Source organism: Vulpes vulpes, chromosome 6 (assembly GCF_048418805.1).
Source record: "Vulpes vulpes isolate BD-2025 chromosome 6, VulVul3, whole genome shotgun sequence".
In the NCBI taxonomy this organism is placed as follows: Eukaryota; Metazoa; Chordata; class Mammalia; order Carnivora; family Canidae; genus Vulpes; species Vulpes vulpes.
In genome coordinates, this window is record NC_132785.1 from 62,904,124 (window position 1) to 63,043,723 (window position 139,600).

Here is a 139,600-nt window from a genome sequence, read left to right on the forward strand (position 1 = left end):
CATGAGCACGTGTGAACATGTGTGTGCGTTTCCAGGTGGTGCATCCCTGAGAGGGGGCCTACTGTGTCACGCACTAACTCCATGCTTCACCTTCTGAGGAGTGGCCAGGTGGTCTCCTGGAGCGGCTGCACAGTCTTCTAGTCCCTCCTCCAGGCTGTGCTGCCTTGATGCACAGAGATCCTCTCCTCTCTCACCTCCACCAGGTGGACTGGGCCAAGGCAGGGCGTGTGGGGAGTAGGGCTGAGGCATGGAGGGCAGGGTCTGGATGTGTGGACTCTGGCCTGGTTCTGTCTGTGCTCAGCCTGTGTGTGGCCTCGGGCGAGGCTCCTCCTCTCCTTTATGGTTCCATTTTCTCTTCTGTAAAATGAAGGCCTCGGGCCAGTGGGCCTTGGGGGGGGACACGGGGCAGAGGCTGGAGACACTTCTGGTGGTCACGGCGGGTGGGGACGCTCCAGGTATCTGGTGTGTGGAGGTCAGGGTGCTGCCAGACACCCCATGGGACCAGGGCAGCCCCCACAGCAGTTGCCTGGCTCCAAACGTCAGCATGCCGGGGCTGAGGAACCTGGTGTGATACTTGGGGGGACCTGTGGAGACTGGTCCTGTCCAGTCGCTGTGAAAGGCTCTCAGGGCAGCGGGCTCGGGAGGCATTCTGAGGGCACAGGCACTTAGAAGACAGGCCTCCTGGTCCCACAGGAGTGGCCTGGCTGCTGTATTTGCATGATCTCGAGGGCTCCCGGGCCCTGACTCCACTTGGGTGCATTGCACGCCTCCCTCGGACTACCTTGTAAGGTAGTGAGTTCCTTGTTAGCAGAGGCATGCAAGGCCAGCTGTCGGGGATGTGGAGGCGGCCGCCTGCCTCTGGTCTGGGGCTGTCCCTGGCTGAGTGCTGGGCTCCTTGAGGCGGGAGGCAAGGCTGAGGCTCGGCTCTCGGTTCCCCACCGGCCAGTGGGTGCAGCCCCCGCGCCTTCCCGCCCTCGGGCTCTTCCCCCTAGGAGGGTGGGACACTTCCCTCAGTTTCCCTCTGGGCACCTGGCTGGGCAGCCTCCGCCCCCCCCCCCCCCCAGGCCTCCGTGTGCCCGGCTCGGGCTGGGCTGGGGCTCGGCGGCTCCGCGGACAGCCCGTGACCACCAAGGCCAGCCTCTTCCTGAAGGCCCCGCTCGCCCCGAGACAGGAAGTGAAGCGCGCGAGGCCCGGGCGGCGGCTCCCACTCGGCGGCGGGGCGGCCCTTGCGAGGGCCCGGCGGGCGCCCGGGACACGGCGGCCCGCGCCGCCCGCCGCCGGAGCCCCCGGCCCGAGCCCCGAGCAGCGGCCCCGGCCCCGAGCAGCGGCCCCCAGCAGCGGCCCCAGCCCCGAGCAGCGGCCCAGCCCCGAGCAGCGGCCCCGGCCCCGAGCAGCGCCCGAGCCCCAGCAGCCCCCGAGCCGGCGGCATGATCCGACGGGCCGGGTCGGCCGCGCGCGGGGGCCCCGCGGGGTAAGTCGGGGAGCGCCCCTCTGGCCTCTGCCTGCGCCGGGGCGGCGTCGGGCGGGCGAGCGCCTCCGCGGGGCGGGACCGGACGCGTGGCCCTGCCGGGGAGCCTGGACGGCCCGAGCCCGCTCCCGAGCCGCCGAGCCGCAGAAGCCGCCCCCGGGGCCGCGTCCCGCGGGGTCCCCGCCCTCGGGCCGCCCGGGGACGCCCACCCGCGGGGCCGCCGGTCGGGAGCGCGCGGAGGAGGCGGCGGGGGCGGAGGCGGAGGCCGCGGCTCGGCGGCTGAAGCCCCGCTCGCTCGGAACCGGCTTCGGGAGGGGCTCGGGCCGCGGCTTGGGGGAGCCCCCGGCAGAGAACCCCAACTCGCTTCTGGGCGAGGCTCAGGGCTGCGCTCCGCCCTGCACCCTCCGCCCTGCGCCCTGTGCCCTGCGCCCTCCGCCCTGTGCCCTGCGTCCTGCGCCCTCCGCCCTGTGCCCTGCGCCCTCCGCCCTGCACCCTCCGCCCTCGGCCCTGCGCCCTCCGCCCTGTGCCCTGCGCCCTCCGCCCTGTGCCTGCGCCCTGTGCCCTGCGCCCTCCGCCCTGTGCCCTGCGCCCTCGGCCCTGCGCCCTGCGCTCTCGGCCGGGAGAGCTTCCCCAGGTGCCGGCCCCCGCTCTGCAGGCGGACTCTCGGGAAAGCCTCGGAGAACCCTTCTGGGTGCCAAGGCTTAGGGGCGCCCCCCCCCCCGCGCTGCCGTCCCTGGCTTTCTGGTTTAAACACCCCGGGGGGCCTCCTCCCGAGCGAGCGGGGCGCCCCTTGCCGCCCGGCCTCGCCGCTCCCCCGCCCCGCCCCGGCCGAGCTCTCCTCTCCTAAAACAAGGGGAATGGGCGGATCTGCGCTGCACGACGGGAGGGGATAACCGGCTCCCACCCGGGTGGGAGGGATGGCTCCGAGGGGCCCTTATCTCTTCTGCATCTGAATGCCCCCTCCTCCCATCGAGGCCCCTCCTGGGAAACTCTGCCTGGATGCTTTCCCTTGGAAGTGACCTCTGCAAAGACAAACGTCATCCGTCATCCGGTGGGAAGAACTGGACATGATGTAGGGGAAGGGGCCCCTTCCGCTGGTTTCTACCACACCCAGTATTTCAAGGTGGAGCAGGGAAGAGTTTCCCAAGGAGAAAGGAGAGGTGGGGGGCTAGGGTCCTGACCTCTCCAGCCCCTCCACCTTAGGAATGACACCAGAATGACATCGCCTTCCCCATTTCCTTTTGTCTTTGTTCCCTACTGGGTCAGTTACTTAACCTCTCTGTGCCTCAGTTTACTTACATCTATAAAATGAAGACAAATAATAGTTCCTGCCCTCACACAGTTGTTTTGAGGGTTAAATGAGATGATGTATAAGGAGTTTTGCACATTGGGGCCCCTGGGTGGCTCAATCAGCAGAGCATCTGATTCTTGATTTGGGTTCAGGTCATGATCTCAGGGTCCCAGGATCCAGCCCTGGGTCAGCCAGGGGTGGGGTTCCCTGCTAGCAGGGAATCTGCTTGAGATTCTTCCCCCCCCCCCCCCTGGGAAAGGGAGATGCTCCTCCCCTGCTCATACATTCCCTTACTCCCTCTCTCTCTCTAAAAATAAATCTTTTAAAAAAAAAAAAAAGCTTTGCACATTCACCCATAAACTCTTAATACTTATCGTTGATAACAGTAGTTATCTCTGTTTACCATCTATTTAACCTTGGACGGGAGACCTGGCCTTTGCCTCATGTGTAAACTGGCAGGTCACAGTAACACTCACTTCATCGGATTGTTATGAGGTTTGGATGAATTGATATTTAAGCAGCTGCCTACAGGCAGTTAAGGGTTAACACACCACTCCAGGCCTGCTCAGAACAGTCCTGGCACATTGAATATTGGCTTGTTGCTAAAAACATCACTTTATTTAAGAGGACCTTTTGTGTGGGAGGGTTCCTAAAGGGTACCGCACCAAAACTTGGGCCTGGTACAGGCGGGAATCCCTTTGAGAACATTCCTGGAAGGTACTTGCATACCTCCAGGGACCAAGAGCTTTTTCCTGTGGCAGCTCTTTGACAGGTACACACCTAAGGAATTCCTGAATGTGAGCTGCCCCCTGCCCTCCCCTAGCTTCTGCTGCAGGAGACCCAGTCCTTCTTGACCTTCAGGCACCATAAGGCAGTTCTCCGGTGCACTCCCATGCATCACCTGTTCCTGGGCTGTACCTCCACCTGTGTTGCAGCCCAAAGATGATGATGAGGGGTGATCATCTACAACTCCAACCCCCAGGCCACCCCCAGGCCCTGCTGACCCTCAGGGCTGAGATCTGAGCCCTCAGTGAGGACTCTTCTTTCCACTTGGGAAAAACCAAACCAAAACCCCCTCCTCGCAGCCAGGAGATGATGTTCGGACAGCCAGGGAGCATGCCTGTCTCCCTCACACCGTGGGAGCTAGGATAGTGTCAGGTGGGTGTCAGCCCGCTGGAGGAGGTGTGGGAGGATTTGGCAAAAGCAAGCTCCATCTACTTCTTGTTGAGAGTGTCAGCTAGAGAGAAAGAAAAAGTGGACAGGCTGTCCAGGGAGGTGGTGCTTGGTAGAGGCCTGAAGGAAGTGGGAGAGCAAGACAAGTCCCTGGAGGATGCTGCTGGCATGTCAGGAGCCTGGAGGCCAGGGGCCCTGGAGTAGAGAGTGTGGGAGATGAGGGCAGAAGGTAGTCTGGTCGGGTAACGGCTTTGGAGAGTGCTGGGTGCCACCGATAGGGTTTGCACAGAGAGGTGGTCTGATTGGCACTGGGCCACGGTGCAGGTAGACTGTTGGGGGAACAGAAGCTGGGACAGGGAAATCTGCAGGGAAAGAGGCTTTTGGGGAGGCAAGAGGGAGGGCTGCGGGCTAGGGTGCTGGGCTGGTGACTTGGAGGTGAGGTAGGAGAGGACGGGGCATTGAGGATGAGCCTGGTGACACTGTGACCTGCCAAGAGGCCAGCGGCCAAGCTGTGCAGGGATCACTGAGGATGTGAACACGCAGAGCTCCCACCTTTATATGTCTGATCAATTGAGAGTCTGCTTAAGATTTTGTTTGAAAAAGGATTTCACTCTTGGATCTAATTCAGCGAGGGAAAGGCAACCCAGAAAGAGGAAGTGACTTAGCCAAGGTCTTAGGAGCCGGAGGCAAGACTGGGCTCAGAAATCGGGTCTCCTGGGCCCTGGGCCTGCAAGGGGCTGCCTGGGCCAATCCCCAGGGTTTGGGAGAGGCTGACATGGTGCAGGGGTTCTGCTGAACCCCTTGAGATGGGTCCCCCAAGCACTACAGGAGCTATGACTGGGGGCTCTTCTGGGCTGGGGCCCACCCAGACCTGGGATGAATTCAGGGTCCCAGGTCCCAAGTCCCAGCTCCAGCTCTGTCTGCGGACCTGGCCTTCCTGGCTTTCAGGGGCTCAGGCTCCCAGGTGGTCCTGGTGGGCGCTCAGCTGGGAGACCCACCCCCTTCCAGACCCTAAAAGAGGCTCTGGCCCATGGGCTGCAAAGGGTTACCTGAGCAGCTAGGGCCTGTACTTCCAGGCCACACACCACCTGGGAAGCGTGTTGGGGAGGAGGGGATTGGCCCAGGGTCTGCTTGGGATGGGGGAGTCTCAGCACATTTGTCCCCAAGGCCCTCCCCCTCATCTCCCCTACCACTTGCAAGGACCTATCCTAGGTCTGGGCCCCTGTGTGGGGATCTTTACTGAGGTTGAAAGCATTAAAAGCTTCAAATCCTATGAAGACACCTGCATTTTAATCCAGGAGATCAAAAAATAAAAGACAGAAAGGAACCCAGGATAGGTATGCTCTGTGAAGGGGGCCCCAGGGGTGCCTCGCAGCCAGGGGTCGGAGCGGGGGTGGGGTGTGGACAGGCAGCCACCAGCTCCGTCCTCTCTATCCCATCACAGAGGCCATCGGTCCCTTCAGTGGAGGTCACCCCAGTGCCACCCAGGCAGGGATGAATGAGCAGAGCTGTGTAGGCAGCAGCATTGAGGAGTGAGGACAGGACTGGAGGGGAGAAGCTTCTGAGCGAAGCCGGGGGATGGGGAAGCGTAGAGTGGGGTTTCGGCAGGGAGAGTCTGCCCTTGGGTCATCAGAGCAGGGGAGGTGAGTCTTGGCTGGACGTGCTGAGGGAAACAGCCTATGTGGGAAGGAAGCCCATCCTCAGCGTCCGGGTTGCTGTAGGGTTTTGAAGAGCCTGTGTCCCCAGAAAGAGCCCCCACCAGGGGCTGGTGACTCAGAAAAGTCTCAGGCTTCCTGTGCACCCCCAGCTGTCTGCCCCCAGAAGGGAGTGAGTGCCCGGCGTCCCCTTGTTCTTGGCAAGTTGGCTTGGGGACCATGAGCGCTACTCTGGCGGCCACAGCTTAGAGCTTCTGGCCATATAACGACTGTCACCCTGGACCTGCCATTTATCCCACCCCACGGGCGTCCAAAACACATGTTTTCAGAAGCTAAAGATGAGAACTGGGATCTTAATGACTCTTATTTATTCTTCTGCTTTTTTAAGATATTTATTTTTTTATTTACTTATTTGAGAGAGAGAGAGAGAGAGAGAGCGTGCGCGCGAGTGTGCACACGAGGGCAGGGAACGGGAGGGACAGAGAGTCTGAGGCTGACTCTGTGCTGAGCACAGAGCCCAATGTGGGGCTTGATCACAACCAGGAGATTGTGACCTGAGTGGAGACCAAGAGCCAGATGCTTACCTCCCTGAGCCCTCGGGCACCCCGACACCATCCTGCCACCACCCCTCATGCCCCCTGCTCAAATGAGCCTTTCTGGTGATGGCTCCTGCTCCTGGAGACAGAAGACAGCCGTCCAGCCCCCACCGAGGTACCACAGGCTGGGTGGAAAGGACAGCGTGACCCCCCTAGAGCCCCTAATCACCATTAGGTGCCACGATGTGCTCCTGGAAAGGCCCTCAGGGACCCCCTGTCCTCTGTAACCCTTTCCAGTCCTGCATGAAGCTGGTTGCACAGCTTTACTTTCTCTGCCCTCCCTGGCATGTACAGCTGCCGTAGCTCCCGCCTCTGCCCACAGAGGTCCTTCCAGCTGGGAGGCTGCCACCTCCTCCATGAAGCCTTCCGTCCACACAGCTCTTGGACCTTTCTCCTCTGTGGATACTCAAAAAACTTTTTGCATGAACCACTTATCTACGTAGCAAGACACTAAAACCCCTTTGATACCACGTCTTCCTGTTTACACTCTAAACTTTCAAATGAAAGGGATCAGATCTTTCACCTGCACGTCTTTCTGCCCTGCACACAGCTGGCACTCAATAAATGCTGGAGGACAACGATTTCCTAAACAGGATTCTAAAGCTTGCCTCGCAGCCTTCTCTTTTGTGTCCTAAAGCACCTGAACTGCTGGAACTATTTGTAGGACACCCCAGGACTCAGGGTGGGGCCCAGGACGGGGTTGGGGTGGTGGTGGTGGATGGGGGTTAGGAGCCCAACTCCCCTTGTGCAGCAGGTGGTGACCTCCTGGGGCCACCACACCCTCCCCCAGCCTGGAGCAGGAGGGTAGGGTCCCTGTGTTGCCCCCAATCTCTTCATTTTACTGTCCTCAGTTGCATTTACTCGCTTCTCTAGGAGGAGACCAGGGGAGGGGGAGGCCAACCCTGGAGCCGGGATATGAGAGGCTCCATGGCCCCAGCAAAGAATGGGGGTAGCTGGGTGTGCAGGTTCTGGGGGAGCCCAGGCTGGGCCCCAAGGGCAGGCGTGTGGTCCACTGAGAAATGAGGAAGATAGGGTGGTGATTCTGGTGGTGGCGCTCAGTGTACGTCAGCCAGAGTCGTGGAACCATCCCTTCCTGGGCAGAGCTGCCTTTTGTTCTGAGGTTGGGGTCGGTCCCTGTGTTTTTGCTGCGTGAGGCCTCCTTTCTTCCATGGAGTGACTGGGTGAATTGTGGTGGTCGCTAGTTCTCCATGTCTTCTTGGCAAAATAATGTGAATAAAATGCTGCCTCGGCCGCTCCAGCGCCCCTGGTGATCACCGGTGACCTACCTGTGCCTTCCTTGGCTGACCAGGAGGGGCTTGCAGGCTCGCGGGCTGGGGCGTCGGCGGGGCTGGCGGATGTGAAGGCTCCGTCCCTTGGGGATGTGGGAGTGTCTGTAGGAGGCAAGCCTCTGACGGTCTCTGGGCCTCAGTCTCCCATCTGAGAAATGAGCCCGGGCTCCCGCCTGGTCTGACATTCGGTGACCCCCTGAATCCTGGGCCAAGAGGCAGCAGAAGCCGGTTTGCGGAGTGATTCTGGCGCCCAGGGGACTGCGTGCCAGCTGCGGATCACCTCGCCCTTCTTCCTTCTGACAGCCTATGGAACAGTCTGGACCATATGTGAACGCTTGCATAAGAGCCAGGGACCCCGAGAGATGGCTTCCGGTCATCACCCTGACCTGGTGCCTGGAAGGAAATGCTTTTTCACTGCTGTGGGTTTATTTTTGAAAGAAGTGCATTGGTTTTGGAAGGCTGCCGTGGGGCCGGCCCCGAGCACCCGGGTAGAGCTTGCTGCCCGGACGGTGGGCCAGGAAGGCCACGTTGCTGTGGCGCCACTGAATGCGACCGAAGTTGCAAGGGAACACTGCTCAGGCCATGGTGTGTGGGAGCCGGGGAGTCGCTGGGGAGTCGCAGAGCCATGTGTCCCGGAGCTCCTGGTGGGAGGCATGAGGCCTGAGACAGGGGGCTCCCCCAGGGCAGGCGGGTCGGGGGCCTCCCACACAGGCCCGGTGCTGTCCTGAGGTAGCCAGCCTATCCCTGTGCAGGCCATGGATGACACAGGGTGCCCCCCCGCCCAGGGTTATATGGTGAGCCCAGGCCCTTCCCTCCTGTCAGCATGGCCTGGGAGGACAAAACAGCGATGGGTGGGTGCAGGGGAGCCCTCCTTGTCCCTAGGTGTCCATGGGGTGGGGGACCTATGAAGTCCCTAACTGGGCAACTGTCAGCCCCTGCCTCCCATAGAAGAGTCTGGAAGGCACCGTCATGGCCACCACGTTGGCTCTCCCGCCTGCCAGCCCCCCTGCTGCCCAAGGCTGACCCAGTGGTCCAGGAGTAGCTCTGGTGAGCCATGGAGCCCCTGCCCGTGTCTGCCTATAACTCCTGGGAGTGCTTCTGCCCAGGCCGTACTTGTCGGAAAGAACGAGCCAGCCGCCATGAAGTGTCAGTTCCCTTTTAGAAGAAACGGCCCAGCAAGCGGTTGTGGTCAAGGCCCGTTGCTGCCGTGTGCACCACGGTGCACGCTCAGGCCACATCCTGTGGTCTGATGGCCCTGGCCCCGCCCCCTCCGTCCTGGCACTGGGCAGACACACAGTGCCCCCAGAAAGGTTCAGGAGGGCCGCCGGGGCAGGGACCTTGGAGCCCATCAGTGACAGGCTGCCCCAGAGGAGCCCATCCTAGGGCACACTGCCCCCCCCCCACGAAGGGGCCCCCCCTTCATCACTGACACTGAGACCTCTGTCAAAGCCAAGAACCCATTCCCCCCAAGGTAAGAGATGGGATGTCAGCTGTCCACACCGGCCCAACTCCGTGGCTGACATTCGGTAGGTGAAAATAGGCCTGATGAAAAAGCCTGCTTTCTGAAGGCGGCTAGAGGACAGGCGGTTGTAGGGGCAGCCCAGGAGAAGGATGGACCACGCAGTGCACATGGGCCTTCTTCTTCTGCACAGGCCGTTCCAGAGCTAAACTGTTCCCTCTAAGTGCGCATCCCCCGCCCCCCCCACCTCCAGGACCAGAGAAGTGAAGGACTCTGTGTCGGAGGTTCACAATCTCGTGATCTCTGGCTAAGGAGCAAGCTGTCACGACGGAATTCACCAGGGACCCTTCTCCCTGGCCTCCTTGTCTCCAGCTCCTTCAATCCCAATCACTGTCACAGACACATACTGGAAATTTCTCTAGGGATGTTGCAATTCAAAGCAAGGACTCAGCTTCCTACAGATGGCACCTGATGATGGCATTTATTATGCTTGCTGCTTTCTGTTCTTGACATTTTCAACACAGCATCCATCTAAAATATATTCAGAGATTCTTTTCTCTACTAATAAGTTCTTTATCCATCCTCACCCATCTATCCATCCATCTATACTCCCATCCAGACTCCAGTCTGTCTATCCATCCATCCTCTCTCTATCCTCTCATCCTTATGCTCATCCACCATCCATCCTCCCATCCAGATACCAGTCCATCCCTGCATCCATGCATGCATGCATCATCCATCCATCCTCTCTCCATCCTCCCATCCAGCCACCAGCCCATCCTTCCATCGTCCCATCCAGCCACCAGCCCATCCATCCATCCTCCCATTCAGATGCCGGTCCATCCATGCATCCATCTTCTCTCCATCCTGTCATCCCTATACTCATCCACCATCCATCCATCCATCCATCCATCATCCATCTATCCAACCTCCCATCCATCTCTCCATCCTCTCTCCGTCCTCCCATCCAGCCACCAGTCCATCCATTCATCCATCCATCCATTTACTGAACATTTATTAAACATTGAGAAGTTTCCAGTTTCTCTATTAGGGAAAGTAAGAGAAATATGCACATAGTGAAAGGACAGGGCACAATGTAAGATCCTGCCCATGTCCTACTACCCCTGCCTGTGCTGAGCGGGCAGGACCTAGCAGAGGTGGCACCTGGATGCGTCTTGGAGAATGAGGTTCTAACAGCCGAAATCAGGCAAATGCAGCTGAGGGCAGGGCGTCCTGGGTAGATGGGAAGCACAGAGCAGGAGGTGGGAAGGGCCAGTGTATAGAGCAACAGTCCATGTGCTGAATCCCGGAAGTGGATGGGCCTCAGCCACAGGTTGGGGAGTTTGGAGTTAATTCTGTGGCAGAGACCACAGGTCTGTCCCCACTTAGCGCGGGCCAGCCAGGGCAAGTCACTACACCTGTGCCGTCCAGAACGCCCTTCTCTGCAGCACAGAGCGAGGAGGATCGCTGCTGGCAGGGGTGTTGTCGCAGTCACACAGGAAGATGTTGGTTCCTAGGTCTCTAGGCTGAGATTACATGGTTGCTGTTCCCTGTGTGTGAGGGCCTGTGGGCCTGGCGTGCATCCGTGTGCTGTTGATTCCCCTCCGGAGTGCACCGCATGCCTGAAGGGCACACACAGACACGCAAAGATGGTGACGACATTCACGGCATCAAACCGTTCACGTCTTTGGGGCCACCCCTGGTCTGAGTGCGTGTCTACCCGGCCACTGTGTTCGGTCTGTGTGGGCATGTTGATCCCGTCCCTCTGTCCGCTGTGTGAGGCCGTGCTGGGGGCATGTGTTACCCACCTCTCATCTTTGATGACATTTGGTCTTCGTCAAATTATGATCATTTTTGTGGTTGGGGTGAACATGTGTCGATTTCTTTGTAATCCCATAATCCGCACCCCCCCCCCCTCCGTTTTCAATGCGGCTCCTGAAAACTTAGGAGGGTGTAGGGTTTGAGGACCGTTTCCTTATGACGTATCACCATCTGGGAGTATTTGAATTCAAGGGTAGAGCAGAGCCTGTTGATCGACCCCTGAATTTTAATGGGGTGAAGATGTTTACTGAGTGCTTCCCAGTTTCCTTGAAGCTAAGTGTGGCCGTGTGATTCAGTCCAGGATGGTGACATATAAGGGGAGTGCCGTTGGCTTGGAGGTGTCCTTAAGAGAAGGGGAATACCTTTCTCTCCTTTCCTCTTTCCTGTTGGCTGGAACACAGACGTGATGGTTGGAGTTGAAGCTGCCATCTTGGAGTCCGAGGTGAATTTGGAGGCACTGCCGGGTGGAGCAGCGCTATTATAAGCATCCTACACGTGTTGGAGCATCATCCCACCCCTGGGCTACTTGGACTTTTATACGATAGAAGAATACACATCAATCTTACTCAAATCACTGTTATTTTAGGTTTTCTGACACAGACAAACTTAATCCTAACTGATGTAAGACATTTCCTGTCTTGTCACATGGCACCAGATTATGTCGACAATGACAAAGTTGCTTGTAGGGCTGCCTGCAAGTCTTCACCCCCAAGGGGCAGTGGAAGGAGGAAGGGGAGGAGAGAGAAAAGGCTGTTTTGTGTCAACCAAGGCTCTTATTTCAAAGACTAGACTGCACACGCTTTCTCCACCTTGGGTGCTCATGAGTTTTAGATTTCTCCAGAAGCTGCAGACTTGTTATTCTGGTTTGAGTTCTGCCTCCCAGTTCTGGGCCTTGACGGGACTAAGGATCACTGAGCAGCCACGTCTCTTCTTTTAGCGTCCGTCTCCCCATCTCTACTGTGGACAGAGAATGCCCATAGGCGAGCCCTTCCTGTGCTGCACCTCTGCATCTCCTCGTGGCCTCCTGTTGCCCAAGCTCCAGAAAGGCCAGGCCCAGTCTGAGCAGTGTCCATGTCCTTGCCGGCTGCCATGGCCCATCCATCCGTCTGTCCATCCATTCATTAATTCACTGCCTCTTTTTTTTTAAGATGTATTTATTCACTTTAGAGAGAGAGAGAGAGAGCTAGCGGTGGAAGGGGCAAAGGGGGAGGGAGACAAGCAGATGCCCTGCTGAGAAGGGAGCCTGACACAAGCACGGTCCCAGGACCCTGACCTCATGACTTGAGCTGAGATCAAGAGTCAGATGCAGAACCGTCTGGGCCACCCGGCACCCCATTCTCTGCTTCCTTGCTGGGCACAGGCCGGGTGCCAGGCTCCGCTTGTGCTGAACCCTGGCTGCTGGGGGTCTTCAGTGATCTCCTTACCTGTGTACTTGGCCTTGGGAGAGGTTCATCCTCAAATGGCCGGGCCTGACTTCCTCTCTCGAGGACACAGCACAGGTATATTTGGGGTCGGGAAGTGCCTGCTCTGACCTGCCCTGCATGGCCCCAGCTTGCCTCCTGGGCATGAGGAGGTCCTCGGGGCTGCATCTGGGAGACCCTTGTGCGTGGCCTGGGATTGAGTGGGGTGGGCTGCCTTGACAGGCTGAGCAAGTGTCCCTGGAAAGGGTTTGAAACAGCCCACAGCAGCCTGCATCCCTGGCGTGAGCATCATCAGAGGTCAGAGCTCAGTATGGCACAGAGAGGGGAAGTGACTGTCCCCGCGTCTCACAGCACTTTCCAAGACTCCATGAAGTGCGCAGGCCATTCCTATTCACGAGGCCTTGGAGATGGGGCCATGGTATGTTGTCTTCACTGGCCCTGTCTCCTCCAGCCTCTGGAAAATGTGAGCTCTTTCCTGCCTTAGAGACTAAGCACATGTGCCCCACCTCCTCTTCCTGCAAAAAAGCCTTCTCGGCTCTCCAGCTCCGTGCACAACTTGCACACAGCTGTGCAGGCTGCTCACGGCACAGAGGCACCTGCTAAGATCGAAGCCAGTGGGGGCTGAAACTTCATTCTCCTGCCAAGCTATGTGTGACGTCAAGTGGTGGAGGTGGGGGCCAGGGGGTCACCTGCATTCTTGGGGAGGAAGGGCACCTCGTTCTGATGCACACAGAGGGACCACATGGCTAGCAAGGCCCCGGGCAGCAGAAGGCCTGTCAGCAGCCTCAAAGTCATGCTCCCTGCACCTGTCACAGTGTCCTCTCTGTCCATGGACGCCCTCGGTTGTGCGCTCCGAGGCAGACAGGACGGGCCGGGCGTCCGGGCCTGTGGGCTGCAGCCTGAAGGCCGTGTACATGGAGACGGGTCTGTCGCCTCGTAAAGACCGCGATGCCTTGTCTCTTGGCACTGCTGCAACACAGTAGCGCAGACTCCAGGGTTTAAAGCAAGAGAAGTGTATTGTGTCAAGTTCCGGTTCCAGAGGCCAGGAGTGGGACAGGGAGGGAGGTATCCCGGGGCTGCACGCCCTCGGAGATGGGGGGGACTCCTCCTTGCTCTCCCCGGCTTCTGGGGCCTGGGCCGTCTGCTGGGTTCCCAGCCTATAGCTGTGCCCCCACCTTGGCCTCCTGGTGTCACGGCCGTCTGCCCCACGTGTGTGCGTCTGTCTGTTCTCTTGAGGAGGCCGGTCACACTGGATTCAGGCCCATCCTGCTCCAGAATGACCTCATCTCAATTCATCACATCCACAACAGCCCCCTTTCCAAATAACGTTGCATTCTGAGGTGCTGAAGTTAGGGCTTCACCATGTCTTCTTGGGGGACTCAGTGTGACCCATAACAGGTTAGAATTTCCATAGAGGAAAAAAAAAGTCCTCCCTCTGCCCTTGCCCCTCCTCCCTCTCCTCTCTTAAAACACACACACACACACACACACACACACACGTAGGTGACCTGTGGGGAGGCTCAGTGAATGGCTTTTGGGGCACCTCTGGGTTTGGGGCTTCAGAGGCTCCCCTGTAGTTGCCATGAACATCATCCCCCCGTTTGCCTCCCAAATGCACCCCTCCTCTGACAAGAGCTGGCAGAGGGCAGCCCTGCAGCCATAGCCATCCCTCTGGAGGTGTGCTGGTGCTGGTTTGGGCTCCCCAGGGGCAGGTGCTGCGGTGGCTCCCGAGGTGCACTGGAGGGCTGTGCTCGGTGCCCGCCACACGTTGGCAGCTGTCTCTTCACCCAGCAAGTCCCCATCTGCACATAATCCTACTAGTGCTGTGGTCCGGAGGCCCAGGTCGGAGCACCCGGGGTGGGGGGGCTCACAGCCATGTGCACGGTGGTGAAAAGCGGGGGGCCCTGCAACGCACACCTGCACCCCGAGGCCAGTGGATGCCAGGCCCTGCCTCCTGGTCTCAGTTCTTGCCCTTCACACAGGGGACTCATCGTGGCCTGGTGGGTGCCACGTGTTTTGCAGTGCGTGGCCTTGGTGATTTCACTGTTTAAAATGTCCCCAGCCAGCAAGCCCTCGTGCTTTCTTGAGCCCCCAAAGGCAAGAACACTGCGTTGAAGGCCTTGCAAGGAAGCACGAGCATTTGGGAAGCTCCTTCGGGCCAGCTACATGTGTCGCGCGCAGGCCGGGCCCTGAGCTCAGAATTCGTGCATCAGGAACACATATTAAGAGAAATGCACCTGAAGAGGGTTATGGACTGATGAGCTGCCGAGAACGTGTGAGCAGCGGCTCCCGGGAACCTGAGCCCCATGCTTCCCCTGCACGTCACGGTTCAGCCTTGGCTCAGCCTGTGTTCACGGTGACTTCACAGAGCGTGACAACCACAGAAATGAGACTCGGCTGTAGGTGCGTCATGTAGACGTGTTGGCCCCCCTGCACTGTCCTTGCTTCTGCCGCTTGCACTTCATGCCTCTGACCAAGAAGTGCTATTCCACGCATGCTCTGTCTTCGTGGCACTCAAGGCCCTGGGACACGCACTGTCCCTCTGGCTCCAGGCCATGGCCCTCCCCCCTCTGGTGACATTCAGGACTGGGGCAGTCTCCACAAAGGGGAGGGGTCCGTGCTATTTCATGTTCTGTGATTCGAGGAGAAGAGTCTGTGCAGGGGTGCCTGGTGGCTCCATCAGTTGAGCGTTGACTCTGGGTTTCCGCTCAGGCTACGATCTCAGGGTCGTGAGACAGACCCGGGTCAGGATCCACGCTGGGCACTGAGTCCACTTGAGGTCCTCTCTCCATCGGCTTCTGCCCCCCACATGTGTGCATGCACACCCGCCCTCCCACTCGCTCTCTTGCACGCTCTCTATAAAATCAATAGGTGAATCATTTTAAAGGAGAATCTTTGTGGGGAGCAGCATGGTAATCAAGGCAAGTGAAAAGCAAGGCTCCTTGGTGGTCACGGTATAAGTAGTAATCACGGCGCTTACGCCCGCAGGCTCTACATCAGGCCCTTCGCTCAGAGCTTTTTTGAGTTAATTGTCCCAATCCCAGAGGGCTGGGGTCACAATGCCCAGCTCACAGATAAGGAAACTGAGGCCCAGCGAGTCACTGAATCTGAGCTCTCGGCAGAAGAGCCAGCACCTGGGTCCAGCTTTGTCTGAGCCCTGAGCCCCGAGCCCCAGTCCCTGCATCCCAAGGACCTAGAGCATGCTGGGCCTGGATCCTTGAGGGAACGCTGCACCCCCCCAGCCTTCTAGACCCCCTCGCCTCCCACACCCCCTGCCCCGCGGTTTGGCCCAGTGGAGTGGGCCAGGTGGACAACCCATCTGTGCCTTGTTACTCCCTAGCAGGGCCCGCCCCATAACCCAGGCCTGGGGTTGCAGGGACATAGCTTAGCTGGGCTGGGCTGCTGTGTGCCTGTCATGCCCTGGGGCTTCGCTCTGTCCGCCTCGGTGCCCCCGACGGCCCCAAAGGGAAGGAGCCAGCATCCATGGCTTCCTGCAGCTCCGGGTCTTGACCACTCGGCACTGGGGACCTTGTCCACATCAGGTTGGGCACAGTGCACAGCGCGGGTGTGATGGGGACCGGTGGGCAGCGGGGGACGCGGACCCACAGGAGACGCAGCCCTGAGGGTGGGATTTCCCGCAGTGATTGGGACATCCCTTTTGTTCCTTGGGGGGTGGGGTACCAGTCGGGAGCTGGTGGCTGCCCAGAAGTACCGGCGGGTTGGGCTGCAGCGTCCACGTGACTGCTGATCCCCCAGGAGAGGAAATGTGGTCACAACTGTTGGGTGGGTTGCCGCGTGACTCAGTGTCACCAGGGGTGGGAGGAACGGGATGCGGCGATCGTTTCCTGCAAGGTGCTCGGGGCACAGCCCCACACGGCCCCCGGCAGAGCCCGAGGGGAGGTGGCCACGGTAGTCAGCACTGCATTTGGCCCCGAGCCCTGGGCCCGGCTGGGCCCGCCCCCCTGCAGCTTAGAAACAGGGTTTGCCTTGTCAGAGCACACCCCATACTATGGCCATGTTTCACCTTGCAGCCACCCCCCAACATCGTTGGGTCGGAGAACGAGGCCCAGAGAAGGAGGGAGACCTGTCCAAGGACACACAGCAAGCCTATGGCACAGGGTGGAACAGGCCCTGGCTCCCACTTCCCATACCCCTGAGCTGTCGGGGTGACGAGTGCCGCCGGGCACTGCTAGGGGAGCCCTCATTGAGCTCCATGCCAAGTCGAGTCCGTCTTGTCCCCACTATGCGCCGTGGGGTCAGTGTTCCCCTCACTCGCATCTTCCAGGCGGTGAGAAGCCAGGTTCCACGTGAGATTGGGTCGGAGGCTCAGGGCGAGGATAGAGCACTCCCAGCAGAGGTCCTCAGGGGCCCAAGGGCACAGAGGGCCCCATCTGTCTGTCAGGGGCCTCATGACCCCCAGGGGTCATGACCCCCAGGGCTGGGGTCCTCCCGCCCTGCCCCGCTGCCTCTCCCTCCCCAGCCTCGGGTCAGGTGGGGAAGGGAGCACCGTGCCCTCCCTTCTTCCCCAGATGATGGAGACTCAGTGAGCAAGTGGGAGGCAGGGCCAGAGGCTGGGGTCACGAGGCCAGGGTCATGGGGGCTGGCGCTCCCGGAGGTAAGGAGCTGCCAAGAGCAAGGGACGCTTCCTCCCAGGACCCCGCAAGCTCTGCTCCTTGTCGGGGCCACCCTGGGAAGGACCAGGCATCAGCAAGGTGAGCAGGGACCACAGGGGCTTCGCGGAAGCCGAGGAAGGGGTGGGCTGGGATCCGTGAGCACATCCGGACCCAGGGCAGCCTCCTGGGAAGGGGCCCTCAGTGCTGCCACCTGTGATCTGGAGCACAGTTTTGCCCTCCAAGAGCTTTCCCAACACAGTAACGGCAAATGACAGTGACGCTCAATGTGCATATAATTTCCTTTTCATCTTCTTTCTCTCTTCTTTCTGAGGAAAAACAAATCCCCCACATAGTGCTCGAATTCACACACAATGGTGTAAAGCTGTAGACCTGTGGTGTCCAGGGCCTTGGCCACCATGTAGCTGCTTTACAAGTTACATTAATTAAAGTGAAGTAACAGGGGCACCTGGGTGGCTCGTGCCTTAAGTGCTCGACTCTTGGTTTCAGCTCAGGTCATGACCTCAGTGTTGTGGGATCAAGCCCTGCATGGGGCTCCATGCTCAGGATGGAGTCTTCTTGACTCTCTCTCTCTCTCTCTCTCTCTCTCTGCCCCTCCCCCTGGCACTTTCTCTCTCTTCAAATTAATCTTTAAAAAATAAATAAATAAATAAGATTCAGAAACAGTCGCACCAGCCGTAATTCAAGTGCCTGGAGCCACCGGCAGCAAATGGCGAGTGCACTGCATAGGGCAGACACAGAACATTCCATCATTGCCCACCATCCTTTGGGGCAGCATTGTTTTCCCTGGAAGCCGGGAAAACTCTACTGGCTGAGAGATAATTTTTGGGATTGGGTTGGTCCCTTTGGACCTATTTTGTGCTAAGTGTGTCTGTCTGGCCTGCCTGGCAATTTGGCCCTGTGGGTATGAGGATGGTAGTTCCCGTTTTTTCCAGATGAGAAGGTGGGAGAGCCTTGGGTGAGGGTGGGGCCGGGTTGGGTCCATCCCCAGGGCAGAGGCCCTGCCCTTTGGCTCGTACCTGGTGGCTGAGGGATGGCCAGGCAGGGGCCACAGCGACCCAGCCACGTTCCTGCTTGTGTGCCGTAGTGTCTGTGACAGGGCGATGCGGATGAGCGTCACACTGGTGCCCCCTCTGCAGACTCACGATTAGAGGGTCAGTGGCCACTCACGGTGGCCTCCAGGAGGGCTTGCTCACAGGCATCCACGCCTCCGTTTTTATTATTCCCCTGAGGTCCTCGCTAACTGTTTTTTGCCTTCCATAAAAGTGTAGGGCAAAGGGTAAAGCAGGAGAAAGAAGTCACTTAATCCCAGGATCAACCACCACGGCGGGAGCAGTCGATGCTTGTGCTGCAAGGAGCAGGAAGGGCCTGGCTCTCCACATCCCCCCGTGGCCTGGTAAAGCAGCCTCCCCCCTGCAGCCCCTTGTGGGCTCTGGGGGCCTGCATTTCGGACTCCGGGTCACCCTCCGTGTGAATTCCGGCGTCTGGCTGCTTTTCCCATTTGCCTCTGTCTGCCTTGTCTTGTCCTTACTGACATGCACGAGCCTTGTGTTAGCCTGGGCAGCGGCCTCTCGCAGGTTCTGGGGTGAACTAGGGCCTTCTCGCCCTGAGGGCATGACTTTACTCTCTGAGTGGTATCTGGATGAACCGCAAAGTCTCCATTTTAATGCGGTCACAAGTACCAATTTAGTTAAGGTTGGCACGTGTGTGCTGCTTTACACGTCTATTCATCAGCTTGTGAAGATACTGTTTTCTTCTGGGAGCTTTTTGTTTTGCTTTCCACATTTAGGTCAGGACAGAGTCTCCCTGGAGCTGATTTTTGTGTGTGGTGAACAAGAATCGAGTTTCTTTTCTGCCCACATGGATACCCCATTGTCTCAGCACGTTTTGTTGCAGAGATGGCCCTTTCCTCAGTGCCCTACTGTGGCTGTGGAGGAATCGGGACTGTGCCACGTGTCTGTGTGTTTTTGGACTATTGTGGTCTGCTGACCTACACGTTCGTCCTGCACCGAGACTGCCTTCTCAATAACTGTAGCTCTAGAATAAGCCTTGGTACCCGGCAAACAAAATGCTACCCCGTTCTTCAGGTGTGTTGGGGGGACCCTTGGCCCTCGGCCTCTCTGCATCCCTTCTCACAGAACACCTTTGGGAGTCCAACTGGAATTGCAGTGATTGTTTTGATCAGTCTATGTAGAATTCATACCTAGACGCCCCATGGACAGGATCTGTCCTTCCCTCACTTCTCATCCTGTATATTTATAATGTTCACTGTTTCATCTTATACCATAAGCAGGAATCTGGAGGGATTTGGCAGGGTGGGTCAAGAACGTGGACCGTAGACTCGGAGACCACCAGGGTTCAAGTCCCAGCTCGGCTGCTTACTAATTCCATGGCCTTAGTGCATTGCTTGACTTCTCTGTCTCTGTTTCCTCCTCTGTAAAGTGGGAATGATAATCAGAGTTATTTTATGGGGTTATTTTAAAGGTTAACTCTAGCTAACCTAGAGCAATGCCTGGTGGACAGAAATGTCCAGGAACATTATTAGTTCACATGTGAGTACGTAGTCTATTCACAGGATTCAAAATATATATTTTTGGGATCCCTGGGTAGCGCAGCAGTTTGGCACCTGCCTTTGGCCCAGGGCGCAATCCTGGAGACCTGGGATTGAATCCCATGTCGGGCTCCCTGCATGGAGCCTGCTTCTCCCTCTGCCTGTGTCTCTGCCTCTCTCTCTCTCTGTGTGTGTGTCTCTCATGAATAAATAAATAAAATCTTTATAAAAAAATATGTATATATAAATTTTTTTGTAAAGAGTTATGGTGAAAAATCCTTCCCACCTTTGTTCCCTATGTGCTCATGCCCATCCTTGCCCAGCTAGTTATTAGTTCCTCATATCTTCTTCCAGAGTTTATTTATTCAAATACAAATAACCTTTTTTTTTTTTCTCCAACCAAGGAACACAGTATACATACTATGCTGTAATTTGCTTTTGTCGTTCGACCACACGTCCTGGAGACCTTTCCAGATCAGGATATAGAGGGCATCTTCATTCTTTTTTTAACCATTGCCTCGTGTCCATCTCCTTCCCTTGCCCCTTCATCATGGGCATTTAGCTTGTTTTCAGTCTTTTCCCCATTGCAGACAATGCCACACTGGACCAGGGAGCATCTTGTCTGTGTGTCGTTTTGCACACATGCAGCTCTATCTTTGTAGAGAGATGATTCCGTCTGCATCAATTCCTCAGTCCTGTTGGCGGCATTCTGAGAGAACGTGGTGCCGTGCCGCCATCCTTGCTAATACAGCTTTGTGAGGATTTACTAAGGAAGTGCTGATGTGAAAAAAGAAAATTTCATCTAGCACCTATTCTGTGCTGAGCATGGGCACACAGCAGATGCGACCAATGCTGGAACGCGGGGTGGGGGTGGGTGGGCGGGGAGCCGGGTAGCGGCGGGCAGTGTCGTTCACCATTTGATTCCACGTCTGTATGTCACAATGCAGTGAACATCTTTGTCCATGGAGCTTCTTCGTGACTTTTTTTAAAAGACTTTTAAAAATGTATTATTTATTTGAGAGAGAGGGAGAGAAAGGGAGAGAGGGAGCAGGAAGCCTGCTGCTCTGTGGGCTCCATTCCAGGACCCCGGGATCACAAGCTGAGCTGAAAGCAGACACTTAACAGCCTGAGCCACCCAGGCGCCCTTATTGTACTTTTAAAATATCTCTGAGCTCTAGAAGGGAAAGGACCTACAATGCACCATCTTAGCCAAAACAAGGAAGCAGGTCCCTAGCTCTGCTTGTGCAGAACCCAACTCAGCTCAACATCTGAAATCCCCTTAATGAGAACTTTTCCTGTTTTCAAAGTTACAAAATATTTTAATTATTTTTTGAATAGGTGATATTATCACATGGTTCAGTTTGAAAAGGTACACAAGGTGTATGGTGATCACCCCCCACCGCAGCCTCCCAGCCTCCACCCACGGCACCACTGGATCTCCCCCACGTGTCTTTACAAAGAGTGGCCTCAGCCCATCTCAGCATACATGTCACAGATGCACACGGGCCTGCCCACAGCCCTTGGGGACCTGGGTTCTCTGTCCCCACTGCCTCCAGCTTCAGTTCCAGGCGGGAACTTTGTCCCCCAAAGATAGGTCTTCTCCAGCAGCCATCTCCATGTTCAGTGACGTTTCTAAGAATGGGGGAGGGGCGGGAAGGGAGGGAAGCATCAGCTGCTCTTTCACTATGTGTGATTATTCTTGTGATTGTTATTATGGTAAGGCTGGAATTGTGTCTGGTCTGTGGCAGATGCTCAGTAAATACTCATTGGATAAATGAAGGGATGCTAATAACATCATTGAACGTTTGCCGCATGCTCGGTACCATCCTGAATTCTTTATGGCGATCTCACAAGGTAATAATGCGTATATTTCCCATCTTAAATGTAGGAAAATTGAGGCAGAGAGCCTTAGTCACTTGTCAAGGTCTCCAAGCTGGAACTCGAATCCAGGCTGTGTGGTTCCCTGAGCCTAGGCTTAACAGCCCTTGTCATCATGCAAAACCTAACTGTACACAGCGCTGTGAAAGAATTGGTGTTATCACCTACGGGCTGTGACCTGATGGGAGTGAACAGTCCTAGCCCAGGGCTGGCGTGGGGGAGGCCGTCCACAAGGCCAGCAGGCTGAGTCAGGTTTGGCTGCGTTCAGTGGGCCGGCTGGCATGGGGACAGGGGCTGGACCCGTGAGCCAGAGCAAGTTACAGAAGGAGGCTGGACGGTCTTGGCCCCAGTGCCCAGGAGGCTGTGGGTGTCCAGGGCCCTCAAGAGCCCGGATGCTGGGCAACTGTGAGCCAGCAGGCAGAGCTTCTGAGAAACAGGGTCTAGGGGCAGGCCTGGTACAAGGGGCACCGCCCCCAGGGGCTGCAGCGCTGGGTCGGGTGCCCCCATGGCTTGTCCAGGGCCCAGTAGCGGCTAGTCTGAGCAGGTGGAAGCCTGAGGGGTCAGCCCAGAAGGCAGGGCTGGGAGCTGCTGGGGCCTGATGCACCCCAGGCGACAGAGGTCTACAATACACACAGGTGTGGAAAGTTCGAAGGCCTTTGACCTGCTAGACCCCTTGATGTGGGCTGTGACGTGCGAACTCAGACAGCCTGACCCGTTCTCAGCACTTCCGGGGTCCGGAAGACCTGCTCAGGCTGACTTCCCCTCTGAGAGGCTGTGGGCAGGGGCCCGCAGAGCTCCGTCCCTGGCTCCCCGGGGCCGACCCCCAGGACCCAGCTCTAAAGCTGCGCTCCATGCCCCCCTCACCATGGAAGGCCTTTTGGTATCCCGGTAGACAGAAACCCGGGAACTTTCTCACGACACGGTTTTCCAAACACTGTCCTTGGGGCCCCAGGCGGCAGCAGGAACACGCAAGAGCCTCATGTAGTTATTTAGCTTGTGAAACCGGGCTAGTGGCACTGCCGTGTGTTTGCACGTTACGTGTGTGAGACATCACGATTCTGAAACTGGCTACTTCTCCTCCACCCCCACGGGGTGGCCGTGGCCGGCCTGGAGCTGCGTTTCTGTCCCGTGTGCTCCCAAGGCTGTGCCAGAGGTGGAAATCCGGCAGCAGCTGTGGCTCAACTTCCACACGTCGAGGGAAAGGCATCTGGCAGAAAGAAAGCCACAGAGAAGAAGCCAGGCCGGCCACCTGCTTTGTCTCAGGCTGTCTACTGGGGCAGAGCCAGCCCGGCAGGAGCAGAAGCTTTCAAATGGCACCTAGCCAAGAGTCAACTGTGTCCAATCGTGGGATTCATAGTGCTGGAAGGAGCTTTCGTCCCGGGTCTGATCCATCAGTAACCACACAGCCCAGCTGCTGCCTGTCTCCAGTAGAGTCCGTGGCAGACATCACAGTGGGTCCCAGCATTCTTTCTCTGCTGAGCCTTTAGCCCAGCAGTCTAGGCAGTCACTGCCAATCGACTGGGGTCGTGTGGACATCCAACCCGCGTTGCCATCCCAGACCTTGTTCATCCTTCTCATTTGCCTGAAGCGGCTGCTGAGCCTAAAAAATGGAAGTGAGTGACCCAAGATCACATAGTGAACAACAGAACGAGAATGAGGTCTCCTTGAGTGTGAGCTCAGTGCCGCTTCCTTTGGATCATACCTGATGAACACAGCATTTGTCATGTCGCTGCTCATCTCATAAACTTGTTCCCTCCCTTCATTTCCACAATGTGATCCCAACCTCACAACACACACACAAAAGTTCCCACCATTTCCCCAGATGGCTGCATATGTCGCTGGAGAAAAGCTGGTACCATCTCCAGTCATGTTAACAGAGTAGAATGTCGGGGATCCCTGGGTGGCTCAGCAGTTTCGCGCCTGCCTTTGGCCCAGGACACGATCCTGGAGTCCCGGGATCGAGTCCCGCGTCAGGCTCCCGGCATGGAACCTGCTTCTCCCTCTGCCTGCGTCTCTGCCTCTCTCTCTCTCTATGTCTATCATAAATAAATAAATAAAAATAAATCTTAAAAAAAATAGAGTAGAATGTCTATATTGATGGAAACGGTGGTGATGCTTCTTTCTTTGCTGCTCAGGGCACACCTGGGGAATCACTTCCCTGTTTAGGACGCCACACTTCAAAAATACAAACACAGAGGAGACTCCGAATGCTGAGAAGGATAAAAACAGTGCGATGAGGGGGCTTAAAACCTCTCTGTAATTTACAGTCATTGATTTGTTGAAAGTTCAATGGGGAAAGAATAATCTTTTGGCAAATGGTGCTGGGACAACAGGATATCCAAATCTGAAGAAAGGAGGTTAGGCCTCTACCCTCACTCCAGAGACAAAAATTAATTCAAAATGGAACAAAGACCTGAGTATAAGAGGTGAAACTATAAAACTCTTAGAAGACAAACTCATGGTCTTGCATTAGGTCATGGGTTTCTTAGATACAAAACCAAAAGTACAAGCAACAAAAGAAAACACAGATAAATTGGACTTCACCAAAATTTAAAAACTTTCATGTTCCAAAGGACACCTTTAGCTTTTCGCTAAAAGGAAAGACGGTCACAGAATGGAAGAAAACATTTGCAGACATCTTATAAGGGAGTTGTATCGAGCATATATAAAGAACTTATAGGGGATCCCTGGGTGGCGCAGCGGTTTGGCGCTTGCCTTTGGCCCAGGGCGCAATCCTGGAGGCCCGGGATCGAATCCCACATCAGGCTCCCGGAGCATGGAGCCTGCTTCTCCCTCTGCCTATGTCTCTGCCTCTCTCTCTCTCTCTCTCTGTGACTATCATAAATAAATAAAAATTAAAAAAAAAAAAAAGAACTTATAGCTCAATAATAAAAAGACAACCTATTTCTGAAACAGGCAAAGGATCTGAAGACATTTTTCTGGAGAATATATATATATATATATATATATATATATATATATATACACACATATATATAGTCAGTAATTAAAAAAGATGCTCAACATAATTATACAGCAAGGAATGCAAATGCAAAGCACAGTGAGATACCACTGCATACCCATTAGGGCAGCTATAAAATAAAGATGGGCAATGACAAGTGTTGATGAGCATGTGGGGAAATCAGGACCCTCCCAGGCTGCCACTGGGAATGTGAACTAGTGTAGCCGTTTGGAAAAACAGCCTGGCTGTTCAAGATGCTGCATGTAGAGTGGCCCTGTGTCCTGGCAATGTCTTTCCTAGACATACAAGAGGATTGAAAACAATGTCCAGACAGAAACTTGCATGTGAGAATTAGCAGCATTACTCATGATGGCCCCAAACTGGAAGCAACCCAAATGTCCGTCGACTGGTGGATAAGTACAATGTGGTGTGTTCATGCAGTGGAATGTTACGTGCCAAGAAAAAAGAAGTGAAGTGCATATATACCCTGTGAGCTGTAGTAAAATGGTTGGATGCTAAACACTATCCCAGGTGGGAAAAAACCTTAAAACTGAAGACAAATGGGGAAACAGACTTAACTGTAGAGAAGACACAGAAGATCATCAGTGGGGAGCTGGTTGGCCAATGGGTGAGACAGGTGACAGGGACTGGGAGTGTGCTTATCTCGATGAGCACTGAGTGGTAGGCAGGGGTGTAGAACCGCTCTCTTGTGTGCCTGGAACTACAACAACACTGTGTGTGAACCAGATAGGATTATCCGGAAGGCAAATCTCTAAAGGCCGTAAGTAGACTAGTGGCTGCCAGCGGCCGGGGAATTGGGAGGAAATAATGACTGCGTCATGAGTACAGCATTCCTTTGGGGTGATGAAAATGTCCTAAAATTGTACTGATGGTCATTCCAAAAACCATTGAATTGTATACGTTAAGATGTTGTTAAAAAAACCAGATTGCTCCGTATGCAAACACACGGAGACTGTGTGCGTGAAACGCGCAGCTCAGTGCCCGCCAAGGAGCACAGCTGATCGAAGTTCTGGAGTGGCCTCGTGCTGGAGTGGGGCTTTACCCCAGTGTGGGAGGCCTGGGGGGCCGTGGGCAGCCTTGTCCCTGTGGCTGAGGGTTTCCATGGGGGCAGGTGACAGGTCCCCAAGGCCGCTCACAGGGTGGGGAGCAACAGGAGACGAGACTTCAGGGGAGCACGTCTCATCTCTGTAGAGATTGAGAACTGCTTCCCTGCGTGGCTTGTCCGGTGAGGTCCCGATGGCCCTGCCAGGAGGCGGCTTCACACCCATGGTACCCATCTAGTGGGACGCGACAGAGGGGGCTCCGTGTTAGGGACCAGTCGAGACAGAGGGCATTGGCTCGGGAGCTCGCAGGGCCTGCGGGGGGGATCACTCGTCATCACCTCAGGTCTGCCTCACTGTCCTGGAACGCCCCTGGGCCTGACCTGGGTGACCTGGTGCTCAGGAGCAGGGTGTCTCCGCATTGCCTCAGCCCTGCCCTCAGCTTCCAGAGCCGACTTTAGCACACACACGCACATGCACGCACGTGCACACGACTGGAGTTTCCCGTATTCGAGGCTCTGGAAGAGGGACCAGGCTCGGGGCCCGGAGACCTTGCGGCCCACATGGCTTCGGCTCAGGACAGGTGCTGGCATCCTGGGGGAAGGGGCATCGGCGTGCTGTGTTTTGGACACGTGGGAACCTGGGGACATAACAATGCCCTGAGTCCCCATAATTGAGCTGGGTCAGATCCCGTCATTTCCCCATGTTGCTTCAGACCTCCTAGAACAAATCTCCGCGTACTACAGAGGGCTGAGCCCCTCCACAGCCCTCCCTGGTCTTCCCTCCCTTGGGTGGTGACCGCCTTCCGGGGTTGGCGTGTGTGCATCCAGCGACCGCACACGTCACTGTCACATCTGTTCTTACATCCGAGTCCTTCTGTTCCTTCTGTAATGTGCTTACTTTACTCAACATCGCGTTTGTAGGATTTTAAAGCCTCTTCTTTTAATGTGATTTCAGACCCCCAGAAACGTTGCAGGGTCAGTGCAGCACATTCCTCACCCAGAGCCACCAATTCTTGACCTTTTGTCACATCTGCTTGTTCCCGCTCATTGCTTCCCCCAAACCTTCTGAGATCAGGCTGCAGACACTGTGACTCTTGAACCCCCTGTATTTTAGTGGGTGTTTACAAACACGAAGATGTTGTCTTACCTAACCTCAGCACAGGGCCCCAAATCAGGGAACAGACAGGATTCTAATTTAACCCCGTAGCCCTGGTTCCTGCCATTTAGCAGCTGCATGACAGTCGCGGGGGGATGGACTCACAACCTCTGGACCCGTTCTCTTATGGATGATGTGGGTTGGTCCCGTCCTCTGGTCGTTGCAGACGCCACGGCACTGTCCTCATTGTCCCCATGTGCCTCCTGGGGGGCTGCCGGGCCTAGGCCACGGTGTCCCCAACTCTCTGGGCTTTTGCCAGTCACTTTCAGAGCAGGGCCCCATCTGCCTTCCTGCCTCCCTTCATCCTCTTAGTGCTCTGGCAGCTTTCAGGGGGCTGAGCCATGGGTTCCTACTTATCTCAGGCCATCTTGCACCTTGCTGCTGTAGCAACAGGTGTCCCGGGGACAAGCAGGGCATGACTGCATACTGGTTACCGCAACTAGAACAAAAACCCATTTAAAGTGTCACCATGCAGCCAGGTGCCGCACACTTGCACACGGCAGGTGTCACCAGCTCCGAGGCACAGAGAAGGAAACCAAGGCCTGCAGGGGTCCAGTGCCTGCCCTTGGTCCCTTGGCCAGGCAATGGCAGGGGGTGGGACAGACACTGCTGGAGTCCGGTTGCCATATGCTGTGTGGGGCATGTGAGTGGCCACTGACCCTCTACCATGAGTCTGCAGAGGGGGCACCAGTGCAAGGTAAGGTTGATGTTCCTTCCTGCAACATCTCACCTCCTCCCACACACCTGCCCTTGGGTTTCTGGTCCCTTCCTGTCTGTGCAGGATTCATTTCCCCGAGGGACAGTTGGCACAGAGGACAAAGAAAAAGATGGGGTGTTGGGGGCAGCAAGGAGCAGCCGTCTTGTCTCACCCTGGGGTGTGAGGTGCAGCTGGCACTCAGGGCCACCAGAGTCCCAGGCAGGGCACCTGCCCTCCATGACCTCTGGACAATCCTTTCCCAGCTGGAGAGACAGGTACCAGCTTGAAAGGGAGGAAAGGGGGATCCCTGGGTGGCTCAGTGGTTTGGCGCCTGCCTTTGGCCCAGGGCGAGATCCTGGAGTCCCGGGATTAAGTCCCACGTGGGGCTTCCGTCATGGAGCCTGCTTCTCCCTCCTCCTGTATCTCTGCCTCTCTCTCTCTCCATGTCTATCATAAATAAATAAATCTTTAAAAAAAAAAAAAGGGAGGAAGGTCTCCCTTCCCACCCAGCCCGTGTCACCTGTGTGCCCATGCACCTTGGACACAGCGACTGCACTATCCCGTGATGTCTTCCACTGAAGCCACACCTGGCCCCTGCAGACCTGAGAGCCGGCGAGGGCATCTCCATCTTGATGGACACCCCCTTGGTCTTGACGCTGGGGTTGGGATCATGGGTGGGACTGAGATGCCCTTTGCCGGTCCTGTCCTTCCATCCCACAGTCCACTCGAGCCCTGGCTGAGTCCCCTTCAGGGAGGCTCATGCTGAGGCATCGCCAAGCTGCCTCCCTGGGGCTGGGGCCCTCATGGCTGGGAAACGTCTTCACGCCTTCCAAAACGGGCAGCGTCAAGCCAGGCCCTCCACCTGAGTGGTCACGCAACTCGCTGAGCCCACACGCCCTTGGCCAGCCTCTCTGCCCAGACCAGAGCTCTCCTCCTGGCCCCTGTGACGGGGACCCAGGCCAGGCCAGGGCTGTTGGATGTGCCAATTCACCCGTTCTCCGGGGGGCTGGTGAGAAAGTACTCCAGATACCCTGGCCGCTGGCTCTGGGCAGGTCCCTGCAGCGCGGGGTGAGGGTCTCCCGAGTGTGACCGCTCTGCCTCTGGGCGGGCAGCCCGGGGTCCAGGGCCAGCCAGCCTGGTTGGAGCTCATGAACAGCCCCTCTGTCCCCTAGAGCTGCTCTAAAGCCTCCGAAGTGCACTGCTTTTCGCCAACCGTGCTGTTTGTTACCCCGGCTCCTGTGGCTGCCCTTGCAGGGCCTTCAGCTGGAGTTTGGCGGCCGACGGGGAGGGCATGAGTGCCCAGGTCAGCTGCTCTGCCAGCAGGTACCAGTCAGACAAGGAGCAGCTGAGGCTGGGCGAGCTTTGGGCCTTGCTCCGAGTCACAAGAGCACTAGACCCTGAAGGAACAAGGTGATGGACAAGTGCACCTGCTCTGACCGGGCCCAAGAAGGGCGGTGGGACCAGCCCCTCTGACCCCTGAATCCTTGCCGACTCCAGGCCCTGGGTCACGTGAGCTCCCTGGGCGCCCACCTGCAAAGTGCCCAGGCTGGTGACAGAGCTCAAGCAGAGGTACAAGTGCCCAGAACCGACACTGTGTCCGACTTTGTCCCGGGGCTGCCGTGACTGGCCTGCCTGGACATGTCGGCTCTAACTGCCAGGAACTATTGCCGGACCCACATGGCATGTGAGCTTGCAGGTTACCTCTGGGGCCAGGGGCTGACTTGTGCTAAGTCCCAAAATCAGCACTACAAAGTGGAGGAGTTGTGGTGAGAAGAATCCCAACAGGAGGATTGGAAGGATAGAAAAACAAGAGTTAACATGTATGGAACTATGCTGAGCACTCAACCCTCCTCTGTCTCGCTGAATTTTATAATAACCCTATCAGGTGAGGGTTCTTATTACCTTTTTACAGATGCTTAAACTGAAGCCCAGAGAAGTAACGTAAGTGGCCAGAGATCACATGGTCTGGGCTCAGACTCCGGGCTTCTGAACAGGTCTTGAGGGATGGGGGTGACTTCACCCCCAGCAGCGTCCTGTAAAAGATTTTAGCCATGCAGAAGATTGAAAGAATTTTGCAGTGAACACCCACCTACCCACTACTTACCCTGAATGCTTTTGCATATTCAATATATTACATATCTACCTGCCCCTCTTTCCGTGAATCCATCCTTCTTTTCTTTTCTTTTCTTTTCTTTTCTTTTCTTTTCTTTTCTTTTCTTTTCTTTTCTTTCTTTTCTTTTCTTTTTTTTAAAGATTTTATCTATTTTTTCCTGAGAGACACAGAGAGAGGCAGAGACACAGGCAGAGGGAGAAGCAGGCTCCATGCAGGGACCCCAATGTAGGACTCGATCCCCGGACCCTGGGATCAAGCCCTGAGCCAAAGGCAGACACTCAACCACGGAGCCACCCAGGTGTCCCCATCTTTCTTTTTTATTATTTTTTTTCTGTAAAGATTTTATTTATTTATTCATGAGAGACACACAGAGAGAGAGAGAGAGAGAGAGAGAGAGGCAGAGACACAGGCAGAGGGAGAAGCAGGCTCCACTCAGGGAGCCCAACATGGGACTCGATCCTGGGACTCCAGAATCATGCCCTGGGCTGAAGGCAGGCACCCAACTGCTGAGCCACCCAGGGATCCCCCCATTTTTCTTCCTGAATGCATTTCAAAGACTGTCTGGACACCCACGACTATTTTATTATAGATATCATTGACTATGTCCAGTATTTATTTAAACAGTTAAAACAGTTCGGTATTTACTTACTATTCTTTTTATGGTTTCAGTGTAAATTTACATGCGATAAAATGTACACTCACACGTCTCACGGTACCACTTGAGCATCACACGCGTGGACTCACACAGTATGTATTTCCGTGCACCTGGCTGCTTTCACTTGGCTTCTGAGGTCCACCCATACAGTTGTGCGGATCCGCGCTTCCTCTTCTACTGGGGACGCACCGCTGTCTGTGGTCCATTCTCCCCGATGGACTCCTGGACAGGTTCAGGCTGTGATGAGTAAAGCTGCTGGAATATTCACGCACAGGTCTTTGCGTGGACATACACCCTCATTTCTCTAGGGTAGGTTCCCAGGAGCAGGATTGGCTGGGCCTACGGCAGGTGTATGCTTACGTTCCTAAAAAATGCCCCTTTCCCCAAGTGGTTCGTGCCAGTTTACATTCTCTCCGATAATGCGCCAGTTCTACTTACTGCCCATCCTTTACCAACGCGTGATTTTGTCAGTCTTTTTTAATTTCAGCCATTCTGGAGTTTGCATCGAAGTATCTCATTGTGGTTTTAATTTGCATGTCCCTAATGACTAATGATGTCGTTCACCTGCTTACTGGTCACTGATACGTCTTCGTGGAGGTGTTCTCAAACCTTGTGCCCATTTTTAAACATGAACTTGTTTGTTCTCCGTTAGATGTATGCTTCGCATGTATTTTCTCCCAGTCTATGGTTCGAGTGTTCCTTTTCTTCATGAGGAGTTTTGATGGGTACAGATTTAATTAGTTTAATTCACCCATCTTTCCTTTTATGGTACTTGCTTTCTTGGTCCAATCCACTAAACGTGTGCCTGCCCATTGGAGAAAATGTCGGGAGGAGGTAACAGGGAACCTGAAGGTATCAGAGGTGGACAGGGCCGCTGGCCGGAGCGCAGGTGGGCACGTGCAGGTTCTACTGAGGTGGTGGAGGGCAGCCTCTTGTCGGGGAGCTTACGATGTGGGGGGAGGGCTCAGAAAGCAAATGTTTTTCCATCTTAGGAGACCAGATGGGATACTTTAGGCAGTGGGAGACATGGAAAGTTTTGGAGCAGGAGAGGACGTGATCCCAAGGGAGGTGGTACAGTCCACGTGACACCAGAGCCCGGACAGTGTTTCTCCTTGGTTGTCCTGTCCCCAGGATGCAGGGGGGACTTCCAGGGAGCTGGGGGCAGGGAGCAGCTTCATATCTGTGGATCTTTGCAGACTTTCCGTGGCTCAGGAGCCACCCAGGCCCCTCAAGGTCTTGGTGGGCCCATTTCCTGCTGAGGAAGCTTGCATGTTCTTGTGGTCCGGTCCTTCCCTGGAAGCCCAGGGAAGCTCTTCATACATGGATTTAGGATCGACGCTGTAAGGGGCTCCAGAATCCCTAGAGGGATCCCCACACTGCCCCTTCCAGCCTCCCCTTGCCCCCGCCCCCACCCTCGCCCCCACCCCCACCCCAACACCTGCCAGCCCCCAGGCTTTCTCGAGGTTGCCCCAGGTCGGGTAGTTCAAAGTCCTCTGCTGTTTCCCAGATGGCTGCATCCTTGCTACGGCTCAGCACAACCCAACCTGCTCTAGTTCACTCGTTCTGTCTGTTATCTGACCCCTCTCCTAGAGATGAGGTTTGTTGTCTTGGTTTGGTTCGGTTTGGTTCTTACTCTTGTTCTCTGCTCTAAGCCGGTTCCTAGAACAATATCTGCAGGAAATGTTCATATTGTGAGTGAATAAGAGACAGACCCCCACCTTCCCCCAAGAGCTTGTTGGTCTGTTTGATCATGGCCTTAATCCTAAGGAGAAAATGAGGACCTTTGTCCCCAGGACCCAGGCTGTGCCTAGGGCTACCCAGTGAATGGAGGAATCTTCCAGGCCACCCCCTGGCCGTTGCACAGATGAGAAAGGACTCACCGAGGGCTGAACCTGGTTGGGCAGAGAGGAAATGGGAGCTGTCACTCCCAGCTGCCCCAAGAGTCCAGGCTGCTCCTGGGAGAGACCCCCCACCAGGTGGGACGTTTAAAGATTCTCAGGAAGCCTTCTGGTGCCGCATGGCTAGTGGCTACATCCTTGGACAGCACATGTCCACCTGGTTGGCAGTTATGCGGGTATAGACATATCTAGGAGTCCGTCTAGATGTGTATACTAACAGCTCGTACATCTCACTGTAAATTGCACTTCAATTTAAAAGTTTTTTTAAAAAATCCTCCTCAGAGCTCTGCCCAAATGCCCCCTGTGTTTCCCTGAAGCCACCTTGGGGTAGAATTGACCACTTCTGGTTAATTCTTATTATCTTAACAATCCTTATTATGTTTTCTTTCAGCCTGTGCCTCAGCTGGTTGTTTCTGTGTGTATCCAACCCATTCCATCATAAGCACCCTATGGTTGCATATGTTTTAATCCCAAAGGGCCTCTGGCTTCACAGATGCTAAATGAACAAACACGGTTGAATTGACTCTCCGCTGCATGTGCACGGCAGTCAGGCTGCCTGCAGGACAGGGTGATCATTTGATTTTGTTGTCAGTCCTGTTCCAGGTGTTGGCAAAGAAGAGGGAGAGGAAGAGGAGGAGGAGGATGTCATGGGGCCTTGTCTGCCAGTCAGCCCGAAGAACTGCCTTCCCCTGCGAGGTATTAGTGTCCTGGAGAAGCTCATCAAAACATGCCCGGTGTGGCTGCAACTGGGTCTGGGCCGGATGGAGGCAGCCAGGATCCTGCAGCAAGAGGCGGCTGGGGTGAGTTGGGGTCTTTTTATTTCATAGCTGATATAGGGCAGGCACAGCTGCAAGGGGCTTCCAGGCTTCCACCCCACCACTGCTGATTGGCTTTCCTTTCTTGGGTTTGTCAGCTTTTTGACTGGGGTGTATTTTCCAGAACTCGGGAGTGAGAGACAGGTGAGATGTCTGGTTTCTGCTCTGGAGAGAACAGCGGACCGCGCAGCCAGCGTGGCCAGTCTGGGCACTGGGGCACCTGAGAGGCAGGATTGACACTTGGAGACGTCTGCCAGGTGTCAGGGAGCAGAGGGCATCAGAGCCAGAGGGGCCTGAGAAATTATTTGACACCCCTCCATTTGACATATGAGAACAATGGGCTCTTGCATTGAGCCAAGGGGATTTAGAGTTTCTGAGGCTCACTTTTCTCACTTTGAAATGGGGCCGTTAAGGAAAGTGGTTTGGTCCAGGCTGTCTGAATAGTACGGGGGAAGAAGGGTAGGTAGATAGTGAAATGTGAGTCAGAGCCCATCAGATGCCACCCACCCCCACCTGCGCTGGGTCATACCTGTTCGAGCACCCATGTCCTACCTGTCTGCCCTCTGCCAGGGCCCCTGCTGTACAGCGTGTCAGGCTGTGTGTACTGTGCTGGGGAACAGTCCAGGCTCCCAAACACACGGGGCTCAGCTGGCCAGGGGCTTCGCTGACGTCGGACAGGATAAAATCCGTCACGTGCCGATCACGTGCTGCGGAACCTGAGAATCACCTCCAGCAGAGTTCTGGCCTCGCCGTCCCACGGGGGCCCCACCACAGGGCGTGGGGACCACAGAGGCCAGGCCAAGACCCAAGGGGGGATCTCCTGTGCGTAGGGTGCCAGGGGCCACCCCCCAGTCTGTGGGTCCCTCTACAGGGATAAGCAGGGAGGGGGCTTCAGGGGAGGCCGGCTGGCCACAGTCCTCAAGGAAATCAGGTCTGTTGTTTCGTCCCCCGCCCCACCCCGAAAAGGTCTTCTGTTTTGAGTGGACAGGGCTTCAGAGCAGATGATGAAACATGTGGAAAATAAAATCGGGACTCAGGCCATCAGGCCAGCGGGTGTCCTGGCAGGTGATCCAGGCTTGCAGCACCAGCGTGCCACCCACCTCCCTGCTAGGTTCTCAGGGCATCTGCTTCCCCCCACGTCGGGGGTACAGCTCAGAAACAGACCCGAGTACAAGCTTGTGACGCGAGGGTAGCCGTTCTCTGGGCCTTTCCTGGCCACCTGGAGGGTGTGTCCTGGACATGGGCGTGAATGTGGGTGGGCCCCTCGGGGGAGGCAAGTGCATCTCCAGGGCAGGCTGGGCCAGCTAAGTCCTCAACCGCTCTGCCCTCTTCAGAGAGTTGAATGTAAGCCCCCCCTAAACTGTGCCTCTCTGTGAGAATGCCGGGTGATGTCTGGGGTCACCCCCGAGTCCTTGTGAGAATCCTGAGGCTGACAGCGCTTTTGCACCCAGCTCACAGGTAATGAGGCCGAGGCCAGGAGGTGTGCCCTCAAAGCGGACCCGAGATGAGGATTTGAGTTCACGTGGTTTATCTGGGAGGTGAGCCCAGGAAGCTGGCAGGGGAAGTAAGACAGGGAGTGGAGGCAGCTAGTAAACGCTTGTGACCATGCAGGCTGCCCCAGGTGCGAGCGGAGCCGGGTGCTCTGGGAACCAGCGAGGAGCATGCATCTCCAGGCCATCCCACCCCCAAGGCTAGAAAGACGGTTCAAGGCTGTGGATTGTGAGGACTCTCGTTGTCATCCCTTGTCTCTACCCTGAGTGTGAGAAGATCTGACTCTGGCCCGAGATGCCGAGTTCTGGGGTGATGTGGGCAGACTTCCTGGAGGAGGCAGATGCTGAGCTGGGTCCTGTAGCTTGGGGCAGGGGTGGGGGCAGGACTGGGATGAGGGAGCTGAGAGGATCTATTAGGGGGTGGGTGGGGGCGGGCCAAGCCCCAGAGGTGGGCCGAGCTGGGCTGGGCACATGGGGCTGGAAGGCAGCGTGACGTGACGGGGATACTGGAGTTGCTGAAGGGCAGAGCCACTGCATGTGTGTGTCTGAGGATGCAACGGTCTGAGGATGTGGAGGGTCTGGGGACACAGAAGGTCTGGGGATGCGGCAGGTCTGGGGATATGGAGAGTCTGGGTGCACAGCAGGTCTGGGGACGTGGCAGGTCAGGGACCCAGCAGGTCAGGGACGTCGCAGGCGCGGGGATGCAGTGGGCCTGGCTCCGATGGCCCCTTAGAACAAATTAAGGGTGGCAGGGAGCATAGGGCTGCTTCTGGGGAGCACAGGAAGCGGGTCCCCACCACCTGGGAGCTGAGCGTGGCCAATAGGAAGCTTCCTTAAAGTGACACCTGTGTTCTGGGAGCGAGAGCAGCTCTGCGGCTCTGAGGGGCCAGGCCACCCTTAGGAGCAGGGGACCCAGCACCACGGCAGACGAACCCCGTGTGGCCTTCCCTGCCCTCTGCCCTCACCCTGACTCCTCACGCCTGTTTTCAGGCAGAAACAGAGCCCTCCGTGCCCGCTCTGCTGAGAACAGTTGGCCAGCGTCCACCCAGAGCTGTACTTCGTGGTCTTCTCCACCCGCAGTGATTTCTGTCAGGTGGTGGGTGTTGCTCAGGTCCTCACAGACGGCCGAGGAAGCAGAGGTACAGAGAGGCTCACTCCCTTGCCAGTGAGAGCAGTGCCCGCAGGCTGTGACCCTGGGGGGGCCCTTAGCCGGCAGCTTCCTCCGGCACAGCCAGCGGCCTGAAGCTCAGCCAGTGCCCTGCTCGTCTCGCTTCTCAAGTTGCACTCGCTGGGGCGGCCCCCAGGCTGTAAGAGCTGCGAGGCCTTCACCTTGGACGCCCTTGGCCTGGACACCCCCCGCCCCGCCGGATGGGGAAGCAAATGGTCAGGGGACCAGGCGTCCAGCTCCTTTGTCCCCCTAGTATCTCTGTGACCAACCCCATCCCACCTCCCTCCCTGCAGCCTGCTTCTCTGATAAGGTTTGGGAACATACTGGCCCACGTTTGGTCTTTGTGTGTCCAGAAGCAAGGCAGTCAAACAGCCGCCTTTATTCATTCTGCACCCAAACGGTGGGGTTTTGTTTTGTTTTTGTTTTTAAAGCTTGATTGTAGAAATGTTAGATTTACAGCAAAGTTGCAAAGATAATTGAGGGAGTTCCCAGACACCCCTCACCCGATTCTGGCTGCGGGCACCTCACGCTGGTAGGATATATTTGTCACAGTCACTGAGGCCACGGTGACGCACCTGTGTCAAGGAGAACCCGTAGCTCCTCCCTCATGGCCTCTCCCTGTGGCTGCCTCTCATGCAGGGCACATCTTGCATGTCATCATCGCGGCCCCTCGGGCCCCTCCTGACTGTGACAGTTTCTCAGACTTGTTTTGTATTTCGATGGCCTTGACGGTTTGGAGGAATAGAGGTATTTTGAGGTACTTTGGTCGGGGGGAGGGGTCCGTCAGTGGGATTTATTGATGGTTAGACCAGAGTTTGCAGTTTGGGGGAGGAAGACCCCAGCAGTAAAGTGCTGTGCTCATCACCTGGCATCAGAGGTGCCGACTACCTGTGTGACTTACTGCTCCATGCTCATGTTGACTTGGGGCCCCTGGCCGACCCCCTGCCTGCCAGGTTCCCCCTGTGCCCCCATCTTATATGGCACAGCCCACCCTCAGGGAGTGGAGCATCCTCGATGATCTACGTCCATTATTTGGAGTTCTTCTGCACAAGAGATTTGTCTGTCCATTTATTTATTCGTGCCACCCTTTACTTGTAGCAGCAGGGTAGGGCCGCATGGATACTGCTTTTCTGCTTTGGGTTGTGATCCAGCAGTACCTTAATTATTGGGTTACTCACGTTGTTCCAGCTTTGGCCATCGGGCGCTCCTTGGGCTGTTTCCTGTGACCCTCTGACACCTGCCCATCGTTGCATGGGTGTGAGTGTGTGGTTTTTGGAGCGCTTCCTTACTTGCTGACACTGCATGCTCCAGGATTGTCTTGTTTCTGGCCCTGGTCCTGGGTCAGCCATTTCTCCAAGGAGCCCTGGTTCCTCTTATTAGAGAATAACATGAGAAAGCAAGAGAAATGGTGTCACATGTGTTCATCACGGCTGTAAAGCCACAGAGTGGAGGACAAAAGATAGCTAAGAATGGAAGAAGTCTCCTGTAAGATCCCTTTTTGTAGCAGGGGCTAGCTCAGGAGCTGGGGTAGCCTGTGTGGTGATACAGACCCACTGGGTAAGTGGTTCCAGGTACTTTCCCCAGGTGTGAGCCCAGGGAATGCCAATCCCATTCGAGATGAGTTGGGTAAAAGCATCAGCGCAGCCCCTCTCTTGCCCCTTCAAGGACTGGGGTCAGGGAGGAGGGCGCAGCCTACAGCTCCCTGGTCCACTGCATTGGGCACCATCTCTCATCTTGCCAATAGCCCTGCAGAACAGGGGGCCGGCTTCCTATTTTATAGGCGAGGAAACTCAGCTGCGATGGTAAGGAGCCTGCCCCACGTGGAACGGCTGCTAAACACTAGAGTGTGACTTGAACTCACCAACTGACTGTCTTCAAAGGCTTGAAAAAATATGTACATACCATGTCTCGGCCTCATTCCCAGAAATGCTATTTGTGGGTTTTTTTGGCTTGGAGAAGGCATAGGCAGCAGTGGCATGTTTGAAAGGCTCCCTCGGTGGTGGGGACACTTCACCCTGTGCCATGCTACAGTCATAGGAAAGGTGGGCCACACGGGTCCGGAGGGGGCTCTCCACGGGGCCGCCAGACCCCTGCCTCCAGCAGCATGGCAGCCTCTGAGCTTGTGGCTTCTGAGAAGCAGCAGCCACTTCTGTTCCAGCTCCAATGGGCATGATTGGAAAGTTTCCCTCCTCGAGGAGCTGGAAAATAGTCCTAACATAACCAAAATAGAAAAGCAGACAGCTCTAGATCATCCCACCCAAAAATGGATAGTAAAAGTAAAATCATTTCTCATGCGCTGAGCTCTGGGTTTCTATATATTTACTTGGAGAGGAGGAGGGGCATGCAGAGGCTGCATAACTCTCTCCCTAAGCATATTCCGGCCCAACTGTTGTGGAACTCAGTTGGTCTCCCCCACCACCACCCTCGACCACAGCCAGAGGTAGACAGGGCGAGGCTCGTACAGCCGGCTGCTCCAGCCTCCGGGACTGCACGCATTTCCCCGGGAAACTCAATGCCAGCCTCTCGGGGGCTGGGATAGACCCTGGGGCACTGATCTGGGAGAGAATCTTCTAGAAAAAAGGAGTCCTGGGACCCTGCCCCCCGCCGCCCTCACTAGACTGGAAAAGCCAGCTCAGAGAGGGGAAGTGACCTGCCAAGGACACAGTGAGTCAGGGTGGGAACCAGGAGGGACGCCGCGTGTCCTGCTGTGCCACCCAGCGCTCTAACCTCCACCCCACGGTCATTGTGGGGGGTGCAGGCAGGATAATCCTAGCTCCAAGGAAACCTGGACCCCCCCAGAGTGGGCATCTCCGGTTGGTTTGTCCAGTGGGGCAGGCATTCTTCTGCTTTCTGGGAGTTCCTGAAGCAGGCTACTGGGAAAGCGCACAGGGTGGGGGGAAGGGGGAATAGCAGTAGCGGGCTGACTCAGGGGTCGGCTCCCCAGGGCGCCGGCGGTGCTGGTCCCACGGAGGAGGGAGGCTGAGTGAGGGCCCTGGGGCATGGCGAGGCATGTCGATGGCCTGGTTCACCAGGGAACACTTAGGAGCTGTGGTGGAGGGAGGGTGGCACAGGGGGCATGGCTGTGGGCTCTTCCACTCACTGTCACCCTGGCCGGGCCACAGGCGGGTACCAGAAAGGTCCCCGGGGGCCGCCTGTCACCTCATGTCCCCTCACTGCCCACCTCGGGCCTCTCCCTTCCCTCTGGCTGAGGCCTGGAGTCTGGAGCTGCTGACGCGGGTGCACGGTGTGTCGTCACACTCCCCCGACTCAGGGAGCCATCCATGAACCCCGTGGTGGGGGCTTCTGTCCTCAGGACTCAAGGCAGGTAGAGGGGCCCTGGGGAAGGGAGACCCCATGTCCCAAGGGCTTATTATGTAGCAGGCATTCTACTCAAGGCACCTGTGCGGTTCTTTTAGTAATCCTTTGAGGTCCTGGGTCAGCTGGGAATCCTTTCGGCGTTAAGCCACAACAAACCTAGCCTATGGCAGCTTCAGCCAGAGAGCTCCTTTTGTTCCCCTAATGAGAAATCTGGACGGTGGGGGCCAGGGTTAGGTTAGCAGCTGAGTGATGTCTGTGGAACCCAGGGTCTTTTCACTGTTCTGTCCTCCATCTTCAAAGTGTTGGCTTTCTGTCCTCCTGATTTGTCACTTTATGGTGACAAAACGGCAGCTGCAGTTCCAGCCATCTTGCCCGTTCAAAGGCAGGAGGTCACAGGCAAAAGGCTTTCTTCTCCTAGGTTCAGTCTTTTCATCAGGGAACAGCTATTTTTTCAGATCCTTTTTGGTCACCCCTAGCTGCAAGGGAGGCTGGGAAAGGGGGTGAATGGCAAGAAGGAGCAGAGCAGCCTGATTGGCTTTGACGATATCCTCCTGAGGCTGATACATCAGCACCCAGACCAGAACTGGTGTCAGTTGGCAAGAAATGGAAAAGACTAGTCCTTGGGGAGCTGACTGACAGCGACCGTCTGTGGCAGGAGCTACAAGGATCCCCTTTCCCAGAGGAAGAAGCAGCCCCAGGGCGACTGCACAGCTCAGCGTCGCCAAGCTGAGGCCTGAGCTCAGAGTGTCCGGCTCCAGAGACTTGGGCTGAAGTTGTCTGAGGAGGGGCCCCAAGGCCCACCGCTCTGAATGTTCCCCTCTCCCTCTCCCCCTGCTTTTCTTATCTGTACACTGGGTAAAACCCTTTAAGTCTCCGGGAGGTGGCTGCTGTAAGGTACCTACATCCTCTTGCCTGACGCCTGGCAGACACACGCTTGGGTGGCGCTCGACGGGCCGGGTGGGTTGGAAGCCGTGTATGGTGGCGCTCATAACCCTGGCCTGAAGGTCACGGCCTTACGTTCTTGTCCTGGCTCTGCAGCTCACAATTGATGTGACCTGGGAGGTCTTTCATCTCTGGGTCTTGGTTCCTCTGGCTGGAGAGCGGGACGCTGGGTGCATCGCCAGCCTTCCAAGTCCCTGCCCCTGAGCTCTGGGGATCCCTACTCAGCACCTCATAGAAGGAAGAGGGGTCCCCAAAGGATCAGGCCCACGTCCTTCCCGATGGCTATATCATCAGCTACTGTGCATAACAAATCACTTCAAAATTCAGTGACTTCAAATGGTCACCATTGGATGTGCTTGCGATTCCGTGGGTTAGCAGCTGGGGCTGAGTTCTGCTGCGCAGTTCCACTGCTGGTCTCACTGGGGTCAGCCGCACAGCCACAGTCCACTGACAGCTCGCGGGGCTGCCTGCCCTTGGGGCTGTGCCATGTGACCCCAGCAGACTCACTCTGGTGGCGTCACGTGACACCCATGGTCCCAAAACTGGCCTGGAGCACTCAGGGGAGCTGACCCGCCTCAAAGCCTAGGCTTGCAACCCCACAGGGCTATGTCTGCCACTTTCTTTTGGTGGAAACAAGACTGAAGGCCACCCCATCCAGGGCTGGGGAAGTTGGATGAGAGATGCTGCAAAGGATTTGTGGCCATTTTTAATCTAGCACCTAGTGGAACGGCCTGTGAGTCCCTCTTTCCTATCTCTGACTTGGGGGAAAGATACATAATAATCACCTCACTAATAATTATCTATCAAATGAGATAACGCCTATAAACATGTTAGCCTGTGGCTTTGTGCTCAGTAGATGGTAGCAGTCTACTGGAACAATAAAGATTATCAGTGTTTGTTATTCAAGGCACACTTGGCATCAGGTGCTTTCTGTACACAGTCAGCAGTTCTCACAGGCAGCTCTGGGAGGTGGATATTATCACACTCATGCTCACACGAGGAGATTGAGACTTGGAGAACGAAAGGCTGCTTGTCCATGATCCACGGCTGGCGTGGAGCGGAGCTGGGATGTGGGTCCCACTGCAGCTCCCAAAAGCTACAGCTACACGAGGGAGAAAGAGAAGTCAAGGTGGCTCGAGGAACTGGTACACGGAATCCCCCAAGGGTGTAGGAGCCAAGCTCCCCTGCAGTCCCTGCCACCCCCATCAGGCCCTGCCTCTCCTTAGGCGATGAGCCATGGCCCCTGGGAGTGGGGGCAAGGGGCCCATGGGCAGGTCACACAGGGGGCGAGGGGCTCACGGGCAGGTCACATGGGTGGGGGGGTGAGGGTCTCACCGGCAGGTCATACAGGTGGTCTTGTCCTGGCTGGACTCGGGCTGGACTGTCAAGTGAAGCAGAGGTGATTCGCCACGACGAGAAGGCCCGCGGGTCACTGCATTAGTCCTCTTTGCTGCAGTGACACCACGTCTGGGGTGCTGAGGGCGGATGTTTCCCAAATGTGACTGTGTAACTGGCTGGGCAGCTAACCCTCCCCCAGGGGAACACAGAAATGACCCACTTGTTCCAAAGGACTGTGGCCGGGCAGTCTGTTGGGGGTCAGCACCCCCTTCCCCCCACCACGTGGGCAGGTGGGATCAGGGGTCTCCTCCAGCTTCCACCTGCCCCCACTAGCTCGCAGCCTCCCCTCACTGCACCCCCTCACCCCCCCCCCCCCCAGTGCCTTATCTTGCTTTGCAGGCAAGAGCCCCAGGCCTTGGCCATAGCACAAGGAAGTGCTCCAGGTGGCTCTGTGGCCATGGGACAGGGGCTAGGCGGGGCCAGGCACCTGTCAGCACCCTGCCTGGTGGGCTTTCCTCCCCCCCGTGTACACCCCTGCCCCCCAGTGAGTAGATGACACAGACATGACGGCGGTACAGGAGCAAGTTGCTCGCAGTGGCACCTGGGCCCGTGTCCCATGTGCACGGCCCTGGGTGATCTAGCTTCCCCATGCCCTGCGTCTTCACCTGTCAAGGATGGAGAGTGAGGAGGGAGGTGGTGGGAGGGCGGGAGGCCACAGAGAACACAGGTGTGAGGCACTGTTCTGTCCCAGCTCCTCCCATCGTTGAACCACTGCCCAGGAGATCCCCGGTAACCCCATGCATGTGGCACACTGACCCCCAGTTCCCCGTGGAACCTGAGACCCGGAGACTGACAGACAGCCCGGCTGTGGGGGGTCGGGGGCACACGGAGAATGGTTCTTGAGGGGGCACCTGTTTGGACCTGATTATCCACTGGGGGCTTCCTGTGGTGTTGCAATTACTTCCTCTCTTGTGTCTGCTGGGTGGTCTGGTGACAAATGAGAGCAGAAGGCTCAGGGAGGCCCCACAGTGACCCAGGGCCGAGGAGCTCCCAGCTGGCTGCCCAGGGCCCTCTGGGAGCCCGAGAGAAATACAGGTTGTGACAGGCCACAGGTCCTGCCAGCTGGAGAGGGCCCTGCCCGCAGGCTCCCGCCTCCTCTCCTTTCTCTCAGTGGCACGCGAGGGCCGACATGTCAGCAGAGTGAGGAAACCCAGAAATCAGCTCATGGGGCTGTGAGAGAGCCCAGCAGTTTGCAGGACGGCGTCCAGGAGGCCCCTGCCCGGGCCAGTGAGTGCTCATCGCTGCCCGTCGGGGAGAGCAGTGCGGGCTCCGACGGTGGAGGGAGGAGGCCCCGCCAGTGGAGTAAGCAATAAGACACTTACTCATTAGACTGGGGCCCAGGCCCTTTGTAGGTCTCTGTCTCCCTCTCCTTTCCTCTCTGACAGAGTCCGCCCGTCCCGTAGGCATCCTTCTTCTCTTCTGTTCTCTTACGTTTTAGTCTGAAAGAATAAACCTAGTCGGAGGCATTCGCATTCATGGGTCATGACCTGTAGTTTGAAAACTGCCATTCCCGACGCCGGAGAATGGAGAAAGGCAGCTCTGGGCCACTTGAGGACCTCTGCACTGGGACCCGCCCGGGCACGTGGCCCCCCACACGCACCACAACGTGTAAAGGGGGCGCTTTCCCTACAAAGGCAGAAACCACCCAATTTTGGTTGCAGTTTGGAGCACTGGCCTCAGCGCCCATCCTGGCTCAGGATCAGGGTCTGGGTCTGCTCTGTTGGCCTTCCAGGGACGCCACTGGCTCCGGTTCAGGCCTCCCCCAGGTCCTGCTCCCAGAGTTCCAGGTGGGACCGCAGATCTGCTGACCCTGTTATTCTGAAGGACCGAGCCACAGAGCTGACAAATAGGAGGGATGAGGGGGTCCGGCGGCGAGGGGAGCAGGCCCCCGCGTCCTGCACTGTGGAGTGCAGGCACCTCCAGGGGCTCACCACCCAGGCATCTCCAAGCACACTGAGCCCCAGCTTCCACTGAGGCCCCCTCCTGACGCAGCAGACCTACATGGTGGCATCCCACGTGCATGGCTCTCCTGGCCCCAAGGCCGAGGTGGAGCTGGCAGTCCAACCCTCTTGTGTGTTCCCGGTCCCCCCTTTGCTGTGGCCACCCCCCATGAGTCATAGCAGGCCCCCCATGAGTCATAGCAGCGTGAACCCAGGTATGATCTAAATAAAGCAACTCATTATACATAATAAAAAACACTTATCGCTCAGGAAATTCCAAGGGTTTCTGAAGCTCTGTGCCAGGAACCGGGGACAAAGACCACATCTTTTCATGACACCGCACTCACCCCCCCATGCCCAGATGCGCCCTCTCCTGGCCTCACACACTGCAGGTTCCCAGGGGCCTGGTGGGCAGCAGGCAGCCTGACCTTGCACCTCCGAGGAAGAGGCCAGGTGACCTCTTTTCCTTTGGAGGACAGCATGTTCCTGGGGTCAGACCGGGTTCGGGTGAACGTGTCAGTTCAGTGATGGCCACAGCTTGGGGTAGGGCCAGCTGGGCCGAGGCCTCAGGCATCCTCTCTGTGGGCAGGGGCCAAGGAGGCTTCTAGAGGTGAGCTGGCCTCCTGTCGGGTCCCCTAGGGAGGGCCACCTTCCAGGTGGGGATGTATTTGTAGGCAGCATCGCACCTGCATTTGCACCCCCAGAAACCTACCCCCCCCTTTGCCCCGTGCTCCCTCCCATCCTCCCTCATCCACCCATCTGCTCCAGGTTCTCACGCCCTCTCCACCCAGCCCTGCTCCAGGAAGGGGGGGGGGGGGGGCTGTAAACTTTCAACCACAGCTCAGTGACCAATGGGCTCAGAATGTCACTGCGCTCCAAGGAGATGTGGTCTTTCAGGGCTGAGCAGAGCACAGGGGGTCTGGGGGTGATGGAGGGCCTGGATCCGGGTCACAGGGCCTGAGCTCAAATCCCAGCTCCAGCACTTACTAACTAGCCTAGTGGCCTTGGGCGTTACTGCCTCTATGTATAAAATGGGGATAATAATAATATCCCCCCATAGCTTTAATAAAAGAACTGCGTGAGATCATGGGATCTATCATCACCCAGGGTTAAGGCAGGAGGCAGACAAGGGAGGCAATAATGTTATTATGTTGTATTAATGATTCTAATAATGTAGCCACGTGATAATAACAGTCCTCAGGAACAATGGCAGAGAACAGGAAGCATCACTGGGAGGGCAATGTGCCATGGGGGGTGGGGACCAAGGGCCACCACGGTGCTTCTCCAGAGCCTCTCATGCCCAGGCCACATCAGTGGGGCTGCCCTAGTGGCTCCCCAGCCTCGCCTCAGAAGTTTGGGCAGACTCCCGGTTTTCCAAGCTCTGGCCAGGCACTAGGGGCCTGAGTGGGAGAGGCTTAGATCCCAGGTTGGGACGAGGGTGGAGGTAAGCATACGTGCTGGGGCGCGAGTGGAAAATCAACATGACTCCCTGTGCCTTAGAGCTTTTCTAAGAGCAGAGGCAGGACCACCGCCCGTATCAGAATCCCCTGATCCTGGGCCCCCACCAACCCACCCAGCATCCCGGGGGGGGCCCAGGAACCCGCGTTTTAAACACCCCCTCCAAACTCTGTGTCTGCAACACAGAATTCTTTGGGAAACATTGATTTAGGTGGACCCCTCTGTGGCCAGATGAGAAACTGGGACTCAGGAGCCAGGGGGGACATGGGCCAGGTGACACAGGACTCTTAGGCAGAATCCCGTTCCCCACCCTGCCTCCTTGTTTCTGGAACGTTCTGGATGACTTCCAACCCACTGCTGTCTTTCTAACCTTCACCCAAATCTTTGGTTCATGGAGCTCCCCCGCCCTTCTTCCGTTGCAGACATTCCTGGTCTGTCAGGATAGCAGCTTGAAGCATCTGGTGCTCTGTGTCCACTTCCCTTCCCCGAATGAGAGCTCGTCCAAAGTGCTTGAATACACGGTTAAAGAAGAAAAATCAAGTAAGTACCTGTCTTCCTGTGGTGGCCCTGACCACACAGTAGCAGCAGCAGCAGCTGCTAAACCCTGTAACCACAGACACTCCCATCAGGCCAGAGGGGTTTAAAATTAGAAGAGGGACAAATGTTCAGTACCCTGAAGCTATCTGGCTAGGTCTGTTGTAAACTCAGTTCACCAGTCGAGTCGGTGCGAGCTTCCATCACCCCCCATGTCCCGGCATGTTGGCCTGGCTTCCTGTTGGTCTCTGTGATGTGTCTTTTTGTTAGCTCAGGCTGGAGAAAGGGGGGAGAACGAGAGGAATTGTCTGGGTCCTTGGTCCTAGAGACAGCCCAGCACACACGCAGACACAAGTTGGTCACCCTCCCTGAGCCTCTTTTCTTGTGGGCTACGTGCACATAGTGACTATCACTGTGCCTGAGTCACGGGGCCTTTGCAAAGGTCAAACGGGCAAGCACTTTGGAAGACAGAAACCCTGGGTGTGCATGGGGCTGCCAGGAGCAGGCCTGGGCACTGGTGGGAAAATGTTGTGAGGCCTCCGGTCAAGGGCAGGTTTGCACTGATGCACAATGAAAGGGTCCAGGCCTCTTATGGGTATTAAGGGGTCAAGATCCAAGAAGCCTAAAAGTTAGGAGAACCTACAGATCATTCCAGGCATCAGCTTAGGCCCTCTGATAAACCCATGGGGTTGTGGGAAGATTTTTATCCTTACTTAGAAGTAGGGTGGGGGGATCCCTGGGTGGTGCAGTGGTTTGGCGCCTGCCTTTGGCCCAGGGCCTGATCCTGGAGACCCGGGATCGAGTCCCACGTTGGGCTCCCTGCATGGAGCCTGCTTCTCCCTCTGCCTGTGTCTCTGCCTCTCTCTGTATGACTATCATAAAAAAAAAAAAAAAGAAGAAGTAGGGTGGGGACGCCTGGGTGGCTCAGAGGTTGAGCGCCCACCTCGGCCCAGGGCGGGGTCCTGGGGTCCGGGGACCAGGTGCCACGTGGGGCTCCCTGCAGGAGCCTGCTCCTCCCTCTGCCTGCGTCTCTGCCCCTCTCTGTGTCTCTCATGAGTAAATGGATAAAATCTTTAAAAAGAATGGAGCGAAAAGAGTTAAAGAAGACGAAATACGGATTCAGCATTCCCTAAATATCATGTACTTATATAACACGACACAAACCTCACAGATGCTTTAGAGACACTCGTCAGGTATCTTGGGGCAGCTGTTTCTCGGAAGCACCTGAGCCCGACCGGGAGGACGCACAGAGCAAGAGGCCGCGGCCGAGGGGCACGGGCCAGGCCAGCAGGCGGGGAGGACCGGGGGCGTGGAGGAGAGCCAGGCCGGGCCGAGGGTGACCGTCCCGGCCCCGGGGTGGAGACCCTGCGGCACCGACGGGGACCTGCTGTCAGCGCCGCGGGAGCCGCCCCCCGCCAGGAGCCGTCGGGCCCTGAGCGCCCCTCGGGGAGGGGACAAGGAGCAGTGACGGCGTCGGGCGACCCGGCGTGGAGAGCCGCGCGGTGCGAGCTGGGGCGGACCAGAGCCGGCCGCCACAGCAGTAAGAGCGCCAGGGCCGCAGCCCAGAGGAGGCTCGCGCGCCGCTCCTGTGCGGGGCCCCCCGGCAGCGCGGAGCCCCCGGCAGCGCGGAGCCCCCGGCAGCGCGGAGCCCCCGGCCCGGCCCACGCAGGCGCCAGCGGCGAGCGGGGCGCACCGGCTTCCGAGGAGGCCGGCCGACGGCGGGCCGGAAGTCTGAGGGCGGGTCTCACCGCGGCCTGCCCGGAAGTGAGCGTGTCGCCCAAGCTTGCATGCCATTGGCTCGAGCCCTGTCGTGTGGCCACGCCCAGCTGCAGGGGAGACTGGGAAATGTAGTCCAGGCGTGTGCGCGGGCAGAAGCGGAGGACTCGGATGCTGGTGACCCATTGGGAGGCCAGAGGAGAAGCGTCTGTGGGGTTAGATGGCAAACGCCATCAACCTCTGTCCTGCAGTGCCCAGCGGGGAAGAGCATGCAGGGATCTCAACGAAGGAGGAGGGTTATAGGTTTCCGAAACCAATAGACAGCGCCCTCCAATGACTGCAGGGGGGATTGTGTAGGGCGCCTCCCGCTCTCCAAGAACCTGGACGCTTTCTCAGGCATGCTTACTTAGCAGGTGCATGGTTGGCCATCAGCCGGATTCACAGGTCTGCCTGCCCAGGCCCTAGCTACCTACAGTCCATTTAGAAACCCGAGGGCCGACTGTGCTCTTAAATTTCAACACCAGCTTCAGGCAAATAGCTAAAGGTGAGCGGTGGTGACATGCTGAGCACATTGCACATCAACAGGTGCCCTAGAAGTGCAAAGAGAGAGCTTTGTTCAAGGGCAGGCTGATATGGAAGGCTTCTTGGAAGAAACCGGAACCAGGCTGGACAGGGAGGATGTCTACAAGATCTGCTTTCCTCTTTTGCCCCCATGCTTCTTTCCCACTTCCCCATCTTAGATGTCAGGGTAATCACTTCTACGTCTTTCCAACCCAGTTACACCCCCTGGCCTTTTGGGATTGGTCAGAAAGCATGTGCAACTCCTACCCAGTGAAAACAGGATTTTTTTTTATTTTTATTTATTTATGATAGTCACACAGAGAGAGAGAGAGAGAGGCAGAGACACAGGCAGAGGGAGAAGCAGGCTCCACGCAGGGAGCCCGACGTGGGATTCGATCCCGGGTCTCCAGGATCACGCCCTGGGCCAAAGGCAGGTGCTAAACCGCTGTGCCACTCAGGTTTCCCTGAAACCAGGATATTGTGTTTGGTTGCCGTGTCTCATTTCCAATCAGGAGCCCAAGTGACAGACCAGGACACTCGGGAATGGAGGTAGCTCGCTTCCTCCGGTTCATGTCTACCTCCCAGGACCACATGGTCAAATCTCACTTACCACTTTTAAACTTTTAAACATGCAGTGCTCAGCTTGCTGAGAAGACCATGAAAACTCAAACCAAAATTCTTCGCCTGCTGTAACTCTTCCAGTCATGATTTCTGCCCCGTTGGCTGTGACTACAGAGATGTCACTTATAAGTTTGCATGTTTTTTACTTTGCTCTTTCTTTATATTACTCCACTGCTCCCCAGACCTCAGACCCCTGAACCTAGAACACCAAGAAAGTACCAGCTAAGGTGTTTCTTTGCCATGTCGATTTGCTGCTCTGATCTTTTTGCTCACTCTTCCTCATTCTGTACCTGCCTCCTTGACGTGGTGGTTAAACACAGGCTATGGAGGTCACACCACCTGTGCCTGAATCTTGCTCTGCCTTCTACTACCTGTGTGACCTCTCTAGGCCTCGCTTAGCCTCTCCAGGCCTCTACGGTGGGGAGGATCATGGTGTCTCTCTCACAGGGTGCATGAAGGGCCTAAAGTATTTAGGACAGTACCTGGAACACAAGAGAGGGTTATAATTATGTTTATAATAATAATAATTACTATTATTATTATTATTATTACTATTATTAATCCTCCTGCAAGATTAAGCCAAACAGAAGAGTGAAATGGGCCTACCCAGAAGGTTCCAGGCTCTGGGTAAATCCCGTCTGACATAGATGCCCTCCTTACAGTCCCTGAAGGGAGGAAGGAACCACCAATCTTCTGAGGCCCCTGTGGCTGTGGTGGCTGCAGCAGGGGTCAGCTTGCAAGGAAGTGGGCAAGGGGAAGGCCCAGACCTGGAACTCTGGCCTTTTGATGGGATTCCCCACATGCTCAGACAAAGGAGAGAGATGAGGGGATCCCCCAAACCCGGGTGGTCAGCCCCATCTGTGGCCCTGCTCAATTTGCTTTGAGTGAGAAAGGCTCACGTCAGCCACATCTGTGTTTCTGTGTGCTCGGGTTGCCCTCTGGTTCCTCGTTAAGGGTTTCTTTGCAAAGCACGGAACCGATAGCTCAGACTGGTCATGCCATGAGGACAGACAGCCCTGAACTGCAAGCCTGCCCTCTGTTGAGCATGGGAACTGCATGGAGGGGCAGCCACCACTCTGAACGAGCATGACCACCTGCCACATCCTCCCCTTGCTGCCGGGAGTGCAAAGAAGGCTTTGCAGTGTCTGGTTGCCATGTAGCTTCCCAGGGACTCTCAGGGGCCAGATGTGTGTGGCAGGGGGTGCAGAGAACCAACAGAAGAGACACTGGGTGCCTTTATGGTGCCAGTTAGCCACCTGGCCTGGGAACTCTGGCTACTGTTTCACTCATTTGCACCTTTTGAAGGTGGTGACGCTGACACATGTATGTGATGGCATTTTTTTCCTGCTGGCTGCCAAAGAAAGAAAGAAAGAGAGAAAGAAAGAAAAGGGAAAGAGAAAGGGAGGAAAGGAAAGGGAAAGGGAGGAAAGGGAAGGGAAGGGAAGGGAAATACCAGTTGGCCCTGTGTCCAGAAAGGGAGCCATCAGACAGTGGTGAACGATATGGCCTGGCCCCCACAGAGAGTGACCTTCTGGCACATTTCTGGGGCAACTCCACCCCACTTCCTGCCTGTCCCCGACCACCTGGGCCAATCCCTTGGCTTTCTAGAGGCTGGCCTGTTGAGCTCGGTTAGGGTTTCTTCTTGCCCAAGCAGATCTCCCACTCTGAGGTCTGTGGTTTTAGGCCATGTAGTGGAAGCTGATAGATCCACTTGTGATTAGGAAACAGAGCCCCACCTCACGGGTCAGCACGGTGAGTCTGGTTGGTGCAGAGGGTCATTGCCACTGGACTGAGGGAACTTTGACACCAAAAAGGAGAGATGAGTTGACCTGGGCAGTACATGTCTGTATGTAGGAGCAGGTTGCAGTCATCCAGGTTGCCTCTGAGGGCCACACAGGACATTCGCAGTGCTACTCTTGGGTATGACCTGCTCACCAACTGACTAGAATGAGACTTAACCTGTCTTTGGACCACAGTGTGTTAAGTCCACAAAAAAGTGAGGAACGGTTGTTATTATTAATGTCAAGGTTGGGATGGGCAAAGCGAGCTGTTGCTGTCGTACCAGGGAGACAGTACTGGGTTGTGGTGAGCCTTCTGTGCTGGTCACAGCAAACCTGTCCTGAGAGCATGTGCTTCGGAAGGCGGGTTGTCCTACAGCGCTCTTCTGTGTCCATCGCTTTGCACATCACACAAGCTACTGAACTTCTCTGTGCTTCGGTTTCTTTGTGTGCAAAATGGGAACAGCTGTTGCACAATTGCTGGAGGATTGAGGAGTGAATATGTGCAGGGCAGGAGACAGTGTGGCCTGTGCATGGAAAGCACTCAACAGCATTGTAACTGTGTTAATCATGATTTCTAGTAAGAAATACACGTTTGGTCTCCATCCCAGTTCCAGGCACAGAGCTCCCCAAACTCATGGGATGTCCTGATACTCACAATGAGCCCCTTTCAACCACACCAGAGTTTATACAGGACTTGAGGGGGGGGGCTGGTTGCCAGGGGAACCAACCACCTGAGGCCAAGGGGTGGTGGGGAGGGGGGCTGGAGGGTGAATCAGTCACCATGAAGATTTAATCAATCATACCCACTGGTGATGCCTCCATAAAGACCCAAAGGACAGGGTTCAGAGAGCTCTTGGGTTGGTAAGCACGTGGAGTTTGAGGGAGAGTGAGGTACGCAAACAGGGTGGGCAGGCTCTCCCCTCCCTGCCTCTCCCCATACCTTGTGCTGTGTGCCTCTTCCATCTGGCTGTCCCCGACTTCTATCATTTTCTAAGAAATTGGTGACCTTCTATGTAAGGTGTTTGCCTGGACTCTGTGAGCCGCTCCAGCCAGTTAACAGAGCCCAAGGAGCGTTCTGGGAGCAGCCTGCCTCCATCCCCATTGGGCCACCAGCCTCGGGGACCACCTGGACATGCAGGTGGCATCTAAAGGGTGGGGCGGGGGCGACCTGGGGGACCGAGGCTTTAGCCCATGGGGTCCAATGCTACGTCCAGGGGGTCGCTGTCAGAATAGGCTTGACTGGAGGGCACCCGGCTGCTGGAGGAGGACTGCTCAGGGTTGTTGGGGAGAAGCCAGGTGGGAGCCGCTATCAGAGTGGGAGTTGTAGTGTTGCCTGCTGACAGAAGGGGGTATTTCTGGGGCAGAGCCTTCACTGCGTCCGGATAGAAAAAGCACTGGGTAAAGACCGACAGTTATAATTTGCTACAGGGATTGAGTGACATCAACTCACACGTCAGAACTGTTGTTTTCTGCAACCCCTCGCTCCCAGAGAACTCTGCTAAGAAGCTGATTCATTCTTCTTATCAGTAGTGGCTGTTGCCCTGGGGAAGGACAAACAGACCTGGAGCAGGAAGTGCCCTGACAACACTGGTGCTTCTGAAGGGACCGCCCTGGTGGGTGAGGGATGCGGCTATCCAGCCTGCCAGGAGGACGGAGGCCTTGAGACACCTGCCCGAGGTCAGGGCCTTGATAGTGCGGCGACCTGGGACAGGCCAGCGAGGCCAAGGAAAGGGAAAGGGGGGGACGCCTTTTCCTGAAGAGGTGGAGGTACTGTGCTGCCTCTCCGGGACACAGGAGCACACAGGGCCTGCCTGTGGGAAGGGGACACAGGAGCACACAGGGGAAGTGGGACTAGGGGAGAAGTGTTGACAGAGATGGGGGAAAGATTTAAAACACAGGGTGTTGGAGGCAGGAGAAGGGGAAGATGAAGGAAATGGGTATGTAGGGGTGAGGGCATCACGCCAGCCTCAGGCCCGAGCGGGTGGCCTCTGTGTGTACAGTGACCACCACCTGCAGGGCTTTTACAGCTTCCGAAAAGTATGTCTAAGGGAAGCCCGTCAACTCAAGTGTTTCAGAGAACCAGGGGCCTCTTTGCAGCCACCCATCTTTTAGGAGTGACTTCAGAAGTGTCAGGGGTCAGGGTCCAGGCCCCAGCACTTCCTGGGCTTTCTGTCACTCCAGAGCAGTGGGTATGGATTAGCTTCACTCAACATTTGCATCCGGGGCATCTATCTTACGTTCTAGCTGTTTCTGCCTCCCCTGCCACCTTCCATGAAAACTTGCTGCCTGGAAATTCTCTAGCCGGTAAACAGATTTCTACTAACAGGTGAAACACTAACGCCACCGTAAAGTAGTGCTACAGCCCTGAGCATGTGCATCTCAGTTCTTAGTAGGAGTAAAAGTGTGAGGACGGACGCGACAGTGATGGAAAGTCAGGCATTGGCCAGGAAGGACTGAGTTAGTTTGTCCTGAAATAGCAGAGGAGGGGGCGCCCACCTGTCCTGTCAACATCCTCCCCGGTCCCAGCACTCACTGGGCCTCTACTTGGGTGGACAGTGAAGTTTCCCTGTGTGCCCTTGCCTGATCATTGTCTGTTCCGTGTTTTCCTATCTCCTTTCTCACCTGCTGACTGGAAGCTTCCAGGGTAGAGCTTGTGTGATACGGGATCTGTGGTCCCCATAGCCTGGCACAGGGCAGGGCTGAAACAAGTGTTCAGCAAACACCTGGCCATTCATCACTACTTTGTAACACCTCACACTTGAGCAGACAGATGGCTTGGTCCCAAAGGGCCAAGGGGATGGACTTTGGAACCCAGTGGACCCAGACTCAAGTCCCACCCCTTTGCTTCCATCAGCTGTGAGGTCTTTTCAATGCTGCTCAATACCCAGCCTCACTAAGCCTTGGTTCTCTCAACTGTGAAATGGACTCACAGTGATGGTGAACTGGAACCATGCACAGGACATGTCCACAAGAAGTTAATAGCCCTCCCCCTGCCCACCTGCCCACCTGCCCGCCTTCCCTGTTGGCCTGGGTCTGAGGGTGAAAATATCTGGGTTTGCATTCACTTCTCCCACCTAACTAGCTCTGTGAACTAAAGATGTTTGACTCCTGGGCCTCACTTTAACCACAAATGGAGTGAATTAGGCTTCTAAAGGAAATTGTGATGAGGAACAGACAAGAAAATACATGTGAACATACTGAACACCGGGCAGGAAAGCAAGAATGACTCTCTGCCCACCCATCCACCCACCCACCCACTCTTCCATCCCATCCCTCCATCCATCCACCCCTCCATACACCCATCCATCCCTTCATCCATCCCTCCACCCATCCATCCATCTCTCCCTCCATCTATCCCTTCATCCATCCCTCCCTCCACCCACCCATCCACTCACCTATCCATCCATCCATCCATCCATCCATCCATCCATCCATCCATCCATATATACATGGAGCTGGCACCTACTGAGGGGCATGATAAGACCAGATTCTGCTCTTAAAATGAGGGTCATTGGGGAAGCTGAGTAAGTTGGGGCAAGAGTGGAAGAAACAAAGCAAAGTACTTTTACAAGCCCTTCGTGCTCTCCTGGAGGCTCTGTGTGGAGGTTCGGCTTGCTTTGGAGTTTTACCCCATGTTTAGGACTCACCAGGAAATGTTCTTACAGGCTTCAGGGTTTTCTCCTGGAAGAGAAAGCCAATTGTTCCCTCTGAACACCTCTGAAGCACCCCCCAGATTTGCTTTGCTCTGGAGGTTCCCAGGCGGCCTCACCTCTAGGAAGACGGACAGCGTTAGGGCCGCTGTGAGCTTGTGCAAAGTCATGGGCGGGTGTCAGGGAACCAGATTCTAATCTGGCTCCCTCAGTAACCTGCTGTGTGACCTTAAGCAAGTCACTCAGTGTCTCTGGGCCCCCTCACCTCGCATTGCAAGAGATAGATGCACAAAATGCCTTGGGAGGGCAAAGCCACACACAGAGAGGAGGTGCTACTGTTTGGACCTGGTGGCTGAGGCAGATAAGTGCTGCTCCGTGTCTAGGCAGCCGGGCTGGCCTTTGGGAAGCCACGTTATTATGCCTGTCCCACCAACTTCTTCTTTCTGCCCGAACTATTTAAGGAAGAAACCAGGGGTGGGACCTTTTGGAAAGTTCGGTACAAATGGACTGGTGTCCTCCATGGCTCTTTGTGTCCATCTCTCTTTATCTGTCGAGAATCATTCAACAGCTTGCCCTACTTTATCAGCAGTCTTGCTGCGATCACATATGTTTTGTGGTCCTTATTGTTTGTCTTGGTCTCAGTTTTCACAGTGGAAACTTCTAAGGAACTTGGCCCAACAGAACTTCCCCTGCTGGAATATTCTTTAGTGTAGTCATTGTTCCCAGTCCAGGACTGCCCTGAGCAGCCCCCAGTAAGACCCAGTTCCCCAGTAACTAGGCCCTACCCAGGACATTTTATATGGTCTTGAGCACCCAGTTATTAGGGACTTGCCATGTGCCAGCCCACCCAAGAATGCTCTCCGTGTGCCTCTTCCTCCACGTGATCTCACGTCCCTTTTAAACAGAAGCCCCTTGGGGCAGCTGGCTGTCTCAGGAGGTGGAGCATACAAGTCTTGATCTTGCGGTGATGGATTCGAGCCCCATGTTGGGTGTAGAGAGTACTTAAAAGTAGAATCTTTAGATGGACAGATTGACAGACAGATGGCCGTCACTGCAGGGGGGCAGTGTGGAGGCTGGAGTGCAGGGGAGACCCCGCAGAGTGAAGACCAGAGGGGACTTGGCAGTGGCCCAGCGGCAGCACGGTGCACATTCCTCCGGCTCCTACAGCAGGTATGGGAGGAGGAGACACACCCCAGGCACATGTAGGAGGAGAACTGACAGCACAGATCTGCAGCACGGCTGAAGGAGGAGGAGGGAACCAGTGGGCTCCCGGGGTTGGGGACCTGTGACGCTGTGGCAGACCTGTGACACTGTGGCAGCGTCACCCTAGGTCCGGGGAGAGAGTGGTTGGCGGGGCAACAGCAAGGAACACGGGGAGGCACCATCTCCCTGGTGCTTGGAGCAGGGCCTGCCACCGAGGAGGTGCTCAGCAAATATGTGCTGAATGAAAATTGAACCAAGCCTTGGGTCCAGGGCTCAGGGGGCAGGGCAGAGCCCCAGGCGGAGGTGAGGTGCTGAGTCTGCCATGTGCCTCTGGGGTGCTCACATCCTTTGGGGTCCAGACACCCATTTCCATCTCTGTTCTAACTGGTAGAAGTGCCACCTGGTTGAATCAGGTGTCAGACTAGAGGAACTGCGTGAGAGTTTGGCACCTTGAACCTGGGCGGTCGTGGGACCTTCCCCATGTCAGCAGAGGCGCTTTCTCTGTACGCAGGAGTGTGTCCCTTTTCCCGCCCCGGGGCATTCATTGTGATTCAGGAGGGCTCCCGGCCCTGTGGGGGGGGGGGGGGGGGCAGGGGATGCAGAGGTCTATACATAACACACCTTTCTTCCGCTGCAACATTCAGACCCAGTGAGGAGCTAGAGAACAGGTCAGAGCACCCCTTGCCCACTGATGGGCTGATCTAGGAGTGCTGTTTGCCCTACAGCCACCCGGTGTCCTGTCCCAGCCCTGAATTTGCTCCCCAGAGCTGTAGTCCCCCAAGGGCTGAGTCTGCCCTGGATGCTTCCAGCAGGGGCAGCAGAGGAGAGGGCTGCATCCTGAGGCTTGGGCCTGGTGTTTACCAGCGGGTATGGCCTCTGGAAGCCAGGGACACATCCCCAGTTCTTGACCCTAGGGCTGAGGGACAGGGGCGGGAAGATCCCAGGACCCTCCATCCTGGGGAGCCCTCCGACATCCATTCAGCTCTAGCCGAAGCTGTGGTGTCGAGCGAGGGGCATGCTGGGCACCAAGGCACCCCTGGGCCCCCCACCAGCCCCGGGAGTACATGCTGCCTCTCCTCCTGCCACAGGGTCTCTGACATGTGGCCCACTTGATGTGAGTTTGCTGTGGGGTCAGCCGTGTGGCATGGGGGTCTGCAGCCTGCTGGGGCCTCTCCCACTAGCTGTCAGGGTGCCCCCAGCACGCGACCACGCAGACCAGCCCCTGGGTGACAACACTGCTCTGGGCCCTGCTGCCCATGGGGCAGCGGGCAGGACTCGGAGATGAGGCGAGTTGGACTGGAGACAACTATCAGTTAACATCCACACGGGATTTTGAATATTTAGTATGAAAAAACAGGTAAAATGTCCCACTAGTGACTTGTTATGGTTTGTTGGACTGATCATATTTTGGATATTTGGATTGAATAGGATATTTTATCAGGATCAATTTGGCCTGGTTCTGTTTACCACTCCTAATGTGACTGTAGGAAACCTTAAAACTGCAAACGTAGTTTGCCTCGTGTTTCTCCTGGGCGGCGAGGCCAGGAACCAGCCGCGTTCCGTGAAAGCGTGCTCCGCGGGGTCAGTCCTGGTATCACTTCCTAGCTCTGTGACCTTGGCGAGCCACTGAACCTCTCTGGGCCTCCCTGCCTTTCCTCTAGACCTGAGATGAAATTTTGCACACTCCAGGGTAAGGTCCTGAAGCCAAAGCCAGGTTGTTTTCTGAGCCAAGCTGTTTCTTGATGGGTCCTCCTCTGGAACTCGGGGCTGTTCCCGCCAACTGCAGCCCACGAAGATGGCCATAGCTCATAACTCGCGCTGCCGTGGACAGTTGGACAGCTTGTGCACTGCCCAGAAGTGCTTCATTGGTGACCTGAATGGGGGTTGAAATCCAGCTGGTGTTCTGTTCATCAAGTCATGTGGTTTGCAGGGCTGCAGCCAGGGAGAAGAGGGAGCACTTCTCTGTGGCCCAAGAAGTGCTATATCAGGAGTGGTCCACTGCTTGGACCTCTGAGCGTGGCCAGCAGGTCATCCCTGCTTCTCTCCCTTTCAGCCTCCCTATAGCTCGTGCCATCCCCGTCCCCGGGCCTGGGGTTGGTGGAAGAAGTGGGGGTGCAGCTAAGAGAGGACACAGGGCCGGGGTGGGAGCTTTACAGAGGGCGCTCAGGTGGGCTGGCAAGGAGGCAGGGAAGGGGCTGGGGCTAGCCAGCGAGCAGAGGCCAAGGTGTTTACCCTGGACATCACTGCCAGGCAGGGAGAGTGAAGGGGTCTGTCTGCAGCACGTCCTCAAGTGGCTGTCCTCCCCCAGGTCCACCTACCCGCAGACCTTCAGGCTTCAGTCATCTGTGCTGCAGGGGCTGCCCCTGGGCGGTACCACTTGAACCTGTGCCTGAGGAGCCGGGGGTGCTCTTGTCCTCACTTGGCAGTTAGAGGAAGCAGGTGTCCAAGGGTGAGGCTTCGGGACTAGGGCATGTGGCCAGGGGAGCTGGCTGCCCACACCTGGCCACTCTGTCCATGCTTGGGCTTTGCGTACGGCAGGACGAGAGCCTGCCCCTCTGCAAGTTCCATTCCTTGTAGGGGCGGCCAGCAGCTGCCCAGTGGGCACAGCGCTGCCGCCCGGCGCAGGATGGTCTGCTCTCTCATCAGGAGCCTTGTCTCTGCTGGAACCAGCGGCTCCAGGGGCCCCTTTCAGTGGACAGGCAGCTGTCCTGCAGCATCGTATTGAAGCAGGTGGAGGCCAGTGCTGGGCCTAGAAGCACAGGGTCCCCTGGACTCCAGAGAAGTTGCTGGTTCCCCCGCTTTCACCTCCCGGGAATAGGGGAAATAATTTTCATTTGCAGAAAATTGAGCCTTTGGACAGAAGAAAGTCCTCTTCCCACCTCAGCCACAAATGGCCAGCTGGGGGTTCCCAGGGCAGCCAGAGGGGAAGGGGCCCAGAGGGACGAGTGGGCCCGGCTGCACCTGCTAGGCCTGCAGCTGACTGCCCGCTGCTCCCCAGACTCTTGGCACAGTGGCTCCAGATTCCAGGTTCAGCACCTCTGGCCTCCCCTGTCAGGGACCCCATTGGGCAATCTCTTGTGCCTTTTAGGAAACAGGATGAGAATCCATTAGGATCGGCCTTCTCACCCTTTCCAGGTGATAGGTTTCAGGGAAGGTTGGCTCAGCAGTGTCAGCACGACCCTGGAGGACGGCCACTTCTGTGACGACCTCTTAAGAAGGCAGTTAAGTTAAAAAAAAAAAGAAGTCAGTTAAGGGCAGCCCTTAGGTGGCACAGCAGTTTAGCGCCGCCTGCAGCCCAGGGTGTGATACTGGAGACCCGGCTGGAGTCCCACGTCGGGCTCCCTGCATGGAGCCTGCTTCTCCCTCTGCCTCTGCCTCTGCCTCTGCCTCTCTTTCGCTCTCTCTGAATAAATAAATAAATAAATAAATAAATAAATATTAAAAAAAAAAAAAGAAGGCAGTTAAAAACAAACCCTCACATTAAAAAAAAAAAAAACAAAAACCCCCGTCAAATTAGAAAATGGGCAAAACACATGAATAAACATTTCACCAAAGAGGGTATACCGGCCAGCAAGTAATCAATCACACATAAGGGTGTTTCATGTGTTTTTGAAACTCAAATTGAAATGGTGGCAAGGTCTCATTCTACACCCCTTGGAACCGCTAAAATAAAAAAGTGAAAACACCAAACCGACCAGCATGGGGAGAAACTGGGTGGGTCCGGCACTGCTGGTGGGTGCCGGTGGGATTGTGAAGTGGTTCAGACACTCAGGGAAACAGTTTGGCGCCACCTCCAAAACCTGGTGAGGGACGTGCCGTAGTCCCAGCAACCGCGGTGTTGCCGAGCCCAAGAGAAAGGAGGGTGCACGCCTGTGTAGACTCGTTCGTACACAGAGGTCTACAGCATCCCCTGTGCATCCTGACTAAAAACGGGGGCGGGGGGCTCCCGGGAGGCTCAGTGGTGATGCCTCTACCTTGGGCTGTGGACATGATCCGGGGCCCTGGGGTGGAGCCCATATCAGGGGTGGGGCGGGTCCCTGCTCAGCAGGGGGTCTGCCTCTCCCTCTCCCTCCGCCCCTGCCCCCCTCTGCTCGTGCCCCCTCTCTCCCTCTCCCTTTCTGTTTCTCAAATAAATAAAATATTAAAAAAAAAAACTGAAAACTGGAAACTGCCCTGATGCCTTTTCGTGGGTGAATGGCAAAGCAAACTGGTCCTCCGGGCCTAAAACATGGTCCTCAGTGGTGAAAGGGGGCAGCTGAGGACCCACTTAGCAACCTGAGGCCCCCGGAGGAAGCCACACTAGGTGGAAAAAGGCAATCTCAAATGGACGGAATCCCTTGTAAAAACCAATCCACTCCTGTTTTCTGGTCTCCATGACTGTCTCACTGCAACGTGGAAGCTGTAAATGCCAGAAGCCGTGAGCAAGGGCCTAGCACCTCTGTCCTGTCCCCTCGAAGCCCTGGCGGCAACTCGTAGATAACGGGTTTCCTTCTGTAAGCAGACACGGAGCATGGCCTCTGTCATTGGTTGTCGCTTCTGGATGTGCCAGTGTGACTGGCTGGACCCCTTCCCCACTTCCCCTTCACTGGAGAACTGCCTCAGTCGGGGTCTGGCGTGTGCCCTAGGGACCCCGGGGACTGTGCACAGAGGCCGGCCCCACTCCGGCTGGGCTCCTGGCTTCCACTGCTGTGGAGGCCAGAGGCTCGCCAGGTCCCCCTGGGGCTGCTTCTGACGCCCGTGGGGTAGGGGCACGGGGGCGCTCCAGCGGTGGGGACACCTGCCTTGTTGGCTGTGCCCAGAGGGCTGCGAGTACCACGGACGCAACATCCGCTGAGAGGACATTGGAAACCAGTCTGCTTTGGAGAAGAACTTACAGAGAATTGTATTTTTTTTAAAGATTTTATTTATTTATTCATGAGACAGAGAGAGAGAGAGAGAGAGAGGTACAGAGACACAGGCAGAGGGAGAAGCAGGCTCCATGCAGGGAGCCTGACATGGGACTCGATCCCAGGTCTCCAGGATCACGACCTGGGCTGAAGGTGGCGGTAAACCACTGGGCCACTGGGGCTGCCCTGTATTTTCTTTTTTTAAAAGATTTTATTTGTTTATTTGAGAGAGGGAGAGAGAGAGAGAGAGCACACAAGCAGATGGAGGGGGAGGCAGAGGGGAGGGAGATGCAGGCTCCCTGCCAAGGACCCTAGGACCCCGGGATCATGACCTGAGCCACCCATATGCCCCCCAATTTACAGAGAATTTTGGAAGAATAGAGAAAAATGTAGACACTTTACAGTTTCTCTGCTTACTGAAGTCATACATGCTTGTTATAAAAATCCCAGAAAACATAAGTGAAATTCAGTCCAATTTTTGTGTATGGGTTTCTTTTTGTTAAAATAATGGCTTTATTGGGATGCCTGGGGGCTTAGAGGTTGAGCCTCTGCCTTTGACTCAGGGTGTGATCTTGGAGTCCGGGATTGAGTCCCACATCAGGCTCCCTGCATAGAGCCTGCTTCTCCCTCTGCCTGTGTCTGCCCCTCTTATTCTCATGAATAAATAAAAAATCTTAAAGAAAATAATGGCTTTATTTAGCGAGGTACTTATATATCCAGTATCGTACAGTTCAGCCGCTGAGTGTGCTCCACGCAGTGGCTTTTGGCACGTTCATGCTGGTGTGGCACTCACCTCACTGCTATAAGTTCAAGAACGCTGCATCACTTGGAACAAGAGGCCTCGTGCTATACAAGGTAAATGTACTCAGTGCAACTGAATTGTACCCTCACGATGCTTAAATAGCTAAATTGTGAGTTTTTATAGTTTAACACAGTAAAGAAGCAGAAAGCCACACACCATTGATGTCACTGTGAATTTGGTCCACCCTTGGTGCGGGCGCCTGAGGGCCTGGCCAGCCCCACCGCCCCTTTTGGAGTTGTCAGGTGTGCCCGGCACAGGGCGGGGTACAGGGCGGGCCACCATGCATGGCGGCCCGGCCAGGCCCGTGGGCCACAGCCTCCCAGCTCCAGGTCATAGGGTTAGCCCCTCGCTGGGGAGACAAGTGTTTGCAGAGCACCTATTGTGTGTGGCTTTCCCCTGGGGGAGGTTGGAACACTCCAGAAGGCTCTGGGGCTGAATCCTGAGGGCAGTGAAGGGCAAAGTTGGATCCTTGCCCACGAGGAAAGAGCCAGGAGCAAACGCCCTGACTGGCGTTCCACCCGGACGGACCTGGCACCGTCCCTTCCTCAGCTGTGCCGCCAAATCCTCCGTGTGCCAGCGGCCCGCGTCCTTACGTGTTGTTATTAGGGCACCACCCCTGCGGTTCTGGCTTCACCCCAATCAGTCTGCGCGTTAACTCGATGGCCTCCGCAGAGACCCTGTTTCCAAGAAGGTCACATCTGCGCATACCGGGACTTAGGGCTTCATCATATATGTACAGGGGACGCGATTTGACCCGTCACAGGTGGATGCTTTATTATCCCTGATTTGAGCTGAGGAAACTGAGGCACGTTTAGGGTAAGTGACAAGATGACGGATGCATGTTCACATTCAGGCATCGGGCTCCCCCAGGCCAGCGGACGGGCGTGGCACAGACTCGGGGCAGTCCTGGGAGCGAAGCCCGGCCACTGCTCGTGGGGCACGGGCTGGTCTCGCTCTGCCTGACACGCGTGAGCCGTGCTCTAGGACGGGGACGCTGTCTGGGAGGCTTCCCTTCAGGCTCCCGCAGGGCAGGGCAGGGGATCCGTGCAGCAGGAGGCCTAAGGTCCCCGCCACATGCCCCCAGGCCTCGGCCCCCTGGGCCCTCCCTCCCAGATGGTATTTCATAAACATTTATTGATCTCCCAAGTCGTGCGCCGCCTTACTGTGCTGGGTCCTGGGGAGACTGAGGATTGGCCACGCCCTGGGCCTGGCATGCGCGGGCTCCAGAGCTGCGTCCTTGCCGTGAGCAGATGCCGTCCGTGGATGTGTCAGATGGAGGGATGTGGCAGGGTCCCGGGGCTGGGGCAGAACAGGTCAGATTACAAACCAACAAGAGCTTTTACAGATTGACGATTTTAACAGTAAAAAGGTATCTGGGCCACTATGCCTGGACCCGTGCTGGGCCCTGGTGCCTGAGGGCACAGAGGAGGGACTGGCTGACTCCGTCCTAAAGGTTGCTTCTTTAAAAAAAAAAAAAAAAAAAATTATACCTGAGAGACCCAGAGGGAGGCAGAGACACAGGCTGAGGGGGAAGCAGGCTCCCTGCAGGGAGCCCGATTGGGGAACTTGATCCTGGGACCCGGGATCACACCCTGAGCCACCGGGCATCCCATCTTAAAAGTTTCATGTGTGTTCTGCAAAAGACATGTGGCCCATGTCCCCGTGGGAAGGCAGAGCCACTGTCGAGCCACCCCCCTCCCAGGGTGCCAAGCTGGGAATGCCTGCATCACTACGATCCCCCCTTGAGGGATTTGCAAGCTTGATCTTGATCTTGTCCTGAGGTTAAGGGAGGTCGTTGGGGCCCAGGCACCCTCCCCTGGTCTGACCTCTGGGGACAGTCAGCACTGCCCCCACTGCCAGCAGCAGGTGGCGCTGTGGCCACCCCCAGCTCCGTTCCCTGGCCCTGATGTCTCTGACTTTCCCAAGGGCTGCTGGGCCTGGAACCAATGCAGTATTTTTCTTTAAACTCCTGTTTGAAGCATTTATAGCTATCCTAATGGGGAACCGTTATTTCTTCGCCATAAACCAATGACGAATGTAAACTTCTGTTAAAAAGTCACGTTAGCCATTGGGAACAGCATCCAGGATGTTGAAGGAAGGCTAATGTAAAAGTAGAGCTGTTGGAACAAAGCACGGTGGTCCGCGTGTGGCCTTCCCGCTGCTGCCGGGTACTGTCCTGGGCTGGGAGGGCAGGACCACCTGCTGCCCCCCCCCCCCAACACCATGCATGCGGGCTTGGGCCCGGAACAGCTCCTTCCTCTTGCAGGTGGAGAGGCTGAGCCCACGGCGGGAGCCAGGCCTAGGAGCCCGACCCTACCCCCCCTCCACCACTCGGACACAAGGACAACCTTAGGAAGCTGGACTCAAGTACAGCCACTTGGTGTCCTCGTGCTTCTGACACCTGAGGAAGCTCCCTGTGGTGGCTTGAAGCCGACAGAGCACCCCCTGGGGCAGACACAGCCTGGGATGGCAGCCAGGAGTTGAGAGGGTGGACGGCAGCCATCACGGGCAGTGGGCCTCGGCCAAAGCGCTTAGCTTCTCTGGGCCCCGTGCCTGGAGGGTCTGAAGGAGGGTGAGGGACGGTGCCGTGTTCCCCTTTGGTCAGCCCTCCCACTTAACTGAAGGCACAACCCTGCAACTTTGCACCTCCCAGGGGCCCCATCCACCATGGGACGAGGTCTTGGGCAAATGCTTTGGTACCTCTTTGTCATCAGCACTGGACAACACTGAGGTCACCCTCAGTCTTGGGTTGCCTGTGTGCCATACCAAGCAAGGTTCTCATAGGCCCCAGGTTCTTGGGTGAAGGGCCCATGGCCCTGGTCCCGCCTCCCTAAGGCTGAGACAGATCTGGGCAGCTTGCCTCAGCTCCCTGTCATGCTGGGATAACCCTGGTCAATTAAATGTCTGATTCAGCGTCTACAGCCCAGAGTCTCCCATGTCATTTTGCCTCAGATGCTGACTGTACATTAGAGATAACACCAGCTGCCGTAATAACCCCTGCAGTCCCCACGGATTGACAGCAGAGTAGCTCAGTTCCCCTGAAGGCCTCGGCAGGTGCTGGGCACTGCCGTGGGGCCAGGCCCCCGTGGGGATGGCAGGCGCGGCCCCCACCCTCAGAGAGCCTCGTCCTGCCTGACAGGGATGCTCATCCAAGGCCTTTGTCTCTCTCCTCAGTACTGTACCTGGAAGGCTCTGTTCTTGTGTTTGAGGACATCTTCAGACTGATTGCATTCTACTGTGTCAGTAGGTGAGTAGAACTGCCCTGCCGAGGGGCACCTGCATGCGGTCAACACTCATGTACCCTGGGTGGGGCGAGGGCCCTGGGGAGGCCCCCCGAGGGGAGGGTCCAGCCCGGAGCTCTTACAGAGAAGGGACAGCCCAGAGCCTTCACAGAGGGGGAGGGTTCAGCCTGGAGCCCTCACAGAGGGCCAGGGTCCAGCCTGGAGCCCTCACAGAGGGCCAGGGTCCAGCCCAGGGTGGCACAGAAGGGAGGGTCCAGCCTGGAGCCCACACAGAGAGGGGACAGCCCCTGGCTTGGCCCTGGTGACCTTGAGGGTGGTGTTGGCTGTGCTGCTCTGTTGGTCTGGCTTGTCAGGACCCCTCCCTCGTCACCTCCTGCCCCCGGTCCACTGCCCCCACCCCTGCTTCCTGCGCTACAGCTCCAGGACACCAGGAGTCCCTTGTGGCCCTGACCTGCCCTGTCCCAGAGATCACAGAGGACATTCCCTGTGGGGATGGCAGGAAAGGCTGATGCCCCACAGTGACACAGAGCCTGAGATGATGAAGATGATCAGTGGCTGCCAGGTAGGGTGAAGACTGGCCACCGCCCTCAGAGCCTGAACTGGTTTTAGATCCACAGGGATGTACAGATACCTCTGGACCGTAGTGACACCAGCTGCAGGACCATGACAAGGGCAGGCCAGGGTGGCCTGGGGGTCAGGCCCATGACCCATCTTTGCTTCCTCCAGTGAAAACCGTACCCGGCTTTTCAGCCAGAACTGCCATCTTCCAGTAATTCGCCAAAATGACCAACACAAAGGGAAAGAGGAGAGGTACCCGCTATATGTTCTCTAGGCCTTTTAGAAAACATGGAGTTGTTCCTTTGGCCACATACATGCGAATCTATAAGAAAGGTGATATCGTGGACATCAAGGGAATGGGCACTGTTCAAAAAGGAATGCCCACGAACGTTACCATGGCAAAACTGGAAGAGTCTACAGTGTTACTCAGCATGCTGTTGGCATTGCTGTAAACAAACAAGTTAAGGGCAAGATTCTTGCCAAGAGATTAATGTCCACATTGAGCATATTAAACACTCAAAGAGCCGAGATAGCTTCCTGAAACGTGTGAAGGAAAATGATCCAAAAAAGAAGGAAGCCAAAGAGAAAGGTACTTGGGTCCACCTGAAGCACCAGCCTGCCCCACCCAGAGAAGCACACTTTGTGAGAACCAATGGAAAGGAGCCTGAACTGCTGGAACTCATTCCCTATGAATTCCTGGCATGATAACTGTAAAGAAAATAAAAGACCTCAGGATTGAAAAAAAAAAAGAAAGAAAAAAGGAAAGAAAGAAAGAAGAAGAAGAAAGAAAGAAGAAAGAAAGAGAAAGAAAGAAAGAAAGAAAGAAAGAAAGAAAGAAAGAAAGAAAGAAAGGGGATCCCTGGGTGGCGCAACGGTTTGGCACCTGCCTTTGGCCCAGGGCGCGATCCTGGAGACCCGGGATCAAGTCCCACGTCGGGCTCCCGGTGCATGGAGCCTGCTTCTCCTCCCTCTGCCTGTGTCTCTGCCTCTCTCTCTCTCTGTGACTATAATAAATAAATTAAAAAAAAAAAAAAACTCAGTTTAAAAAAGAAGGAAGGAAGGAAGGAAGGAAGGAAGGAAGGAAGGAAGGAAGGAAGAAAGAAAGAAAGAGAAAGAAAGAAAGAAAGAAAGAAAGAAAGAAAGAAAGAAAGAAAGAAAGAAAGAAAGAAAGAAAGAAAAAAAACCGCACCCGACCCGGAGCAGCCCCCAACCTGGCCAGCCCCTCCTGGGCCTCGATGGGCAGCACAGGTGACGCGGTGACGCGGTGACCAAGGCGCCTGCCAAGGGCTCTCAGGCGCCCTGTTACCTTGTAAACTCCCCAAGAGACAGAAACTCCCCAAGAAACAGCTCCCCAAGAGACATTCCCGTTGTTGGTGAGGGAGTGCGGACGAGGAGGAGGAACTGGCTCAGTCATAGCGGGGTAATGGCAGGTGGACAGTGGAAGTAGGTGGAAGCCCAGGCCCGCGCCCTTTGTGCAGCCGCCCTGCCAGGTACGCCCGCCCCCCCCCCCCCCACACGACCTGCGCGACCTGCGCGCGTTCCCTGGGCCTTGCGAGGCACAGCACGGAGGCTCCAGGCCTGGTGGCTTGAGGTGCAGCACAGCGGTCGGGCAGGTTGGCCCTCCCTGCCCCACGAAGCTGTCATCTCCAGAGGGTGGCCGCCTGGGGAGACCACACGCTCTGCGGGACAAGGGACGCAGCGCCCAGGAGAAGAGGGAGGGGAAGGAGCGCGCTCGGCCGCGGGGGGGGGGGGGGGGGGGGTCTGCGCCCGTTTCTGCAGGGCGCCCCAGGGCCTTGGTCCCCACGCTCACGCCGTCATCTCCCGCCTTCCCGATTCCGGCTGCTGTTTCTCCATGTGACAGAAAAGTAGGTGACTGTTTACCCACCCTCCAGGGCTCTGGGAACCAATGGGCGATCACAGGGCCGAGCGTCAGCAGACCGTGTCGGCGCCAAGGCCCCCTGTAAGGGGTGGGCTGTGGGGGGAGATCCCTGGGAGCCGGAGGCCATTATCCAGCTGCCACTCCACCTCCCCGGCTCTGCTTACCTCATCCAAGGAGGTAGCCAGGGTGGAGCGATGCAGCGCCAGAGGGCTGCTTTGGAAGCATGCGGTTCCCCCCCTCCCGCCCCCAGGTCCCCCCATCCCCCCACCCCCAGGCCTCCCAGGCCTCCCATCCACCCCACCCCCAGGTCCCCCCAGGCCTCCCACGGCCCCCCCAGGACCCCCCAGACCTCCCCAGGATCCCCATCCCCACCTGTGTGGGAAGGCAGGGCTCTGCTTCAGCACGCTCACTCCAATGCTCCAGGCAGAACGGTGGCCCGGGGTGAGGACTGCAGAGGCTCCCCACACCCAGCTGGACCCCCCAGTTGCCCACGGAGCTGGTAAAGACTATGGATCCTGGGGCCCACCCCCTAGACGGGCTCCCAGCTCTGGGTGGGCTCCATCAGAGCTGAGCCCAGCACTTCCAGAGGGGTGTTGCCCCCAAGGAGAGAGCAGGGGCAGGGAAGGGGAGCAGAGAAAGAACCTGGCAGGAATGCCATTGATCGCAGATACAGATGCCATCCCAGCCTTAGCAGGATCCCTGGGAGCTTTCAGGAACACAGGAGTGATCTTGGGGTCACCCACCTTAAAGCCAAGGTTGCTGGGCCTTTGCACCCCCAAGCCCACCCCTCCCTGGGGGGCAGAGGCATTTGTGGCTCTCCGTAGGGGGGCCATGGGGCAGGCATGAGGCTCCAGCAGCCAGGACAAGCCTCTGGGGGTCACTGGTGGGAGGGTCCTGGCGTTCTCATGGGGGAGGGAACACTGGAGACCAGGCTCCAAAGGGCAGGAGGAGAATTCTAGGCAGAGCAAACACCACAGGCAGAAACTTGGTGGTGGGAAGTTCCGCAAACTGCTGCCCTGGGAGAAGCAGACACCGGGGTGGAGATGAGAAGGGATGCCTCATATGCGGTGCGCAGGAGCCATGGGGACATCCTTCCTTGGCTGCCGGGAGCCACACAGCTGCTCCCTGTCAGCATGCAGTTCAGCGGAGCCACACAGCTGCGGCAGGTGGTGGGCTCACAGCAAGGGGAGACCAGCCCGAGGCCACAGCAGCTGTCCTCATCACAGCAAGGCCTGAACAACTGAGAGGGGTGGGGAACAGAGGAGCCAGGCAGGTGCCGGGCCCCTTTCCTGAGCACCAGGAGCCATGAGGACAAACCCTCAGCCCACCCAGGCCCTGGGCCCTTGCCCTGTGAGGTGGGTGTGGTCAGCATCTGGGCAGGCTTGCTGAGCCCATGTGGGGAGACAGGTGATGGGATGGTGCACTGGGTTTGCCCATGGGGGCAGCAGCCCCTTGGGAGGCTGTGCCATCCAACACCAGAATGTTGGGTTTGTTCTTCACCCCGGTTCCTGATGTGAGGCCCCTACAGCCCTTGGGATTTCCTGAGTGATAGGGTATGTTTTGTTTAGTGCCAAGAGCTGACATAGGCAATGCCCCTCGGTGGCCTCAGGATGGACTAGTCCCAACAGACCAGTCGTTTAGAGGCTGGAACATTCAGCCTCACCCACTACCGTCACCGTGGTGAACACACGTCGAAGTGCCAGGAGGCCTGCGGGTCCATGGGTGCACTTCCCCTAGACCTGCCCCATGTGCCTCTTCGGGCTGTTCCTAACTTGTGTCCTTCACACTAAACCTGGGGAGGGGGCAGTGGGGACTGCCAAGCTCTGGCAGGTTTGTAGGGACTGTCCAGGTGGCCTGGGACTTGCATCCGGTGTCCGACGGTGGGAGGGAGTCCTAGCCTGCGGGGTGTGAGTGCAGAACTGAAGTAACTGGTGAGACCCCTGTTGGTGTGTGGACAGTTGGGGAGTTGGTGGCCAGTGTTGGAAAACACCCTGGAGGGGTTATGGTCTAGGGCATCATGACTGCCTTCCTTTTAGATAAAAAATTAAACCACACTGGTAAATATCAGCAGGGGGCTTGTGTAACTTGGAATAAGTCTCGTTTTGCTCAAGTCTTGCCATCATTTGTATGGTTGTGAGAGTGTGAGTGTGCACCCTGCATCATGGTGCCAAACACACTCTCTTGGGCCGTCCCTCATGCTCAGGGAAAGAAAGTTACAAGAACACTGGCTGGAAACTGAGGCCTCTTAGGGAGGGAGCGTGTCCCACCCTGGGATGCTCGAGCTGACTCGCCGGGGGAGGGGGGTGTAGAATTGGAGCATTATTGGAGCATTATTAGAGCATTATTCCATTTTTCCATTTTTCAGATTTCTATTTTTGTGAGTGCTTTTCAATGGACTTAATAGTCTATTATGAAAGGAAAAAATACATATGTTCTCCTATACACATGCACACACCTGCAGAGATGCTTGATTTTTATTTTTCTTGCGAGCCCTGCTTAGGGGGCTGTGGCTCCCACCCCAGGCTGTCCATCAGGATCTCCCTGAGAGCTGGTTAAAAATATGGATTCCTGGCCCAGCCCCCGGACCAACTCCGGGAACCCTCATGCATATTCTGGGGATCTGCATCTTTAGCTGCTCCCCCATGGGATTCTGATCCAGAATTAAGTCATACAAAGATATTAGTGCCTGCCTGTTGGGTTGTGACCATCATCACAAAAATTGTAATAATATCGGGTGCCGGGGTAGCTCAGTCGGTTGAGTGTCCCGACTCTTGCCTTCGGCTCAGGTCATGGTGTCAGAGTCCTGGAATTGAGCCTGTGTCGGAGCCCCCGCTCTGTGGGGAATCTGCTCCTCCCTCTGCCCTGCCCTCCCCCCACTCACACTTCCTGTCTCTAAACAAATAAATAAATCTTTTAAAAAAGTAGTGATAATATCATGGCCATAAAGCCTGCAGACACCCAGCCCCAGTACCTGGCACATAATAGTTGTTCAGCAAACGGTCCTCCTGTGGCGACTTTTCTTCGGATAAGAAGCAGCGGCCCCTGGGTGAGGTGCTGCACCGGATGAGGTGTCGGGGAGCAGAGCCAGGAGATGCTCACCATCCCCAGGCCATGGGGGCGGAGGAGGTCCCTGGCACAGCCTCTGGGATGGAGATGCAGCCAGAGTGGATGGAGACCCTTCCGTCCACAAAGAGCTCAGAGGCGGGAATGAGCAGGGCACATGCACTCGGGAAATGAGTGTGTGGCTCAGGGAGGCGCCAGAAGGCCTGCGGGGACAGAAGTGAGGAGCTGGCGGGAGACGCAGGGCAGGGGCCAGGCCAGGAGGGCCCAGGGGCAGCGGTCTCAGGCTGGATGGGTGGGCCGTCCAATGAACCGAGTGACCATGCAACATACATGGTGGCCAAGGAGCCATCGGGAACCCGGCTGGCAGGCCAGACAGCTCCCAGGTAAACTGAGGAACACAGGCGTGGATGAGCACTGAGGGCGCCATCTGGGTCAGGCCTGACCTGCCTGGCGGGGCCAACCAAAGCCGACACCAGGATGTCTGGCTATGTCCCTGCCCGTGTCGCCATCCCGTTAGCCACAGGAAGGGGATGGCTGTATCCGGGTGGCACAGGAAGCTGCCCACAGGCCCATCGACCAGGGAGAGGCAGTGATGCCCCCACCCCCTGGAACAGGTGCCCACTTCTCCGGGCCCCTCAGGGCTGGCACAGGGCTAGATGGGACTGCTTGCTGCCTGGGCCCCAGGGACGTTTCTGGGCTGCCTGGAGATGGTGGCAGCCATCAGGGCTGGGGTCCTCCTCCGTGGGCTATGGGGCCAGACATGGACACAGGGTGCTCTCCGCTGCTGACCTCTGGCCTTTCCTGTTTCCACAGAGATTTGCTGCCCTTCACACTGAGGCTGCCCCAGGCCATCCTTGAAGCCAGCAGCTTCACAGACCTCGAGACCATCTCCAACCTGGGCCTGGGTGAGTCCCCTCCAAGTCTCAGGAGAGGCGGCAGGGCTGGGGGACGTGGGGCTTCAGGGCTGCTGGCCGCCAGCACTGGGGTCCTCTCCCTCCCCAGGCTTCCGAGCCCCGGGAGCCCTGAAGAATCTCTTAGCTCTCTAAGTGACAGGTACCCAGAGGGTCTGACACAGCCCTGTGGGGCCTGGGGCAGCCGAGGCCGGTCAGAATGCAAGCTGACCTACCGCCAGGACGTGGCCTGGGAGGGGCTGAGCCACACGCCCAGACCTCCATCTGCTGTCCAGGGTTGGGCACCTGCACCACCCTTGCCCTGGTGCCTGTGCCAGCCTCGTCAGAAGAAAGAGCAGCATGAACATGATGGCAGACAGATGAGGGATGGGTGACAGCTTTGTAACTTGCACAACCCGAGGGACCTGTCCTCTGAGGTCTCACGTGTCCCTGAGGACTCCCAGGGCTTCGCATTGTCTCGTGTGATCCCCGTGTCCCCATGTTAAAGGTACAAAATCCAGCCTGAGCAAGGCCAAGGAGTGTGTCCCGGGTGGGCCAGGCAGGGAAGGATGGAGCTAGGACATGCACCTGGGGCTTTCTGACACCTGGACCCCTCGGCTACACTCTGTGACCTTCTTGTCTGTTTTGCCATAGTCAGGGGCCAATGTGAGGCCAAGTCAGCAGGGAAAGTGAGACGCATGGGCTGGGTCCAGGGGTGGGGGGGTTCACTTCTAGCAGGAGAGGTCTGTGGGCATCAGTCCGCGGCCCCGCTGTGTGGTTGGGGTGGTGTGCTGTGCTGATCTCAGCCTAGCAAGTCCCAGCGCCGTGGTGGGACCAGCCCTCGTGGCTCTTGTGACGTCTGCAAGATGCCCTGTGTTTGCAACAGCCGTCAGGAGACTGAAAAAATAATGGTTCGTTGCCTACCCGACCTGGAGAAGACACAGCCTGCCTGGAGTCCGCTGGTGAGGTCATGGGAGAGGAAACACAGGTGTAGCATTGGAGTGCTGCTGAGGCCTGAGCCCACAGCCACGAAGGAAATCTTGGAAGGTCTTTAGCGCAACAGGCTGGTTTTCTGAAGCCTGGGGACAGGACCCATGGGCAGAAAGGTCTGTGAGGGGTGTGACTGTACACCCGGGAGCTGGGGGAGCTCAGGACCAAGGGAGGCACCACCAAGGATGTTCCTAAGTGAAAGAAGACTCTCAGGGTCATGGAGGCCTGGCCCTTGTCAAGCAGCCATTGCTTTTCCTTCTAGGACGGCATCATGTTGAGACAGTCAGGAGCTTCCCATGTCACACTCTGCCCATATCAGGTCCTTGCCAGTGTGCGGCAGATCACAAAGAAACTTAGTTTCGCTTACTTTCCCTTCTGCCTGTTTCCCACATGGTTCATGGAAGGGAGGGACTGTTAGGGCTCCAGGAAATCATGTGTGTGGGGCTCTGGAAGTTCGACTGTTAATAAGAACGCTCGTTCCTTGTCCATCACAAAGACACTGGTCAACCGATGGAGGCTCCTTCCTGCAGGGCTGCAAGCTCTGTTGAGTTAACCGTTTGTTTCTCCCATCCCCTGTTTTGGGGCAGCCAGGGGTGCCTGGGGAATATCACCCACATCCCACCTGGGGGAGCGGAGTGGGGCTGGGATTCGTGGGTGTCAGCTTGCCTCTCTGCTCCCTTGTCACTGGGGCAGGGAGTTCTGCTTTAGTTGTGCTGACTGATGGCTGGGACCAAAGGGTTTCACAGGCTCACTCTTAAGTGGTGAATTGAAAACGCGAGAGGGGAACTGAATGGGCTGGAAGAGGGAAAAACAAACAAACAAACAAGTGGCCCAAATAGTCCATTAGCTGCATCGACCAAGACCTGTAAAAGCAGAGGAGCCTTAGTGGAGGATGACGGCCTGGCTGGTGAGCTGGCCTTGTGACCAGCAACACATTTATTCAAGATTTTGAAGGTTGAGAATGCCTCAGCAATCGGAGCTTGAGTCAGCACTTGCTTCACAAAAAGGAAAAAAAAAAATCACACACCAGGCAGGTGTCCTGGACTGTACTTCACCCACAGCAATCATATGAAACATGCAGGACGAAGGAATTGTGTCGAGGACCCCAGACACACTAGGCATTGTGCCCTGAGCATCTCCAGCTGTCTAGACAGGCATTCTCCTGACGAGGATCTGAAACCCACTCACACTGGGGTAGATGAGGGGACTTGGTGAAAGGACACCAGGGACTCTCCAAGAAACACAGCAAAAGGTCAGCCAGGCTTTGCAGCCTTGCTGAGAACTGCTGGTCCCTGCACCCACCGCCTCCTACCGTGGGGCCCATGCCAGCCCCACCCCACCCGCTGACCTTGCCCTTGGATACATCGTGAAGCTCCGAGTTCCTATCTGAAGTGTCTGCAGTTCAACTTTTCTGGAATTCTCACTTTTTACAAAATAAGCAGAATGTGATAAATGTCCGAGTCACTGCAAAGCCCCAGTGCTCAGGCAGGAATGATTGTTGCTGAAACAGAGATATTTATTTGCAGGGTCAGCAGCATGTGATAGATAACTTGGAGGGGTTGCTCATTGCTCATGAGCTGACCTCAGAAGGTCCAGGATGGGCCTTGGAAAGGCCAAGGATACCAAAGACGTAGCATCTTGGGGCCCAAAAACTAATACAGCAAGAAATCCAGGATTAAACCGATTCCAAGTGCAAGAGGAATGTGGAGAAAGCAATAGGAGGTAACGGTTAGAGGTGTAGAGGTGTATGCCCACACATGTTTGGGGCATATTTCTTTATGTGCTTAGTATGTTTAAAATGTGTCTGGAGAAAGCACATGCTCTACAGCTCTTGCGAGTTGGCATATAATTTGCTTTTTCCTTTACATTTCACAACGAGAAAAACTCCATCGGCAGCCCCAGTGTGAATGACAGCTTAGTATCCAACAGCCTTTCATACCATGAAAATACTTCCTCACTGAACTCACTGGACTTTCAAGCTGTTTCCGTGGCAGCCGGAACATCTTGCTACATTACTCATCTCCTGTCTGTCCCGCCACTCCCCCGGGCTCCCTGGGCATGAAGCCTTTGCCTTTGGAGCCTTTGGCCTGGTGTTGGCCTGACCCAGGCCTCTAAGGCTTGTGGGAGCAGATGCCTGGCAGGAGGCATCCCTGGCCGAGTGACAGGATGCTGCAGGGCCTGCAGAATGTCCACCTCGGTCTGGGACAGCCCAGAGGTGTGAGGACACAGGTGCCTGGGGATGTCTACCTCGGTCCAGGTGCGGCCCAGAGGCATGGGGACACGGGTGCCTGGGGATGTCTGGCCACTGAGCTGAGGGCACCCCAGCTCTGCCAACTGTAGTGTTGGGTGGCTGTTCCGCTCCCCCCCCCCCACCCCTGGCCTTGGCATCCTACAGAGAAAGTCACCTGCTTCTCTTTTATTTTTGCACAAAGGCCTCCTCTGCCCCTATGGCTCCCCACAGCCCCCAGGCCCTGGGATGCAGCTCCTTGATCCCCACCCCCATGCCTGCCCCCACATACCCACAGTGGCCTCAGCATTGAAGCTGCCCAAGCAGAAAGCTTATGCCAGAGCATAAGCCCAGGCCTGTGTCAGGGCCTGGAGCAGTTCCGAGCCACCTGGGCTGCAGGCCCTTGCTTGAAGCCCCACGTCCGTGCTGGTCCTACCAGGACCCTGGAAGGTGGGTTCTTTTATTCTGCACGATGGACCCGCTCTACTGAGGCTGGCTGGCACTCCTCGGCCTCCTCTGCGCCCTCCTCCTCTTTTCCTCTCCTCCCTTGGCTTGGGTCATCCTCAAGTTACCATCATAAGGGAACATTGCCTGTGCTCCATGCCTGGGAGCCCTGCCTATCACTCTGGGGAAGCCACTGCACACGTGCAAGCCGCGGGGCTGAGCCAAGGGTACCTTGGGTGCTGCAGATCCCCAGGGATGGAGCGTTGTTGCCACCCTAGGGAGGCTCACAGTATGGAGGGGGTGGAGACAACTGGACAGGATCTAGGCTGTCCCGTCCCCATGCTGGTCACTCGGGTCGGTGCGCAGCAGCGCCGGAGGACCAGGGAAGCATATGTGAGGTCCGAATGTGCCAGAAGTCTCCACCCAACAGGTGACATTTGACTGGAGTCACGAAAGCAAGAATGAGCCGTGTAGGGAGGGTCAGAGGGGTCCCAGCACAGGACCCAGGACCGGCCAAGCCTGTAAGTGGGACAGACCCCTGAGTGCTCAGGAAGGAGTGAGGGACGGGACGTCAGGGCAGATTCCACAGGTGTTGGCAGCAGGGGCCTGCCATGTGCCCAGCCTTGTGTCCCAGGGAAGAGAAGGAGGAGGGCAGCCGTGGTCACCGTCTCAGTGAGCAGTGAGGATGTGCAGGCGTCGGTGGGCAAGGCTGTCCATCATCTGCCCCGTGGCTTCTATCTTGGCCCACAGGACAGTCCTAGGACTTAGGGGTGAGCCTCAGGGGGCTCAGCTCACACGTGGGGCTCTGGCCAGCTCCGCATGGAGTCGGACTGGCCCTCCTTGCTGGGAGCACGTCCCAGGACACAGCTGGTCCCACGTGGACAGGGCTGGTGCTTCAGACGCAGACCCCCAAGGCCAGACGGCTATATGCCTGGTGCGACCACCTGGGAGAGTGTGGCCATGAACGGCTGTCATCCCTGCTACCGTCCCTGCTACCGTGGAGACCGCGGCCATGACCCCGGCCACCCCATACAGCACCTCTGCCCAGGGCAGGGCTGAGGGGAGCTGGGCCCACGCTCCCTCCTGGTGGGGTTCACGCGCACTCTGGGTCCATGTCCCAGCAGCACCGTGGTCCTGGATTGCACCCTCTGACCTTGGGTAGCACCCCCACACCCTGGCTAGTGAGGGGCAGCAGCCCCCATCCCCGGGGCACCCCATCTCAGGGCAGGCACACAGGGCTGAGGTTCCCCTTCTGTCATTGTCTAGAGCCCACGGTGCTCTTACCACATCCCCGCCGTGGGGCGCACAGCACGCTGTCCCTCCGACCCTGGACGGTAACTCCGATGGGAAGTGTTGCAAGTTCCTGGGGGAGGAAGACACTAACCCCAGAGGCTGAGCAACAGGCATTGCAACGAGCCTGACCCAGTTCAAATCCTGGTTCTTCCACGCCACCCACCTGTGACCTTGGCACCTTGTTTCATCTACCTGGGTTTCTATCTCCATGTCCTATGGGGACATCATGGGGACTGACACTGAAGGCCTGCGGTCAGGAAGCGATGACCTGACTCGGGTCAGCCAAGTGGCCCACAGAGCTGGGCCCACCACATGGAGGCTCCTATGTTGGTCCTTGTGGATACTTCCAGCAGAAGCATGGAGCTCTGGATGGGGGGGGATGGCCTTCAGCCCATAGAGACCCTGCACTATTGGGGTCTGTGATGGGGGCCCCACCACCCACGAGGACCCTGCACTATCAGGGTCTGTAAGGTTGACAGGCTGAACAGGCTGGAGTCTCAGCTGCTCCCTGGGAGGGAGGAGGTGCTCATGAGCCTCATGTGGCCTGTGCAGTGTCTGAAGTTGTGCCCAACACTTTGTACCCTTTTTGCAGGATCCTGAGCTATTCTCCACGGGGCTCAGTACCCAGAGGCCAGGAACCCCTGAGCCACCTGGGCCCTTCCCACTGGGGTATCCTGGGCCAGCCTGGTGCTGACCAGCCTCATCTGGATGGGGTCAGGCCTGGTCAGCAGCCACAGCCCCAGGTGTCTGTGAGTTGGGCAGGACAGGAGAGCCAGCAGGGCAGGGCCCCTGCTGTGAACCCGGCGCCCTTAGCCACACGGACACACAGACACAGACACACAGAAGGTGGAGCCTTCTCTGTTACCATGGAGGTTCTGCAGCAGGACCAGTGTTCCCTGTGTGCTCACGGCCGCTGCACACCTCATTCTCCCTGCACACAACTGCCCTGGTGGCCAGGGCAGGCCCCAAGCACCTTCCAGGGGAACCCCATTCCTGAGATGACTGGACAGAGGCCTAAAAAGGTCAAGGCACCTGCCAGGGGCGTCCAGCCTGCGGAAGCCGAACCCCTTGCCCTCTACACCCTGAGCCACAGGTGCCCCATGGTGGCTCTCCAGCCCAGGGGCGGAGCTGGAGGGCAGCCCTGCCCCCCACCCCCCCAACGGGGCCCCACCCCCAGGGCCCGGGAGGATCCAACGGGGCTTCCCCCTCTAGAGGCAGGAAGTGGTGGGTGAGGTTTAAACCGCCCAAGAAGGGAAAAGAGCCCCAGGGTGAAGCCTGGGCCCAGCAGCCCTGCCCCCTCCCGCCACGCCACGGATGCCACCCACAGGCAGGGGCCTGGCCTCCACACTGAGCAGCTTCTCCCTGTCTCTACAGGCTTCTGGGACTCATCGCTGAACCCCCGGCGAGGCAGTGGGAGCTCCGTGGAGCCCCCGAGGGACCCGGCACCCAGAGCACCCCCAGCCTGCGGCCTCAGGCCCACCGCCCGGTCCGGGAACTGCGCGTGTGAAATCGAGCTGTCCGTGGGAAACGACCGCCTGTGGTTTGTGAATCCCATCTTCATCGAGGACTGTGGTGCCGGCGGTGCCCTGCTTGCCGCCCTGCCGACCCCCGGAAGCTGCCCCACACGCTCGCTGCCCCCCACCTCCTGCGCTACCTCACCCACCTCTAAGTGGGCCCCGCGCCGCCCGGCACCCCCTCCCCCGGCGCCCCCTCCTCCAGCACCCCCTCTGCAGCCCAGCGGCCCCCAGCGGCCCCCTCCACCCCCAGCTCTGGTTCCCGCTTGTCCTTTGCCCAGTTCCCCCCCAGCAGCTGCTCCCCCGCCTCCAGAGGCCCTTCCTCCCACACCCCCGGCATCTGCCCCCGACCTAGCCCCCCATGCCCCAGGCCCCCCAGACCTTCCAAGCCAAGCGCCCATGGCAGCCTGCGAGAGGCTCTCACGGCCCCCGACAGGCCTGGGCCCCCTCAGGGAGGAAGAGATGAAGCCTGGGCCTGCCCCCGGCCCCTTGCCGCAGCCCCCTGCCCGTCTTGTCCCCGTGAAGAACCTCCCCGCTGCACCGCCCAGACGCCGCATCTCTGAGAAGGTCTCCCTGGAGGACCAGGCTGCTGGGAGGGTGGACAGGACGCTGCCTGCCGTGGGGGAGCAGCCGGGGCTTCCCAGCGCGCCCGTGCTCAGCCCACCTCCCCCGGGGACATCGGAGCAAGGTCAGGAAGCGGTGGCCCGAGCTGGTGACCCGGGGAGTGTGCCAGAGCCACCGAGGAAGGTCCGGCAGCCCCCAGTCCCGCCCCCCAGGAGGAAACGGATCTCCCGGCAGCTGGTCTCAGGCCTTCCCAGTCCTGTGGAGAGCACCGAGTCCTCCTCCATGAAGGACGAGGCCCCCCAGAAACCCACACCGGGTGCGCCCGGGGAAGGCCGTGGCCCTGCGTCCTGTGCCAGAACTCAGAGCCCACAAGCCCAGGCCGGCAGCCGGCCCCAGAGCTCTGCAGAGTTCAAGGGCTCCCTGGCCTCCCTGTCCGACAGCCTGGGAGCGTCGGCCTTGGCCGCGGACCAGGATTCCTACTCCACCAGCAGCACGGAGGAGGAGCCCGAGCACCTCGGCAGTGCTGGCAAGAAGAAGCCCTCCGTGATCCTGGGCAAGGCACGGCACCGCCTGAGCTTCGTCAGTTTCACCAACGTGTTCCACGCGTTCCTGTCCAATGACCGGAAGCTGTACAAGAAGGTGGTGGAGCTGGCGCAGGACAAGGCCTCGTACTTCGGCAACCTGGTGCAGGACTACAAGGTGTACAGCCTGGAGATGATGGCACGCCAGACCTCCAGCACGGAGATGCTGCAGGAGATCCGCACCATGATGACACAACTCAAGAGCTACCTGCTGCAGAGCACCGAGCTCAAGGCCCTGGTGGACCCCGCGCTACACCCTGAAGAGGAGCTAGGTCAGTCCTGGGTGCACTGGGTGGGGGCAGGAGCGGGGCATCCTTCTGGGCACTCAGCCTTGCCGGGAGCCACTCCCTCTGTGGTCCGGCCTCTTTCTCCAAGTCCTGCCCTGGTACCCCTTAGATGGTGGAAGGATGTGAGCCTAGTGAGGCCGTGGGCCCCCACCCCCGTCCCCACCTGCCCAGGGCGCTGCAGCTTCATTAGGGACCCGCATGTAAGGAGCAGTGAGAGGCAGAGGAAGGACTAACGTGTGGCCGCTGAGGGCCAGGCCCGGCCTGTGGGTCCTGTGGGTCTGAGAGGCACCGGCACCCAGAAGCCCCCTTGCCCTGTGCATGAGGACCCAGCCAAGATCACAGCAGAGCCAGAGGCTCAGGGACGGCGAGCACAGGGCCCTGCCACGGGTCACCACAGCTCTGGCCACAGAGGCTCCTAGGGCAGCAGGGTCAGGACGCCGGCCTGGATGGATGGGCAGGAGCAGGCTCAGGGCTTGACGCAGCCGCTTGTGCCCTGCTGTTGAGGCTGGAGACGCACACGGGGAGGATAAGGACTTGGGGCAGTGGCAAGGCCGGCCCCAGGCCCGCACAGAGGGGAGACCCAGCCCTCCGGGGGAGGTGGCGGAGCCACAGAGGCTTCCCAGGACTTTCCGTGCTGTCCGCCAAGGCCCCGAGGATCACCATGCGTCAGTAGGTGGGTGCAGACCCTGGCTCAGCCCCTCTACCTGTGACCCCACCATCCGAGCCATAGTCAGTCTGTCTGTACACGGGCATCCGGGGCGTGTATGTGGCACGGTTGCTGTGAGATCAAAGCCGAGTCAGTCGCATTCCACTCGTGGATCAGGATGCCTCTCGGAAAAGATGACATTTGAACAGTGAAGGGAAAAGTCATGTCTGTAGTTGTGCAGTGGCTTCCCCGGGCTAAGGGAATAGCAGATGCAAAGGCCCTGAGGCAGGAGCAGGCTTGGCTGGGCAGCAGAGGCCAGGGTGGCTGGAGCAGCATGAACGCAGAGGAGCAGGCCAGTGATAAGTGAACACAGCTTCTGGGGTGGGGGCTGACAAGCTGCGGGAAGACTCTAGCTTCTGCTGTGCACAACATGGGGGGCCTGGAAAGCCGCCCCAGGCCCTGTGAAGCATTGGGATACCAAGCACCGGGCCCCGAAGGCTCGTGAGCCGTGTCTGTGCCGTGTGCTTTGTGCGGCAGTACCTCCCTGCCACAGGTGCTGGGCACACCACGCTGGGTGTGCAGCGTGGCCTCGGGCGGTGGGGTGGCACACCCTGCAGGGCACAGAAGCCTGGGGCGGCGTCCCGGCTGCGGGGTCCTTCACGCTCCCCTCTTGCCCCACAGAGGCCATCGTGGAGTCGGCCTTGTATAAGTGTGTGCTGAAGCCCCTGAAGGAGGCCATCAACGCATGCCTGCGGGAGATCCACAGCAAGGACGGCTCGCTGCAGCAGCTCAAGGAGAACCAGCTGGTGGTCCTGGCCACCACCACCACGGACCTGGGCGTGACCACCAGCGTGCCTGAGGCACCCGTCATGGAGAAGATCCTGCAGAAGTTCACCAGCATGCACAAGGCCTACTCACCCGAGAAGAAGATCGCCATCCTGCTCAAGACCTGTAAGCTCATCTATGACTCCATGGCCCTTGGCAACCCAGGTAGGCAGCAGCCGGGGAGCTGTGGTGACCCTCACGCACTACAGGGCTTCGGGAGTGCACAGGGAAGCCCTTGGGTGTCCAAGGCCTGTTGGGGTGGGAGTCCTGAGCACCGGCGAGGGCTACCTGGGGGTCAGGAGGGTGGCAATTGGCCGCTGAGCTGCAGGAGGCAGGGCGGCCCCATGTTCCGCACACGTGTGCCGATCTGATGAGGACAAGATGCTCTGTGGGTGTCCTGGGGCCGCAACCAAGAGCCCCTTGCCGGGCGCCCAGCACATGCGCGTTGCCCATCTCACAGTCTGGAGGCTGGAAGTCTGAGGCCAAGGAGCTGCCGTGTCACACTCCTCCTGGAACTTGGGGCAGGGATGCATGCCAGGCATCTCCCAGCTTCTGGTAGCTCCTCGGCTGGCTGCCATTCTCCCTGCGCACACACACCTGTGTCCAAACTTCTGCGTTTTATGAGGACATTAGGGGTCATCCCTCCTTTGCTGTGACCTCATCCAAGCTGATGTCATCTGCAATGACCCTCATTCCAAATGAGGTCACATTCCCAGAAACCGAGGGTTAGGACTTGTGAATTCCGGGGGGGACACCATGCAGCACACGACAGCTGCATACATCCGTCACATGTAGGCTTGGCAGCAGCCGGTTGAGGTAGACACATGGGTCGTCGGCCCAGGGTGCAGGTCTGGAGGCTGGCTGGCCAGGGATGGCCTTGCTCAGATGTGGGGCAGTTGCTGGGCAGTTGACCGGCCAGGAATGCGGGCTCCTGGGCCGCACATTTCTGTCCCTGTGGCAGGTGGGCCTGGACTGGACCGTGGCTGCAGTCAGGTCGCCTGGGAGCAAGGCCTGGCAGGGGTCTCAGGCCCGGGACATGACAGGCATGATGCCACCCCGACCTTGGCACTGACGTGCTGGCTCATGGGGCAGCGCAGAGCCAAGGGGCTTGGTGGGAGGAGCTGCAGACGTCGTGTGGGCCCAGATGGAGGGAGCAAAGTCACGGGGGCTGTGTCGTACCGGTTTAACCAGGGCATCCCTCTAGACAGGCAAGAACAGGCTGCACCATGGTTACCCCTTAGTGAGCAGAGGATCAGAGGTTCTGACCCATGATCACCCCGGCGGCTGGATGCCCTTGTTTAGTGAGCAACCTGCGTGAGTTTACCTGGTCACGAGGAGAAGGATGGCAACCTCTGTCACCACACAGACCTGGATTTAAATTCTTGCTCTGTCGCTTACTCTGTGTGACCCTGAATGATCTGCTTAACCCCTTGACATGTCATTTCCACACGAAGGAAGACGTGTCACACAGGGGACACTGGGGAGTGTCATGAGAAGCCGTGTTCAGTCACTTGTGAATATCAGAAGGGATGTATGTAAAATGTCAACCTTGGTGCCCAGGACGCCACAGGCTCCAGCCATGGCTGCTGTCTTAGGACAGGGCTCTCTCCATCTGGCCGTGGGCCAGCAAGGGTGGTGCAGGGTCCCCTCGCCCAGGAGAGCTCCCGCACAGCCAGGTCCCAGCGCTGTCCCAGGTTGGAGTCACTCGTCTGAGGTAAACTAACCTGGGCCCAACTGCGGTCCGAGGATGCACTTTGTTCCCTGAAATCAGGTGCTGCGCTCAGAACTTCCAGCTGCTGCAGAGCCTGACGTGGATCAGACAGTGAGGTGCACGTCCTGGTGTCATGGGGTGGGCGTCAGGCCGTGGACCCGCCGTCTTATGCACGTGGGACCCCAGAGGGCTAGTGTGAACTAGCAACCAAGGTGTTTCAATGTGTAGATTTTTCCCTAAAAGTCCCCAGGGCGGTAAGAGGAGGGGCTCAAGCAGCCTGTAGAAGGCCAGCATGCCCAGTCCCAGAGGTGGCACGTCTCTCTCACCACAGCAACGTGACGCTCAGGGCTGAGACCCCATTGTGGCAGGTGGCAAAGGGCTGGCCAGGACCTCTTGGAAGTCCTCAGAGCAAGGCAGCCCAGATGGGCAGAACGGAAGAGGGGGCCGGGGGCATCAGCAGGGTGCAGAGAGGGAGCGGCAGTGCAGCTGGATGGCCCAGAGTGGACACAGAGCCTCCCAGGGAGAATGGACAGGCTGGCCTGGGACCTCGGAGGGACGTGGAAGAGACAGGTGCAGGCCTCCTTCCCAGCCCTGACTGTATTCCGGGTTCTGAGGTGCTTGGAGCCTCAGTTTCCCCCTGGGGTAAGCAGGCACAGCCATACCCCTCACGGGGCTGCTGTGACAGTGAATGTAGTCTGCAAATCTGCATCTAGCCCAGAGGCTGGTGCTTAATCAGCACAGTCACCATCCCTATCAGAACCTCCAATTTGGAGAATCTTTTCCTCTTAGGCAGTGCCAAGTCTTGGGGTAAAATCAGGTCAAAGGGCTCTGTGGGCCCTGAGACATTATCAGAGACATGGTTTGGGGCCTGAAGAGGGCATTCTCGGTGAGCCCTAGTTGGCTCAGGAAGCCTTGGGCTTCCTGCAATTACATTTTTTTTTTAAGATTTATTTATTTCCTTGAGAGAGAGTACATGCCTGTGAGTCGGCAGGGGTGGGGAGGGGGAGACAGCCATCAGGGTGACTGCGCTGAGTGTGGAGCCCACGCGGGCTCAGCACCCTGAGGCCATGCCCGGAGCCGGACCCACGGGGCGGACGGTTAACCCACTGAGCCACCCGGGCGACCCACGGTGCCTTTACACATCATGTCTGAGCAGTGGCTTCAGCTGCCAGGATGCTTGGAAGGGAGCTGACTTACTGAAAACCTCCACCGGGGAGAGCAGGGAGCGGGGAGGGAGCGGCTGGTCTTGAGGGAGCGGATGAGCCCACACAAAGCCCAGGAAGGGACAGAGGCTCACGGGGGCAGCAGAGGCCCAGGGCCTCACGGAGGACGAGGACTCTGCTGGTCCACACGCAGCAGCCACCACGGGCAAGGAAACGGCCAGGCCAGGGCTGGGTGCAAGGGCTCCGCCACCACACCCCCCACCGCAGCAAATGCGTGTTCCCCTCCCATGGCGGAAGGAGCCCCAGGGCTTCCCCCCTTCCTGCCTAGCCTCCGCTCCTTCTTCTGGGGGTCAGAGGCTCCCGCCAAGGGGAGCAGGGCTGTGGGCCGTGGGAACCTGAGCTTCGGAGGTGCGCGCCACTGGTGACTCACGGGTCCTCCGCAGAAGTGTAGGCTGCGGGTGGTCAGGCTGCCGTGCAGGACACAGGAGGGCTCAGGCTGGAGGCAGACAAGCCGCCTGGCCTGGGCCCTGAGGGGTCTCACCTCCCAAATCTGGTCCTCTCGCTTCCGACTTGGGCCTGCGAGCGCATCGGGATCCAGACCTCATAGGGCATCAGGTGCAGCCAAGAGTACGTGTGAGTGCAGGAAGGGCTGCCTTGCCGCCACTCAGCAGCTTCCATGCCGGGTCCCCGGAGGTACCCCGAGGTACCCCGAGGCCGCCCAAGGGGCATGGTGCTGGTGGGGCCACAGCCCGGCTCGTCCCCATCCTCCACGTGGAGTTCCACGTGGGATCTTATTTGAAATGACCAGTTCTGCTGCTCGATATTCTAGCTTTTAATTGATTGATTAATTAATTAATAGAAAGGGGTGGGGGAGGGGCCAGGACAGGGAAAGAGAGAGAATCTAAAACAGGCTCCACACCCAGCTCAGGGCTCGATCTCACAATCCCAAAATCACAGCCAGAGCCAGAACCAAGAGTCGGATGCTCAACCGACTGAGCCTCCCGGGTACCCCATAAGTATTTTAGCTTTTAAACCTTCCAGGGCACCTGGATGGCTCAGCAGGTGAGCGTCTGCCTTCAGCTCAGGTCATGACCCCAGGGTCCTGGGATCGAATCCCACATCAGGCTCCCTGCATGGAGCCTGCTTCTCCCTCTGCCAATGCCTCTGCCTCTCTCTGTGTGTCTCTCATGAATAAATAAATAAAATCTTTTTTTTTTAAGATTATTTATTTATTTATTCATGATAGACATAGAGAGAAAGGCAGAGACACAGGCAGAGGGAGAAGCAGGCTCCATGCCAGGAGCCCGAGGCGGGACTCAATCCTGGGACTCCAGGATCGCGCCCTGGGCCGAAGGCAGGCGCCAAACCGCTGAGCCACCCAGGGATCCCCTAAATAAATAAAATCTTTTAAAAAATAAAAATAAACCTTCCATTTGTAAATGACTTCAACTTCACAGACATTAGGAATGGAAACACTACCTTAGAATGGGGACGTCGCCTGCCCTCTGTGGGTCGTCAGTACCTTATTTCATTGGCTTTATCACCGACACACTCTTTGGTGCACACACGATGTCTTTCCTGGGCCGTCTGAGCATGAGTGGCCTATGTCTAGGCCCTTTACCCCTAAATGCTGTTCTCAGAGTCGAGCTATTCTCTCTCATGCCCATGGTGACATCATCGGCTCTGTAAATTCATATCCATGCGACAATTTACCTGAGGCACCGTGTACCTGGGGGTCGCTGGAGTGCACCAGGCCCTTCCCGGCCTTTCCTCCTCCCGTTGGGGAAACAGGTGAGGGGCAGGCGTGGCCACTAGCTGTGGGGTGTCCTTTAGCTGGGGACACTGATGTCTTGTAGGAATACAGATTTCCCACCCCACCCCCCACCTTTGGTTCTTTCTATTGAAAGTTCCTTATTTTGTGTTTGTCAGATGTTTCCTTGGTGATTAGATTGAGGTTATGAGTTTTCAGCTCCATCCCTACTGACTGTCAGATTCCCTCTGGCTTCGTTGGGTCTGGGGAATCTCAGGACCAGGCCCTGTACCCCAGGCATTCCACTTGCCCCTCCCTTTGGCCAGAGGCTTCCCGCAACTTGCTGCGCAGAGTGTGGTCTGCGGACCAGCCACCCCGCATGGAAGCCCAGAGCTGCCAGCCACCCAGGGAGGGCCCTGCCTGCCGCAGCCCTGACCCCCCCCAAAGCAGCCGGCGGGCCTTCCTTTGCACTGCAGCCCCACCCCCAGGAGCCCTGTGACCTGTGTGCCTCCAGGCACCACATGATGCCACAGAAGTAGCCTGCGGGGTCCCCAAGGCCTGGCTGCTGGCCAAGCCTGCAAGGGCCATAAGAAGATGCCTCAGTGCAAGGCGCAGGCCCAAGTCAACTGGCTGGACCGTCCTTCCCAGAGGGGTGGTTGCTCCTTGTGCCCAGGATACAGAAGGGCCAGGATTCAGAGCCAGAATCTTACTGCAAAGCCTGTGCGTTTATAACCGTGCCCAGCGGCCAGCCCAAGACAGACCTCAGGGGGCTCGAGTGCTGCCCCCCCACAGCAGCAAGGCTAGGGCCGGGTTGGGCAGAGCGGGGGTTTGCCGAGGCCGATGGCTTTTGGTAAGCATGGCCCCCCATCCCACAAGTGGCAGCCGTCGTGGGTTGCCCACGGGCTTCCTGAGGCCTAGTGAGGGCAGCGAGAACTTCTAGAACTGTTTCTCCTGTCGCTTTCACAAGCCAGTTACTTTCACCTTCTCCAAGTCTAAGAACAGACCTTCAGGGCTGGCCCTGCTGTCGGGGACAAACAGAGGCAAGGCCGGGCCCCGCCCTGCACTGCAGGAGGAAGGAAGGACAAGTGTGGTACCTGTACACACGAGGTCCTTTCTCAAGAACCTTCTTTCGATACAGAGCAGGCAATGGGAGGGAGCAGTGAGGGCCCGGAGGCCCCACAGACAGCGATCAGACACGAGGCCCTGGAGCCCCTTGGGGAGCCCTCGCCATTGTCTCCTGGCAGCCACCAGAGAGCCAGTGGGGAGTCTGCAGCTGCTGCAGGCAGGGCCTGAGGGTGGAAGCCAGAACCCCAGGAGCCTGAGACAGGGACCAGGGCATGAGAACTGACAGGAAAGTCAGCCTGTTGGTTTTTTTTTTTTTAATCTCTATTAAAAAAATATCTGATTTCTGATGACAGAAGTCAGTATTGTGTGTGGTTTATTTTTTAAAGATTTTATTTATTTATTCATGAGAGACAGAGAGAGGCAGAGACACAGGCAAAGGGAGAGGCAGGCTCCCTGCAGGGAGCTTGATATGGGGCTCAATCCCGGGGCTCCAGGATCACACCCTGAGCCGAAGACAGATGCTCAACCGCTGAGCCACCCAGGGATAACTGGAAGTCAATAATGTTTATTGTTGAAAAAGGCAATTAGTGTTTTGGTGGGTTTGTTTCTGACCTTTTTAGAAGAGCCATAGATGGGTAGGTAAGTTGACAATTAGTTGAGGAAAGAGGCTTGCTGCTGTGACGGGTAAACCCTGCAGTGTCATCCAGCGAGAGCTCATTTCTCACTCGTAGCCCAGGTGAACGGAGGAGGGCGAGGCTGGGCATGGGCTGTGCTCCATGTGGTCATCCAGGGATCTAGGTGGAGGGAGGTTTCATGAACCCTCCTGGGCAGAGAGAGGGAGAGACAGACAGAGAGAACGTAAGGGTCAGGCTGGAAGCAAAACATAACCTTGATTTTTTTTTTAAGATTTATTTATTTATTTGAGAGAGAGAGCACGAACAGGCGGGGGGGGGGGGGAACAGACAGAGGGGGAGGGAATCCCAAGCAGACTCCCTGCTGAGCATGGAGCCCAACATGAGGCTGGACCTCACGACCCTGAAACCATGACCAGAGCCAACAGCAAGAGTCAGACGTTTAACTGACAGAGCCCCCCAGGCGCCCTGATATCCTTGCTTCCAAACCCCCCACCAGGAGGGGGGTTCAGGCCCCCTGGGATGGTGTGCTCTGAGCAGAAGGAGCCACACGGCCATCCTGGGCTGTGTCACAGCATGTCTGACGTCACTCACATGTGGGAGCCCAGCAGACTCCTTGTTCATCTCTTTCTGTCCAGTCACTGAACTCTCCCCACACCTCCCTGGGGGCTCTACTGTTGCCCCCATCTTATAGTTGAGCATGCTGGGGCACTGTGAGCCGGGGCGGCCACATCAGGGTCACACCGGAGCCAGCGAGTGCTTAGAGCTGGGACTGGAATCTGGGGCCTCGTGCTGATCCACGGCCTCCCTGGGGTGTCTGGGGGCAGAGGCGACCTCAGGGAAGGCAGGCCTGAGTCACAGGCGCCCCGCCCTCCTCCAGCCGGGCTGGACTCTGGGCTGCAGGCTCCGAACCCGCAGCCGTGTGGCTGTGCCGACTGGTGGGCTGGGCTCCCCAAAGAGGAACCTGCTGTGCCGGAGTGATTACAGGGATGGGTGTTGCTCAAAGCAGAAGTGACGTGCAGGCAGTGTCTGCAGAGAAGCCCACAGGGTGGTGAGGGGGCCCGTGGGCGGAGGGCTGGCTGCTCACCTCAAGCCAGGAGGCCTCCAGCCGCCCACAGTCCCTGCTGCTGCCCTGCTGCTGCCCAGACTCCGGCTCTGATCCCGCGGCTGCTGCAGAGCGCTCTCGGGGCACCCGGGGCATGGCAGAGGGGGGTGCCATGGGGGGCAGCAGGGAAGCCAGGCCACTGGGCAACCCCCGTTCCCCCCCCACCGTCAGAGGCATCCACTAGAAAAGGACGTTGAAAACCCCCCTCAGACTCTCCCTACTTCCTGCTGGCCTGTGCTTTTATCAAATGCGTCCGTTCAACAGTCCCCACTCTTGATGACATGCCTGTTACCAGGAAAACCCCGTCCTTTCTTATGAGGGTCACAAATTCAAGCGGGAAACGGAGCAGGAGACAAGGGACGGTCATACCGTGTGGCAAACCACATGTACGTATTCACTTGGCTGATACATCTATTGAACACCAACTGTGTCCCTGGCACTAGGCCAGCACCGCCCACAAACGGTGCCCCCAATGGGCCTCTGCCCTCACCAAGCTTTCATTCCGGGGAGGAGAGGTGGGTAATAAATCAGGAGGCAGAAGGACGAACCATGTCCTCAGGTGCCCAAACCCGCCAGCAGACTGGCTGAGGCCGATGGGGTGAAGGGCTGGGAGGCGTTGGGAGCTTGCTGTCTGCGTTAGGAGGCCGGGGAGGCGTCCCTGGGTCAGTGGAAAGCATCTGTGTTTCCACTCCACAGAGACAGGGTGGGGGAAACCCATGATCAGGGCATCCGCCCGGCTGGCAGCGGTGGGTCCTCGGGTCACACTTCCTGGAGAAAGGGAGTGGCTTTTGGTGGGCAGCATGGTGGAGGGCAGACAGGCTTTGTCAGATCGGGAGCCTTGTCTGCCCCAGGACTGTTGCATCAGCCGCTGCATTCAGCAAGAGCCCCGTGAATGGATTGGGAGGGGCGGTTACAGCTAGAGCCTTCACCTGGATTGGGGTCTGCAGACGAAGGCCTGGGGTCAGCTCTGGCCTCCAACTTGAGTCTGTAAATAAACCCATGGGAACAGTCCCACCCACTCTCGGACGTGGCGTCTGCTTTCACGGCAACCCCCCAGCAGAGTACTTGGGCCTCAGGGAACAATTACCACCTCGCCCTTTATAGGAACCTTGGCCAGCTCCCCTCTTCCTAATGACGAAGCCTAATGTTTCAGCCAGCCGCTGGCTATGCCCACTGCACCCCACAGTGACCGCCTGAGGCAGGCTCACCACTCTTCCCAGTTTTCAGGCAAGCACACTGGGGCTGGGAGCGCATGGCCCCAGGCCACGGAGCTGGAAGAGTAGGGGGCTTCCTAGTGCTGGCTCCTTGCTGCAGCGTGACCCTGGTGAACAGGCTCAGCCCCAGAGAGTTTACCAGAACTCTCCTCCCAGACTTGCTGGCCGGTGAAACAGGCACAGGGGCACCAGCTCTTGGGAGTGAGTTTGCCCCGGACCCCTGACCTCCAGGTGGAAAACAGACGGGACTTAGGCCAACAGGAAGGCAGGATGCGCAGGATCCAGGGGGCTTTCCCCTACAGCCTGGCGGCCGCGGTCCCCACTGCCCACAAGCCATGTCCTGAGCCAGGAGGGCCGTCCTGGACCGTCCGCAGCATCCCCAACGCGCCGCACACAAGGCTCAGCTCCTGCCGTGGCTCCCGGGCCCTAGGAGGGAGAATGCCGCCCTAGCTCCCCCTGCCGTGTTGGGGAGGACGCGGTGCAGCTCCCCCTGCCATGTCGGGGAGGACCCAGTGCCCCCAAGTAATGCTTGAAGCTACTGTTTGCCCCCACCTCTTGGGTCAGAGCGCTTATGCGGGCATCTCCCATCTCATCAGGGACAGGAGCCTGGGTGCCCATCACAGCTCCACTGCTGTGCCTTGAGCTGCGGGGCTTTGAGTGAACTTCTCCGGACCTTGGTTTGCTTGCAGCGAGCTGGGCTTTGGTGGTTCCGGGGCCACTGGTGTGCTGAGTCAGGAGGACCAATCATGCTGCTCCTCTCTGCCCCGTGTTCACATGGGAGCTTGACATGAGCCCCCGTGGAAACACTGACACACAGACATGGGCCAACCTGCAAATCAGGGCTTGTGTTCTTTTCGGGAGAGCCAATTGTTGGGCATTCCCAGCGCACTGATGTCTTAAGACCCGCAGTGGATCCTAATCACCTTGACCGTGGCCCCAGCCCTGACGGGACAGCATGGGAGCCAGTGGGGACTGTGTGTGGCTCCGTTTAGCCCACGGTCTGCGTGTGACACCCCAGGCCCTGTGCTGGGGCCTAGAGAGGCTCGGAGAGGCTAAGAGGCTTGGCCTAGCTCACCTGGCAGCTCACAGCTCAAGGGAAAGGCTGGCTCTGCGATAGTCCCGGTGTCTGGAAGCTGGAGCAGGTAAGGGAAAGCAGAGAGGCGGTGGTGGAGGTGTGCAGAGGGAACTGGGTGAGCAGGCACAAGGAATGAAAGTACCCTTGGGGTGCCAGGGATGGCTTGCGATTCAGTACCAACCAACGTATGTGGGAAGGTGACAAAGGCCGAGTGTCATCCTGAGCGGAAGTTGGCAAGTAGAGTGTAGAGTAAGCACCAGGAGCTGGACAGCCCAGAGGGCTTCCTTAAGGAGGTGGGACTGGGGAGAGGAATGTTGAAGCAGCAGGGGCAGGGGATTGCAGGTAAGAAACGGTTGGACCCCATTCGTGGCCAACCACATCGTAGCCATGTGACCTGAGCCAAAGGGCTACCCACTCCTCGTCTCGTGAGGGGAGTCTAACCTGCCTCACAGAGCTGCCTGAGGAATTCATGGATGGAGAGCACCCCACGAGCACTGGTGCCAGGTGGGATGCCAGGTGGGATGCCAGGTGGGACACAGAAGGAAGGCTCAGGCCTGCGGGGTGTGAGGAGAAGCGCACCAGCTGGGTGACTGTGGTAGGAGCCTGGGGCTGGGATGCAGGTGACCCGTGCTCAGTCCATCAGCTGGACAGCGTGGCCGGAAGGCAGTCGAGTCCATCGTGCTGGACAAATGTTTATGGGCCTGACATGGAAGGCCTTGAACTCAGGCCAACAGGTCTGCACTTGATTCTCCCAGCTGTAGGGACCCTGATGGTTCTTGAGAAGTGACCATAGGTTCAGGGGACAAGTCAGGGGATGGTGGGTCCAAGGACAGAGACCCTGCTGGGAGGGCAGGCTTGGGGGAGCAGGGCTGGAAAAAGCAAAGGGTGAGTGAGTGCAGGAAGCAGCCAGAGGAGCATTCACCGGGGCTCTGGCCACAGGCAGCCGAGGGCCCTAGGGAAAGGGCATCCTCCCAGGCCGGGGGCAGGGGGCTCCTTGACAGAAGTGGGAAGGTCCCCAGCAAGGGCTGGTGTCCAGGAAATGCTGAAACACTGGGCTGGGGTCTGGTGCAGGGGGACTCATGGGGTCTGTGTAGGGGTCGCCTGGGGCTGGGAACCTGGCTGGGAGCTTGGTGTCCTGCTCATCTTTGCTATGCCTCACGCTGTGACCTGGGGACGTAAGGAAGGGGTGCTCATGGGTGGTCCGAGGTGTAACCCAAGGAGAGGGGCCCCAGAGCCCATCCTGAGCATTGGCCGTGGCTCCCAGGAAGTACACAAGGGGAGGAGCAAGCAATAACTTTGCTTCCCCACAGGGCTCAGGGCCACAGTCCAGGGGCCTCCGAGCCCCAACCAGAACCGGGGCCAGACCATCCTTCTTGCTGAAAGTTGCTGTCCCCTCAAGCCGGGCTTCTTGTGCTTAGAACTGCAGACATGGGGGCTGCAGAAACTGGTACGATGAGAGGCTGTCCTGGCATTGTGGGACCCTCAGCAGCAGCCCTGGCCTTGGTGCCAGTTGCACCTCACGGGCTGTAGTGTGGCAAGAGAAAAGTGACTCCAGATGCTGCCCGATGACCCCTGAAGGGCAGCGTCACCCTGGCAGAGAGACACTGCCCAACAGCACGTCAGCCTTTGTCCAGTTGTGTTCCTTGGTGAGTCATGAGCAGAATACCAGGGACAGATTGGTGATCCAAGGGGCCCAGGGACCATCATGAGCTCCGGGCCAGCGTGAGATCCAGGTTCCCGCAGGCACAGGATGTGTCACCTCAGTTCCTGGCTCATAGCACAGATGGCACAGGACTTTCCTGGGCGCCACGATTCTCATAACTAAATGGTCCACATGAGAAACATCTTGCAGCACAACCCCCCTTACCCCACAGCCCCGGGAACCCTGTAGTCGTGGCTCAGGTTTAATAAAGGTTCAGGGGAAAGCTTGCTTTCTCCAAAACAAACTCGTCCTGTGTAGGGAGGGGACTGGGACCCGAAACAAATAACCAGAGAGCCTCAGAACGCAGAGTGGGAATGGGAGGAATGGAGGTTTCTGAGCAGGCATTTTCCATGGGAGCATGGGGGGCAGCCTGTGTAAATCTGTGTGTAGGGTTCTCACCAAAATCCCATAGCATGTCCTGTGACCAGTGTCGCATCATGCATGACCAGAAATACAGGCTCAGAGAGGTGAAGCAACAAGTCCGAGGTCACACAGCGGGTACGAAGTATGCGGAGGCTGGCTCTCTGGGTCCAACCTGCTTCCTGGTGCTGTGCGTTACCAACTCCTGCAACCTGCGTATCTCATGGGCAGGAAAACTGAGGCCACTTGAGAAAACAGAACAGAGATGTTAGTCATAGCTTATGTTTCCGTAGCAGTTTTTGCAAGTCCTGAACTCTTGTATTTTCTCATCTTGCTGTCTTGAAAACCCCAAGAGGCCATGAGGGTTGGTGTTCGCTGGCCCCCATTTGCAGATGTAGGGGCTGAGTGCTGGCCAGGAAGCAAGCCACTGGGCACACTGTTCCCTGCAAAACCGAGCTAGGAGGAATTGTGGGCAAGAGGGCACCTCCCCAACCCCGGGTAGACATTATCGGAGCGGCGCCAGTGCTGAACGGGGTGGGCCGTGCAGATGCAGGAGCCAGTACGGGCCTGGCCGGGTTGGGGAGGCATGGATGTGCTGCTCGATTGTGCCCTCAGGGTGGGGCCCAGGGCCCCCGAGGGCCCCAGCCTGGCCAGGCTGGGCAAGGGGGCAGAACGCCTCCGGAGGGGCTGCTGATCAATACCGAGCTCTCCCACTCCTTTCAAAACCTCCTTCCCACTGTTTCCTTCACTGGCCTCCTTCTGGCCCCCACCGGAACCCAGAAAAATCAGATCTTACTACCTGGGTGGGTAACACTCAAGGAACAGAGTGGTTAATAAGAGGGTTTGGATGGGTGGATGGATGGGTGGTGGATGGAGGGAAGGGTGGATGGATGGATGGGTGGATGGATGGACAGATGGGTGGATGGAGGGAGGGATGGATGGGGGGATGGATGGATGGATGGATGGGTGGATGGGTGAGTGAGTGAATGACCAGGTGGGCCATGGCCGAGCCATGCTGACCACTTACTGGGATCTGCAGCCCACGTTCTGCAGAAGTTAGGACGCAGCCCAGCCTGGAGGGCTTCTGTGCCTCTCTCATCCCTTCCTCCCCCTCAGGGCTCTTTCCCCTGAAGGGGCCAATTTCTCGGCATTGTTACAAGGACCGCAGGGGAACATGCATGATGACCTATGAAATTCGCCTCCCTGTCTCCCTCCTGGAGACACTCACCCTGATCTGTGTCCTGAGGCAAGGAAGTGAAAATCACTAAGTGAACTTTGCCCCCATGTGTGCGAAGGAACTTGTCGATTGTAAGCCTCACGTAGGAAGTGAAGCCACATGGTTAATGTTGGAGTCAGCCCTAAGCCTTGAACAAACGACTTGGTGCCTCTGAGAAACTGGTGTTTTCTTTTTATGGACAATGAGAAGAAGGTAATGACCGTTTTCCTCTTCACTTTGGCCACCAGGAGACTCAAAGCCAAACGCTCCCTCCTGAGGGAGCCATCATTCGGGTCCTGCCTTACCTGTGTGTTTTATTTTTCCAGCGGCATAGGGGCCTTCTTATAACTTTGTGATCATCTCTCTTTCCCACTTTTTCCTTCACTCAAATCTTTCTGGTCCCCACCAGAATCCACAAAAATCACATCACATCTTACATTTTTATTCAGATTTTACTGTTTTATTACGCGCTTCCTGAGGCTCACCTAAATCCTTTGTAAAAATGTGTCAAGTACAAACCTAAAAAAGCTGTAATTGCTCGGCATGTATTTGGACCCATTATTCATCTCCCCCAAGATGCAAGGGGCAGCAGTCATGGATCCTTCTGCGCTATTCCTTCTGTTACCTCCAGCGGAGTCTGGGGAGCTTTGTCTGAGCCCTGAACTCCCTTAGGTAGGAGGAAGTGAGAAGATGGGCTGGGGACCCCACAGGACCTTCCCCACCACCACCCTGTGCACAGCTGCTCAGCTGACTTTCCTGCTCCCCAGAGTCTCAGGCATGCAGGTGTCCCCTGGGGGACTGCAGGGCATCCCGTCCTTGGAGGACTTCTTCCTTCTGCAGGGAGACTTTGATTTGATGATGCCAAACCATCCGTCCATAGAGCCAGCGGGACCCGTGCTGGGAGAGACCCCAGAGTCTTGGGCCTGCTGTTCACCCCATGTCTTCCCCAGGTCCTTTGAGCCTGGGAGCATCTCCCACAGAGCAGAGGCAATGGGTTATTCCTTTCAGAGCTATTTGTATTTGTAAAGAACCCCTCAGGAGGGCCCCCTTGCTGAGCCCATAGAGTGAGGCTAGAATGCAGGGCTCTCCCGCCAGGGAGCACTGAGAGGGAGAGTTAAGACTATCTATGCTGCAGGTGGACGGGGAGGCCTGAGGTAGAAAGGGATGGAGAAACTTCTCAGAACATGTCACTGTTAGAGAGAGCTGCCAGCTGCCACAGGGGGCTTAGGGGATGGGCATGGGCCCGCGGCTCAGGGCATGACCCCAGGGTCCTGGGATCAAGTTCCACATCTGGCCCCACTGGGAGCCTGCTTCTCCCTTTGCCTGTGTCTCTCCCTCTCCCTCTGTGTCTCTCATGAACAAATAAATAAAATTAATAAAAAATAAACGTTCAGTTAAAAAACGAAAGACACACAGCTGCTTCCAGGTGGCTCCATGAAGTTGGCTGTCAAATAAGCAGCAAGGAGGGACCGGGCGCCCGACGGCTTAGTCAGCAAAGCATGGGATTCTCCATCCCAGGGTGTGAGTTCAAGCCCCATGTGGGGTGTAGAGATGACTTAAAAATAAAATCCTTAAAAATAAAAGAGACCAGCAGCAAAGGTATGTTGAGGGGGAAAGAGCTGGGGAGAGGGCAGGTGGGTCATGCCCTCTGCAGTGGACGGTGCCTCTCTTGGTTCCTTCTTCCACTTCAGACCTGGAGGATGTCTGCAGCTGCCCTGAGAAGGCTGACCCCAGGTCACCCCCATCCTGCTCAGGGGGTCCTTGTGCAGGGGTCACCGTGCCCCATACTGCAGGGCCCGGGCACAGCTCTTGAGAAGCTTGCACTCACTGCCTCTGCCCTTGTCCCCGCAGGGAAGCCCTACGGGGCAGACGACTTCCTGCCAGTGCTTATGTACGTGCTGGCCCGCAGCAACCTCGCAGAGATGCTCCTCAACGTGGAGTACATGATGGAGCTCATGGACCCCGCCCTACAGCTGGGGGAGGGTGAGTCTGCCCACCAGGCCCACATCTAGGCCCCCAGGTCGCCCTGCACAGCCCCATACACCTTCCTGGGTGCCAGACACCCAGGGCCCTGGAGACAGGACACAAGGCCCCCCAGAGGCCCGCCCTAGGGGAGCTTGTGGGCCGACGGGAGCCGGTGAACAGACCTGGTCACCATTGCTTGACAAACACAGCAGCGTGTATGGGAGCACATTGCCCAGACTGTGCAGTCAGGGAGGGCTTCCAGGAGGAGGTGATAGCTGAGCTGAGCACTGAGGGTTGGACAGGAGCCAGACAGCTGAAGGAGGGGTAAAGGCTTTCTCCACAGAGGGAACCACGGTTGCTGGTAGCACAGAAGATAAGGCTGAAGCAATGGACCGATGCGTGAGAGGGAACCTGAGTGGAAATCATAGTTAGTTCTTAGATGGGGGCAGCCCTGGGACCAGTTGGCCCCTGCTCACCCAGCCTGGCCGGGTCCTGTGGGCAGGGAGCCCCGCACCCCAGGGGGATGATGGGAGAGGTGTGGTCTGTTCCGCCCCACGCTTGGTTTCCCTTCCCCTTTCGTCTTTCTCCACCACTTCCCCCACCCACTTGGCTGGGGCCGCTCATCCACCCAGACTCCCTGAGGGACAGCCCGCCCCGCTGTCTGGGCGTGCCCCGCAGGCTCCTCGCAGCCATCGGCCCCAGAGGCTGGGGTGCGACTCCCAGGGCCCTGCGGTTCCTGAGATCAGCTGGTCTTCCTTGCATCTGTTTGCAAGGGGGACACATCAGTCTGGGGCAACAGTGTGACAGGCCAGTTCCGTGAGATCTTGGAAACTCAGGGGAGCATGCAGAGCCCTGAAGTTTGCTGTCACGAAGATGCTTCGCTAGGGCTCCCGACCCTGAGACTATTTCCGTCACTAGTTAAGCGTTTTCTGCAGTTGGGACAACTTGTCTTCCAGGGACTGTAAGAATTCAGTGGAAGCCGGGCTTCCTCCAGCAGTGATTGTCCACTGCCTGGTGCATCCACCCATCTGTCCATCCCTCCACCTGTCTGCCCATCCATCCATCCATCCATCCATCCATCCATCCATCTCTCCACCCACCCGTCTGTCTGTCCGTCCATCCATCCATCTATCCATCCATCTGCACACACAGCCACCTACCCTGTGTCCACCCACCCATTCACGTCTCCACACACGAGTCCCAGGCACATGGGCTACAATGCAGGGCAAGGCAGGCGAGGCTGATAGTCCCGTGAGAATGAATGATTGCTTTGTTCTGAGCCCCACACTTGCAGGCCTCTACCTCAGGCCTCAATGGGCCTGCCTCCTTGATTTGTCCAGCCCTGAGAATGCACGCGGAAGCACCGTGAGGCTGAGGGGGTGGGCAGGGGCCTCCCGACAACACTATGTGTCTCCCACAATCTAAGGGAAAAGTTAGCAAGGAAGGGGAGGCAAGGAGGGTTAGGTTACTGTGGCAGAACTGGCTTCCTACCCCAATCCTGAATATCCCATTTCCTAGGGCTAGCCCCTGAGTAGTATAGCAGCCCACCCAGAGCTCTCAGCAGGAATATTAGCTGTTGTCCCCTGGCTACCATACATGTGACCTCTGAGGGCAAAACTTTCACATGTCAAAAATCACCATAATAGAATAAGATACACCAGAGAAAAGTGTTCTCAAATTAGCATACCAAGAGTTAGTAGCCTCAATATGTAAAAAAAAAAAGTCTTATAAAACAATAAAATAAGTATTTAGACTCAGTAGTCACCTGGGGAAAGGCCTTATACTCATTCATTCAACAGATATTGACTGAGCGAGGTGACAACAGGTCCCCTTTCCTGTAAAATTTTATTCCAGTTGGGAGAGAGAGGATGTCAGACCTTAAATAAATTAAGCAAATAAGCAAATGAAAAAAATCTCACATCCCGTGGATGTTGAGAAGAAATGAAATAGGCTAGTGGGATAGTGCAGCAGGGCAGGGCATTGCTCAGACGATCGTGGAGGGCCGAGCACAGAGCAGAGTGGCTTCTCTACTTTTTTTTTGGATTTTCATGTTTTCCAGTGGGCACTGCTGCTGAGCTCCCACGGAAGAAATCACTTACAGACCCTGTTCAGGACTGGCCCCAACCGCGCAGGGTGTCATAGACAGTGTTCGAGACAGTGTCCACAAAGCCTTGTGCAAGATGGAGCAGGATCGGGCAGCTCTGCCACGGTCTGGGCGCTGGCCGGCCCTCCCGTGGTGGGCAGCTATGCCCTGGCCACCATGACTCCCTCTGCATCCTCACCCTGCATCCTTGTGGCCAAGCGGGGCTGCAGGCCAGGCGCAGGGACATCCTTGACCCAACCCCCCACCCCAGTCCTGCCGTGGCCCCCTAGGTCTTCCTCCTGTTCCTAAAGCCTCTACAGGGTTTGGGGGGGAAAGCCCGGGTCCTCCAGGCAGGGACACTGGGCTCTGCTGGGCTTGTGGAGCGTTTCTGACACCGGCCACATATGAGTGAATATGCAGGGCTCAGGGTTCTGACCCAAGGCTGCTAGAACACCCTGCAGCCACCCCAGCCCCACATGGGAAGGTTCCTGGGGAATGTGAGAGGAATGTGAGAGGCGAGTGCTGGGAATGAATCTGAGGGCGGGGCGGTATTTGCAAGGCCTGCACATGGCCCCTCCCTCCCCGCCCTTGCGACCCTGACCCTGCGGTGAAAGACCCGGCCCCTGGCAGCTCTCAGGGCCACAGGACAAACTTGGTGTTGTGTTACACAAACCAAAAGGCCTCCCCACACCTCTCTCTGTTCCTGCTCTGAGAGCCCAAGGGGGAAGTCAGCACCCAAGCCATGCTGCTGTTGGCCTTCCTTCGTGAGATGACGTGGGGCTCACTGTCTGGCTTGGGCACGGGCTTACGCAGGTCCAGGTCTGACTGACAGCCAGCAGCCTTCCATCTATCTAGAAGGCTCTGGGGGCAGAGAGATGAGCACAAGGGGCAGCAGCATCCCCAGCTTTGCCTCCTGTCCTACATGGCTGCTGGCTCACACGGCGATCCACCCCCAACGCCCCGCAGTCTCAGGTAGAAAGAAGAGCCTGCCTGGGGGGAAGGGGGGGTGCAGAGCCCTGGCCTTGGTACTCCTGGGAGCACAGACACACCTGGGGCAGGGGCGGACCCTCTGGGAGCCCTCCCTCCTAGAAACTGGCGTTGCTCCACTGAGAGAGGGGAATTAATGTAGGTCTAATGAAAAGAGCGGTTTTCACACTGGATTTCTGTCCTGGACCTGCTTCCGATTGTGCGGGCCCTGGACAAGTCACTTGACTCCCCTGGCTTAGGAAGGTACGTGCGCTGGGCTGTATCTGGGGTTTCCAACCCGACGGGGCGCTCCAGCATTGTGCATGTGACCAACAGCCTGCGAGTTTGGCTTTGTGCCCTCTGAGACCCTTATGCTCTGTCAGCTGGTTCTGAGAGGTGCTAAACCGGTCAGAGACCAGTGAGTGGGTCCGGCTTTCTTTTTTTAAGTCTGTCAATTTACTTATTTATTAGAGAGAGAGAGAGAGAGAGTACCAAGCAGGGGGAGCAGCACAGGGAGAGGGAGAAGCAGATGCAGGACTCGGGGATAGTGACCTGAGCTGAAGGAGACGCCTAGCCGATGGAACCCCCAGGTACCCCTCAGTCCTGCTTTCCTTGCAGGAGGCTTATGAGGCGTGAGAGGTCAGGGACTCCTACAAAAAGCAGAGAGGGCCTGAGCACTGGGCAGAGGGAACCCCGGGCCCCCTAGTCTGTCTCTGCAGCTCCCACCACTCTGAGCAAGGAAGGGCAGATGGAGACCCAGGCAGTTGCTCAAGATCCAAACCTCTCCCAGAAGCGCCCTTCTGGACATCCGTGTGCACGTCCCCTCTGCACCCTGGCTGACAGCTGGCCACGCTGTGCAAGTATCTTCAGGGGAGTAGGGAGTCCTCTCCTTCAGAGGACAACACGCTTCCCCAAAGGGAACAGCCGGCTCCCAAACTCGGTAGGAGGGGTCACCTGCCCCCTAGTTGTCCTGGAGGGCGCCGCATGGCATGGCCCCAGGAGGGTGAGAAGCCCCCCGGGCTTGGGTCACCTCACCCTACATTGCCCACACGTTTTGAAGCCCTGCACTTGCAGGCATTCATCTCATTTACTTTCCACCACATCCTGGGAAAAGTGAAGGGGGAAACAGGCACAGAGAGGACAGTCACCCCCCGAGATAACAGGGCTGCTGCTACACGACCCAGACCTAGCCTGTGCTCTCTGCCTCTGACACTGGACATGCCGAGTCACCGTGCTGCACTCCGCGCCTCTGTCCACAGCCAGAAACACGGAAGGCAGGGCCCAGTGGGGCGGGGGTGGGGGGTGGGGGTGGGCACGGGGAACAGCCAGCAGACGGGAGCACGGGGACTTGCAGGACAGCCAGAGCTGGCGGCCCTGGGGCAAGGCGCTTGGCACAGCTGGCTCTCGGACTTCCCGAAAAGGAAGACACAGGTGTAGCTTGGTGGGGGCTCTTCTCTGGTGAGAGGCAGCAGCTCCCCCTCCAATTTGCCCTGACCTTAGTCACGCCCTCCCCAGCTATACGGGGTGCAATGTCGGGGAGACTTCTCCAGCGTAATGGGGATGCCTGGGGCTGCAGCTAACTCACAAGGGAGGCACGGCAATCAAGAAGTCCTTGGATAAGCAATTGCTGATAATGGCCCTTTCTGGCCCTGCCATCAGGACTTCACAGCCGGCCCTCTGTGCTGTAGGACAGGAGCCTTTGTCCTCAAGCCTGTCCCCTCCCATCAGTAGGCAGCTAGGCTCCCTGTGTGTCCCAGGCAGGACGGAGGAGCACAGGCAAAAACACCAGGCCTATGTCAGCCCAGTCAAAAGGCTTCCCGCTGAAAGTCAAAAGATCCTCCCGCCACCTCTTACATCTCAGCCAGATGGGGTCTCCTGCCCTCAACTCCCAGCTGCGTGGGAAGTAAGCATCGTTAGTTCATTATTCCTTCCCCCTGAAAGGAGAGTTCCGTTACTCAGAAAAAATAAAAAGAGAAGATGGGATTTGGGTGGGTCACGAGGAGGAGAATCAGCCTCACCTCAGAGACCTTTGTCACCAGGGCAACTGGGTGGCTCAGCCGGTTATATAGCCTCTGACGCAATTTCCGCTCAGGTCATGGGTCTCAGGGTCCTGTGATCAAGCTCCTCGCTGAGCCCTGCACTCAACGCAGAGTCTGCTTGTCCCCCTCTATCTCTACCCCCAATAAATAAGTAAAGAAGTGAGTAAATAAATAAAATCTTAAAAAAACAGAAGCATCACGAGAGAAATCCTTTTCCTGGTCCCTAAAGAGCCTGGGAGGAGGCCTGGGAAGGGGCTGCACAACCTTGACCAAGCCACCCTCCATCTCTCCAAAGTGACAGGGCTCCATGGGGTCAGTGCTTTGCTAACATCTCTTTTTAAGGATTTTATTTATTTGAGAGAGAAAGAGAGGGAGCAGGGAGCCTGCTGAGCAGGGAGCCTGCTATGGGGCTCCATCCCAGGACCCCGGGGTCATGACCCGACCTGAAGGCAGATGCTTCACTGCCTGAGCCCCCCAGGTGCCCCACTTTGCTAACATCTTAGCCCAAACCCCTAGCAACCTAAAAACAGTGAACTTGGAAGCATCGGTGCAAATTACTATCTTTCATCTGAAAACTTCCTGTAAATTTTGCGGAAATCCGAAGTCTCTCAAAGCTTAAATTACCTTAGGAAACAGATGTGAATGTAACAGATGTAAGAAGTAGAAAGGAATGGGGAAATGAAGAATTTGAATTTTTTACTTCCCTTAAATCTTTAAACACTGTGTGTAAAAGTATAACTATAACTAAAACTTTAATATGTCTTTTGAAAATTATTTATTTAGACTAGGAGACGTGTGTGTCTGTCTACACACACGTGTACACACACATACATGTATCACCAAGTAGTGAGAAGTCTCCCAGCCACCCCTGTCCCCACCCTATAGACATCCACAATGGTCACTTTTTCGTGTGTCCTTTAAATTTTAAAAGATTCCAAAGCCCATTTGAAAAATAAAAACTCACTTGAGGGGGCACCAGGGAGCCTGCTTCTCCCTCTGCTTCTGCCCCCACCCCCACCGTTTATTCTCTCTTGCTCACTCGCTCAAATAAATAAAATCTTTTTAAATTTTTTTTGAAAATTAAAAAAAATAAAACTTACTTGAAAAATAAATTCCATCCTGAAGGGGGAGCCAAAGACAGTCTTTTGAGCCGAGCAGGGCCTGACAGCTCCAGGGGCGGGACTTGAGGAAGCTGGCGAGTTGGCAGGGGTGCCACGCAGGGGCTGTAGCTCCATAGGTGACCAGGTGACCCCGAGGTGCCCCAGGCAGCGGTGGGGGGGGGGTGCCTGGAGCAGCTGGAGGTCTCCCCTCAGCTCGCACACCCTCTTCTCCGCAGGGTCCTACTACCTGACCACCACCTACGGGGCCCTAGAGCACATCAAGAACTATGACAAGATCACAGTGACCCGGCAGCTGAGCGTGGAGGTGCAAGACTCCATCCACCGCTGGGAGCGCCGGCGCACGCTCAACAAGGCCCGGGCCTCCCGCTCCTCCGTGCAGGTGATGGGGACGTAGGGACGCAGGGGGCAGGGGCAGCAACCCACACACCAGCCTGTGACCCTCCAGCATGGGACATGGGGACACGGGGGACAGGGGGAGATGGGCGGGGGCAGTGACCCAAACACAAGCCCGTGACCCTCTAGCAGGGGACACGGGGACACAAGGGGTTGCGGGGGGCAGGGACCCACACACCACCCATGAGCCTCCAGCAGAGGATGCAGGGGGGCAGGGACCCACACACCAGCCCATGACCCTCCAGCTTAGTGAAGTGAGCCGTATTAGTCGCCTGATACTGGCCCCATGTCTTCGGGGAGCAGTGTGGCAGGGACGGGATGGGGGCGGGGCTTACCCCAGTGCATAGCACCCACTGCCCACTGTACGATGTGTCCCGTGCCCGGAGGTGTGGACCCAGGCCTGCCATCCCGCCTGGGGAGCCGGGTGCTGATCCACAGCTTTGCCACTGCCCAGCCTCAGTTTCTCTGACAGACCCTCCTCTGAGAAGTCTTGTAGGAACCAGCTCCTTGCCCGTCCCCACCCTACAGCACAGGTTAGATGCTGCCCTCCGTGCCTCTTGCTGCTGCCCCCGTTATAGCACATAATCACACCTGGTGTGACTGTCCCAGTAGGAAGCTGTGGCCCTGTGAGGAGGGCATGGCTCACACATCTCAGGGGCCCCAAGCCCAGGGCCCAGGACAGAGAGGGACTGGGGTGTGTGCAGGATAGAGGCAGGCGGCAGTCCAGAACTTGGCACCTGGAGCCCCCTGGACCGGAACCTGCCCTGGCTGTCAGGGTAACCGGTGGAACTCACGTGTGAGGGCAGAAGGCCTGGTCTGGACCCCCAACCCCCATCCAAGCGAGCCTTGCTGCATCACCCTGAGTGGCCTCTGCCTGGACTCAGTTTTGCCATCAGCAGAGGTGGACTGGGGACCAGACGAGCTCTGCCCCCCAGGACGTGCTCTAGGCTCCTAGGATGGTGTTGCCCCCATCCTGGTCCATGGGGCCTTCACCCTGTTTAGTAACTCGCTCTCCGGTGAGAAAAAAAAGCGGCTGTGATTTGGGCTTCTGCCCGTTTCCACGGTGTGGATACTCCCTGGGGCCAGTTCAGGGAACAAGTGGGGCCGCTGAGCTGGAAGTTGGGATGAGATGCGGGCACTTGGCTTCCTGAGGTCGCTGGCCCGGGTTGTAGGAGGGGCTGCAGCACACGACCTCTCCTCTCCTCTCCCTCCTGGCAGGGCTCTGCACCAACTCTGGCTGGGGGGACCTCGATCCAGGCCTGACCCTGGGGGGCCCCTTGCTTCTCTATGGCAGGTCCCGGGTTCAGCCCAGCAGACAACACTGCCTCTCACTGGGGAGGGTCAGCTTATGACAGGCCTGGGGTGGGGGCCCGGGGCCAGCAGTGCCCTCTGCTCCCCCCAGCGCCCCCGGTGCACTCAGCACTGCGGGCACAACTGTAATCAGCCCTCGGTGGTGGTCCGGGCCGCTGCAGCGTCATCGTGGTCCCCACCGTGAGGCAGCTGTGCTGCTGCCCCTCCACAGGAAGGCACCCTGCGCACCCAGCTTCCCACCTGCCCTCAGGGTGCTGGCGGCGGAGGCGCCCACCCTCGCAGCCCAGGTGTCGACAGGTGTCGCCCGGCTTGCAGCTGTTAGTGGAGGCACCGAGAGGTCAAGGTCCCAGCGTGCCAGCAGGTTCAGAGCCAGGCAGGAACTCCAGGGTCCTGCCCCCGGGGCTGGAGCGGGAAGGTGTAGGCCCGGCCCCCTCAGTCGCACACCCACGCACCACCCTCTCCTTGAGACACCCTGCCCGGAGCCCCCCGCCTCTCGCCAGGCGCCCCCCGCCCTGGCGCTGCACCCGGGCCGCCCCTTCCGCACCGCGGGCTGCTGGGCGGGGGCCTGCACGCTCGACTTTGTTTACGGCAGCCTCGGGCGGGGCGGGGCGGGGCGGGGCGGGGCCCGGGGGAGCGGGCGGGGCGGGGACGGGGGCGGGGCGGGGCCCGGGGGAGCGGGCGGGGCGGGGGCGGGGCGGGGCCCGGGGGAGCGGGGGGGGGGGGGCGGGGGCGGGTCGCGCCGCGGGGTCCCGCAGTGGCGGAGGGTCCCCGCGGCTGACGCGCCCCCCGGCCCCCAGGACTTCATCTGCGTGTCGTACCTGGAGCCCGAGCGGCAGGCGCGGACGCTGGCGTCGCGGGCAGACACGCCGGCCGAGGCGCTGTGCGCGCAGTGCGCCGACAAGTTCGCGGTGCCGCGGCCCCAGGACCACCGGCTCTTCGTGCTGGTGGACGGCCGCTGCTTCCGGCTGGCGGACGAGGCGCTGCCGCACCGCATCAAGGGCTACCTGCTGCGGAGCGAGCCCAAGCGCGACTTCCACTTCGTGTACCGGCCCCTGGACGGCGGCGGGGCCGCGGGGGGGCCGCCGTGCCTCGTGGTGCGCGAGCCCAACTTCCTGTGACGCGGCCCGGCCGCCCCTGTGCCTCGCGGGGCGGAAAGGGAAACTGAGGCTCAGAGACAGCCGGGACTGTCCCGCCAGCCGCCGCCCGACCCGGCCCTGCTGACGCTCCTCCTCCGCCGAGGCGCCCAGGACCATCCTTCCCGGAGCAGGAGCAGCCTCAGCCCGGCTCAGCTTCGCGGGGCCCTCGGGATGGGGGGTGGGGTGCACAGTCGCGGCGCCTCGGGAGCACCTCTCAGGGTGTGTGCGGGACACAGGCGCCCACCCTGAGCCTGAGCCTGAGCCGGGCGGCCCCTCCCCAGCACCGCAGTCGCCCTCGCCCTCGCCCTCGCCCCGCAGGTCCCCGCAGGCCCTGAGCATCGCAAGCGCCAGGAGGGCCGCACAGCCAGCCCGGCGTCTCCGTCTCCGTGGACAGGCCCAGCCTCAGCCTGGGGGGAACAGGCATGGAGCCCTAACCCGCTGGGCAGCCCCAGGGTGGGCTGGGGGAGAACCTAATAAACGCCCTCCTAAAATGGCATCTTTCACTCCCTTTCCCGCCCCGCTCCCTCCCGGGCGGGGTCTGAGGCCACCCTCCCTGCGAACCTGAGGCCTGTCCTGTGCAGTTGGCCACAGGCTCTCAGCCCCGTAGCTCGTGCGGCCTGTGCAGTCTGCACCTCGGCCGGCTGTTGGCAGCCTCCCCACCTCAGGATGCCACCCCACCACCACCTCAGGATCCCACACATCCTGCTTCCACTACTTATCCCGGGAATACCATTCCCCGTAGCCACTGTTTGGTCAAACTCCTATTTGTCCTTCAAAGTTCATCTCTGACCTCCTCGGCTGGCCAGGTAGTGCTCGCACACTGTCCCGCAGCCCCTGGGCTCATCCCCAAACAAGAGACATCAAACTGCAGTTGTCTCTCGATGCTTCGGCTCCATCCTCCAGACTACTCATGACTGCATCCTCTGCGTTGATTTAAAATACATGTTTGTTGAGTGCCCGTTACATGTTAGCACTGCTCTAGGGAAGCAGAGAGAACAGAACAGGGTTCAAATGGAGCCTCGATGTGAAGGCCATGCACCACGCTGCATGCCCTGAAGTAAACCCCTGGGCGTCAAGCCGCTTATTCAGCCAGCAGCTGCCGGGGCTGCGACCTGTTAGCGGGTCCCCTGCATCATTTCCTTTAGTGGGCAGAGGAAGACACGGCGGCTTGGAGCGGGCCGAGGACCCACCACAGCCCCGCACTTAAAGGGTACGTTGGTTTCCCCACATTCTGGAGGCTGGACATCTGTGGGGTCGCTCTCCCCCCCCACCCAGCCTGTGGGGCCGCCTCCCATGGCCTTGCTCCTCTGCCTGAGCACCCCAAGTCTCCGCCTACCCAGATGCCCGGCCCACTAGAGCAGAGCCCACCTGTCTGCCCTCGGGTCACCCTAACCCCCTCTTTAATGCCCGTCTCCATGTGCCATCACATTCTGAGATGCTAGGGATCAGAGCTTCATCTGAGGGACCTTGGGGGACGAGTTCACATCACAGGGGGTGACTCACCCAAGGGCACATGCCCCTTAGAGGCCAAAGTGGGGTTTGAACTCAGGGCTGACCCACCCTAAATCCAAGGCTGTTTTTCCTGCTGCACACGACCTCCCACGTGACCTGTGACCTGACACAGAGACGCCAGGCTTGCTAAGCTGGCCCATGAGGCTCTGCCCTGAGCAAGGTTGCCTGAAGCAGTTGGTCACGGCAAGCACCGGTCATGGCAACACCATGGGGCTGACCCGGCAGGTGGGGGTGGGGGGGTGAGGGGGGGGGCAGACTTGGCTGAACCAGCCCCACCTCTCCGCAGACCTGAGCAAGGGGTCGGGAGTCCAGTGCTGAGTGTGTGTGCGCATGTGTCTAGGAGTGATAGGACAGAGGCTGTCACGTGTGACGGAGGCCTCCATGTCCCCTCCCCAGTGTGCATTCCCTCCTCTTGGCAGGTTGCCCCCTGAGGCTGCGGCTGGCCCAGCCGGGCTGACACTGGGTCCCTCCCGGGGCTTGCTCCTGCAGCCCCAGGGCCGACCAGTGACAGCTGCGTGCCAAGTCCTGCCCATCAAGGGAAAAGTCTCAAACTGGCCCAACGTGCCCAGCCTGTGACGCCTTCACGTGGCCTCAGTCCACTTTGCCGCAGCTATGAGCAGGTTCCTGCTGGGGGACCAGGGACAGGCCTAGGGGCAGCAAGCAGAGAGCAGAGGCCTGAGGAGGAAGGATAGGTTGGGGGGGGACACTGGGGGCAGCAGAGATGCCCCCCAGCCCCCACTCACCGGCCCAACAGCCATCTGGGGGTAGACAGAGGCCGTGTCTGGACAGCGGCACACGGCACACGCAGGGAGACATGGTCTCTGGCAGGCCCCACGCCCCCTCCCTTTGCCCCTCCCCCTCCCAGCTCCTAAAGGTGGTTTCCGGCCCCAGTGCAGGAACCAGGCCGGCAGGCCCTGGTAGGGGAGCCTCAGGCCATGAGAAGGTAAACAGTTCGGGAAGTGTACACAGGCGGGAGGTCGCCCACCGCACCACCTCGGGACAAGGGGGCAGAAATCCCATTGAGGCCCCGCTCCAGGCAGCTGCTCCTGGTGGGGGCCAGGTTACCCCCGGTTGAAGAGGCACCTGGTCCAACGGTGTGGAGGCAGCACAGGGTCCCCAGGGCATGCGGGGGAAGTCAGACCTGGGGGGCCCTGGGCTACCCGCCTGTTTTCAGCCTTGGTGACTGGCTGGTGGCGGCAGTGGGCATGTGGGGGGGGGAAGGGGGCTTGAAGGGGAAGGAGCAGGCAAGAGCCGAGGGAGCAGACCGAGGGAGCAGACAGGCGGCGAGAGCCACCGGGCCAGCCTGGCCCACGTCAGGGGCCCCGAGGCTCCTCCACAATGGATCAGAGGGGCCTCGCCAGGTGGAGTTCTTCCCGCCCTCCCAGGGAGAGGGCACCTCCCTCCAGGGCAGGGGGCGGGTTCCTGGCAGCCTTTCTGAAAAAATCCAGATCTGCCTGAGCTGGAGGCCTCTCAGTGACACCGCAGTCCATGTCATGCGCCCAGGGATCCCAGGTCTTCACCAGCACCTGAGCAGCCCTGTTAGCTTGGGGTGGGGGGGAGGTAAGGCTGTAGGCCACCCTTGATGAGGGGGCTGCAGGAGGTGAGAACAGCCACGAGGAAGGGGCCGCATGCAGGGCCACCAGTCTGTTGTCTCAAGGTGGCCCAAGCAGCAGGGGGTAATGGGCCAGGCCCTGAAGAGCCCACATGGCAGCTCAAGGAGGCTGGAAGGTCTGCACTCACACGTGGAACAGAACTGGAGGGGCCTAGGGAGGGGGCAGGGGTTGACCGAAGCCTGCCCCGGTGACCAGGGGAGAGTTCCCCCGTTGGCAATCCCTCGAATTAATGATACAGGCCTTGAGCACCAAGTGCAATCAGAGGGCACTGTGACCCTCAGAGGTAGAGCTCGGGGATTCATTAGCGGTTAACCCCCCCATGCTCAACCCACACGTGCCCTCCTCAGTGCCTGCCATCTCTGTGACCTGTCCCCAAGCCGGCCCCTCCGGTGACCCCCAGTGTTTCTTAGAGTTCAGCCTCTCTTATGGTTTGCCTCCCTCCCTGATTTCATCTTACTTCCCCCTCCCTGCCCCTTGGTTCCTGTTTTGTTTCTTAAATTCCATATGAGTGAAATCATGTAATCATCTTTCTCTGACATTGCCCTCTTGTTTCACCCACATCATTCCAAACTTCATCCTTTCTGATGGCTGATATTCCACTGTATATATAGACCACGTCGTATCCATTCATCTGTCGATGGACAGACACAGTGCTCCTTCCACAAGGCTCCTTCCACAGTGTGGCTATTGTGGACATTGCTGCTAGAAACATCGGGGTGCAGGTGTCCTGGTGTTTCACTGCATCTGAATCTTTGGGGTAAATCCCCAGCAGCGCAATTGCTGGGTCGTAGGGCAGGTCTATTTTTAACTCTTTGAGGAACCTCCACACAGTTTTCCAGAGTGGCTGCACCAGTTCACATTCCCACCAACAGTGCAAGAGGGTTCCCCTTTCTCCACATCCTCTCCAACATTTGTTTCTTCCGGTCTTGTGGGTTGTAGCCATTGTAGGCATGAGGTGGGGTCTCACTGTGGCTCTGAATTTCCCTGCTGCTGAGGGATGTGGGGCATGTTCTCACGTAAAAGGCATTACCGTTTCTGTTAAGTGGGCAAGAGTGACCGGGTGTCTAGGGAAGCACATGCTACAAAGCCAGAGACACCGGGGGAGTGGGTGTGGGGGCAGGGGCAGGCTGTGACGGGCTGGAGCGGGAGGGGTTTCTGGGGGCTGCTATGGTTCGCCGTAGGTGTCAGCGAGCCCTGAGCCATGGCGCCGAGGTCTGGCCGCATGTTGCTCTGGGTGTTGCTGGGGTGTTCTTCGGCTGGAATTCACGTGGAAACTGGCGGGACGTTGAGTAAAGCAGATCACCCTCTGCAGTGTGTGTGGGGGTCCATCCAGTCTGTTGAAGGCCCCATAGAGCAGTGTGACCTCCCCGAGCAAGGATTCCACTGGCAGACAGCTCTTGGACGTGAACTGTAACCACCCCCTTGGTCTCCAGTCTACAGACTTTGGACTTAACTGAGCCTGCAGTCATGTGAGTTGACTCTAAGATGAATCTGTCCTCACACACATGTACACATGACGGGCTCTGTTTCTGTGAGAACCTTGACCTGACTTCTCTTTCTTGATAATGGTGACAGTTACAAGGATGTTCACCTTAAACTTCACTAAGCAATGTATTAGTTTTGCATGGTATTCTGGTTTTCTGATGAGAAGGTATGTTGCACACAGGTGTTGATACACAGATGGGGGTTTTGGTGAATAAATGGTATTTGGGATTTATGGGGAGTTGAAGGGATGGCTACGTTTTGCTCTGAGTATTTTTGTGCCATGTGACTTGGTGCCAAGACGTGTCTGTACATTTTGGATAGAATCACCAAAGAAGAAAAGCCGTTCCTAGTCGTGATACACATGGGAAGATCAACCCAATTAGAAATCAAACAGAAGGGACACCTGGGTGGCTCAGCGGTCAAGCCGCTGCCTCCGGCTCAGGTTGTGATCCCAGGGTCCTGGGATCCAGTCCCGCATCGGGTTCCCTGTGAGGAGCCTGCTTCTCCCTCTGCCTGTGTCTCTGCCTCTGTCTCTCATGAATAAATAAATCTTTAAAACAGAGAAATCAAACAGGAAGGATTTAGTACGAGGGACAAGAGCCTGTGGAGCCCCAGAAGGACAAAGCAGGCCGAGGTGCTGTGACTAGGAAATTGTTGTTTATTGAGGAATAAAACATGGCTGCTCTTCACCTTTGGAACCACGAATATTCAAGCTTCTGTATTTATTAGATAAGTACCTTGCTCTACAGAGAGGACAAACGAGACGCAAGACCCCATTCCTAAGAGGACGAATAGAGCTTTTCACCGCCTGCATCGTGAGTCCTTCTAAAACACTCCCTTTAAAAATTCTTCCTTTTGGTGTTTTCCTTTGGGCCTCAGGCAGTCCTTGGGGGCCCGTCACTGAGTGTTCGTGATGACACCGTGTGCTCCCTGTTGTTAGCTGAAGCCCTAGCGCACCCCCAGATCTCTGGACCCCTGAGGTCATCTGATCACAGGGAAAGGACAACCGTGGACCCATTAGAAAAAAAGAAGCACCTGGAATCTGCCACAGACATGACCCCGGTGCTGGTGTCCCGGCTTCTGGTCCGTAACCCCAAGCCCCTAAGGCTTCGATGGCTGCTATATAACAGGCGGTCGTTGGCACCCAGGTGTTGGCGTCCAGGTGGTGTCACTTGCTCTCTCTCCAGCTCCTACCTCAACAGCACCTGGCTCTGTGGCTTATTCTGAGAAATAGCATCACTGAAATGTCACGAGCAAACCACACCATCCCATGTACACATACAATCCAGAGGCATTCTGTATAATCAGTCATGTGTGCATTGCCACAACCCGTTCTAGGACATTCTCAATCTTCCCAAAAGACCCACATCCCCAACAGCAATAGCCCCTTCCCCCCCTTCCCACTGCCTGATGCCTCTTGTCCACTTTCCGTGTCCATGGACCTGCCCGTCCTGGACATCAGCTGGAGGTGGAACCGAGGGTGCGTGGTCCTTGGCGACAGGTGACTTGGCTGGGTGGCACTCCGTTCCTGTTTGCTGCTCTAGGCCGCCCCCTACAGGGGTGCGCTCAGGTCACAGACACGTCCTCAGGGAAGTCCCTGCTGAGTTCATCCATGTGGAGGGGGGGCGCTAGGCCAGGGAACAGCCAGGCAGCCTCTGCCTCCAGAAGCGGATGCACCCCACCCCCTCCCATCCAGTGAACTCAGACCCTGACGCGGCCGAGCTGCTGTGAGATGCCCCAGGGCAGCCCTGCCAGCCAGGGAGGAACTTTCTGCAGACACTCGGGATGGGGCTGAAGGGGCTCAAGGGGAAGTGGCACCCAGATTCCCCTGGGATCTCTCACTGGAGGGAAAGGTGCTGGGGGCACAAGGGCAGCTGGTCACAGGGCACAGGAGGCTGAAGTGTCCAGGGCGCAGGACTGGGGGGGTAGAGGGCAGCACCAGCTGCAAAGTCAGGGGCCTGAAATTACTACTCAGGCTCAGTCATGAATCTTTATTTTCGTAAGCCTTGCCTGTTATTGATAAATAAAGATATAAAAACAATCAAAGATCTTAGCATTTTCTAAAGATCATTTTTCATCGGGGGCTGTGCATCTATCTTGGGTAAAATCATTCCGAGGATGCGCAGGCCTGGCCTCCAACCCCCTGGGACAGAGACCCTGGTAGCGAGAGCCTGTTGCCCCCCTACACCTCAAGACTGGAAGCACACTCAGAGGCAGGCAGGCCCCAAGGCACACGGGACCTGAGGGAGGTGGGGGAGGGAGCCTGCACCCCGGAGCCCCAAGGCCCCTCCCGGGTGTGAGTCGGCGCAGAGGCGCTCCAGAGGCCAACGTGTCAGTAGTAGTGGAGGCACACCTTGTCCATGGACAGCTTGATTCTGCAGGAGTCAGGAAGGCAGAGCGGGTGAGTCGTGTCAGGGGTGGCAACCCCACGCCAACCTCACACAGCCTGGAGCAGGCCATCCTCGGGACGCAGCCATCAATGGTGAGCACCCGGGGTGGGGATCTGATGCCCTCCCGTGTGGTAGGCAGAGAAGACAGCTCCCTGCCTCGCAGGGCGACCCTCCCACTGCTGGGGGGGGGGGGGAGGCCCGTGACCTACCTGTCGATCGGGAAAGGCCTCTCACAGAGGTTGGCGAGCACGTGTAGCTGCCTGAGCGCATACTCGTACTGCAGGGAAACAAGCCCCCAGGGACGTGGTCAAATGCCCACCCAGCTCCTCATGGGGAACCCTACCACCACCACCGCGCTCCCAGACCTAACGCCTCCTGACCCATAGTCCTGGACCCCCTCCCCCAACTCGGTCATGCACTGAGATTTGTGGGCTGGGGCCCATGGCAGGGTTGGAGTTGGGCCCCCACCCGCCTGGCCTCCAGTTCCAGGAACCTCCTTCTCGGGGGGCCTGCACTGAGGACGGGACCAGCGGATGTGGCTCCAGCTCGCAGCAGGTGAAGACTGCAAGGACCAGGAAGGTTAGTTTATTTGGAAAAACCTCCCGGGGAGTCTGGAAACACTCAGGAGGAAGGAACAAATCCACTCCAAGTGGTTCCAGACGCAAAACATCAACCCCCGAAAACAAAGCATGGATTAAACAAGGGGGAGAGTTTTAATTAAACAAGTGAGAAAAATACCTGCCTGACAAAGTTAAAGAAAAGAAAAAATAAAACTGAGAGCCTCTGGGTAACAGAGTGCATCATCCCGAGCTCCCAGCTCCCTGTCTTTGGGGACATCACAACCAAGTACACACATCACGGCCCGACCGTGCCTCTGCCACAATGGAAACATTCTAGACAATTCTCCCCACGCAGAGGCTGTAGCCCCAAGAGAGTAGCGCACACTGGAGATATGGCTACTGCAGCCAAGACACAAAGCTTTCATCTTATTTCATTTGAATTAGTCTAACGGATTTGAATCTAGATCCAAGCGGCCGTCCGAGGCCAGTGACCGTGCATGGGGAGCACAGTTGAGAAGCAGAAGTCGGCACACCTTCTGGGAACGCTGGAGAGGACGCATTTCTGACTTTGCGGGCGGCAGGAGCCCCACAGACTGCAAGGGGAGCATGGCCACGCCCCTGGGAGACAGTTTATGAGGACAGGCTGGGGCAGGACAGGCTCGCAGCTGCCCTACCGACCGTGTCCCCACAAGGGTCCAGCCGCACAACCTGACCAAGGTGCCTCCTGCCCGACCTTGTGGGGTCTGCGGGGAAGGAACCACGCTCCCATCCTCTGACAGTAAGTGTGGGGATAGGTTGGGGGCCCAAGGGACAGAGTCCCGATGGCCGCTGGGGCGTGGGGCATGCAGGGACCCAGCAGGCGCTTGTGGGGAAGCAGCACCCCCCGTCACTTGAGTCATGACAGACACATGCTCACCCACCTGGCAGCGTGCATGCCTGGGGCCGGCTCCTGCGGTCAGCAACCAGGCCGTCCTGCCCCCACCCCTCCCCACCCCCATGCCCGTCGGAGGCCCCAGGCAGCGCCTCTGGTTCCTGAGCCTGGATGGGACCCTCTATGAGGCAGCAGGCCTCCTGTGACCTCAGGGGACAGGCACCTCGCAGTGGGGATCTCACCATGACGGAGTGCCAGTTGAAGCAGTGCGTGCGGAAGTGGGTCACGGCCGCCTGGAAACAGTCGTAGGCCCTAAGCTCGGCCCTGTCGGACAGCAGCCACTTGGCCTCTGTGTCGGAGCTCGCCATCAAGGAGACCATCTTGCGCACAGCCGTGTCAATGACGTGCCTTGCCTGTGAGGACAACACAGCCTGACTCAGGGTGGCCCCTTGGAGCCGTGATCGCTCAGGGGCCTGTGTACAGATCTCTCTCCTCACGTGGCTCCTGGCCCAGCAACGCCCACAAGGCACCGGGGGGCTTCACCGGCCTCCAGCTCAGGACGTGATCTGGGTCCTGGGGTCAAGTCCTGCGTTGGCGCCCTGCCCGGCAGGTGCCTGCCCTCCCTCCCCCTCAGCCCCTCCTGCTGTTCACGCTCACTCTCCCTGTCTTACTCTCTCACTTGCTCTCTCTCAACTAAATAAATGAATCTTTAAAACAATCAGACGCCAACAACAGCATCCTGTGGGGGGAGCCATGTGCAGGGGAGACGTGACAGCCAGAAAGCCTCGCACGACCCTGTGCTCTTGGGGTCTCTGAGAGATGGACACTTTTGCCTCCAAACACCTGAGGTGCAGGCAAGGCCCACCCTGAGGAGAGCAGCAGGTGTACAAACTGTGGCCAAGCAACTGTCCCGTGAATGGAGCCGCCTGTTCCAGAAACCACCTGACAGACATGGGGCACAGAGGGTGGTGGCACGTCCTTCCCACATGCTGAATAAAAAACATACTTTACCACAAAATAGGTCGAATACTTTTCTAACAGGTCAATATATTTTTAAAACTTCAGCGTTCATTTCTAACGCAGCAGATACCACGATCACCGCATTTCAACACAGCACTTTGGAGTCCAGGCTCCAGTAGGAATGGAGGGAGGTCCCAGACCAACCCAGACGAGGACCTCCTTGTCACCCTGTGCTGCACTCTAGTTACTACGCCCCTGCGGGGCCCTGTTGGGATTATCAGACACAGGAATGGGAGCCAGACCACAGCCGTGGTCTCTGTCCTGGAAACACGGGCTGCACGGCACAGGGCGGACACTGCCAGGATGACACAGCCTCTACCCGGCCTCCCGGGGCCCGCTTGCCAGCTGGTGCTTCTAGACACACGGCTGCAGCTTCAATCGCCAATTCTGCAGGTTTCAAAGAATCAGATGAGCTGCTGCAAACAATCAGCAGTGGTAAAAGGGCAAAAGATCGCTCACACGAATTTTAGGCTCAGGAAGAATTTTAGGCTCTATGATTTCCTAAGGGGGTAGAAACGTAGGCTGCATTGCATTTTTTTAAAACCATGATTGGCTAATAACTCATCAAGTGGCAACATACACGCAGAATGTTTCCTGAGCAACTAGGAATAAAAACAAGGAAACGCCCACATCCCATCTGTGCTGCTGCCCAGGGACCAAGATCAGGATAAGGACAGCTCGGCCCTGCTCACTCACCTCCCTGTTAACACACACAAGGGCCACACGCCTTCCCACTGCCTCCTATGTGGCCGGAGGGGGTGGGCCCTGCTGTGGCCCAGCTTCACGTCCCACTGGCCAAACATCAGGAATCAGGACACAGACACTCAGGTCCCTGCTGGTGGACCCTCAAGACGCAGACACCCAGGTCCCTTGCGCTGCCTGCTGAGGCTGGGAGCAGCAACTGGAAATGGTTCCTTCAAGCACGACTTACATCCAGGTGCCTGTGGATCTGCTCCACGAGAGTCCTGGACTCCTGCAGATCATTGGTGCTCATCAGCTTCCTTTTCATGATGGTGAGGGGCACCTCAGGGCTCGGGGTGAGGTCAAGGTGCTTGACAGGAGGCAGGGAGATAGGGGCGCTGGCCTTGTGCTTCATCCCCTGGAACTGCATCACTTTCATGGCGGAGATGGACTGAGGAGAGAGGGGATAGCCAGGTGAGTGGGAGAAGCAGACATCCCATTTGGTCCTGGCTCTGGCCACTTGGGGAGGCTCCCCGCTCAAGCCCATGGCCTCAGGACCACAGAAGGGCCCCAGTCACAGCCTGTGAACACACACTTGGCCCTCAACACGGGGACAGAAGACACATGTGAGCACTTGAGGTCCCCTAATGATGAACTTCGAGATGCCTGAAATCCTCTATGGGAGAACCACTCACTGTGTCACAAAGGAAAGGCCATCACAGCTCCACAGGGACCTGAGCCAGGACTCAGGTTTTCAGCCAGGGAAGACTCTGGGTTCTGCTGCCCTATCTAAGCACCACCCCCTCCCCAGCCAACCCCACAGCTGCGCGCCACCCCCCCCCCCCGCCCAACCCCACAGCCCATGCACCACTCCCCCAGCCAACCCCACAGCCCACGCCACCCCTCCACCCAACCCCACAGCCCACACCACCCCTCCACCCAACCCCACAGCCTGTGCCGGCCCCCCCGCTCCTGCCCTACCCCACAGTCCATAATCCCTTGGCCAACCCTGGATTCAGGATCAGGAAGGCACAAAGCCCAGCTTAGAACTGGATGACATCTGGGTCCACTGAGAGGGACAGCGGACCGTCAGGGCCAAACAGGCATGTCAGCCAGGCTCCAGACTAGACCCCCCCATCAGAGGGAAGAAGTGTGACAAGGAATCCTTTTCCTAAACCAAGCAAGTTCTAAGACAAATAATAAAATATACACAAACATCTATCAACATATCGTGTTTGGAAAGGTCCCTCCTATGTCTTCAACCAAGACCAGGCACAGCCAGTGCAGAAGTCAAATGCCAGCAGGAAGCCTCTCCTGCTTCAATCCCACAGGCCAGGGCAGTGACACCTCTGATCCCGCCTCCAGCAGGTCACCTTCCCTTGCCATCTCCCCTCCCTGCTCCACCACCACTACTCATGAGGCCCAAGAAGGCCTGGGGCACCCTGAGGGCATATCTCCTGCCCAGGCTCAGGTCTACATGGTGCCAGCGAGGAGCTGAAGGCAGCGGCACTGACCAGCTCACAGCGTCTCCTACAAGGACAGTGCTGGCACTGAAGGAACACATGACTGCTGGGGCAAGATAAGCTAGTGCAGGCCGCCTAGGGAACAATGTTCGGTCACAGACACCCCCCTGCACGTGGCAGGGGTCAGCTCCAGCTGGCAGCACAGCAGCCACCTGCTGTGACCTCTGTCCACACAGCCCTGATAAACTCATCCATTTAACCACTGTAGGTCCCTTCTCAACACAGCTGGGTCTGCGGCTGTGGAATTCCCTACATTCTGGTCTGACAGTAAAGGTAACAAGCTGCCACATGCAGGGCTGGGGTCCTCTGAGGCACTGCCCCGAAACTCACAGAAGCTTTCAAGGCTGTGACCTCTTCCTACGTGCCTAGCCTGCTTAGTGTTTCTGGTGCGTGGTCTTCTTTGATTGAACTCTACAGCTCTGACCGAGGAGGACATGGAGATTCGGGGAAGCAGTCCACCCCAAATCTCACAGCTTTTCAAGAGTGAACCTAACAAAGTCTGATCCCAGAGTCCAGGCCCGGTGCCCCGGATGCAGCTGGCAGCAAGGGGCAAAGCCATCTACACCTCAGCCATCTTTCTCCTGGGTCTCCGCCCCTCTCCCCCAAGAGAGGCATGTTCCGGAGGAGCCAGGCCGAGGCTCTACATCAGTGGCAGCAGTGTGAGGCTGCCCTTCTCACCTTGTTTCCGTACTGCATGACGTGGCTGGTGTTGGTGTGGGACTTCACCAGCTGGTACTGCCTGTGGAGGGTCTCCTTCGTCAAATCCTCCTGCAAAGACAGAAACATGAAAGTCCTCTGATGATCAGAGCCAACGGCCACGCCTCAGTGGAACAGCCAGATTCTCAGGGGCTCACCACATCCGAGTCCTCCATCCAGTTGACGCTATACCAGTCCCCCAGGAATGTGGACCTCTTCTCGTCATAGTAACAGGCGTAGGATGACTCGCTGGGGTTGGCTGCTGTGGTCGCATAAACTAGGAGGGATTCAAGACGTCGTGCTGTAACCCTCTGCCCCCTGCTGTGGGTCCTTCCCTCCTTCCCAGTGCGCTCAAAGCTGGCAGCTGTACCCAGCCCTGTTCATTCGGTGACAGTCACTGTCTACAATTAAATGTGGGAGAAAGAGAAGCTGGTTGACAGACACTTTCTGTGGAAATAAATAAGCAAGCTCGCATGCTCACTAGGACGCCGAGGTATTTTAAAACAATGCTGAAAGATTATAATAGCTCTGGAAACTCAAAGGATATGAAATGAAACCTAATCTCACTTCCAGAGAAATCCACTGTTTACTGGACAAACGCTTTGCCTAAACATATACAATAGCCAGCATTTACTATCTTGCTACTGTGGGCTCAGGATCGTGCTGGGCAAATGTCAACACCTCAAATGCACCTCCCCCAGCAGACAGGCACCATCTTTATCCCCACTTTATAGGGGGGAATAACCAAGGGTCAGTGAGGGTCAGTCAGTCAACTGCTCAAGATCACAGCCAGCTGGCAATGCCTTGCAAGGGACCAGAGCTGGTCTCAGGACTATGTGACCCTGGACTTCAGGAGCTTTACTAGTCCCTGGAAGAAGACCAGAAAGCTCCCATTGGTCTTTTCTCCCAGACCACTAATATGTGAAGGCGGAGCCCAGAGCTGCCCTTACCCCTACTTCTGTGCACCAGGCTGCCCTAGCTCCCTACTCATAGAGACCCCTTGGTTCTTCACGTCACAGATTCGGAGTGGAATGACCAATCGTGCCACTGAGCAACCTGCTCACCCGCTGGGCTCAGCGGCCAGACCCACCACCTACCATTGATGTTGCTGGGCAGGTGCCTCATCATGGACCCAGATTCACAGGCTTCGATGTAGAACACCATCTGTGAGGCAGACGAGACAGGTGACCTCACACACATGTGGCTCTGGCTCTGCCCCTCTCTTCACCCACTTTTCAGAGTCTTTTACTCTTGCTTCTGGGAGCTACCTCTGCTGTGAGTGGCTGCTGGAGGCTACAGAAGCTGCCGTCATGCAAGCCAGAAAGACTCAGAGCTACTCATTACTAACAGACTAAATGATCTATTAGTTCAAATGATGCAGGCAAATAGTCCCACAGGTCATTCTAAGGAAAACTGTTTCGCCATTCGATACAGGGAGACAGTGCAGCAGGCCATCTTTCCAACATTTCTGTCATGTACGTGCCTGGGCTATTCAGTTTCTGTAAAGGCTGTTCCTGGGATGAGCAAAGGCCAAAGTGTAGGTAAGATGGTGGTATCTTCACCAACACCTAACTGGTGTCAGCGCTAAAAACAGGGGTCTTCAAAGCAGCCCGTAGACCACTAGCATCAGCATCAACTCAAAGCCAAGTTTTCAGGCCTCTCCCCAGGCTCTGAGTCAAACTCTAGCGCTGGGGTTCACACCGTGTCTTAATAAGAACTCTAACAATTCTGATCTAACAGCTAAAGCCCTAGAATCACTAAAGGTAAGTCCTGGAGAACTGGCGATCAAGACTGAGCACATGGACATTCTCCAGAAAACAGCTGTGTGGAGTGGGGGCAGTCGTGGGATGGCAGGCTCTGCATCACCCCCAAGCCATCAAGTGCTGACATTACCTTTTGGTACATCTTGTGTTTGTACATGTAATGGATGGTGTCATTCAGGTCCTTCACATGAAGCTGAAAGGTAGGAAGACTGACATTCAGACCAAAAGATCAAAAGAAACCACTTGCTGGATAACTTGCTGATAAAGCCCTAACGATGCTCTGTAAATTCTGGCCCTTAGAAACATCGTGACCCGCATTATCCCCACGTGGCATCTCACTTGTTTTATTTAAATATTGAAAAAGGGAGGGACACCTGAGCGGCTCAGTGGTTGAGCATCTGCCTTTGGCCTAGGGCGGCGTGATCCCCGAGTCCTGGGATCAAGTCCCACATGGGGCTCCCTGCATGGAGCCTGCTTTTCTCCCTCTGCCTGTGTCTCTACCTCTCTCTGTGTCTCTCATGAATAAATAAAATCTTTAATTAATTAATTAATTAATTAAATGTATGTATGTATGTATATATATACATATTTATAAAGTGGAAGAGAATGTGCTTTCTCATTCATTATTTTGTTTGAAGCATTCAGAGACCGTGTTCTACTATTGCATCTAGTGCCATGTACCCAAGTCTGGAGACGGTTTACTGAGGCTGGGATATGAAGAGAAATGCAGGGAACTCCTGCTGGAAGAGATGCTTCTGCAGATTCCAGGCTGCTAAGTGTGTCCCCTGCACTCACTGGCCACACACAGAAACCAGCCCAGGCAGGGCGTTAGAAACACACATTACAGTCTTAACTTTGACACCAAGGTTGTGTTTGCCAGCCTCCTACTCTGTCCTCACAATGTTAAGAAAAACTCACTTCGTCATTAGGAAACACCAGGATGCCAGTAGCTCCATGATCAGTGAAGTAAATGAACACGTGATCCTGGGGTCCACTGTCGAGAGAGTGTGACAGACAAGAAGAGTCAGATTTGACCAGTTCCTATTCTCACTTCTCTGAAAAGTTGCTCTTACCGAAAAGTAAGAAGAGGCTTGAGAACTACGGTCCCCCAACTAGACACGACGAGGAACCCAGGGCCTGCTACCCGCCTCTGCCCTCAGCTCCCTCTGAGGGTGACCATGAACCCCAAGGCACATTCTAGAGCTTCGCAGTTATAAATTATGGTCAGGAAGGCAGAGACGTCTGCTGGGTAGCTTATCTTATGGACCAGGTGTGATTCAAAGAGTGGCATCCCTTGGTAACCAGGATGCACGCCAGCAGCCACTCTCTTACCAGGTCTCCCCAAAATGAGGAATGAAGCCAGAACACACACAGAAAAAAAGTCCTTCAGCTCAGACATCCTCTCTTCCAGGCCCTTCTGCCTGCACATCGTCTGCCCACGGTGTGCCCTGCCCACCTGCCCATATACTCACTTGTGCTTACCTCTCCCCTCCAGCATGAGAGGAACAGTACCACCTGTTAAGGACCTGAGGTGGTCTGAAGGCATGTGACCACAGTCCCGACATCACTTAAAAGTGCTATATAAAGAGATGCTAAACATCTCCCACCCAGACAGTGGCAGGCAGCAGGGCTGGTTTTGCCAGTACAAAGGCTAGTGCTGTGCATGTGGACATGCTCCTCTCCCCAACAGGCCGACCTCGAACACAGCACAGAACAGCAGCCCAGACCAATGTGACTGGCTGCGGGGCTTCAGGCCTGTCTCGGGTGCATTCCGCTGGCTGTGGAACATACCAGCACTAAGACCCATGGACAACAAAAAGCAATGGGTATAAGTAATAGGGAACATTTCATTAATAATAACAGTGAACCACCCCGGCTCCTAGAGTTTATTCAGTACAGAGATGGGCTCCCCCAAAGAAGCCACAGCTCTGCACAGCCTGTCTGAAGTCAGGACAAGGGAAAGAACGTCACCTATGCTGGGTGCCAAACCACTCAGGAAAGTGTGCTAGCTATAAAACAGACGTTACCTCTTCAAGACCTTTCCAGAGCCTTTGCCCTTCACTGCTTCCTCGTCACCTCTCAACACGGCGAGGAAATTTTGTGGGGTGACATCCTACAGAGAATTGGAAGTCAAAATCAGATGCCGCTGTCATTCTAAATCAGAGCGTTTACTGATGTAGCAGACCACACATCTTTAAGGCTCGAGGCTTAAGAGCAAAGACTGGAACGAAGTAAGACCTGACACAAGGCCAGTGTTCCTGGAGCCTGTGCATGACCTCCTGTCAAATATCATCTTGCTGTTGGCTGATGGCAACTCCTGCCATCCCTTCCTGACCTTTACGAAGTCCACGTGTAGAAACTCAAGACGCTGGTAGGTAGGGACTAACAGCAGAGAAGGAGTGAAGCATCTCAGAGGAAGAGCAGAGGGAGGAGAGCCGTTAGTACTGGGCCTCCCTTTGCATCCAGTTTGCTGCCTACAAAGTCAAATCCCAAGGATACTTGAGGTCCTTCAAGGTTAAAGATAACACCGATGCCTGAGCATTAAAAAAAAAAAAAAAAAAAAAAAAAAAAAATATATATATATATATATATATATATAGAAAAGTATAAGGAGGGAGGAATCACCAAATTTTTAATAAACTTATTTTTTATTGGTGTTCTATTTGGCAACATACAGAATAACACCCAGTGCTCATCCTGTCAAGTGCCCCCCTCAGTGCCCGTCACCCATTCACCCCCACCCCCCCGCCCTCCTCCCCTTCCACCAACCCTAGTTCGTTTCCCAGAGTTAGGAGTCTTCCATATTCTGTCTCCCTTTCTGATATTTCCTACCCATTTCTTCTCCCTTCCCTTCTATTCCCTTTCACTATTATTTATATTCCCCAAATGAATGAGACAATATAATGTTTGTCCTTCTCCCACTGACTTATTTCATTCAGCATAATACCCTCCAGTTCCATCCACATTGAAGCAAATGAATCACCAAATTTTCTATACCTACCATCTAAGAGTCCAGATGTTTCCTTATTTCACTATATTAAAGAATTTTCATGAAAATGGGATCATCTACATCACATGTATGATGTGTTCAGTTTAAGTGTACTTGAATTTAAAAGAAACTGAAAGAACTGCTGAATTTCAGATAAATGCTTCTTTAACTACCAGGAATATTAGTTCCTAAATGATGCTTCTGAAATCAGGAGAAAGAGACCATGGCAAACCACAAGACAGCATCACTATGGTGCTTTTTACAAATGTGTCAATTGCTTCAGCCTGTATCGACAGGGGATACTATTCAGAAGTGATTTGCATTAACAATTAATAAAAAACATTCTCAGCAAAATCCAGGGCTGCTCTGTGCCAGGACTGGTGCTGAGAAAATTGATTTTCAGAAAAGAGCATAGGTCTCTAATTAGGTTAGCAGCAAGACCTCAAGAAAATCAGGTATTACTGAAGGAAATCTACGATCAGGCTTAAAGTGTGGGACGACCAGAATCTAAAGATCAGTAGACTACCACTTATTTCTAACTTGCTTTTCCAGTTTTTTTTTTCCCTTGGCTTTCTTACAAAACTCTCAGAAATTACTCCTCAAGCACAAATCTTAACAGGAACACAAAGCACTGACCAGAAATCAATCAGTCTAGTGAGGTTCTGAAGCTGGAAATGCAAGAATGAGGGGAGAATCATCACTGGAATGGAAAGCAAAGCCTTTGGCTCCATGCCCATGCCCCTCACCTCGCCGGTATAATCCTTGAGGACACCCTGGTAGACGTCCGAGCCATTGGGTCTGTTAATCACAATGCCTGGTGTGGGATTGCTGAAAACCAAAGGACACATTGGAAGCACATGATGGGTCACATCTCTGAAATATCTCTTCAAAAACAGGCCCCCGTTACATATAAAAATAGTCGGCAACCATGTTTGCTAAAGACATTTCTCATCACCCACCCAGTCGCCAAGGTACTAAGGGTTTTAGAGCTTGGGGCGGGAGGGGATCTCAGGCAGCCCCCAGGTGTCGAGTTCTTGGCAGGAGCAACCAAGAGCTATCCTGGAAACTGAGGACAGGTGTGCCTGGCCTCCTGTGGGAACCATTGAGCATCCCGAGGGCAAGATCTGAGCAAAAGATCTCTCAGAGCAAAACTACTTACAGAAAAAGACAGGGGGAAAGGCAAGACCTTAATACAAGAGCTTAGGTGTGAAAGCCCAGGATGGAGTATGTGCCATCACAGGATCCCCATTGTTGGCTCCAGCCGGTAAGTCAGGGAGAAACCACATCTGTAGACATAGTACCCACACTGCTGCCCCGGTCTCCTCAAGACATCAGAGAGGCAGGCATAAGAGAACTATTCATAAAACTGAAGTCAACAAATAATAAAAGCAAATAGGCCCAGAAAGAAGGGTAGTTGGATCTAACCTACAAACGAGAGCCTTTTATGCATGGGGCTGCAGAGGCAACTCCTCCGTGCTGTGCGCCCTGCTCTAAGGTCACAAACAGGCCATGCAGAACCCAATGTGAGGTCTCCACGTTGAGGAGGAACTCACACTTTAAGCTCTTCCAGAGCACTGGCCCCCAAACACCCCTCAGCACTCAACCGCTGCCGCTGCCCCTGAGCAATGTTCCAAGTTCTATGGAAGCAGCCTTTGGGGTTTCATCTGCACGTCTGTTTTACGTTCTAATGTCTGTATTCTAATGCTGATTCTACAGATTCCTATGAGTCTGCATGCATTTATTAAAAAAATATCCTGGGGGGGCACCTAGGTGGCTCAGTCTGACTGGTGGTTTTGGCTCAGGTCACGACCTCAGGGTCCTGGGATTGAGCACCTCATCGGGCTCCCTGCTCAGTGATGAGTCTGCTTGTCACCCTCTCCCTTTACCCCTCCCCACACACACATGCACATGCTCTCTGAAATAAATCAATCTTTAAAAACATCCTGAATTCACCACCAAGTTCAAAACGCTGCCTACTTACTCTTCAGAGTTGGCAATGTCATCGTACATCATCACAATGATCTGTTCATCAGGAATCCCATTTCGGTGAACAATCTGGTAGGCGTGGCATGCATCTGCCTGGGAGAAATGATTTTGTCAAGTGTTAGATTTTGCCCAGAAGGAGGCCAATTTTGGAGTTCTATGGAGCAACACATTCCTCCTCATGGAAGACATGCTCTGACTTTTGCTTTACTGGTGAGTTATTTAAATTATCTTAAAACACAAACACCAATATTTTTTCAACTCAGTTTTTTAAACTTCCTCATTTCACTCAATATCCAAACTGTTATTCATCAGGCAGTTGGTGAAGATGTGGACAATACATGGACATGCACACAAAGCACCACCACTGGGTAACCAGGGCCTTCAAAAGCCCTGAATAATTTTCCCTCTTCCACGCTATGTAAAAGTCTCCTGAAAGCCCTGAGATGGGTCTGAAGAACAAAATAACAAACGAAAGACCCAAAGCCTACTTCTCTATCAAATGGAATTCTTCTGATCTGAGTCACTGTGGCTGCCCATAGCAGCTATTCAGAGACCTGAGTGAAAACTCTTCAGCTCAGGAATGGAAAGGATGAATGTACTCTCTAGTTTAAAAAAAAAAAAAAAAAACTGCAACCACCGCAAGGCTGACAATATTAGGGATGAAAGAAAAGCTTTGTTAATGTGAGTCTCCGTCTGTAAGAGGCTGAAGACATTCTTTGCTTCCTTTTTCAGAAGACATGCAGTAGACTCCAGGACAAAGGAGTCATTTGAAGAACATGAAGAAAAATATCCCCTAACATTCTGCTTCTGTTTAATGATGTCTTTCCAGAAAAAAGACACAGGGGCACCTGGGTGGCTCGGTCAGTTAAACATCTGACTCTGGATTTTGGCTCAGGTCATGGTCTCAGGGTCATGAGATGGAACCCCACGTCAGGCTCCAAGCTCGGCACGGAGTCTGCTTGAGATTCTCTCTCCCTCTCCCCCTGCTAGTGTGCTCTAAGATAAATTTTAAAAAAGAATACAGACATAAACAAACATGAAGAGAGTAGGGAGCCCAACTATCTCGCTCTCTAAGGAAGACGGCTTTAGGAACTGGAACTTTTGTACACATTACAGTCTTAAACGCTCATCAGGGCAATAAAGCTCATCAAGCATTATTCCCAGCATTTTGCCTGTAGATGCCTCACACATACAGACTTCACAGCCACAATGGGTGTTAAATACACCACTGCTGAATGTTGGATGGGTAAATCCTGGGTTTGGCACTCAGGAGCTGTGGGATGAATGGATGGCTGAAAAAATAATAAAAACTCACACATTTATGGACTTGTCAGGCATATACAGACTAGTGCTTGTCGGGCACTGCGCTGAGATTTTTCTATGCATTTTCTCATTTGATTCTCATAGCAACCCTACATGATCAAGGTAACGATTCCCACCTTATAGATAAGGAACCTGGAGCTTAGGGAGGTGAGGTGACTGGCCCAAGTCACCCAGCTCAGAGTGAGATATCCCTGGCACTGACTCCAGAACCTGATGCTGCTTCACACAGGAACAACAGGGGAATCGTGAAAGTTAAGCCCAGGGAAAGGGAGGAGCTGAAAATCATTAAAAAATAATTACTACTGGGGATCCCTGGGTGGCTCAGCGGTTTAGCGCCTGCCTTTGGCCCAGGGTGCAATCCTGGAGTCCCGGGATCGAGTCCCACGTCGGGCTCCTGGCATGGAGCCTGCTTCTCCCTCTGCCTGTGTCTCTGCCTCTCTCTCTCTCTATGTCTATCATTAAAAAAAAAAAAAAAAATTACTACTTTACATCCATACAAATTGTTGAAATGTTTAAGTCCCCATAACTGTAACACCACCTGTAGTAGGAAAGATGTTCTACTACGGTGGTAGCCCCCAAAGATGTCCACATCCCAAAGCCCAGAGCCCATGACTAAGTTACATCATATGACAAAGGGGAATAAGACAGTGGATGGATTTAAGATGGCTCACTGGCTGACCCTAAAATAAATAGGGAGGTTATCCCGGATTAATCCAGTGGGCCCAATGTGATCACAGGCGTCCCTGTATGTGGAAGTAGGAGGCAGGAGAGTCATGTCACAGGGATACAATGTAAGAACACTCAACTGTCACTGCTGGCTGTGAACACAAAAGAGGGGGCCGTGGGCCAAAGAATGAGGACAGCCCCTAAAGGTTGGAAAAAGTAGGAACATGGCACTTCCCCCAGAGTGCCCAGAAAGGAACACAGACCCATTTAAGGTTTTCTCACCTCCAGGGCCCTAACATAATAAACGTGCACTGTTTTAAGCCACTAAGCTTGTAGTGATTTGTTACAGTCACAACAGGAAACTAATCCACTGATGGTGGAAGTTTACTGGGATAGGCACTTCCCTCAGGAAGACAGCTTGTCATCATCCAATCAAGTTGAAGCTCATCCCCACCAACCCGGTGATTCTGCTCCCAGCAAAACCCTAGGGGAACTCTACCCATGTGCCATAGAGGATTCCTCAGAGCAAAACAAAACAAAACCAAGAACTAACCCAAAGGACCATCAATAGCTGGAAAAACAAACTGCTATGTGCTCCTATAACGGGATGCCATGAAGCTCACGTAGGCAGATGGGTGAATGAATGAAATACAACCCATGTTTCAAAACAGATGAATCTCAGGAACATAATGAGAAAAAGAGCAAGTTGTAGAAAAATACAATCACTATGGTTATAGTTACATAAAGGCCAAAACAGGCTAAAGGAAACACTATATGGTTTACAGTTAAATACTCACATGGTGAAACCATAAAGCAAAGTGAAGGAATGACTGACAGAAAATTCAGGCACTCACCCTCTGACGAGGAGAGCAGGGGGAATCAGTCAGAGGATAGGGTCTTAGTAATGTTCTTTTTTTTTCTTCAGTCTGATACAGATATTCATTTTCTTATTACACTTTAACTTGCACACACATGTGATATAGACAATTGTTTGCTTTCTTTTTCATTGAAAAAAAAAAAAACCATCAAACCAATATGATGTCAGATTTCACCCACCCTTATGATACAAGTGGGCAGGCATACCACCTGCTCTCCTTGGTGACAAGGCATCCTAATTACTGATTTATTTTGTCGGAAGCCAGGTTCATTTAAAAAACTAAAATAAAAACAGGAATAAATCTAACAAAAGTATAAGACTTGTACACTGAAAATTTGAAAATATTGTTGAGGTAAATTAAAGATCCAAATAGAGAGATTATCTCATATTCATGGATTGGAAAACTTACTGCTATTAACATAAAAAAAAATGATCAGCAGGCTTTTTTGCAGAAGTCAACAAGATGATCCTAAAATTTACAGGAAATTACAAAAAACCTAGAATAGCCAAAACAATTTTGAAAAAGTTAGAGGACTTTCACTTCCTTTCATATATTGTATGTATCATATACTCTATTCCTACGATAAAGTAAGCTAGAAAAAAGAAAACATTAAGAAAATCATAAAGAAAATACATTTAGAGTATTACTGTATTTATTGAAAAAGATCTGCATATAAATGGACTCATGCAGCTCCAACCCATACTGTTCAAGGGTCAGCTGTACACTGGGGAAAGAAGAGTCTTTTCAACAAATGGTGCTGGAACCATTTGGAAATCCACATAAAAAGATGAACTTGGGCCTTCATTTCACACCATTCACAAATATTAACTCAAAATGGATCGTAGACTTCAATGTTAGGGCTAAAACAAACACTTCTGGAAGATATATTAGGAGAAAGTCTTCAGAGTTACAACTGCCAAAGATGTAGATACACCACCAAAAGCATGGCCTATAAAAGAAAAAAACTGATACACTGGACATCATTAAATTTTTTAATTTTCAAAAGACACTGTTAAGAATTTGCAAAACTTGTATGAATAGAGAACTTGTATCTAAAACATCCAAAGAACTATAGTAACCCAATTAGACAATCCAAAGAAAAATAGGAGATTTAGGGGGTTTTGTTTGTTTTAGAAATCTTCATTTATTTATTTCAGAGGGAGAGAGAATGAGCAGGGGAGGGAGAAGCAGATTTCCCGCTGAGCAGTGAGACTGAGCAGGACTTGATCCCAGGACCCCAGGATCATAACCTGAGCCCAAGGCAGATGCTTAACCAACCGAGCCACCTGAGTGCCCCCCAAATGGAAGATTTTGAATAAGCATTTCACCTAAGATACACAAATGGCTAAAAAGCACATTAAAGATGCTCAATATCACTAAGTTATTGGGATATGTGAATTAAAACAACAAGATATCAATTCACAGCGAGACAAACAGTAACAAGGGTTGGTGAGGATGTGAAAACCAGGACCCTCCTCCATCCACTGCTTGTGGGAACATAAAACGGTGTCGTCCTTTGGAAAGCAATTAAACAGTGTCTTAAAAGGCTGTGCATACAGTTCCCATATGACCCCGCAGTTCGATTCTCTCTGCACAAGAGAAGCAAAAACATTTATCTGAGGGAAGATGTACAGGAAAATATTCTTGGCGACATTATCCCTGATAAGCAAAAAACCTACACCAGCCACAAGCCTGTCCGTGCAGTAGACAGGGGCAGACACAGTGTGGTCCGTACACAATCCTTGCATAGGAAGGAGCAGGGTGCTCACATGCTACCCGGCAGATAAGCTGCCGAGACGCTGTGCCAGCAGAAGCAAGACTATAGGTCCGACCACTGCACTCACAGGAAACGTTCAGAAACGGCGACTTGACAGACGGAGGCTGTATTTTTAGTGGTTGCCCAGGGCTGGGGGCGTCTGAGGAAATGGGACCGGTCTAGCACCGGTTCTCGGCGGCATCGGCACGCCCCGGCACACCCCGCACGCCCCGCACGCCCCGCACACCCGGCACGCCCCGGCACACCCTGCACACCCGGCACACCCCCGCACGCCCCGCACACCCGGCACGCCCCCGCACACCCGGCACGCCCCGGCACGCCCCCGCACGCCCCCGCACACCCGGCACACCCCCGCATGCCCCGCACGCCCCCGCACACCCCCACGCCCCGCACGCCCCGGCACACCCGGCACGCCCCCGCACGCCCCGCACACCCCCGCACGCCCCGGCACACCCCGCACGCCCTGCGCGCCCCCGCACGCCCCGCACCCCCCCCCCCCGCACACCGCCGCACGCCCCGGCACACTCCGCACACCCCCGCACACCGCCGCACGCCCCGGCACACCCCGCACACCCCCGCACGCCCCGGCACACCCCGGCGCCGAGAGGCACACGTGTCCCGCCACGCGCCCGGCCCGCCTAGGCTCGGGCCCCTCGCCACCCTGACAGGCGACAGGCGCGCGCTTCGAGCCCCTCTGTGAAAAGGGGGACAAAGCCCAGAAGGGCCCAGACACTCGGACGGGTCTCCTGAGCCCTGGCTGTGCCCCCCGGCCAGGTCGCGGCTCCCTCCCGCCGTGACGTGCTGGGCTGCCCCCAACGCCGTTAACCGTCAGCGTCCGCGGCTGACTGGCCCCGCGGCGGGCAGGGGTCCGGGGCGTCCAGCCCACGCGCATTCCCCGGTGCTCCGAGGCACACGGGAGGGGGCACTGGGCAGAGGCGAGGCCCACCTGCCGGCCCACCCGCCCGCTTGTGGCACGCCGGCCCCGGGCCTGACGGGCTGCCGCACCCGCGACCCCGACCCCCGACCCCTGACCCCGGGGTCGGCCAAGTCCCTCACAGCCCGCGGGCGCCACCTCCACCTCAGGCCCACCGTCGGCCAAACAGGGGCAACCGCCCAGGAGCAAAGCCGAGATTCAAGTGGCGCCCCCAGTCATGGTCACTGCAGTGCGGCCGCGTCCACGCCGGTAAGCGCCTGCGAAGGGGCCTGCAGTCCACTGCCTGAGGGGGCACAGCGATCGCTTCCTGGCACGTGCTGAGCACGTAGAGTTGCCCCCGCCCAGCCAGCAGAGGAGAACTGAAGATTTAACATGAGATGGGACGGGGGCAAGGGGAACTAGGGAACCTTCTAGAATGGTGAAAGGGTCCCAAAACCAGGCTGTGACAATGCCTGCAAACTGCATGAATTTCCTACAACTCATGGAACTACACAATTATAACAGGTGAATTGCAGGACACGTGAATGTCTGCCTCAATAAAGCTGTCATTAAAAAGGAAGATCGGGGCAGCCGGGGTGGCGCAGCGGTTTAGCGCCGCCTTCAGCCCGGGGCCTGATCCTGGAGACCCGGGATCGAGTCCCATGCTGGGCTCCCTGCATGGAGCCTGCTTCTCCCTCCGCCTGTGTCTCTGCCTCTCTCTCTCTCTCTCTGTTTCTCATGAATAAATAAAATCTTCAAAAAAAAAAAAAGTGGTGATCGAGCACATTTTTAAAAAATCTATAAAACAAAAGGTGGTCTTTTAGAAGTGGAATGACTCTGCTGTTCGGTTCTCCATCACATCAGTCTCCCAATCCCAAGAAGTGTGAGTCTCCTAGCTTCTCCCTCTCCTCCCTGCCTCCACTGCCCCCACTGATCTGCCTCCCAGCCCCCAGGACAGATGTTCTCAAAGCTTCTGGAAGCAGGCAGTAGCCCCTTTCTCTCCACTGCAACCCAACTCCAGACCAGCAGTGAGGCGGGGCAGGTGCCAGCATCCCACAGCTCCCACCCCTGCCAATACCCGGCAAACCACCTTCCCCCTGGGAGCCCCAGGGGCCAGCCACAGTCTCAAACTCTCCCAACCCCCATCATCCCGGTGCACGTGGCTCACATGTGCCTCTCCTCTCCACTCCTGTCACCCTGAAATGCCCTGTGTGACAATGAACTTCACCTGCAATCTACTTCGACAGCCACCTCTGCTGCTCCAGCCCATGTCTTCCTCCTCCCCACACTCAGACCTTTGCACCTGAGAGGAACTCTCCTCAACCCAGGTCCTCCCCTGGTGCCTATTTCCGTCCCCTTCACAAGCCTGTCCCCAGGTGCTGCCTGCACTTCAGGACCTACCTCTTTCCCCTTGGTCACAGCCACGTGAGGAAGCCTGTCCTCACGAGGCCTTGCCCGCACCCCAACTCAGGACCCAGTGCAAACTGGCTACCAGCCACACCTCAGACCATCCCCTCATCCGTTAATCCCAGCCAAAGATGGAAAATGGAGAAACCCAATTTGGCCAAGACAACACATGATTTAAATAACCATCATTGGGGGGGCCTGGGCAGCTCAGTTAAGCAACTGACTCTTGAGCTCAGCTCAGGTCATGAGCTCAGGTCATGATCTCAGTGTCATGAGATCGAGCCCCAGGTCCTCCGGCACTGCACTCAGCGGGGCATCTGCTTGACATTCTCTCTCCCTCTGCCCCTCCCCCCACCATGAGAGCACGCTCACTCGCGCTCTCTCTCTAAAATAAATCTTAAAAAAAAAAAAAAAAAACCATCATCAAGCATATAGCAAAGTGCTCAGCAGCGATTTAGGGACTTGTCCTCCCTAAACAAAAGAAATTTGTGTTAATATGAGTGCTGTGTTAATCCAAGGAAAAGGTACACTTCCATAAAAAAATGTAAGTTTATAAGTCTGTATAGGTTCTGCGAGGAAAGTTCGTTCAAGTGCTCTTTCAATGATTAGGCTCCAAAGTCAAGAAATTAAATGCTGGCCACAGCTGAGGACAGAGCAGGCCAGCAGGGCTACAGGCTGGGGTCAGCCTGACTCAGCATAGCAGTTCCTCCACAGGGAGGCCAGGATGAGTATTTCACTCTGTGGCCACCTCTTTTCCTTGCTTCCCTTCATTCTATTTCAATATTATTTCACCCATGGAAACTAGCGATGCGAAAGAAAGAAAAAGAAAGAAAGAAAGAAAGAAAGAAAGAAAGAAAGAAAGAAAGAAAGACAGACTTCTCTAGGAGCAAAAGGTAAATGGAGTCCTATGCTTAATAATGTTTAACCAATCATATATATATTTTTTAAGTTGATTGTGTACAAACCAGTGTGGTGGATGAATGAGTCTATTGACTATCTGGTGACCTGTATTTAATACTTTATCTTTTGAACTTGTGGTTAGAGAGGAAGGAAAAAAATCGAGAGATGATTAGTTTCGTACTCAGGTTGCACCTCTGTAACTGGGTCAGGTCTGTGGTTAAGCATTAAAAGGTAAAGGGATCACTTTGCCATTACAACAACTTTTCAATCAAGCCAAATTTCTTGTTCAACTAACATAAAGGCCACTCACAAAGTGGGTCATTCAACAATCATTATGTCTTAGAGCCAGTAGGGAGTTCTAAACCAGGCCCCTACTTAACAGATACGAGAACCAAGGGCTGGGAGGAACACACACAAGGTGGCACCACAAAGCCGCCAGGTGTGTGAAGACACTAGGCCTGTGCCGTCCCGTACGGCAGCCTCCGGCCACACAGAACAACTGAAACTTCAGCTGTGGCCAGTCCAAACTGAATACACTGTGAATGTACATGCATACCCAATTCTGGTGATTTGGTGAAAACAAACATGTAAAGTATCTCATGATTAACTTTCTTTAGTGATTATAGTGAAATGATGATAGTTTGCATATGTTGGGATAAATAACAGGAAGGTTAATTTCACCTGTTACTTTTTACTTAAAAAAAAATGTGGCTGGGGTGCCTGGGCAGCTTGGTCACTGTGGAGTCCAACTTGATTTTGGCTCAAGCTGGGATCTCAGGTTCCTGGAACTGAGCCCTGCCCTGGGCTCTGCACTTAGCAGGGAGTCTGCGTGGGATTCTCTCCCTGGCTCTGCTCCTCTATGCTCACTCTCTCTCTAAAATAACAAAGCATTAAAAACAAAACATAAACAAAGGAGGTCTTGTGATACATGGACTCAGGCCTGGTTCTGTCTGCGCTCAGCCTGCGTGTGGCCTCGGGCGAGGCTCCTCCTCTCCTTTACCGCTCCGTTTCTTCAACTGTAAAACGAAGGCCTCAGGCCAGTGGGTCTCGGGGGGACATGGGGCAGAGGCTGGAGACACTTCTGGTGGTCACGGCGGGTGGGGACGCTCCAGGTATCTGGTGTGTGGAGGTCAGGGTGCTGCCAGACACCCCACGGGACCGGGGCAGCCCCCACAGCAGTTACCTGGCCCCAAACGTTGGCATGCCAGGGCTGAGGAACCTGGCGTGAGACTCGGGTGACCCCACAGGGGCTATTTTGAGGAAGTGCCAAACTGTTTTCCAAAATGACTGTACTATCTATGATCCCCCATTTCTCCACATCCCCACCGACACACATACTTCTGCCAGCCCTGAGGAACGTGAAGAATTTCTTTAAAAGTCTGTTCTACTGGGGAACCCTGGGTGGCGCAGCGGTTTGGCGCCTGCCTTTGGCCCGGTGCGCAATCCTGGAGATCCGGGATCGAATCCCACATCGGGCTCCCGGTGCATGGAGCCTGCTTCTCCCTCTGCCTGTGTCTCTGACTCTCTCTCTCTCACTGTGTGCCTATCATAAATAAATAAAAATTAAAAAAAAAAAAAAAAGTCTGTTCTACTGACAATGTCCAAGGCTGTTTATAGGATACCAGCGTCATAAAGAAAAACATGAGCTGCTGTCTTACCTGGTGCCTGTAGTTATACCAGCCGTTGGAACCTGCAACAATCACCACCCAGTGCTTGCCCCCGTCCTCGGGATCATCTATGGGAACAGCACCAATTCCCAGGACCATGCTGAGCAACACGGCCACTTCCCAAATCATCCTGTGCCTCAGAGTTCAATGGCAGAAATCTGGAAAGAGAAAAGCAGAATCAAGCAAAAAGGAATGACAAAAATAGATGACTACTGTTGGCCCCTAAGAAAACATCACAGCAAATGAGTCAGAGATGAAACCATTTGGTCATCAGACAGAACAGACTAAGGATAAAAACGATGACAGTGCGGAATTTTATCTTTACCTCTGTAGCCCCTTTCCCCACAGGAAGAAGGATCTACCCACTACAGGTTGAAGTTATGGGTATAAACCAAAAGAATACCAGGATAATCCTTTTGGCCATGTTAAAAGGTTTTAACAAGTTTGTGTTACAACTTGGAATACAGTAGATAAAACCAACAAAATTCACCAACTGGAAAAATGTCCACCACGTTGTATGAAATGTCTGCAAGACAAGAGGACACACGTAAGTAATGTGTGCCTACAACGTGTAGAAGGCAGGCATAGAAATTTGGTAGTTATTGACTGGTGGTAGGTGGAATTCAGGATGATTTTTTTCCCTCCTCTCTTTCTTTTTACCATATTTAACAGACGTTACTTACGCAATACAGTTCATAAAAATTCAACGCATGTTCAATATAAGCACCGAGGGACAATTTAGAAGTTCACAAGTGAGATACCTGGATGAGCTATAGTCAAACAGTGGCAGCCCAAATTAACGTCTTTATACAACACTCCTAACCCATCTACGTGTATGCAGAACAGCAGGCAGGGCAAAGGGTTCATTCCTTATTTTACAGAAAGGAGAAGTTAAAGCACACAAACTTGTCCGATATTCAGTTAGCCAGCTCTGGCCAGAGACCAGAACCTATGCCTTCTGAGTCCCTGGCTCAGCCTCTCAGTGACACGGCCCCACACTGAGACTTCATTCTTAATGAAGTACGTGCCCGATTTTATGCTTTACTGCCAAAACTTTCAAGTTTTAAGGCACAAAAGGCAGCACTCTGGCCGAGTCCTGGCCACAGCACATCACCCAGATCAGACATGTGCTCTGCATCCTGAATGTGTTATTCTAAAGAAACAGCCTTCCTGTGACAGACGCTAGGCCTGTGACACTGAGATAAGAGGGAAAACAGTCTCTGAGATGTACGGACACAGCAACAAAGTCTGCCAGGCTGACCTCTGACTCCTATGCCGTTCGTCAAACAGAGCTCATTCACTTACCTGCTCGTTTGTTCACCCCGGTGGCCCTAAACATGAGGGAATAGGAAGCCCTGAATCCGATAAAAGTTTAAAAAACTAAGAGCACCTTAGGCCAGTGCTTCTCCAACCTGACTGTGACCCACATCCTCTGGGGATGCAATGCTGATTCAGTAGGGCCTGCGCTGGGCCTGAGACTCTGCATTTCTAACAAGCTACAGGCAATGCCCAGAACTCCACTCATTAACCTTGGCTCTAGTTCATGTCTGGCCCAAAGCCCTGTGAGCTGACACTGTTCCTTACCTGTGACCCCCTGCTCCTTACCTGCCACCCCCTCCCTCTCCAGTATCCCCTTCAGGAACTCAGTTCTTCTTCTTCTTTTTTTTTTTTTTTTTGATTTTTATTTTACATAAAGCTCCATGCCCAACGTGGGACTTGAACTCACAACCCTGAGATCAAGAGGCACAGGCTCCATGGACTGATCCAGCCACGCGCCGCATCCAGGAACTCCATTCTTAACACATAAACCAAGTTGGTGCTAGATTCACATTTCTCTAGCGTGACTGCAAGGTCACCCACCAATGAACGGGTAACCACAACAAGGTACCCTAGATCTGTTTTTAAGCTTATTCTGAAATGGCCATGCTTTTTGTTTGATTTGTTGTTTTCATTTTTAGAACAGTACATGGCAGATAAGGCCAGGGAACAGACGAGGGCAGTGGACTGCCCAGGCCACCTGGTGCCAGAACCAGCCGGCCACCTGAGGATGCTGTCCCATATCCTCCTGGCCCGAACAGGAGGTAACAGCAGAGATGACAGTGACTACAGAAGTGACCCCACCAGCAGCTCTTTGATGCTGAGATCGCCTAGCAGCCTTCTGACTGCCATAGAGCCTCCTGGGAAGCCTTTGCCTAGGGTAGCAGCTGGCACATGTTGTCTCTAAAGGGCTGGACAGTAAATATTTCACCCTGCAGCTCTCAGCTTCTCCTCATAACTGTTCAGTTCTGCCCTGGTACCATGGAAGCAGCCAGACACCATAATAATAAACCAGTGGCCGTTGAAATGTTGTGATAAAACTAGGACAGGTGGTCTCTGGGGCCCACCCTGGGGAGTGAGAATATGCCCTCAGCCCACATGACCAGAACAGCCTAGCTTGTTCTTATCGTCTTCCATCAGCAATCATTAGACGGGCTCCTGGTTTGCATACCAGTCTCTTCTGAGTCTGGCTCATGTGACCCTTTTTTTTTTTTTTTAAGATTTTATTTATTTATTCATGAGAGACAGCGGGGGCGCATAGACACAGGCAGAGGGAGAAGCAGGCTCCATGCAGGGAGCCTGACATGGGACTCGATCCTGGGTCTCCATGATCATGCCCTGGGCTGAAGGCGGCACTAAACCACTGAGCCACCTGGGCTGCCCGTTCATGTGACTTAATCATGAAGAGGCTCATTCCTGGGGAGGCCCTGGCATGTGACTTTCCCCCTTCATATTTAGGAACAAAAAAGGGTATGTAAAATACCAGAATCAAAAAACTGGCCTGAGGGCCACCTGAGTGGCTTAGTGGTTGAGCACTTGCCTTTGGTTCAGGGCATGATCCCTGGGTCCCGGGATCAAATCCCACATCAGGCTTCAGGGAGCCTGCTTCTCCCTCTGCCTGTGTCTCTGCCTCTCTCATGAAAAAATAAATAAAATCTTTAAAAAAAAAAAAAAAAAAAAACAGAAAACAAAACCTGGCCTGACTGTGAACCACAGAAGTGACAGCACCAGCTTAAGTGCCAAAATTGGCAACCACCGCAGCACGTACTGAAAAAGCACCGCCAGGTTATTTTTACAAATTCAAAATCATCTGTCATTCTTCTACTAACATACTAGCATGCTACCTCTCAGTGAGGAAAAGTGCCTTATTAATACACACACGATACTTTCACAGTTAACATTTGGCAATGGTTTGTCTGCCACTTTTGTTTCTTATAAACAGAGTATGGTGCCTTGAACAGAATAGCAAGCTAAGCGCCTCACAACATGACACTGATCAGAAAATGTCACTTAAAAAGCACATATGTTAAGTGGCACCTGGGTGGCCCAGTCAGTTCAGCATCCAACTCTCGATCTCAGTTCAGGTCTTGATCTCAGGATTATGAGTTTGAGCCCCGTGTTGGGCTCCATTCTGGGTGTGTAGCCTACTCAAATTAAATTTTAAAAACACATTATGTTAATACCATTTGGGGAAACATCCTGGGGCCTGAGGTGAAGATCAGACGTGAGCGTTATATAATCTTTCCATTAGCCTCAGCAAGAACACATCTCAAAGCAGCCAGCCTCATCCAGCCATTTCCTGATTAGCAATATTCTTGATGATGTCAAAGCCTCAAAACAAAGTCCCAAATGATCCTGCAACATGTCTATGAGTCTATCAAAGAGTAAAGTTCACAAAGACGGAGTAAGCAATCTCTGCCGAAGTAGCTCTTTGCGATGGGTATTTTCTGCAGTCTCCCCCCTTCCCACCCATCCAACACACATAGCCTGAGCACCCAGAGTGCTCACAAGCACAAAGAGGGAACCAAAGGACAGAACGCTTCACTGAGCTGACATGTAAATCCACACATTGTCAGAGGGATGATCGTTAGGGAAAAACTAAGGCAGGAGGAGTTCAGTAGCTGTGGGAGGCATTATTTTTCAAAAGGGAAAGACTTTTAGGAGGCGAGGAGATGGGGCCCCTGGGTAGCTCAGTGGTTGAGCATCTGTCTTCGGCTCAGGTCGTGATCTCAGGGTCCCGGGATCCAGTCCTGCATCCGGGCTCCCTGTAGGCAGCCTGCTTCTCCCTCTGCCTGTATCTCTGCCTCTCTCTCTGTGTGTCTCATAAATAAATATATAAAATCCTTTTAAAAAAAGGGCGGGGGGAGGTGAACCCATTTCTAACAGCAAAATGCTGGAGCAAGAAACACCGTCATCTACAGAGCGCTGCCTCGTTAAATCAGTTACGGTACCCCCTTAGGATGGGACACTGTGGAGCCTTTAAAAAGACAAGGTAGGGCAGCCTGGGTGGCTCGGTGGTTTAGCGCCGCCTTTGGCCTGGGGTGTGGTCCTGGAGACCCGGGATTGAGTCCCACGTCGGGCTCCCTGCGTGGAGTCTGCTTCTCCCTCTGCCTGTGTCTGTGTGCCTCTCTCTCTCTCTCTCTCTGTGTGTATGTGTGTGTGTCTCTGATGAATAAATAAAATCTTTAAAAAAGAATAAAAAATAAAAAGACAAGGCAGATTTCCATGGGCCAAGAGCAAGAAGATACAGGGGCTGTAAAGGGTATGTCCTGAGTGTGCAAACCACCTGTGAGGAGAAAAGGTGTCCCCCAGGGTGACCTGTGTTGAGATGCTACACAGGATGGCAGAGTGTGTCTGCGATAAACCACGCAGCGTACACTTCACACGATCCTCACGAAGCTTCGTGAACCAGCCTCATGGCTCTGCTCACAGAACTGAGATAAGGGAGGCTGGATGGAGAGAGGAATATGCTGGCAAGCAGCCCTACTGGGGGTGACACACAGATCTGGTCCAGAGACTGCTTTTTCTACCATACCTCGTCGCTTGTCACAAAAAGAGTTGTTCATGTGAATGTTTGTGAGACCGGGTAACCACAAGCAGGCGCCCAGGACGCTCCACCCAGGGCTCAAGCCCTTCCTCCAGCAGGTCACCCCACTACCACCCCACCATGCTCTTTGCCACCCTACTATTTTAAGGCAGTTGTGGGCGATCTGCGTAAAGAGCTCTCCTCTTAGAAGAGCCCTTCAAAGGAGAACCTGAACCACACAAAGTCAAGACCAGCAGCCAAGCCTTTACAGATGAATTTTACCAGCATCCAATGACAAGTCCTCTGCTGTTCCCACTTTGCCCTGTGTCCCTCTCAGGCTACAGGGCTACCCAAGGTCATAATTCCATTAAAGGACTCCACTTGACTTAAAGAAGTATATTAGCAAGTGAAGTTAAACTCTTGAGAGGTCTGGGACAGAATGCCCATTCTAGAGAAACCTTCAACAGTAATCCAGGTAATGAGACCCCAATCACAGGACTATCTAAGCAGCACAGTCAAGTTCAAACCAAGGTCTGACACCAGAGCCCACACTGTAACTACCACCAGGTATGACCTCTCACCACCAGTCCTGATTGGCTACTGGCCCTGGGTTAGAAACAGGGAACCATCAAAGACAAGCAAAGCAGCCAGCTCGACAATGACACCTGAAAAGAGCCTTCCAAACGTGAACGTCTTTGATCGCGCTCGCTACTCTCCAGAGGCTTACAGTAAGATCAACAAAGGCGGACCCTGACTGACCCATGCAGGAGAGACAAGGGTTGAGGACAAGGACCCTTCCTTGACCAAAGTGAGCCAAGTGCCTCTGACCCCCATCTCAAGCAGATCTTGGTCTGCTAAGTTCAGTTTACCAAGAATCCTATGAGAATGGCCCACTTTGACATCTAATCAAGCTCCTGTCAGTAACTTTCCATCCGCTGACTCTCTCAGCCCATAAATCCCAGCTATCCTTGATGTATTTGGACCTGAGCTCATATCTACACTGAAGTTTCTGGCCCTAATCTAACTGCTGGAAGAAACTCTGTCTTGCTGTTTTTAACAAGGATTTAGAGCAATTTCTAACACAGGACATATAGCTGCTAAGTCTGACAAAACCCCTCCCTCTGGGCCTTTGTCTCCCTATGCAATAACATGGTAGAACTAAATTATTAAGGTCAGATTCAGTTCTCATATCTTTTTAACTTCCTGTTTGAAGAGTGACACTAAAACAAAACCCAACTAGCTCTTATCTCAAATCTCCAATGAAAACTGTAGTCTATTCAGGTTAATCAATATTTTTCCGATGGAGAAAATTTCTGATTCAGTGGCAAACTGGATTCTAAATGAAAGCATGTCTTTTGGTTCCCTAATTCTGATTCTATGCAATATTTTCCTTTATATCTCTGTAAACTGGATAATGGCAATGCAAACAATTCCTATTTAAAGACACACAAATGAATTATATCAAATGGAGGTTGGGTTGGTTTCCAGTAGAAATAAGCCAGCTTTGCCTGCCATTTGCCCATTCATTTCATTATTTCTGACCCTGGAGTCTCCTTTGATCCGGCTGCAACCATCACATTACGTCTCCTCATTGTAAGTTAAATGTAATCTTTAATACGTGTTCACTTTTATACGTATCTGTAATGAGTGATGACTTGACCTCTTAAAAATTATCTTTTGGGGTGCCTGAGTGGCTCAGTCGGTTAAGTGTCCGACTCTTGGTTTCAGCACAGGTCATGATCTCATGAGTCATGGGACCGAGCCCAGAGACGAGCTCTGTGCTCAGCAGGAAGTCTGCTTGAAGAATCGCTCCCTCTGCCCCTCCTCTCACTCTTTCTCTCTAATATATATATATATATGTATATATATTTATTAATATATATTAAAATCTTCTTAACATTACAAAAAGTGTGAGCAACTAAATTGTATTTCCAAATAGACACAGTCAATAAACACTTTTAAAATCTCTTAATGGTCATTTAGAAGAATTTTGGAATCTAGCAAAGTAAAATTTGCCCAATCATTAACAGTTTTTCCATTTTTACTTTCACAGCTACCTGACACCTGAATTCCTTTTACCAAAATTACTATTTTTTTTTTTTTTTTTTTTTTTTAATTTATGATAGTCACAGAGAGAGAGAGAGGCAGAGACACAGGCAGAGGGAGAAGCAGGCTCCATGCACCGGGAGCCTGATGTGGGATTCGATCCCGGGTCTCCAGGATCGCGCCCTGGGCCAAAGGCAGGCGCCAAACCGCTGCGCCACCCAGGGATCCCTCCAAAATTACTATTTTTGAAACCTGGTATCAAGGCAGTTTGTAGTATTTTCCCACAATGACTGAATGACTTTTCTAGCCAGATGTGGAATTCTTAAAGTTAAAATTTTGTTATAATTTTTATTTCAAGAAATCGAAGGGTAAACAACAGAAATATACCAAGTATAATGAAAAACATCTGGCAACTATCATAAAGCCCATAAGCTGTTAATATTTTGCAAATCTGTGAACTCTCTTTTCCCATAAAATAAAATATTACAGATGAAATTTCTTCCCATGTCCCATCCCATTCTCCCCACACAGAAGATAACGCACGGTCACAAGTTAATATTTCTTTTCATTCACTTTATTATACTTTTAAAACATATATGTCCACTTTATAAACATTCCCTTCTAAAGGACATTTAGGCGGTTTCAACTTATAATAATTGTTTGTCATCATAAACAATGTTGCAATAAACATCCTAATACTCCTGGCATATAAATGTCTGTTTCTTAGGCTACTTTCTGGAAGCGGAACCACTTGGTCTTAAGGTACACATACTCACTTTGACAGTAGCTATTCAGTTCTAAGACACACTTCTGCCCGTAGTGAATCTTTTCCTCAAATGTCTATCATCTCTTAATAGTATCAGACTTTATAATTTGTAATCTGCTGAATATGAAGTGATCAAATCATGGGTGCAATTTCCACTTCCTGGAATGCAAGACAATTGGAGTCTTATCTTTAACCACATCCTTGATACTTGTGACAATTTCCCATCATAACCTGGGATTTGAATTATGGTCTACA

The 139,600-nt window shown here is 55.7% G+C and overlaps 3 protein-coding genes, 2 long non-coding RNA genes and 1 pseudogene across 8 annotated transcripts in view; 2 read left to right on the forward strand and 4 right to left on the reverse strand.

The window, feature by feature from the left end:
* Positions 1 to 1,220: 1,220 nt before the first annotated feature.
* Positions 1,221 to 103,566, forward strand: RIN3 (Ras and Rab interactor 3). Of its 3 annotated transcripts, none has more exons than XM_072761172.1 (10): positions 1,221 to 1,471; positions 32,370 to 32,577; positions 44,729 to 44,846; positions 63,235 to 63,307; positions 69,616 to 69,707; positions 76,021 to 77,577; positions 78,920 to 79,228; positions 93,908 to 94,039; positions 100,446 to 100,609; positions 102,732 to 103,566. In XM_072761172.1, exons 1-10 carry the CDS (start codon positions 1,428 to 1,430, stop codon positions 103,050 to 103,052), a joined length of 3,018 nt encoding a protein of 1,005 aa, XP_072617273.1. In that variant the 5' UTR covers positions 1,221 to 1,427; the 3' UTR covers positions 103,053 to 103,566. The 3 variants fall into 3 exon arrangements, with proteins under 3 accessions (XP_072617273.1, XP_072617271.1, XP_072617272.1); XM_072761170.1 differs by having other exon boundaries at positions 1,348 to 1,471; positions 32,381 to 32,577; XM_072761171.1 differs by lacking the exons at positions 1,221 to 1,471; positions 44,729 to 44,846 and having other exon boundaries at positions 32,375 to 32,577.
* Positions 37,549 to 41,199, reverse strand: LOC140599332 (uncharacterized). Its single transcript, XR_012002084.1, has 2 exons — positions 40,846 to 41,199; positions 37,549 to 40,612 (listed from the first exon to the last, which is right to left on the reverse strand). It is a non-coding gene; the product is annotated as an uncharacterized lncRNA (long non-coding RNA).
* On the reverse strand, positions 44,684 to 46,975 carry LOC112909627 (uncharacterized). The gene is made up of 5 exons (XM_072762541.1): positions 46,963 to 46,975; positions 46,005 to 46,764; positions 45,554 to 45,712; positions 44,979 to 45,116; positions 44,684 to 44,815 (listed from the first exon to the last, which is right to left on the reverse strand). The coding sequence occupies exons 1-4, from the start codon at positions 46,973 to 46,975 to the stop codon at positions 45,107 to 45,109; spliced, it is 942 nt and encodes a 313-aa protein (XP_072618642.1). The 3' UTR covers positions 44,684 to 44,815; positions 44,979 to 45,106.
* On the forward strand, positions 64,024 to 64,598 carry LOC112909628 (large ribosomal subunit protein eL21-like; annotated as a pseudogene).
* On the reverse strand, positions 92,495 to 100,477 carry LOC140599333 (uncharacterized). The gene is made up of 2 exons (XR_012002085.1): positions 100,210 to 100,477; positions 92,495 to 94,432 (listed from the first exon to the last, which is right to left on the reverse strand). It is a non-coding gene; the product is annotated as an uncharacterized lncRNA (long non-coding RNA).
* Positions 103,567 to 108,315: 4,749 nt separating the features above from the next.
* LGMN (legumain) overlaps positions 108,316 to 139,600 on the reverse strand; it is a 32,955-nt gene continuing 1,670 nt past the window's right edge. Inside the window, exons 2-14 of one of the 2 annotated variants that reach the window (XR_012002083.1) lie at positions 131,682 to 131,848; positions 122,155 to 122,252; positions 120,920 to 121,001; positions 119,212 to 119,297; positions 118,103 to 118,178; positions 117,315 to 117,377; positions 116,519 to 116,585; positions 115,580 to 115,698; positions 115,404 to 115,493; positions 113,453 to 113,653; positions 111,744 to 111,914; positions 110,280 to 110,632; positions 108,316 to 110,055 (exon numbers count right to left, since the gene is read on the reverse strand). Coding sequence is in view for 1 of the 2 variants with exons in the window: in XM_025985567.2 (XP_025841352.2) it covers positions 110,013 to 110,055; positions 110,280 to 110,347; positions 111,744 to 111,914; positions 113,453 to 113,653; positions 115,404 to 115,493; positions 115,580 to 115,698; positions 116,519 to 116,585; positions 117,315 to 117,377; positions 118,103 to 118,178; positions 119,212 to 119,297; positions 120,920 to 121,001; positions 122,155 to 122,252; positions 131,682 to 131,819 (1,302 nt within the window). In the remaining variant the exon portion in view is untranslated. The remainder of the gene's footprint in view (positions 110,056 to 110,279; positions 110,633 to 111,743; positions 111,915 to 113,452; positions 113,654 to 115,403; positions 115,494 to 115,579; positions 115,699 to 116,518; positions 116,586 to 117,314; positions 117,378 to 118,102; positions 118,179 to 119,211; positions 119,298 to 120,919; positions 121,002 to 122,154; positions 122,253 to 131,681; positions 131,849 to 139,600) is intronic. The other variant, XM_025985567.2, reaches the window with a different exon arrangement.

Excerpts from the sequence above, each read along its gene's own strand:
- LOC112909627 (XM_072762541.1), bottom strand. Across the intron at positions 45,713-46,004 it reads GTCTCTAAAGCATCTGTGAG|TCATACAGAGAGAGGCAGAG; the intron begins GTTTGTGTCGTG and ends TTTTTATGATAG.
- RIN3 (XM_072761172.1), top strand. The coding sequence starts at position 1,428 with ATGATCCGACGGGCCGGGTCGGCCGCGCGCGGGGGCCCCGCGGG. Across the intron at positions 32,578-44,728 it reads TGCAGCAAGAGGCGGCTGGG|ACATTCCTGGTCTGTCAGGA; the intron begins GTGAGTTGGGGT and ends CTTCCGTTGCAG. Across the intron at positions 69,708-76,020 it reads CATCTCCAACCTGGGCCTGG|GCTTCTGGGACTCATCGCTG; the intron begins GTGAGTCCCCTC and ends CTGTCTCTACAG.